We start from the raw sequence: 144,179 nt of genomic DNA on the forward strand, positions 1-144,179 counted from the left end.
CCTTCCAGACTTCTGAAGATGCCTGCACTGTCTGGCAGACACACCTGGGCAGACAGATTGGAGCCAAACCCAGGGAAAAGGGAGGAACTGACCATAACCAATTTAGGGTTAGACAAAGGGGTTGCCCCCCACACCCAGATTGGCACTGGGTTATAAAAGTTGCACCCTCAAATCCTCTTATAAGAACACTTCTGGACCTGAGGAGACTCTGAAGAAAGGCTGCCTTGCTGTCTGAAGCCTGAAGGAAGACTGGACCTACTTCCTTTGACCCCAGGACCTAGAAGTGACTCCAAGGGTCAGTTGGCTGACCTCGTTTAAGCTACAGGGACACAACAAGCTTCTAGAGGCATTTACCTGTAACTGCCAAGATGCTCATTACCAATAGGACCTACCCAAACCCAGTTGCCGGCCTCTGTTTGAGTGAGTGAGTCCTAACCCCCAGAGGTGCTCCCCAGGTCCTGGACCCTTAACTGGTGTTAGAGCGTACTTCTTCAAACACAAAATTGCAAGAACTGGACCCCAGGTTCTGGGCTTCTCACTTTGAACACAAACTTTCCGGTGTCTTTGCCAATATGAGGAGGACTTTATTGAGGCCAAAATGTGACCTGCATGTGACTGCCGACACAAGCTTCCTGGACACAGACTCCAGACTTCACTGCCCAGAGCTCTTTACATCAACAACAATTGCCCCGTGTTTCTCACTAATGCGAAGTTCCGATCATCGAACAGCTCTTTGCGCAAACAACAATTGTACCACCAACGAGAGGTTCTGAGCAAGCCTGGGGGTGAGACACAGTAAAAAAGAAATAATTCCCCTTTCGCCATGGGAGATAACTCCCATAGCAAGGAGGCATTATCTTTTTATTTTCAAAAACAAAACTACAATTTAAGATATTCTTAACCATGGTGCAGACTACTTTGTCTCCATCGTTGTTGGACCCTTCTGACAACCCGACAGGGTAAGGGCAGTCAGAGAATTGGCTATATGTCCATTCACCCCATAAGGATGAGTGGATATATATGGCCATTTCTTTTACTGTCCATCACAGTCAGGCAAAACCTTGGGGTGAGAGAGAGTAAAAAACAAATAAATCCCCCCTCACCATGGGCGATAACTCCCATGGCAAGGGGCATTAACTTTCTATTTTTAAAAACAAAACTCCATTTCAAGATTTTCATTTTGAAAATAAAAAAGCGTTTGGTGCAATGCTCCGTCATGTTGATGGAGCACACAGCAAACTGTTAAATACAGGGCCTTTCCAGACAGTGCTTTACAAATGATCACCAGTTTGGCCATTATTTATAAATCTGGCAGCCAGGACCTTCACCAGGGCTCCGTGGCCCTGGCGGAACAACAGCCCGACCACCAAGAATTAAATCAGGCCCCACATTATAAAGTAAACTTTTCACCGGGACAAACCTGGTGCCTGTGACTAACCTGTGCTCCATCACGTCTACCTAAACTTTTGACGCAGTCCAGTGACCCACATAACCACGATTGGCGCTTTGAGGAGCGATTTCAACTGAAAATGTTTAAAATTCATATCTCCGGTTCTACTTATTGGATTTTTGTTGTCTCTGTGTCACTTTATTTATTAAAATGTTCTCTATTTTTTTTTTAACTGTTTTGGATTCTTCTGTGCTGTGTTGTCACTTTATTACTGTTTGAGTAATACATTAATACGTTACAGGTTGCCTCTAAATTGAGCCTCACTGCTCTTGTGCCAAGCTACCAGAGGGTTAAGCACAGGTTTATTTGAGGACTTTTGTGATTTACCATGACAAGGATTGTATTTATTACATGAGTGGAGCACACAACGCTCTCAACTAATAACACAATTTTTACAATTTGCAATAGAAATTTGTGTGGAGTCAGGTTTGAGCCATCAAGTTTCAATCCATGTATAGCACAATGAGTCATGAACTGGCATTACTGAGTTGCATGCAAACTGCAAGAAACATATTGTGCTTTTCTCAATTATTCATTATTCAAAGGTTGCTGAAAACGGCTCCTTTGGGTGGTGATAAAGAGATAACTAAAAACAACCCCAACCACTGCATTTGTTCAGCCTCCACACAATCCTGACGTATTTCTCCAGGAAAAGTGCTCTTAATATGTAATGCTTATCAGTTTGGATGAGATGTGACTCCTACACCTTGTAACCGCCTTGCACTTTAAGACCCCCATCTATCTGGCCCGTAAACTAGAATTTTCTGGGGGTGGCCACCCGTATTGAAGTGCAAGCTTACTGCTCCAGAAACCACAGCTTTTCCACAAACAGAGATCGAGTGATAGAGATTTGGAACTCTCTTCCACTGGATGTTTATTAAATCCCATCCACCGCTTCTTTCAAAAAGGAAGTGAAGAAAATCTTAATGATCAAGTTCTTGCCCTAAAGGCCTTGGCTCTGCTGCTTCATTACTGCCCTCTGTTCTGTTGCTCTGACTATTGATTACATGGTTGTACACCTGGGAATAACAGTGTTAGCAGGCCATTGCACATATCTGTATTGTATATATTAATTGCTCTTCCCCCATTACTGGATCCGTCCGATCTCAATTGTTAAGCGATCTGAATCGCGCTGGGGTCATGCTCATTGCACTTATTTGCAACAAATGTTCTTCTTTGACCACTATTGTTTGCTACCTACTTTAATTGTGAAGCGCTCTGATACCCGCCTGGGTCATGTTCGTGCTATACAAAACTTTATAAATAAAATAAATAAATGTCTTATGTAACATTTTCTAAATATATTGACTCACACTTGTATTATTTATTGCTACAGCATCATATTTGTGTGTTGTAAAGTCCTCTGACACCCTACATTGGGATGAGAAGCACTATAAAAGAAAGTAAATAAAGAATAGTAAAATTAATAAATGCTATGTAAATGGTTTATAGTGTAAAAGGCATACAGACAGAAACATCTGACTTCCGTACAGTGCATGAATATGCCCCAGAAACACGAATTATTAAAGTGAAAAACCTGTCGCTAAATCATAGTTTGTCTTTTAAGCACTGGTGGAGTGACAACAAGCTGAGTGTCTTTGTTTTCCTCCATGACATTGGGACCAAGGTGTTATGCTCCAGCTAGCTCCCAGCCTGGGAGAACAAAAGGAGTGCTGATGGCCCTTCAAGTGAGGCTCACTTCAGTGTGAAAAGAAACCTTCTCCAGGCATTGCAGGTTAACTGCTCTGGCCGGGATTCTTCTCCTGTTTAGACACAGCTCTTTGGCCCTCGCAAAGACTATCCGACATTAACCACTTTGTAGTGCGCTGTGGATGACAAATTGGACCCTGTTATCTTTACTCGCTTTTCTCAAGCTTTGAAAAAGTCACGAGGTGACGAAACACGTGTTAGCTGAGCTTCTGCTGAAGATACAAGTTTACTAACCATATGTAATAACGACATGTATTTGTGAACCACATTCTTATATATGTTTCAAAATAAATAAAAAACTTTGCTTGTTGTGAAGTCTGTGTTGTTTGGACATTACATTTTCTATTTCAATACTACGGAGAGTGATTTGGTCTTATGTATGACTTATGTTTCGCACACTGATTTTCTGTCAGTGTGTTTCTGCACCTTTGGTAGTAGGGTGCTCCAACAAATATAGCACCTCCAATATACTTGACTCTTCTCCCAACCGCTAATTTTTCCCACAAATTACTTTGTTGTTTCCAAACGAGGTGCGATAATTGTTACCACTACTCCTGATCGTTGAATTGTGAGCAAGCTCATCATGTAGGACTTTGGCTAAGATACAAAAAGGGGATGAGAAGGACATGATGCAGCATTAACTAGAAGTGGAGAGTGATTTGGTAATTGAAATCAAGGCTAGATAAGATGTGGGAATATTTCTGCAAGCATACCAAGATTGTCTGCCCTAATCATAGAGATACATTGTTTAATACTATAAAAATTTGTGTAACGCATAGAGTACTCCTGAAAAACAACCTACCATAGACCTGAGCAGATAACAAAAATGCCCATGCTGCTGTGAGGAAGATGCATATATCCTGCATATGGCATGGCTGTATGCACCACTGTTGGAATATTGGAGAGAGGTGTTTAGTTGCATATCAATAATAAGTGGCAAGTCTGCTGGTGGCATTATTTAGCTATGTTAACATGGTCCGTGACTGGCTACCCTCCCCTCCCAGCTTCCCACACCACACCTTGAAGGATTGACATAGGCAAGTTGTCTTTGGAAGGCGGGGGGTCAGGGACCCCCCGGCCGTATTTATTATACAAAACAATAAAGGATGAATATCAACATTACATCAATATGTTAAGAAACGCAAAATTCATAACATTAGATCCACAGTATTGAAGACAAATATCAAAGGCTAACCTTAACAAAAGTCTAATACAGCGTGTTTCCTATCCGAATCTAACATCCTGCCTGAATTTTGCATTCTAACATTTCTGGCCCGACGGCAAGGTCGCTAACCGGTGTCAAGTCCTATTAGCCACGCCCTTACCTACAGGTGCGCATGCGCGATAGGGGACCGCCTACCCCGTTGGCATCGTGAACTCCATTTAACCAACAAGGAGGGCCCTTACACTCTGCGTCATTTGCTGACGTCATGATGTATGTGCGGGGTGGCTACCAGCCTAAGGAAAGCGTGACTCCCTCCCCCGCATCTTTAGCAGCTAGCGGATATTCCTGCCCCTGAAGTTCTAGGAGGGACCAGTGGCCCCTACCCCTGGGCCGCCCCCTCCGTGGATGGTGACACCCCCCTAGGACCTTAAATTGCTGCTCACCGATCATGACCTTACCGCCACAGGCCAGCATTGTTTCACGACGATCTGGCCCCCCCACAACTCCCGCCTGAAGGTCATCCCTGCCTCACAAAGCCCTTCAACCAAGCTAGGATATTATCACACCATATTGTATTCCCTGCCTCAGTCAAATGGACCCAATCCTGTAAGTACAATTCATCCCCCCAAATAGTCCCATGTGGGATGGTCTGTAAGTGCGTGGTTCGGAAAAGTTTTTCTAACTTGGTATTGATCCTCTTTACCGAGTGATTAAATGCCCTGACGGAATCACCCTCACGCCACTGCAGCCGCGGAATCAGCTGGGACCAGACTACAGTGCAGTCAGGGCACACCCTCCTTACCCAACCCGCTGCTGAGATGATCTCTTCCAGGAGGACCCTCCTACCCAGTCTAGCAAGGTCATTCCCCCCCAGATGAAGAATCACCACCGCCGGTGGTGCTGCATGTTGGGCGACCAACTCTGCAAAGAATCCCCGAAACTGACTGAGGCAGAGACCCCCCCTCCCAAAGAAGGAGATGGACAAGCCTTTGTGCTCTAGCTCCCTTCTACCCTTGCCTGTAAAAAAGACATGTTTAGCACGATTAACATATGAATGACCAACAATTCAAACTCTGCCTGACCGCGTCCTGTGTTCCTGACTGTTCACGCCACGATGACTCGCCGATGAATCTTGATGATGACCCGAAACAAGTTCTCCGCCTGCGTCACAGAGCGAAGAAACTGCAAAAACCAGAAAAAACAACCCAATGTCAGCAAAACTCTAGGTACTTTACAACATGTGTACCCGCACATACCGTTTGTAGCAATTGGAATTGGGTGACCATCTCCCAATTCTTTTAACACTGTTCACATGCAGACCCCCTTGTGATTGCCTCAGTGGCTGCGCCTATCCTAAAGGAGTGTGTGCCAAATTCCTTCGGGTCAAGGCCCACCCTGGTAATAGTCAACTCCATGACTCTTCTGACTGGTATTTGGTTAAAGGGGTGCCGTCAGCGTGTAATAAGAGCGACCCACCCAACAATCCACCTCGCTGCCTGATGAAAGTCTCCACATGGTGTACCGGGCAGCAAGGATTAGCCCTCGCCCTGTGCAGTACCACAGTCTCCCCCCGCGCCTCCTGATCAGTTTTTGAGGTGAACAACCTTTACAACGCAACTATTACAACGCACTACACTTACAACAAAATTTTTACAACGCAACATCCACTACAACGCATTCCATTACATCGCATGACACTACAACGCATGTTTAAAAACTACCTTTACAACGCATTCCATTACATCGCATACTACCTTTACAACGCATACCATTACAACGCAATCCAACACTTACCCTACTGTTGCACCCCCTGGAGTTAGAATAGTAATTTTTACCCCTATACTATCCAATACTTACCTTAAATGCAATTTAATATTATGCGTTGTAATGGTATGCGTTGTAAAGGTAGTATGCGATGTAATGGAATGCGTTGTAAAGGTAGTTTTTAAAAATGCGTTGTAGTGTCATGCTATGTAATGGAATGCGTTGTAGTGGATGTTGCGTTGTAAAAAATGCGTTGTAAGTGCATGCGTTGTAAAAGTGTGCGTTGTAACGACATACATCCGTTTTTGATCTCAAAATTGTCACCCACAATGTGTCTTCCTGTATTGTTGTGTTCAGGAATTGGATACCCCCCTGCCTATCTGCCTTGGAGGCTGCAACCAAATCGCTCAGTCTCAAAGCTCCATAAAAGGCTAATCTGAAAGCTGCTTTAAACAATTGCATCTCCCAGTCTGAACTACAGACGTCATGCAATGCAGGCAATAATGCCGTCAGCCTCCCCAAGCCTATTGGTTTCCTAGTGTCAGCCGTGCTGCCCTGCAAGCGGCGCCAACCCCTCAAACCCTTCCGCACCACAAAGCTGTTAGTGGGGTCTTTTACTCCCTTTGCCTGTGCGTAGAAGGAGACAGCTGCCCTATGCCTGTTAGCTGTTGCCACTGAGCGACCCTCCTGATGCAATTTACCCAGATAATCTGTAAAACTATTCTCTAGAGCCCATTTGGATTCCCAGTCTCGCCCCAAGAAAGTGCAATATGAACCGAATGCCCCTTCATATGTTGTCCTTGTCTTGGGGGCTAGGCTAGCAGCCACGAGGTCCTGTAATTTGGGGCACCAATCTGCCAGAGTGCTGACGGGAAGTGTGTCGGTGTAGGCTCTGCTGATGGAAGATGTTCCCTGAATACCTACATTTTTTGGCGAGAGAGTGCATCATCTGCATTATTAAGGACACCTTGTACATGTTTTGCCCTAAATATAACATTCAATTTCAAGCATCTCAACACAATCTCCTTCAAGAGGCGGAGTATGAACCTACAGCGTGCCGCTTGCTGATTGATACACTCCACCACCGTCATGTTGTCTGACCAGAATATCACTGATTTGTTACGCAGATGTTCTGGCCAGACCATTAGTGCAACCCATATGGGGAACAGCTCCAGAAAGCCAATGTTGGTTGTCAACTCACTGTACACCCATTCGTCCGGCCACCTGTGGGTGACCCACTTGTTTCCAAGGATGGCACCAAACCCAACACTCCCAGCAGCGTCAGTCCATAAACCTAACTCTGCTGAGGTAGTGGGGGGGCCGGACCACACAACTCTGCCATTGAAGCCCTCCAGGAATGCCATCCATATCTGCATGTCCTGGCGTACCTCAAGCGACAGTCTAGTGCGGTGATGTTTTTCTCGCAGACCTTTCACAGCCTGCGCAATTGAGCGAGAAAAGGGGCGAGCCATTGGTATCACCCTCAACGCGAAATTCAACTGGCCCACTGTTTCCTGGAGCTGTTGTAAAGAGACCTTCTCTTTGGCCAGTCACGCGCCCCGAGCGTGGGGCACACGAGGTATGCGGGGAGCGAGCCAGGAGCAAGAGGGCGCCCAGCTCGCTCCCCGGGTCTCTTAAGGTGCTGTGCCACCAGGGGGTTGCCGCCACAGCCGGCCCGCCCCCTGGCCGACCCGCCCCCTGCCCCGGAAGCTGTACAGCTGCTTCCGGGTCACGGGGGAGGCATCAGCCTATCGGTGGTGGGGGCGCACCGCGCGCGTCATAGACCCGCGACGCACCCCCACCACCGAGAGGCCGGGGGAGGGGGGAGCGCTGCACCGCCATTTGGGCCGGAGGGCCGAGCGGCCCCCTCTTTACATTTAACTCCTAACTACGATAGAAGATTTATTGCCAAGGCCTTGTCGCTCTTCAAGTGCACAGTTGCTATGTGTTGGGGTAGAATGTGGTCTCTTATGAACAATGACTAGTTCAAAGACATGGTTTTCTGCAATGAAGAATCAGAAATATACACAACTCTACAACTTGTCGAGACCCAAAGATATTTGGGACCTTTTTAGATTGTTTATGTTGCAGAAGGAGGGCATACGTGCCGAGTTTATAGTGCCTAATAACCCTACATTAAAGAGGTCTACAACCTCACACAGACTCTGTGAGGTCACAATGACATTTCTGGGACTCTGGGAATAGGCACCCAGGAACTAGTGCAAGCTATATTGAATTTTTAGTTTTCCTTTCAAAGCCTCCTACAGTGTGGACACTGAAGATTACAATACCCTGGAATGTTCCTAGCCCTTGTGAGATTATGAAAAGCTTTCAATCCGGGGTTGAAAATAAATAGACTATCCTGGAGCTGGCTGCTCATAAAACTCTACATACTTGTTATTGGAAATTGTGTTTTGGGATTCAGGGGGAGTGAACACCCTTCTGAAGCAATAACCACAATCCCTGTCAGGGGGAATCACAAAACTCACTAAATTAATCTGTGCTTAACCCTCTGGCAGCTTGGCACAAAAAGCAGTTAGGCTTAATTTAGAGGTAATGTGTAAAGTATTTATGCAGCACACAAACTGAAGTAAAGAGCAAACACAGCAGAAAAAAAAATCCCAGAAAGGGGCCTGGGCGCACACTGCCTCACATCCCAGCACAGTTCGCCCCTTTGCATCGTCGTAAATGCAGTACAAAATTAGTGCTTAATTGAAATTTAGCTGTAGTTTGTCACCAAAGTTGGTGCAGACATTGCTGTATATTTCTAGATACACGTTTCCGGGTTCAGCCCTTCTTCAGTAGAGAGCAACAGAAAAATCATCTGGGGTTGTTGGAAATGCTGCCAAATTCCTCTCAGGTCACAGTACCATTCACAGGCACACAGGTGCATCTCCAAGGCTCGTCAGCTTGCTAGCTCAAGGTAGCCTTTTGAACAGAAAGTGGGCTGGGTGCACACTGCTTCACATCCCAGCACAGTTCGCCCCTTTGCATCCTGGTAAATGCAGTACAAAATTAAGGCTTACTTGAAATTTAGCTGTCGTTTTTCACCAAAGTTGGTGCAGACATTACTTTATAACTCTAGACACGAGTTTCTGGGTTCAGCCCTTCTTCAGTAGAGAGCCGCAGTAGTAGAAAGCAAAAGAAAAGTCATCTGGGGTTGCTGGAAATGCTGCAAATTCTTCTCAGGTCACAGTACAACTCATAGTCACACAGGTGCATCTCCAAAGCTTGTCAGCTTGCTAGCTCAAGGGAGCATTTGAACAAAAAGGGGGTTGGGAGCACACTGCCTTACATCCAAGCATAGTTCAACCCTTTGCATCCTGGTAAATGCAGTATAAAATTAATCCCAAACCAATCTGAAAAACAGAGAATATGTTAATAAATAATTGGAGACCAAAAACAATAAAAATCCAATCAGTAGAATCTGAAATATGCAATTTCACAGATTTAGGTAAGTATAGAACCTAAAATCACAAAGCTCCCCTCGTGGTCATCTGGACGTGCTAGATCAGGGGAAAAGTCAGAAGGTCAGGCGGACATTGATGGAGAGTGGCCCAGATACAGGGACCAGGTTAGTAATGCTAAAAGAGTTACCCTCTCAAAGTCCGGCCAGAAGAGTGCAGTTCTCGGTGGAGGAGGCCGTGTGGACCGAGGAGAGCGCTGCTGATGGTCGTCGCTGTAGGGCAAAGAACCTGTCTGGTGTTGCTGACTGTCGTTGTTGGAGCTTCGTGCTGACGGTCACTGCTGGCTGTCGTCACTGTAGCGCAAAGTGCAGATTTTGAGTTGCCCTCATCTTTAAAATAAAACACCTTAGCGCCTCTCCATCGGAGAGTTGTAACCCACACCAAGTGCTATTGGTCATGGTGTGAGGAAGGAACCCAAGAATGCCACCTTCGGGTGGGTGAGGGTTCTTGTCCTAGAAAAAGCTTTCTTTCACATTCAGCGACACTCCTCTATCTCTCTGAAAAGGCATACTTTTTGCGATTAATATTGATAGAGAGCATTACGTAGCTAGTCGGGTTGTGAACTCCCACTAGACAACCCCTAGTGTTTTAATATATTTGTAAGCCTACTGGAGCAGGCATTATGCTGCTGAACGGAGGACGGATTGGATTGAATCCCTCAAGATTTAGTGAAAGTGTGGTGTTGAGCTTTATTTGAAGCCATTGGTGGAGAATTTAAAGTCCACAGGAAGGGAGTTCCAAGATTTAGCAGCAAGATGAGTGAAACAGCTGTCAGAGCAGCTGTGATGAATGTGAGGGAAAGTCAGCAGATAAAGAGATGTGGAATAATAGGAAGGACCCTCATTGTGAAGTGCTTTATAGACAAGACGCAGAGATTTGAAAGTATTATGTATGGCAACAGCTTACCAGTGCAAGCTTTTAAAGTAGGAATACAAGGCGCAAGATGGGCACTGAGAATGGAAAGTGCTGTGGGATTTTGGCCAGTTTGAATATGTCGAATGAAATGCATTTTGATAAGAGCAAAACAAGTTGAAGGTACTATCTGAGTAGCAAAGGGCAACTTATGGTCGAACACAAACCCAAGAATTTTAACCAGAGTTACTGGGGGGGGGGGGGGGGGGGAGGGTCGGTGTCCCTAGTTAACAGATCAACAGGTAGATTACTAGCTTTTTTGCTGTTCATTTTGAGGAACTTAATAGTCATTGACTATGCTACTGCTGGCATGCAGAAATTAAAAGCACCTTGCATAGCAGAGGAAGTAGCTGAAACATTCAGGATAATCTGTATATGATCCGCATACGAATTGATATTGAAGACACAGGACTGGAATAGTGATGCAAGGGGATAAACAACTTTATGATTTTTGGGATTTATCCTCACAAGCTGTGAACTTTGTTTTTATAGATACGTGGGAATACATAAGTATGCACACACACACACACACACACACACACACACACACACACACACACCCACACACCCACACACTCACGTGTGTGTGCGTATTTACATCCAAGTGAACCCACAATTACTCTGGGATTATCCTCAGCATAAATGACGGATCAGGTTTTGTAGCCCCAGCATATGTAAAATGGGCAAAAGGTACCTTTATCAAGTTGTCAGCAGGACATTCCATGTGAGTAAGGGTTAAAACATAAAACAGTGAAAGAACAGCAGTGGTGAGAGTGCAGGCAATGACTTTTCCAGCAATGCCCACCAAGTGATAGCAAAAATAAGGAACTATTTCGCCACACTCCTTTGATGTACGTTTCACCTGTTTATTAATTCATCAAAAATGACACACATTTTGATCTATGAATTCTTCCCATCTTTGATCTTCTGTAAGGGCTCTAGCTGTGGGTTTGGGACTCAGAGCTGAAGGGTGAATGGCGAAGAGCCTATAGTCTGCCTATAGACTCACAGTTCCAAAACGCCGGCATCCACAGATGTGCCGAGCAGGGTGTTCCCAGCTTCTACACACCCAAGCAGAGGCAGATCTAAAAGAAAAACCAAAGACTCATCAGAGGAGGGGGATATGAAAAGGAAATTGTGGTTTGGGGCAGAGAGGGACACAAACAGGTCAAGATAAATATCAAGGAAAATGAAATGCAAACAGAAACACTGACTACTCAGGCACAAGATGCAGACAGACATGATCCACATATTGGAAAGAGACCCAGACTCCAAGGTTTGGTCATAGACGATGAGGGACAGACTCCCTGTGACAGAGCTAGGAGTCAGATCCTCCAAATGAAACCCATAAGAAGTCAAGAACAGTGATGCTCAGCAAACGAGATATAGAGTAAGGCTAAGAGACTCCTTGTGACCAAGAAATGGTGTGAGACAGACTGATATGGGATAAGCGTTATGCTCAGTGATACTGGTATGAGAAAAGAGTCAAAGACTCCCATCGACCAAAACATGGAATACAAGACATACACTCAGCAAAAGGGTCCAGGACAATGACCAAAGAATACCTGTGACTCACATATACGCTGGGAATCATCCCACACTTTGGGGGATCTACCCGAAGAACAGCATGGAGAACCAAAGAATGAAGAGATCAGATGCATGTTGCATTCATTGGCCCCAGGTTCTGCCCAAGTTAGGGAAGATCCCTTTCATTTACCCAGTGACTGCAAACCTGCTTTCCCTGGAGCATGCAACACAATGAGTACGTAAACACTAATCCACTAACTTCAAGTGTTCTGGTTCTAAATCGAATTAAACATAACATCTAACCCAGAAACAGATCAACTTAACAACATTCGCTCCACTGAAAAACAAAAGGTAAGATACAATGCAACTGGTGCAAAGTATTCTCAGATGTGTAATTGGGAATACTGATTTCTGTCTACCCCATAAAATGTAGGGCGCATCCGATGAGTACAGGCATGGCAATGTCAGCGGGTGCAGGTGTTTCGAAATGTGCAGCCTCAGTATGGGCAAATGATGAAGAGGGCTGTTCTACCAGCATCTTCTCGTTCTCCCATTGCAGCATGGTGGTGCGAAAACTAATCTACAGGGTTGACCATTCCTGGACAGTACTCTGACCTGACGTTTCTGTAACGTTTCTGCATTCCGTCCATCAATTGCGTGTCTTTTGGTTTCTGTAACAGCAGTACCCATGTTTCATTTTGGGACAGAACGTGAGGACCTGACTTTTGAAGCAGGAATTGTGGTCTGTAGTTATTTGCAACAACTGTACTGTGCTGTAAGTGAACAACTCTGTTCAAGCCAATGCGAATGTTTAGGTCTGTGTGATAAATATGTTTTTTTGTATAGTCACCGAAGTTGGGTTTCCAGCGAAGTTTGAAATCTCTTTTTTTTTTTAAACCTTTATTTATAAAATGTTGTAATAGAAGGGAGAAAGGTGGAAATAAAAGAGGATAGTGGAGGTTCCAGGTTGGTCGCCGTGCCAGGGGAAGAAGGGGAAGGACAATGAACAAGACAAAACCATCACATTTGCAGTCAAAACAACATACAGTACAGCACAGCACTATTACAGTAAGGACCATCAAGCAGGTAGGTCTTTGGCACACAGAATCGTATGAGAGGAAACACATCATAGGAGTTCGTTCTCCTCCCCTGCGGATCTGCTATCTTATAACGACAGACCACCCAATCGGCTTGTAGACTGTTTGGCATGATGGTGGATGGATTCACCCCTGCTCAGTCCATCTTGAAAGGCAGCCAAGTGCATTCAAATTCATACATTCTGTCCATGTCTATTGCGGTCAAGCGTTCCATGGGACATATGGGCCACACCTTGGAACACCATAGGTTTTTACCTTCAATTTGTGCCATTTGCGCAGTCTTAACTTTCTAACATATGTTCATCTACCATGTGTAAAAGCATTAGAAGAGAAACAATATTTACAATATTGAAAATATTTAAAATACTGAAAGTATTAACCATGTATTTATGAACACATTACAAAATGGCCGATGTTTCTCCATTGCTTGGTGCTACGCTTTCACTATTTGTCCACTTTTTGTGTTAATGGCGAGGTCACGTTGTACGTGATACATTTGTATATATGTTTAGAGCAAAACACATTGAATTCACCCGTGAGCAGGGCGTGTTGACGCCGAAACGCGTTGGGTTTATCTCGGCTTGGCGCCATGAAAATAAAAAGGATTCCCAAGCACTTTTGAGTTCGTTACATTTTTGGCGGAAAGAGCGTGCGAGTGCATCCGTAAACGTGGTGATTTGGAATATATATATATATATATACACTGGAAGTCTGAGCGATGTCTCACCGAGACGAATAAGCGGAAGGTCCTGGAGAGTTGGAGGACGCTTGAGGTACCGAAGCCGATATTTCTCGAGGTGAGCAGCTCGGGAAGTTAAAGCTATAATTATTGCGGGTAGGAGGGATTTGTGAAATATGTTGACTGCACTGAACAGAAAGAGACGTTCGTGAGTTCAGTCAGCAACGCAGATGTGTGCAACGCCATGCTATCAACAGCAGATGCGCTGAAGGACCGAGAAGCGGCAGCAGACGCCCTATTTTCTAATATTGTAGAAGTCATGACATCATACAATGTTGAAACCCCAACTATTAACAATGATGCTAAAACTTTATTAAAATAACTAGAGAAGCTCCATCGAACAGAAATCTTTACGAAGTACAAAGAGGTCGGGAGAGTTCCACGGGGCCTAAGGGTGATGATTGCCCCTTCTTTTGAAAATCCAAATCCGATGATGTTGAAGGAGTGGGCTACTAACAACTTAGATGCATCGATGAATATGGTGTCAATATTAATTAAATACGCTGAAATTGATCGAGTGGGAATTCTCAAAGGAATCGAAGATGTAAATACGTTGTTGGAAAAAAATGAACACAAAGAACAAATCAAAAAAGGAAGGGAAGAAATTACAGCAAAACTAAAAAAGCACGAGGAAACCATAAACGAGAGAAAGATATATAAATTCGCACGAGATAAACGAGACTACGAGACTGGGCGTGTCTTTTCTTTCTCTAGAAAATTTGACAATATCAAACGCCGAGCGCTGATTAATGAAGGCAATACAAATAATGCAATTGCTTCGGGCGCACAAGCGAGTGGGAATATTTCCTCAGTAGAAACCAGCAGCGTTGACAGTAGTAACTTTGATTCTGATGAGGGGGCAGGACAAAATGTACCCGAGTACCGAACAATCTTGCACCAGGAGAGGAGCTTTCTTTTTTAGTGGAGGACCGCCGGCGAACTCTCAGACCGCGCAATCAAGTGCTGAAACCAGGTCTAGAAGGAACCATCGGAGAAAACAGAGGCGGAAAATCAAACTTCAGAGGCAGAGGCAGGAAGAACTTCAACAGAAACAAGTAAACCACGTACCAAACGATATAGGTGACAACACAGTGATTAATTTGTCGGACATCACATTATCAATGGCAGAAAAACAATTGTTGGCTTTAGGTTTGTCATAGTGCCCTATGAGTTGTTTCAAATATACTCAAACAAGAGTAGATGTTTTTAAGTTCATTCGTAAACTGAAACTTAGAAAGCATTTTCAACTCAAAAAAGCGGTAAATAAGGCATCACAAAGTAGAGATACACATAGATTATGTTCCAATCTCCAAGCGGCAGATGTTGGCATTCTAGAAGCAGCACAAGATTTGGCAGATCGCAATGACACACAGGGAAATTCAACACAAGTAAAACTCTTGGAAGCTGGCATAGTCTGTAATGCATCAATTACCAGCCCATTCAGACCTCCATCGTCCTTTATACCATTGATGCCAAGGGATGCAATCGATGTATTCAGTGACTGCATGATAGAGGATCTCAAGAAATTAAATCGGGAGGTTATGCAACAAAATAGACAACGAAAACATTCTGAAATCCAATATACTAAACTCATTCAGAAATTACAACAACACACAGAAGTCATCATAAATAAAGCTGATAAAGGTGGGAACATTGTTTTGTGGCCGAGAGTTATGTATTTGGAAGAAGCTGAATTGCATCTCAACGATATTAACTGTTATCGAAAAGCCAGTTTCCAAGATTTAAGACTCAATAAGGAATATGTCTTTAGTGAATTGGCACGATGGAAACGTGTGGGTCTTTTATCCAAGAATGAGTAGAGCTTTCTAAAAACTGAACATCCCATGACTCGCTTCTTATATTTTTTACCGAAAATTCATAAAAATGTGGTACCAGTCCCAGGTAGGCCGATTATTTTGGCTCAGAAAAGTTTGTTGAAGGCCATGTCGAAGTATGCTGACCATTTCTTGCATGAATTTGTTGAAAATTTGTCATCATTTATCAGGGACACTGGACACTTTTTATGTAAATTAAAAACAGTTACATGGGATGAAGATTGTTTACTAATCGTGATGGATATTAGTTCATTGTACACCAGTATCCACCATAGAGATGGAATCAATGCAATACGTTACTATTTGGATAAAAGAAGTATACACATGTATGAACATAATAAGATGTTAGTGGAAATGATAGAGATCTGTCTAACTCGTAATTACTTCTTATTCAACAAAGAAATATTTCAACAGTTGCGTGGAGTGGCTATGGGAGCATGCTTCTCCCCTAGCTACGCGTGTTTACACGTGGGCTGGTGGGAGGAGCATGTACTAAGGGCCACCCACAAAAATATTTTTGATCAGCATGTTCTTCACTGGTGGAGATTCATAGATTACGTTTGTTTAATTTGGAAAGGTTCTCTAGAAACAGCAGAAAAATTTGTAAAACAACTTAATGAAAATACACTACATTTGAAATTCACATCAGATATTAGTAAAGAAAAAGTGCAATTTTTGGATGTGGAAATCTATACAAGAGAAAACAAAATGCATACCAGATTACACAGAAAGTCAACAGCTGGGAATTCCATACTTCATGCTGGTAGTGCACATCCTAAGCACCTTATACGAAGTATTCCTATGGGGAATTTTTAAGAATTAAACGCATCTGTAGCCATGATGATGATCTAGAAGATTGCCAGACAGAAGCCTTTAAGAGATTTTTAAACAGAGGATACAAAGCTATAGAGTTGACCAAAGCACTAGATAAAGTAAATAGAACTAATGATATTGGTTACTCTCCTAGAACCTCTGAGATTCCAACAACACTTGTGCAAATTGAGGGTGACGATGATACGACCACTATTGAGCCAATTGACAATATAAGACTGATAACTAATTTCGGTAGACAAGAGAGAAAGGTTCGCAAGATCTTATACAAAAATTGGCCAATTGTACGGTCAGACATTACAATGTCATGGATCTTGCCAGAACTTCCGAATCTTACTTTTAGAAGAGCGCCCTCAATGATGGATGCACTTGTAAAAACACAGTCCTGAGGTTATAACCCCCATACCTGGCTATCAGCAAGATCTGGATTTTTTAAGTGTAGTTCATGCCGTGCATGCAAATTTGGAAAAAATACTTCAGAATATATCACAGCTTTTAGTTCAGAACCCGTTAAAATACAAGGACACTATACCTGCAGAACAGATAATGCTATATATGTTTTAGAATGTACTTGCCATTTATTATATGTAGGAAGTACAAAATTGCAGGTTTTTAACCGGATATTGCAACATCTTAGAGCGGTGGTCAATTCTGATCCCAACTATCCAGTAGCCAGGCATCTGAAACTTGTTCACAATAACGACTTGAATGATCTGAGGTATTTTGTTATCAGTTCAGTGCCCAAAAATTTCAGAGGGGGCAACAGAGAAAAAAGACTAAGACAAATAGAATCTGAATTTACTATGCTACTCGATTCAAAAATGCCAAATGGGCTTAACAACAGTGAAGATTTGCACAATTTATTATAGGTTTAAAGGATGATAATAACTATTTACATTGATCTCAATTTGGCTTCCTAAATGGGTTTTTATTTGTCTTCTATGGCCGGTTGTTTAATCTGGTTTTATCTGGATTTTAACTGGTTGTTGTGGAGGATATTGCCGATTTTAGCTTTGAGATTTTATCCTTATCAAATATTTGTATTGGCAATGTAATAATTTTTAAAAGATCAATAGCTGCTATATTTATTCTGTATGTTGATATTTATATTCTTTATAGAAAAATTGATTACTTTTTTCGGTAATGTTCTCATTTTACTTAATTTTATCTGGTTTTTAGATTTTATCGAGTTTTATGAGAATTTTTGTCGGCTAATTTTTATCTATATTCTAGGTTAACATCAGACAAAATTAGATATGTAACTTAATAATTATGCTGCTATAGATATTAGATAGGGGTTACCTTACCTTATATGAAATGTATTATTTCTCTTCTTCCATTAGATACATCTAATTACAAAGTCTTGAAAATGGAACGTGATGCTATGTGATTGCCAAGCAAACTAAAAGACTCGAAACAAGGAAAGAATTTGAGGGGCATCTATATATTTGCTGCTATATATAATTTATTATGTTGTGTGTGAATATTTATTTTTTGCACTTTGCTTGTATTTTTTGCACATAATGATGTATTTATTAACCCGTAAAAAATATTTAGAGTACCAATATTAAGATAATATAGAGGCCAAACATTGACATTTGCAGTATTATTTTTTACGAATGGGAGATTCTAGTCATTAGAGACTATATTAGAACACTATGTTGTATATTAAGTAATTTCTCATAAGATTAATCGGTAAACATGAGCTGATTATTCTTTGAACGGTGAAATGACAAGGAGCACTATGCTATTAGTTTCTTTTCTACATATTGGAGTAAGAAAAGTTTGTATCAAATCTATGTGTCATTCGCTTCATTATGTTACATTGGAATCGGTGGCCCTTTAATTAGATTTGCACTGTGTCTTTAAAACCAATCGGATCATAAGTAATATGTGATTATGTGCTATTGTGACTTTCACTATATATTTGCACTGATAGGTCCAGCGCGTCATGTGATCAAGACTGCCGTTGGGCAGTCGAAACGCGTCAGGCTGGGCACTTGCTTGTAAAGATTTTTTGCACAGGCACCTTTGTAATCTGCAAAAATAAAAAGAAGAAACCTTTTATTCACTTGGTGGTCCGTACCTGTTTTTTGCGACCGTGATTGGGATCGTCTCAGGATTGTGGCTTTTATATATATATATATATATATATATATATATATATATATATATATATATATATATATATATATATATATATATATATATATATATATATTATCTACTGGTAGATAGTTACAACCTAGTTTCCATAGGAAATCTCAAAATTCTATTTTGAATAACTTTGGCGCCGGTTGACGAATCCTCGCGAAATTTTCAAAACTAATGGGGCGCTCCGTTCAGCTCCTACCCTGAAAGTCTCGGGGTGATTCGTCAAGTGGGGGCCGAGAAAAAAGGGGGGTCCCAAAACGCGTTTTCCCCATGCATTTTTCCATAGGACCTTTAGACGCAGCTACAGCCCGAACGGCTGAACAGAATTACTTGAAATTTGGCAGAGAGGTAGCCATAAGGTCAAGGAAGTGCCTTTTGCAGGTCTGGTGTAAATCTGTTCAGTATTTCCTGAGAAAATAGCATTTAAAAGCATATCAATACCTATACGCGCGCACCGTGCGCGCACAGTGCGCGCACCCTGCCGTGCGCGAGCGCAATTCTGAATGGTTGTTAGATGTCGGTAAACATTCGAATCGGTGGAAACCAGGAAGTGTCGGCCGCCATTTTGTCTCTCGCAGTCTGAGGGGGTGAAAAACAAAGGTGGAGAACGTGAAAAGGGGGCAGAGTGGACAGTTCCTGACCCCCTAGCCTTGGTCAGGGGGTCACACAAGGACCCCCAAGGGAGAAAAAAACAAATTTTGTTTTTTGTAAAAATCGCGAGGTGCGCGCACCCTGCGCGCACTGTGAACCGTGGGTGCTCGGTGCGCGAAGCGCACCGCGCGCGCAGGGTGCGCGCACCTCGCAATTTTAAAAAAAAATAAAAATTGCACGGTGCGCGCACGGTGAAAAACCTGAAAAAAACCTAAATTAATAAATACATAAATTAGCATTTAAAAAACCTTACAAATTCACTTAAAAAACCATAGGTTTCACACACGTTATAGTTAGGAATTAGCATTTAAAAAACCTTGCAAATTCACTTAAAAAACCATAGGTTTCACACATGTTATAGTTAGCTGGACATTTCACTCGTAAAAAACCAATGAAATTCCCCCGTTATAGTTACTGCAGGCAACTATAACTCACGCGACCGCAATCCTCTGCTGATGACGTCAGATATTACATCACTGATGACATATGTGTCTTTCTGAAAAATAAATATTTGTAATATATGTATAGCTAAAGATTAATGGAAGAAGACATGGGTAAATAAGTGTCTAAATACAGTGATGTAATATCTGACGTCATCAGCAGAGGATTGCGGTCGCGTGAGTTATAGTTGCCTGCAGTAACTATAACGGGGGAATTTCATTGGTTTTTTACGAGTGAAATGTCCAGCTAACTATAACATGTGTGAAACCTATGGTTTTTTAAGTGAATATATATATATATATATATACTGAAAAAAACGTAGGTTTCAGGAACGTTATAGTTAGTTGGACATTTCACTCGTACAAAACCATAGAAATTCCAGTGTTTTAGTTAGTTCAGCTAACTATATCTCGCCCCCCCACAATGCACTGCTGATGACGTCACATATTACATCATTCATGACATGGTCAGTGACATCACTGATGACATCACTGATGACATCTCAAATGACATCACTGATGACATCACTTGACCCCCTCTCCTCCTCCTCTTGGGTCTCCTCACTAGCCTTGCCCCATGCTTTAGCTCTTCTCCCACCCTGGAAGGGGTGGTCCCCAGGTGCCTTCTTCCTTCTCAAGAGGATGCTGCCAGGGATGAAGGGAGCCAGCTGCCCTGGTGCTGATGCTGCGTACTCTCAGAGATAGAGAGGGAGAGAGAGAGAGAGAGAGAGAGAGAGGGCGAAAGCAGGAGGGAGCTCTCCCCACAGTCTGCTCCTTCCTCTCCTCCCTCTCTACTGAGAGGCGTACAGCGATGGATGGGGAGGAAAAACAGCGCTCCACTTTAAACTAGCCTGCGCTCACTTACAGCCGAAGTAACGTCAGTCTGCTACCGGTCAGGAGCAGGCACTAGCTTAGGGGCACTGGTCCCTCCAGGGAGGCGTGCTCTCGGGGTCAGCGGAGGAGCCCCCTCCTTCAGGCGGGGGTGTTCAGCCGAAATAATTCCCCTTGATGCAGCTGGTGCGCTCCGGCTTTCGAGTTTCAGAGGGCTTCCCTTTCACGCCATTCATGTGTGATATGACTAGAGCGCCCGTCATGGAAAACTGATATGTTCCATTCGCGCTTCAGGCGAAAACTAGGGGCTGGGTGAGAAGCTACACATTTTTATACCTTACAAATTCGGGTGCAGATTCAGTATATATATATCTGTGTCCAACAATGCCCTCAAGCTTTCCAGGACGCACCTAGTGTTAAGCCAGCCATCCGGCTTTCAGGGATATCACTCTCCATCAAAACCCAGGTGAATTATAGTGCCTCACGCGTTTCAGGGCTTGCCGCCCCTTAATCATAGACTGCTCAGTGTGCGGCATTGAAAGGCTCTTTTATTTTAAATTACTGCATTGGTTCCCTGCCCTTAGTAGACTGCACTTCATTTGTGTCCTTTTTCATTGCATGCTGAAAGCCGGTTGGCTGGCTTAACACTGAGTGCGTCCTGGAAAGCTTGAGGGCATTGTTGGACACATTTTGCAACGCGGCTTCCTCGCCGCGTCAGGACTGCACCATCTTCTTTCACCATCTCCGTGAGAAATGGACAGAAGAGGCTGCGGATTGAAACTAGTTCAATCTGCTCAGCGTGGTGAGCCCGTTGAAAATAACTCCCCACAATTCCCGGGATCCTACTGTAGGATTGTACAAATTCTGTAATTAAGTATGTGACATTGCACCTCCTGAAGGAAATATTTGTGGCTCATTTGTGAATAATACAACTCCCAGCATGCAATGAAAAAGGACACGAATGAAGTGCAGCCCACTAAGGGCAGGGAACCAATAAGAAGCGTGCAGTAATTTAAAATAAAAGAGCCATTCAATGCCGCACACTGAGCAGTCTATGATTAAGGGGAGGCAAGCCCTGAAATGTGTCAGGCACTATAATTCACCTGGGTTTTGATGGAGAGTGATATTCCTGAAAGCCGGATGGCTGGCTTAACACTGAGTGCGTCCTGGAAAGCTTGAGGGCATTGTTGGACATATATCTATATATATATATTCACTGAAAAAACCATAGGTTTCAGGGGCGTTATAGATAGTTGGACATTTCACTTGTACAAAACCATAGAAATTCCCCCGTTATAGTTAGTTCAGCTAACTATAACTCGCGCGCCCACAATGCACTGCTGATGACGTCACATATTACATCACTCATGACATTATAATTGCTAATTTCCAATTATAACGTGCCTGAAACCTGTTTTTTTCAGTGAATATATATATATATATATATATATATATATATATATATAATATTTTTTTATATAGTATGTATACATGTGAAAATGTCTCGGTCTGCCTGTTTGCCTCGGTGGCACAGAAAAAATGAGTGGAACTGAGGTCAGCACGCCAACGAGGTCCTCTTATAGCTCCGATGACGTCATACGGTGACATGAGCAGAGCCGTGCTATTATGACGTCCTCGTCGACGTGGGAGAGCTAGGGAAGAATTTCCGTGGAATGCTGGTGCAGGGGATATTCACCGAAGTGTTCAGGCTAGTCCTTTGGGAGCAACTGTTTATGTTGCCACTCCAGAAACCGAAACCAGTGATCCGAGGGCAGAGGCCCTGCAGATGGCACATAAGGTGGGGTGCCCAGTCGTGTGCACCACAACCCACAAAAAATGTAACAAGGGCACTGAATAACACAGGATCTTCTCTTTGTATCTGGCAGGAACAACACAGTTAAAACGCCCTAGTACCAAAATGTAGAATTAGTGCTACAGCGGTCTTCAAGATGACCTGCGATGCCGCTTCTGGCTCCCGTACCCTGGAGGCGGCACATGGGTCACTCGGTACGGTCATACTGCAGTGGGACGCACACTCGTTGACCTCTCATGGCACTGCTCCACACTTCAGGGAGGACGCTTTCCATTAGCTATGTTTTCTGATGACGTGTCGCGCCGGCCCCGTCCAACAACAGAACTCCTTTAGATCCAAACAGACTCTTCCACTTTCTCACCGGAAGTGAAACCAGGCCACGCGGACACTTTCACAAAACAACAGCTGGGAATGCACTTTTCGGTAAAAAAACCACATTCCTTCCTCCTAATTAATCAAATAAACGTCTCACTGAAGAACAGGGACCAGCTTCGATCGGTAAACAGCCTTTACAACTACTTTTTTACTTTGCAATACCATTACAACGCATGCATTACCACGCATGCGTTGTACATCGCGAAGTCATTACTACAGATTTTTTTAGAACGCATGGTCATTTACCGCATGCCTTTACCACAAATTTTGTTGTAAAGGTATGTATGGTAAATGAGCATGCGATCCACGTTGTTGTAAGGAAACAGAGGCTGTTCTGTTTCCTCACAACGGCGTGCACCGCCCCTCAGAGACGACGTGAAGCAGGAACCACGAGGAGAGAGAATTCACAAGGAGTGAGAGGTAAGGGGGATTAGGCATGGGGTGTTTTTTCTTCTAGGGTTTAGGGTAGTGCAGAAGTGTTTGGGTAGTGTAGGGGGTCATGCTGGGGGTAGTGTTTTAGGGTTTAGGGTAGTGCAGTGGTGTTTGGGTAGTGTAGGGAGTCGTGCTGGGGTACTGTTTTAGGGTTTAGGGTAGTGCAGTAGTGTAGGGGGTCATGCTGGTGGTAGTGTTTTAGAGTTTAGGGTAGTGCAGTGGTGTTTGTGTAGTGTAGGGGGTCGTGCTGGGGGTAGTGTTTTATGGTTTAGGGTAGTGCAGTGGTGTTTGGGTAGTGTAGGGGTCGTGCTGGGGGTAGACTTAAGGTTTAGGTAGTGCAGTGGTGTTTGGGTAGTGTAGGGAGTCGTGCTGGGGGTAGTGTTTTAAGGTTTAGGGTAGTGCAGTGGTGTTTGTGTAGTGTAGGGGGTTGTGCTGGGGGTAGTGTTTTAGGGGTTATGGTAGTGCAGTGGTGTTTGGGTAGTGTAGGGGGCAGTGCTCGGGTAGTGTTTTAGGGTTTAGGGTAGTGCAGTGGTGTTTGTGTCGTGTAGGGGGTAGTGCTGGGGTAGTGTTTTAGGGTTTAGGGTAGTGCAGTGGTGTTTGGGTAGTGTAGAGAGTCGTGCTGGGGTAGTGTTTTAGGGTTTAGGGTAGTGCAGTGGTGTTTGTGTAGTGTAGGGGGTTGTGCTGGGGGTAGTGTTTTAGGGTTTAAGGCAGTGCAGTGGCGTTTGTCTAGTGAATGGGGTCCTGCTGGGGGTAGTGTTTTAGGGTTTAGGGTAGTGCAGTGGTGTTTGTGTAGTGTAGGGGTCGTGCTGGTGGTAGTGTTTTAGGGTTCATGGTAGTGCAGTTATGTTTGGGTAGTGTAGGGTGTCGTGCTGGGGGTAGTGTTTTAGGGTTTAGGGTAGTGCAATGGTGTTTGGGTAGTGGAGGGGGTAGTGTTTTAGGGTTTAGGGTAGTGCGCCCAACCAGCCACAATAGCCGGGGACAATGGGGATCCTAACTCTTTTGAACGCTCCGCCAATTGAATAATTTGGCTCAAGGGCCCTACCACGTCCAAGACCTATCAATTCCTTTCTTGGGCTTCCTCATATACTTCAAGAAAAAGGTAAATAGTTTCTCATCAATTTCAGGCGTGTGTGCCACCTTCCCCTTCAGTGAGGGCCTTGGGCATTCTCCCCTCATCCTATTCCTGACCTCCCTTTCAAGAGGTTGATGGATTTTACCCACCACATACTTTGGTGTCAGGGGTCCACTCCGCCGACCTAGGATGGTAAATTTGGGTAGGCTCGAACATGTCTGAGTGGACCCTGTCCCCAACCCGGGACTGAGAGGAGTGGAACTCTGGATGCCAGGGACGCCCGAGTCCTTATCCTCATCAGAGGAGAAATCGTCCTCCGATACACCCTCTCCCTCTAAGGGAAACCCGCCGTCGGGGTCTACAATAGTGGTGACAGCGTCGCAGTTTTCTCCGGACTTCTCCTCCTACCGGCAGGGTGCATGTTTTAGTGTTCGCGTATTCTTGAGGAAGGTCTCCGTAAGTTTATCAAATCCTTCCAAGTGCCCCGCGTTATGCTTAACGGCCCTTTTATTCCCCATCTGGGAGCTACTGGGACCCGCCACCACCAGATCTGGGTCACTGAACACCCCAGGGATGCTTTTCGCCAGCTTATCAACCTGATCCCAATAGCCAGAGGGAGGGCTTGGTCCACTGCTGGAGGGAGAAGTTGGGGGGCCATTCCTCCTCCGCTTCCTGGTAGGAGGAGTAAAAATGGTCTTCTGCAGAAGACATGATAGCTGAGGGTGTGAGCACGGAACAAATGCCCTTAAAATCTTTACGGCAGCCCCCTCGCCGGTGCTCCAACAGCTGGGCTTTCCCCGAAGCTGTTATAAGATTAGACTGAGGTGCAATACCAATTACCACCACCAGATGGCGCTGGTCACTAACGTGGCCGTGTGGGGAAATCACCGCATACATAGCGGTGTCAAAATTAGGCGAGGGTTGGTCGGGAATCAAGCGGACACTAAAGGAGAGACCAGATTCCCTAACGCGCGTAAAGACCAGCGGGAGCGCTCGACAGAGCTGCCTCGCTCGGACCAGACACGCCTGACAGGATCTCACCGTGCGCAGAGCGCACAGCGGGAGAAACTGCGAGGGGGAGAACGCTCTCGGGCAAGAGCGCTGCTGCGCAGGGAATATGAAACAATACTAAGGCAATAATGCTAATAACGTGCACAAGAAACCGCTATACAAACAGTAACAACGTCAGATTAAGCCAAGAATGTAAGGAATGCACTTAACTGACGAGCAGTGAAGAAAGAGGAAGCGGAAGGGACGTCACGATATTATATACGATGGACTGTGATATGATTGGACTATAGTTGCCTTGAAGACTACCCCCTAATGGTTCATGGGTTGTGTAGTCTTTTGTTTAATGATTGTTGTGTTACGTTTTCTTTGAACTGCTATGCAAATAAAGTGAGGAAAGATATGCATAATCCTCGCCTCCGTCCTGCCATAGAATTCATTAAACTTTATTCAATCTGATTTAGAAACATAGATCATAAAAGTGTACATAAAATCAGTAAATCCCCTTTCCTAATACAATACAGTGAGAATTAATTAAAACCAGTAGGTAACAAGCATTTACAATGCAACGGTCTCGGCATTGTTAAAGTTAGAGCTATTGGCATTGCTCATGACATTATTTTTGTTTATGTTTTTGTTTTTAAAACATTTAAAGAAACAGCATTGTTACTCACATAGAGCATCCCACACACAAATAGAGCCACCCACAGAGCCACCTACACACACACGCACCAAATCTTGCCTGTTTCTCACTCATTATACATCATGTTCTCGTTTAGCCCACTCACATGTTTAAGTCCACTTTCTGTTGTTGCCGCCACCATTGTGCTCATACCTGTAAATTGGTTCTTCTCTGTGTAATACAAGGTAGCTGCCCTCCTTCTCTCCTCTGTTAACGTTCACTTTGTTTCTTCAGATCCTATCTCTCTCTCCCCTCTCTCTCTCTCTCTCTCTCTCTCTCTCTCTCTCTCTCTCCCCTCTCTCTCTCTCTCTGTTCTTCTTTCTCTTACCCTCTTTCTCTCTCCAGCTTGTTCTTTTTCTCTCTTACTCTCTCCGATATATAATTGCTAGCACTTTATTGTTTTACATATATTCAATCGCAGAGAAAAGAATGGTGTAAAACATCAGAGAATAATTACATAAATAACTGAAAAACAGAACTCTTCTCTAAGGATGAATCACAAACGCTGTTTATGTGGAATGAATCAAGGCCTTCCTTGTATGCTATAAAACAAATAATTTCTACAGTGGCGGCGCTACATAAAACAGAACCAAACACTTCTATTAAACAAACACAATGGGGGGGGGCAGCATTAATAAGTTTGAAAACCACTGCTGTAGAGCCATGTGTAATTCTGTGTTTGAACTGTCCAGTGATGCTCATAATACACGTTTTTCAATTCATGCACAGTGGAGCCAGCGCTTCTGGACATCCTGTAATGCCCTAATGACCTTTGACACTATATACAAGTAGCGCCCAAGTGGTTAAAATTGGTTACGAATAGAGCACAGCTTCAGATATGAAGGTTCAGCCATGGAGATCACAACCCCCTCTTTGGGCTCATGGGAGCTAGCGCTGCAATGAGGGTCTTCAGTGCGCTTCGAGGCGTTACCGGCTGGCACGTGCTGTTTCTCTTGGGTGTATGTTGGTGAGTAGTTCGGTTTCTTTACGTGTGATCCAGGGTCACGTTTGGTGGTGTTTGGGTCCGTACTCTGAGTTTACCTGGCACTGCTTGTCGTGTCGTGTGTTGATTGGTGATTTGGCACTCTTGGGTATTTACCTGCCAGTGTGTGTACTTGTGGTAGCTGCGCGGATGTCTGATGGTGTCTGGGCCTGTGCTCCGTGTTTACCTGGCAGTGCTCGTGTTTGTTCAGCGTGTTTGGTGTGTGTTTTGGGACTGCACAGTGTGTTTACCACTGCGATCTGCCCTCGTGTTTACTTGGGGAGGCCACGGGGTATCGTTTTCAGATAGTGCCCGCTGGTGAGTGTAAACACGGCTTGGAAGAGGGTGGGAGGGCTGAGACCTGGGTGGAGCGGGCCACGGGGTATCGTGTTCTGATAGTGCCCACTGGTGTGTGTAAACAGGGCCTGGGAGATGGTGAGATGGGCTGGGCAGGATCACGGAGTATCGTGTCCTGATAGTGCCCGCTGGTGTGTGTGTACACAAGACCCGGAGGAGAGTGAAAGTGAGACGGACTAGGGCCTGACTGGGGAGGGTTACGGAGTATCGTGTCCTGATAGTGCCCGCTGGTGAGTGTAAACACGGCCTAGGAGAGGGTGAGACGTGCTGGTACATCGCTAAGCCGGTCTGATTCAGTAACCGGTTTAGGCTCTTATTCGGTGCCATATGGCGGTTGTCGAGGGTTTATGGGCTCAGGCGCCACTGCCTCCTGTGTGCCCTGGCATCGCACGCATTATCCCGGAGACCCGGCCGCCGGCGCCGCTGCGGGCAGGGAGTGTTTATAGGCACGTAGGCACTTCAGCAGCGCCTAGACGCGAGCAGTCATCCTGTTGATTGAAGGGAAAGCAATAAAGAAGAAACCCAACCACCTTCCGTGTACACTTATGGACTACGGTACAGATTCGAATGCTGTGCTGGAACAAACTTACCATTACAAGACGCACATCCTTCAAAATTCCAGGGAGGAGGTGTGTACGACGATATCTAGCGCCGAGGTCGGACACAGGAGCACCGAGGGAGCCGAGAGCAGGGGGAGAGGACGAGCACCAGCCGGGCCGTGTGGACGGGATGACGCCATGAACACCACCGCCTTTCTCCGAGGTCAAGCAGAAATGCCTCGGAGAAAATCAGCGGCATTTTCGGATTCGGGGGCGTGTTTTTCTTTCTCTCCTCTTGCCGTTGGCTGGAATGTTTACATTCCAGAGGAGAGAAAGAAAGTTAAAAACACGCCCCCGAATCCGAAAAAGATGGGGCTTGTTTGGAGAGACAATGCTCTTCTCCAATGGCTGACCAGTATTTCAGAGGCCAGCCAATGGAGAAGAGGTAAAAAAAAGGGGCGGGCTAAAGCCCCACTCCTAACATTAAATCTCGGAGCGAGACTGCGCAAGCGCAGCCTTCGAGCCGAGACCTAACAACGGCTGTTACAAAGCCCAGTTCAGAGCAACTTCAGGTTAACAGAATCGTAAAGTTCAATGTTTCGCAAGATCAATCTCATGTACTTTGTGCAAAATACGCAATAAGGGGTCCAGGTAAGATGTAACGCTCCAATACCTGACCAGTCTGCACTATATAAAACTGCAGAAAAACTAAAAATAAAAAGTGTTTTGCACACTTCTGTCATTGGGCTATATGTGGGCTACATCTGGGTGATATTTATGCTACATTTGGGCTCTTTTTTCTCTGGTGGCCATCTAGGCTCCGCCCAGATATTGAAACTTTTTCTTTTTCTAATTTCTCATGAACTACTGAAAGGATTTACACCATTTAACAAAAAGGGATCTTTCTGAACCAAGGGCTACCTTTTCGACGCCAAAGTTATTGGGAAAAGAATGTTACGATTTTAGTGCAAACAAGTAACAGATTCGAAAAACGTAAATACCCCAGAAAAGTAATTGAAAAAAGCTTACAAAGAGTATTAAACCAACAACGAGGGGACATACTCAATAAGACAACAAAATCAAAAATCGATGAATCTGACAAACCATCAACAATAAGACTGATAACATTCAGCACAGAAAATAAGAGTTTGATCAAGATCATCAAAAAACATTGGGGGATTTTACAATTGGATCCGACACTAACAAAAATCATTGGTGATCATCCCAATGTGACGTATCGCAGGGCAAAAAACATTGGAGATAAAATCATACACAGCCATTTCCAAGCAGCACCAATAACAAAATGACTACAAAGAGAAGGCTTCTGGCCATGCAAACAAAGCAAGGCGTGCAGAATTGCAACACATAAGCGAGAAATCGACATCAAAAAGGGCACCAAATGGAAAATCAAGCAACATCTTACCTGCAAAAGCAATTATGTAATTTACAAGGTTGAGTGCCCGTGCAAGTTGCGCTACATTGGAAGCACAATCTTCGAAGCAAAAAAGAGAATTCTTGAACATATCTGAGCTATTCAACACAAGGATCGCTCGAATGCCATATCAAAGCATATGGAAAAACAACATGACAGTAAGTGGGAATGCTTGAAATACTGGGCCATTGACCAAATCCCACAATCGGAAAGGGGTGGTAATCACGAAAAGATCTTGCAACAAAAAGAATCAATAGTGGCGTTTAGAACTTTAGAACCCAGGTCTCAACCAGGATGAAGAACTTTATGTACACCTCTAAAACCATCCAAAAAAAAGCAATGAAAGATGAAAAGAAATATTAGAAATCAACAACAAAAATAACTCACTAGAGAGTTGGAAAAGAAAGGAAAAAAGTAAAAAAGAAAAAAGAAATGAAGAAATTGAAGAACAGTTTGAGCAAATGAATATGAAAAACAAATCATTACCAGTAATGTATTAACTTTGCCCAAAACAACGAGAACTGCTCACCAGAGAGCGAAAATCAAATGGAGGCACAAAAACAGACACAAAGCATAATTAATAAAGAGCAATTGTTTTTACAAATCACGCAGAGAACTGAGCACATTTAAATCACTTAAAAAACTGCATTGCGCATGTTTTTTATAGATGTTAACTACACTAACCACAATGCACTAGAAAATAACAGGAAGTAACTGTGTGCAGATAGAAATAAAGACGTCTCTTTTCTGTGACACATTATCCCGTGAACAAGGTCCAAGTTACTGTACCAAAACGCGTTGGGCATGGCAAACATAATAATAAAACCGCCCTGATTCCTGTAAACGAGTGAGTGCGTTCTTATTTTTGCTACTAGGCAAAATTTGGCTTAATTTATACCAGCGTGGCTCTGCCGGAAAGAAACGCACAGCCCCCATCGAAGAAGCGCCAGCATCAAGTGGGCTACATTGTGGCAACACACATTATATATATATATTTGGGACCCCCGTTTTTTGTCGGCCCCGCTTGACTAATCACCGTGAAACTTTCAGGATAGGAGCAGACCGGAGCTGGCCAAAAGTTTGGAAACTTTCGCGAAGATTCGGCAACCGGCGCCAGACTTATTGGGAATAGAATGTTGCGGATTTCGAAAATAGGTCCTATCTATACCTACCTACTGGCGACCGCCAGTAGGTAATATATATATATATATATATATTCACTGAAAAAACCATAGGTTTCACACATGTTATAGTTAGCTGGACATTTTACTGATAAAAAACCAATGAAATTCCCCCGTTATAGTTACTGTAGGCAACTATAACTCACGCGACCGTAATCCTCTGCTGATGCTAATACTGTATTTAGACACTTATTTGCCCATATCTTCTTCCATTAAATTTTAGCTATACATATATTACAAATATTTTTTTTTCATAAAGACACATATGTCATCAGCAGAGGATTACGGTCGCGTGAGTTATAGTTGCCTACAGTAACTATAACGGGGGAATTTCATTGGTTTTTTATCAGTAAAATGTCCAGCTAACTATAACATGTGTGAAACCTATGGTTTTTTCAGTGAATTAGCAAGGTTTTTTAAATGCTATTTCCTAACTATAACGTGTGTGAAACCTATGGTTTTTTCAGTGAATTTGTACGGTTTTTTAAATGCTAAGTTACTTTACGCCATTTGTGGCGTGCGCGCCCACTTAACGCAGTTCGTTCCGTGCACGGTTTTTATCAACTTTAATAAGCCCTGTACATTTGGTGGCCTTCGGCCACCAAAAGCACAGGGGGTGAGGTCAATGTGGATAGTGTTTTTTTTATTTCGATTTTATAATTTCATGTTGCCAAAATTACGTTTTTTTTCTCTATTAATAAGCCCTGCACATTTGGTGGCCTGCGGCCACCAAAAGCACAGGGGGTGGGGTAAATGTGGATAGTGTTTTTTTTATTTTTATTTTTTTACCGTAAGCGTACGGTAAGCTTACGGTAAGCGTACGGTAAGCGTACCCCGCGAAATTGCCGAAAAAAAATAAAACCGTTTTTGCTCTTGGGGGATGTTTGGGGACTCCCTCAACATGACTATGTGGGAGGGAGTTGTCAAAACAGCCCCGTAACATGTTTTTGGCCATCATGTTTGATAAACAACACTCAGTGCGAGAGACAAAATGGCGGACGCCGCTTCCTGGTTTCGGCCGATTCGAATGTTTACTAAGATCTAAGAGCCAATCAGAATCGCGCTCGCGCACGCCACCGTAAGCTTACGGTAAGCGTACGGTAAGCGTACGGTAAGCGTACCGTAAGCGGGCTCAGATATATATATTGATTTAAAGGCTATTTTCTCAGAATCTACTGAACAGATTTACACCAAACCTACAAAAGGCACTTCCTTGACCTAGGGACTACCTCTCTGCCAAATTTCTAGTAATTCTGTTCAGCCGTTCGGGCTGTAGCTCGTTCTAAAGGTCCTATGGAAAAATGCATGGGAAAAACGCGTTTTGGGACCCCCCTTTTATCTCAGCCCCCGCTTGACGAATCCCCCAGAGACTTTCAGGGTAGGAGCGGAGCGTAGCGCCCCACCTATTTTGAGAAATTCGCGAGGATTCGTCGACCGGCGCCAAAGTTATTCAAAATAGAATGTTGAGGTTTTCCTATGGAAACGTGGTCCTAACTATAACTACCTACTGGCGACCGCCAGTAGGTAATATATATATATATATATATATATATATATACACATACATACACACACACACCTTTTATAGTTGTAAATGTAAAAACATAACCCAAACAAAATATAATGTAAAACATATTTTTCATAATAGTGTTACATTAGGTACATTACAGCCGTCATGCATGCTCCCATAGGGAAATGGGAGGTGTGGTTCATCCCTGCACCCCTTAGCAGGTACCTCAAATACTAGCTTTAGGGGCATTTTAGGGGAGTAGCAAGTAGGGCCAATGAGTCCCTTACCTGGGGTGACGACACCCTCAATTATGCCACTCTATTGTGGGAGGGGATATAGACCTAGCCCTGATTGGAGGGGTCTTCCCATTTTCAAGATGGCGGGGACTGAAAGATGTGGTTCAACTCACCTTCTGTTCTCCTAAGGTTTCCTGGCCGGTTTTCAAGTCCAAAGTGGGGTGCAAACAAGGGGTTGCCATATGCTGCTAGTAGCAGAGGCTGGGGGGGTTGCATTACAAATGTGGCAGGCCTTTGAAGCTTCCCCTTTGAGCACTGGCCTATCCTGGAGGAGGAGTGTGACATCTCTGCTCAGGATGTGAATTGTTTCTGATGCCAGAGAGCAGAGACGCTGTGGTAAACAAAAATCTTCTTTACCGGACTGAATTTCATACGGGATCTTGAAATAAAATAAAATAGCTCAGAATAACAAGAGGCAGAATCCGTGGTATAAGAGTTTCTAAATGGGCTTTATTCCATCAAAATGGCCGACTCGAGTCACGGCCTTCAGGTTCCGTCACCACGAGGGTTCAGGAAGTGAAGTACAATACTTTATTGACAGACATGTATTTTTATAATAAGTACATTACAATGAAACGAATGTAGAAGGCGTAACATTTGATAAGAAAAGTGACAAAACAGGTACGTAATCGAAACTAGGCGTAATAAGGAATAAAAGAAACATGATTGGTTAGGATTATCAGACATAGGTGGATCTATAAGATAATACTTGGCATAGATGCGCGCGCAGCAGCATGACGTGTGATTGACGTGCAACTAGGGGGTGAAGGGGACTTGACATTTAGCTCTACATGTGGAGACGAGAAGTCTGGGGGGTCAAGTCAACCTAATCCCAAATCATATCTAACATCCTATGTTTAAAGAACTATGTTATCCACAAGGAAGGACTCTCGGACAGAATCTAGTCTATACTGACTGTGTGCGTGCACAAACGCCTAAGTGTCTATATGAGATGCGAGGGGCAGAAAACTTTCCATGGCAGCAGGGCTATGAATCACTTGCAGGAGGACGGAAAGGCTGAGTCCTTTGCTTGTGAGCTAAAGGAAATGTTTACCTAAATCACTAGACAGGAATGCATCGGCTGAAGAGCAAAATAGATAATTCGAAGGTGAAATACAGCTTCTTGGCAGGCAGGCGAAAACTGGCCGAGGCAGGCACCGTTAGCTGCACAGGGAGTAGGACAAAGTTCATGGATACAGATGCGAGCTCAAGCTGAAGCTGTCAAAAGACAGAGAGCAGGGAAAGGCTTTGAGGACAGAATCGGGCCTACTTGCCTGGACTGTAAAAATGGAGTAACTTAGCCATATAAAGTCGGTGGCCTTTCATGCTTAGGAATCGAATATCCAGCCCATTGATGGCGGATCTGACAGAGAACATGTCGACGGTAGACACACATATGTTTGCGTCTTAAAAACTGGAACTGGAGGGAACATACATGTACTTGTAACATGCATATAGAACCGTTGGGGTCCAAGATAGGGGACATAACTGATCAGGAAAATCCACATTTCCACATTCCCTCCTTGTCCCCTACTTGCCCTTCAAGAGATATCAATCTTCATCATTCCATCGATTTGCTCATGGAGCATCATTTCTTCTTCCTTCTTCTTCCGGTATTTTGAACGAGAACTGTGATATGGAATGCATGATGTGGCACACAGACCACAAATCGCTGGTCCACATTGCAGGCATAAACAACAACTGAAGAGCATAAGAAGGCCAATACCTAGGAAGGATAGAACTCTCCATCCCCAGGCTGATATCACACTCCAAAACCACCCGGACCACGTCCAAGTGCCTGGATTCTCGTGTATCTGGCTCACAATCTTATGAAGGCGTGTTATAGCTTTATATACAGATGGCGAATTTTCTGGTATAAATATGCAGCAGCTGGATCCGATGACCCTGCAAGCTCCGCCCCTATCGGCCAGGATGACGTCAAGGACAAGACGATTCTGGAGAACAACAATTCTCATCACTGATTGTTCTTCTGTCAGATTGCCTAGGGCGGCTATAGTCTCGTTTACTACAGCTTCAAGAGTCTTGGTTAGTCTGCGTATCAGCTTACTATTTGATATTGTACCTATATAGGGAAAGATACCTTTATTGAAATCTACATACTTGTCCCATGCCGTCTCAATATAATCGACAACTGGGAGATCTCTTCGCTCTCTATTGTGTACTAAATGAACATTTCGATAATAGTCAGGGGGGGCTAGGAAAACAGGTGGCAGAAGGAATGCTATGTAACAGGTACCATCCCAATCTAGAGGCAGACGCATATATGCCGTCTGACCACATATAAAGTAAGAATGGCGAGAAGCTCTAAATGAAGATTTACCTTGATCACGATATTCTACTGTAGTAACGCATTGGCTATGGCCCATATGTATGGAACCAACTTTTCTCACACATAATTCACCCTTAACTGGAAATACAGACATAGTGGGCAGAATTAGTTCAACTTCGGTTTTGACATTCAAAATCATAAGATTAGGTGTAAAATTACCTAATTTATACACTTCATTTTCTAAATCAGTTCCTGTTCTACTGGGGTGACCCTCCTTATTAGGGTGACAGACTTTGAATAAAACTAGATTCAGATTTCCCCATATCCAATGTTGTTGATAAACTGCTGTGTCTGGGTCTATGGAATTTAATAAACTAAACCATGCTCCACAGGAGCCATTGTGTGTGAACGGATGTGGAAAGAAAGGCAGAACTCCTTTGTTATTCTGATAGGGAGGGAGTCGGCCACACACCCAACAATTGGTGGTATTACTAGTCTGATGGGAATGATGTAACATACTAATGAATGTGTTATTGCGCAGCGCAAGTCTATAAGATAATTCATGTGGCGGTAGGTCACTAAAAGAATGTTCAGCAGTAATATTATAAACATGTCTAGAAATAGGATGATATATGTGCAAAATCACACTCGTAATGATTATTAAAATACTCAATAAAAACAGAATTAATAATGTCCTCACACAGTAGCTACGCAGTGATTTACAATACGCCTGTCGTTTCAACATTTCTCTGGTATTTTCTCTACTCAGGTCCAAGGGATACATGTCAGAGACAATTCAACCGCTTCACCTTGGAGAGGACTTAAACAATCAAATTGCTCGACTGTTTGGGCCTAAGTTTTAATTTATAGTTCTGAGAGTCATTCCTTTCAACAAAGGGAAGTTTTGAATCAGTCTGTGAGGGAGTGCAGGGCACAGTGTCTATATCCGAGGATAGTCCATGAAATTTCTTGACGTGACTGGAATGTATCCATCCTTTGCGGCCCTCCACTTTCACGGCTGTTCTTGTGGTCAGCAGGACTAGCTTCGGTGTTTTCCACCTGGGCTCCAATTGGGTTTTCCGATCGAAATTCCTCACAAACACCAGATCCCCCGGAGCAACGTCATGGGGTTTCACCTCAGTGTTGTCAGGAAAAGCTGCAGCTACCTGTGAACGACAAGATTGTAGTGCAGACATCAAGGAAGCCAGGTAATCTGTCAGCATATTACAATTAACATCAGTTATTTTACGTGGTACAGGCGTCCCCCACATATTTGGTGGTCTTCCGAAGATCACCTCATACGGGGATAGCCCTGTTCGAGAGTGTGCTACCATTCTTATGTAAAATAGTGCAACTGGTAAGGCTACTATCCAATCAACACCTTTCTCCTTACATATTTTAGACAATCTGATTTTCAAAATTTGATTATGTCGTTCCACGAGACCTGCTGCCTCGGGGTGTCGGACACAGTGGAACTTCCACTGATATCCCAACAAAAGTGAGACATGTTTCATTAATTCGGATGAGAAAGGCTGGCCGTTATCTGAATATACAACACGTGGTAAACCGTACCGTGGGAAGAATTCTCGAACTAGCTGCTTGGCAGTAGTCGGGGCAGTGTAATCTGATACGGGATACGCCTCTGTCCAACGGGAGAGAGCGCAGACAACTACAAGAACATATTTGAATCCTCGACATCGTTCCATCTGGATATAATCCATTTGGAGCACTTCAAAAGGATGATCAGGGGTCTGGAATCCACCCTGTTCTACGGGAACACTTTTTCCCGGGTTGAACTGACAACATATCATACAGGTACGAACTTTTTGTTTAGCTGCTGCTCGTAGATGTTTATTGAACCAAATGTGTTGAATGCTGTCTAGCATAGCTTTCTCTCCTAAATGTGCTGGACTGTGAACTGTAGCTATAATGGCTTGAACCATGGAATCAGGGAGAAACCATACAGATTTCTCCTTCGTCATCCATCCTTGATCTGTCTGGAGCCCTCCTAGTTCAGTCCATTTCTTTATTTCTTCTGCTGTGGCATGTGTCTGTATGTCAATTACGTCAAGTGCGGGATCCTTAATTGTCATACACTGTGTTGGTGTCTGAACTATTGGCTTTGTCATGTCTAATGTGCGATTCTGAGCAGTCTGTTTAGCTGTTCTGTCAGCTAAATCATTGCCTTGAGAAATGGTATCAGTAACCTTCGTGTGTGCTTTACATTTCATAATCGATATAGCAGTGGGTAAATGTATTGCGTCTAACAAAGCATGAATGAGGGGTCCGTGCTGAATGTGGGCACCATGGGAGGTTAAATAACCTCTCTCTCGCCACAGCACGCCGAAGTCGTGTACAACTCCGAATGCATAACGTGAGTCAGTGTATACATTAACTTTCTTATTTGTGGCTTGAATACAGGCTTGGGTTAGAGCAATAAGTTCTGCTGCTTGGGCTGACAAAGTATCTATACAATTTGTCTCAATAACTTCAGTGTCTGTTGTGACTGCATACGCGGCCACTAAATCTCCTGTACTTGTTCTCATGCACGATCCGTCTACATACAACGTCAGGTCTGGATCTAACAATGGAACGTCTGTCAAGTCTTGTCTAGGTTTCGTCTTTATTTCAATGATTTCAACACAATCATGAGCTAGGGGGTCTGTTCCAATTACAGGTAATAGTGTAGCAGGATTCAATGTATTACACCGTCGGATCTCTATGTGTGGTTGAAACAATGTCAGTTCATAACCGGTAAGTCTTGCTATGGTCAAGTGTTGTGTTTGTGTTCGGTTCACAAGAACCTCTACTGCATGTGGTACTTGTACTGTCAATGGATGTCCTAACACTATGGCATCGCTTTGTCTGATTGCTAAAGCTGTCGCTGCCACTGATTTCAGGCATGCAGGCAAAGCCTGAGCTACGGGATCTAATGTACTGGAAAAATAAGCACATGGCTTGCGTGATCCTGCTTGATCCTGAGTGAGTACTGACAAGGCAGTACCTTCGCGTTCTGTAACAAAAAGTGTAAAATGTTTGCTATAACATGGTGTTGCTAAAACAGGTGCTTGACATAAAGCTTCCTTTAGGCTTTCAAAAGCTTGTGTATGTTCCTGAGTCCAAGGGAGAACAGTCGATGTGGCTGCCTCCTGTGTGGTTAACTGAATGAGTGGTTTTGCTAGAAATGCGTACTGAGGGATCCACTGCCTACAATATGAAGTGAGGCCTATGAAAGCTCGCACCTCCTTTTGTGTCTGGGGTATTGACATGTTAGCAATTAACTGGATGCGATCTGGTGTAAGCTGCCTTCCCTCCTTGGACAGCGAGTGACCAAGATAAATAACTCGCTGGACACAGAATTGCAGCTTAGAAGGAGACACCTTGTGCCCCTTGTCGGCTAGGAAATGTAAAACTGTCAGAGAAGCTTTTTCACATTCTGGCTCGCTTCTCGCTGTGATCAGCAGATCATCGACATATTGAAGCAGTGCAGTATTGACCGGCATGTGGATACTGTCAAGTTCTCTCTTCAGTGCTTGGCTGTAGATGCTGGGGCTTTCTGTGAATCCTTGGGGAGCGCGTGAGAATTTAAAACTGCGCCCATTTAAACTGAATCCGAACAAATATTGGCTTTCCGGATCTATTGGGACGCTGAAAAAGGCATTCTTGAGATCGATTACAGTAAAGAATGTTGCTTCGGAATCAATTGCTGTCAACAATGATGATATATCAGGGACCACAGGGAATTGTGGTACAATACACTTGTTTAGTTCACGCAAATCAATAACCAATCGGTACACTGGTGGGGCAGTAGGATCAGTTCGTTTAAGAATCGGAATTATCGGTGAATTACATACATTGGAGTCTGTTTCTACAACTACTCCCTGGACAATCAGCTCATCAATGATTTTCAGCAAAGCCACTACAGCATCATGCGGTAACTTGTATTGTCGCATTCGTGGTAGTACCACTCCTGCTTTCAGGGTGACTCGATAGGGTGTAATGTTCATGCAGCCAACATCCGTAGGGCCTTGTGCCCATAGATGTACTGGTAAAGTCTGTAGTCGGGGATCCATGTCTCTAGACACATAGTGACCTTTAAAATCACGTAAAAACAACCTTACTCCTTCCGGAGAACAACACATTATGGCTCCTAGTGCTTTCAGAGTTTTAATTCCTAACAAATTTTCTGGGCATGATTTAGTAAGCAATAAATCTGTAGTTCGTGTCAAAGGTCCTATTGTAAGTGGTAGAGGCTGTGATACTTCATTAACAATAGGTTTTCCTGAAAAACCAAGGGAAACATTTTGAGAGCCTGAGAGGGGTGCCCCTGGAACTTCACTACGTTTTATGGTCGTTCGACTTGCCCCTGTATCGAGTAAGAATTTTCTATCTTGACCTAATAATTCACTATGTACATAAGGTCCTTCTTGATCTACAGGAATCTCGATAAGCGGTAAGTCAACTTCCCTCTCTAGGCTGGTTCATGCGTAACGCTGATACTCAGGGTATTCATACTGTGCAGTCTGATACATTTGTCGTGTTGTGGTTTGTGTGGCAGTAGCAGGCAACGGTGGTGCAGCTGGCACAAACTGTATGGGTTGCTGTGAGGCTGGCATGGACTGTTGTTGAACTGGTATGGACTGTCCATGCTGCATAGCTCCTTGTTCATTCTGATCTTGTCTAACTAATCGTGGTCTCTCCTTTGCAATACCTGTAGCTATATTACGTTTCAGGACTGGACAATCGTGTACATAATGGCCCAGTTGTTTACAGTAATTGCAGGTTCCCTTTACAGGAACTGCAGAATCACCAGAATGTGTCACACCCTTTTTGTGACCATCTGCTGGTACTGTCTGAGAAACTAGCATTTTCATTTTTGTATCCTTCATGCGTCTATGCTCGTGTTCTTGTTCATCCCTAATTCTATTGTGATGATACTGTAACATTTGTAGCATTTGCGACGGAGTGTTACTTTGCCAGGTACTCTCGAATTTCAATATTCTATTCTTTACTGGAGGCAATGCATTTTCCACTAATTTTGTCACAAATAAATGTGGATATGAGTCACTACTTGCTTTTATACCACTATTTATACCAAAACATTTTTCAAATCGAGCATAATAATCGCTTGTGTCTTCATCTTGCTTTTGTTTGCAGGCTGTGATTGCACCCCAATCTTCCTTTTTTGTAGTTAATAAACGTGGCAGTACCTGTACTAGTAAACCTGGTAACAGTTTAACTTTATCCCCGAGCCCTGAACCTGCAGTTCGGCCCCTTTCTTCCTCTGCTAATGCTGTCCAGTCTATCTTTTGGTCACCCACTTCCCACTCTTTTTCTTTCAGTTTTTCATAAATGCCAGCAGGCAAAAGCACCTTTAATATCGTCATAATATCAGGAAAGGTGTACTCTCCCATCAGTAACATGTCTTTAATTTCTCGGTGGAAACCCGCTGGGTCTTTGTCATGACTAGGTACTACTTTCTTCATTTCCAATAATTCCATTTTTGATATGGGTGTGTAAACAAATACACGGTGAAACTCATTGTCTTCGCCTTTTATTGGGTGCACTTCTCGTAGGGGATTTTGTCTATCCATATAGTACGGCGCTCTTTCTCTGCGGGGCAGCGAGAGAGAATCCGGACTTACAAAAAGGACATACTGCTTACGTGACACTAATATCTCTTTAATTAGCTTATTACTAGAACCTCTCCATCTGTTCGTGAGTAGTTCCGTTAATATATCAGGTAAAGGACCAGGGTCAGCATGTTGGCTCTTATATAATATGAGGAGTTGCTGAATCATATAGATTCCAGCTAAACGTTGTTCATCTGTACTGAGATTAAAAAACGTGTGTGCTACGGTCTCATCACCGTATTTTTCAGGACTGTCAATCCAGTGAACGGCTGATCTGGCTAATTCTTGCTCATCCATGGAATCGAGGAGGTGGTAACCCCTTCGTTCTCGTAGTATTTTATCTGCGGCTTGAAACGAATGTTCAGGAGACTTCAGATTTATTATAGGCGTCGGATACGTTCTGCTATTATTTGGGCATACAGAGTGTATGGGATCAGAAAAACATCTAGCATTTTCACAGGATCTTCCTCTGCCTACATAGGCTATGGTCTCTGACTGTCTTGCGGAATTCCCTGATTCGGACACTTCATCTTGCTCAAACTCGTCTGTTCCCAATCTTTCTTCATGAATACGCTCTATTTCCTTACGGATTTTTCGGCACATGGCTATTATACAATTTTGTTTATCGTGTCTCCCTTCTGATATATTCTGACTCCATCTTGTAAGAATAAGCATTGCATTCGGGTCTACCCCGGGCGGTCTTGATTTCTGATCACACAGTTTATGAGGAAACGTAACAGTTCCCCCTGTATTTCTACTTTCTGGAATTCCATAGCTCTGTTAATACATCCTGGATCTCGTCCTGTTTGAACAAAATGATATATGTTATCTAGATGCGTAATCATTCCTGGTAACCTTGCTAAATACTCTGCGGCTCGCCTGATACGTAATGATGCCAGGACCATTTCGTCCTCTTTACCAACCACCGGGTCATATCTACAATTTACAAGGAGTTCCTTAAGCGTACGTTCACTTACGAATTTAGGTGTACGTGAATGCGCTGACTCTTGAAAAACAAGTTTATTTATTCTGGGTGGTGTAAAGGTAATGCTAGCACCTCCCGTGGCCCCATCTGGGGCGTCGGGTGTGAATGGATTCGTTGAACGTGACACAGCAACTATGGGTGTCGATACCCCTGTAGGATCGACTGCGGAGACAGATGCGGAAACAGATGTGCTTGCCGAAGCTTGTGTCGGGACTTGCTGTTGCACGGGGACAGATACCTGATCCTGACGTTGAACCCCTACACCAGACGGTCTATGTGGTGCGGCGTTAGCATACTCGGGAGCTGCGTCGTCTAGATATGAGGAAAGAAAAACATCTTCTGCGGTTCTGGGATGCCCTTTTGGATGTACCTTAATTGGAAATAATGGGGGTGGCAAGTCTTTTGGCATCTCTGGAGCAGCCTTAGGTAGTCCTTCGGCTAGAAGGGGATACATACCATTCATAAGAGCATTTCTTTGTCTATTTACTTGTTCTGATTTCACTCGGATACCTTCCTCAATTAATAGATTTTCTTGAACTTTATTTGAACTTTCTTTACTCCTCTCTTCTTGTCTACGTGCTTTTTCTGTTCGTCTATGAGATTCTTTACGCCATAACTCAACAGCGTCTTTCTGTGACTGTCTGACCTTTCTTTTCCATAACTCTTCCTCCACTTTCATGATGCACTCTGCATCCCAGGTTCCCGCTACGGGCCACCTTTGACTTTCCGGCAATCCCTTGGTATAATCTACCCATAGATCAAGAAACAATATGGCATCTAAGCCATGTTTATGGTACATAAAATGCCCTGGAGTGTCCCTAGGAGGAATAGGAACTGCTTCTTCAAGCACCCCTTTTCTGGTAGTAATCTGTCTTAACTTCGAGAAGAGCGGCATATTGACAACTGATCTGATACTTACTCTTGAACTTACTTAATACGAAAAAACACAATAATGAACAGTGAACAATGAACACTCATTCATACCACAATATTTGAACACTTTAAACATTAAACATTAAACATTTTAACAACGACCGACAATGATGACAGTCTGCCTAACTAATCACCACGCTGAATTCTTGACAATAACTGCATACTTCGGAATACTTGATATACTGCTAAACAGTACATATACACTGCTAAACAGTGCAGACCGGATTTGTGTACCCAAATCCGTCTTGACCGGCACAACCTATGTGCGCGTCAACACGCCTCCCCGGCGATGGTACTCACCGAGTAGCTCCTTGAAACGGAAGGCCTCAGAGAATGGACAGGACTCGATGACTGCGGACAGCGGACCCTCTGGACATCGGGATTTCGAGAAACCTGGTGGGCCTCTGTATACCTCGGATCTTGCTCTCTCAGCTAGGCTCTGGTCGGGATACTTCGCACTTCTCACCGCCTCGTCTGGGTTGATCGCAGCCTCAGTCGCCCCCGCTTGACCGGAGGGAGCTTACAGGAAATCCTGCTGGTACGCGTTTATGGTCCGTCCAGCTGTGGCAGGAGACCGGGCCTGCAACGCACCGCCGGCGCGTGAGATGAGAAAGTGTCCCTATTCGGGCGCCATTATGTGGTAAACAAAAATCTTCTTTACCGGACTGAATTTCATACGGGATCTTGAAATAAAATAAAATAGCTCAGAATAACAAGAGGCAGAATCCGTGGTATAAGAGTTTCTAAATGGGCTTTATTCCATCAAAATGGCCGACTCGAGTCACGGCCTTCAGGTTCCGTCACCACGAGGGTTCAGGAAGTGAAGTACAATACTTTATTGACAGACATGTATTTTTATAATAAGTACATTACAATGAAACGAATGTAGAAGGCGTAACATTTGATAAGAAAAGTGACAAAACAGGTACGTAATCGAAACTAGGCGTAATAAGGAATAAAAGAAACATGATTGGTTAGGATTATCAGACATAGGTGGATCTATAAGATAATACTTGGCATAGATGCGCGCGCAGCAGCATGACGTGTGATTGACGTGCAACTAGGGGGTGAAGGGGACTTGACATTTAGCTCTACATGTGGAGACGAGAAGTCTGGGGGGTCAAGTCAACCTAATCCCAAATCATATCTAACATCCTATGTTTAAAGAACTATGTTATCCACAAGGAAGGACTCTCGGACAGAATCTAGTCTATACTGACTGTGTGCGTGCACAAACGCCTAAGTGTCTATATGAGATGCGAGGGGCAGAAAACTTTCCATGGCAGCAGGGCTATGAATCACTTGCAGGAGGACGGAAAGGCTGAGTCCTTTGCTTGTGAGCTAAAGGAAATGTTTACCTAAATCACTAGACAGGAATGCATCGGCTGAAGAGCAAAATAGATAATTCGAAGGTGAAATACAGCTTCTTGGCAGGCAGGCGAAAACTGGCCGAGGCAGGCACCGTTAGCTGCACAGGGAGTAGGACAAAGTTCATGGATACAGATGCGAGCTCAAGCTGAAGCTGTCAAAAGACAGAGAGCAGGGAAAGGCTTTGAGGACAGAATCGGGCCTACTTGCCTGGACTGTAAAAATGGAGTAACTTAGCCATATAAAGTCGGTGGCCTTTCATGCTTAGGAATCGAATATCCAGCCCATTGATGGCGGATCTGACAGAGAACATGTCGACGGTAGACACACATATGTTTGCGTCTTAAAAACTGGAACTGGAGGGAACATACATGTACTTGTAACATGCATATAGAACCGTTGGGGTCCAAGATAGGGGACATAACTGATCAGGAAAATCCACATTTCCACAACGCTCTACCCAGGGGACCAGAAATATGTGTGTGTGGCAGGCTGCTCAAATCCAGTTAGGGGCCACCCCAGGGTTGGTAGGTTTTCAGGGGGCACCTCTAAGGTGTCCTCTGGCTACATGGTGTAATATATCTCACACTGAGATCGGTGTGGATTTATTACAAGTAGTTGTTTTCAAGTCCAAAGTGGGGTGCAAACAAGGGGTTGCCATATGCTGCTAGTAGCAGAGGCTGGGGGGGTTGCATTACAAATGTGGCAGGCCTTTGAAGCTTCCCCTTTGAGCACTGGCCTATCCTGGAGGAGGAGTGTGACATCTCTGCTCAGGATGTGAATTGTTTCTGATGCCAGAGAGCAGAGACGCTCTACCCAGGGGACCAGAAATATGTGTGTGTGGCAGGCTGCTCAAATCCAGTTAGGGGCCACCCCAGGGTTGGTAGGTTTTCAGGGGGCACCTTTAAGGTGTCCTCTGGCTACATGGTGTAATATATCTCACACTGAGATCGGTGTGGATTTATTACAAGTAGTTGTTTGGTACCAAACACTCCTGGTTTCAGTGAAACCATCATGGTGTTGTGGAACTCGAGTTGTCAAGTTTCCAGCCGATGTCCTCTTTATGGGGTCCCTGGCACTTACAATATTTAAGCAGATATGCCCTCACCTGCGGTATAGTGTACCCTGCCTTAGAGCTGTAAGGCCTGCTAGAGGGGTGAATTACCTATACCTACATGCAGTGCTGGCTGGCATGGCACCCAGACAAGGTGCCGTGTTGTCTTTGTCGTTTTTTCACCTCACATGGGCATGCCAGCTGCAAGGGCCGTGGCATAGTTCTAGTGAGGGGAGCCCAGGGGACCCTCTTCAGCTCCCAGGCCCTAGGTACCGAGGGTACCATTTACTAGGAACTAACAGGGGGGAAGTAGTACCAATTGTGGATAGGTTTTAGGGAAGCGGCACTGGCACAGGGGACCTGGTTCGCAGGGACCCTGTGCACTACAATCGAAGCCACATCAAAACCAGGCAAAAAGTGAGGGCTAACCATGTCAAAAGAGGCACTTTCTCAAAGCCACCAAATAGTAGTGTGCGGAAAAGGTTCAAGTATTCCTGGACATTTAGATTCAATTTCAAGTCTGAAATTGTGGTTAGTAAACTATATCAACGGTCAACATTTCTATAAATCTATATACCTAATACCTTTTCACAATTCATATTTCTGAAAACCACTGTAGTTCGATTTTTGTGTCAGTTTTAGTGTACATCTGCTTAGCGATTTTTGCTACAGCAGAGAGCAAACATCTTTCTGACATCCAACGCTATACAGTTTTAGCACTATTCGACCAATCAGAGTGAAAGTTTGAAGGGTGAAACTTAGGAGGATGGGCTAAGTTGCTGTTGAATTTCTTGAACATTTGTGAAACAGGGCCAAGGTTGCTGGTAATCAACAAATGTCAAGCCTTGAATGCAGCGGCGGTCTGTGCATGTAAGTGCAGTGGGGTGGGGGGTGGGGGGGGGGGGGAGGTGATGAGGGTAGTCGACAGACGGAATAGGGAAAATTAAATATATAAATAATTCCCATTCTATCGTTTATCGACATCCCCCCACCCACCGTGCTTACCTGCACGGATCTATGCTGCTTGAATGCAAATGTCGAAGGTCCATTCCCGGCAGAGTGTGTAGCCAGGGACGCATGGTCTTGCCAAAGGGTAGACCATGCACCAGTATCCTGAGGGTCATGGCCAGCAACCATGTCAAGCAGGCTCAGAGGAAAGTGGTTTGAGCTTAAGGCAGTCAAAAGACAGTGGAGACAGGGGTGTCACTGGAATGTCAATGGTGATGTGAATTTAATAGAACAAAAGGAGTAGTTTCTTTTCTGTAACTCCAGTTCTGTAGTAGGGGTATCTCTGTTATAGTCATAATCTAGTGAATAGTCCCGCCCATGTGCGTGGACCCCGGAGCAATAAAAAATAATCTCTAAAAGGTGACAAATCATGCAGACCTGCATACACCTTTAAGGGAGAATTTAATTTAAAGACAGATAATGCAGCCTATACCCACAGGCTACACTGTCCAGTACTTCAACTAGAATTCCACCAACATCCACAAACAGCACTGCCTGTCTAGTTTTTCTCCCCATAGGAAAAAACCCTGCCTCTACCAACAAAAGCCTCTGGAATGATAGAGAGGAAGGAGTGGACAGACAAGCCCCATAGGCTGCCATTATGTGGCTTAAAACAGGATACTGTGCCTTTAAGAAAACTTTCCCGGTTTCCAGAACTTTCCCCAGTATCCCAGAATGCCCAGCAGGTCCCATTTACTTTCAGTTCTTTTTGAAGGCGTAGCACGCCAGACCTGTAGCATTCTACATATGAATAAGTATCTCTCCACCGGGGAGGAGGGCGGGCGCTTACGACTATAACAGAGATACCCCTACTACAGAACTGGAGTTACAGAAAAGAAACTACTCCTTCTGTAGTAGGGGATCTCTGTGTATAGTCATAATCTAGTGAATAGAATGGCAAGCCCATCCCCACACAACAAAAGCGGTGGAGAACACACAAGACACTACCACTACTGTGCGAACAAATTTCGCAGCGAAGCCTGCCTAACCTGAGCATCTGCCCTGGCATCCGTGTCCAGACAGTAATGCGCAGCAAAGGTATGGACCGACTTCCAAGTTGCCGCCTTGCAGATTTCCGCAATCGGAACATTACGCAGCAAAGCCGTCGTGGCAGCTTTGCCCCTGGTGGAATGAGCCTTAGGTTTACCCCCTAAGGTCTTATTAGCCTTTTGATAACACAATTGTATGCAGGACACAATCCACCGAGAAATGGACTGCTTAGAGGTCGAAAGACCAGTCCTGACTGAGCCATAATTAACAAACAATTGGTCAGACCTAGGAATATCCTTGGTCTTATCCAGATAAAATTTCAACACCCTCCGAACATCCAGGGAATAGAGAGACCTTTCCGCTGGCGAAGAGGGATTCTGAAAGAACGTAGGTAAAGTTATGGTCTGGTTGACATGAAAATCAGAGATAACCTTAGGAAGAAATTTAGGGTGAGTACGCATCACAACCTTAGCAGCATGAAATACAGTATAAGGTTCTTGACAACATAATGCCTGAAGTTCACTCACCCTGCGGGCCGATGTAATGGCCACTAGGAACGCCGCCTTCCAGGATAGGTGCTGCAATGAAGCCTTGTGAATGGGTTCAAAAGGCTCCTTCATCAGTCTGGACTGCACCACATTCAGGTCCCAGGAAGGCGAGGGAAGTCTGACGGGAGGAAACACTTTCTTCAAGCCTTCCAAAAAATCCTTGACCACAGGGATCTGAAAGAAGGAAGTCTGTGAAGGGCATTTCCGGTCAGCAGTCAAAGCAGCCAGATGAACCTTAATGGAATGGAAATTAAGGCCAGACTGCGCCAGATGTAAAAGGTATGGAAGGATGACATCTTCCTTACATGTTGTCGGATCAAAGTTCTTGGACTTACACCAGATACAGAACCTCTTCCACTTGTAAGCATAGGATGTCCTAGTGGAAGGTCGCTTAGACTCCTTCAGAATGTCAATACAATCGTCTGGTAGATTCAGATGGCCATATTGCACTATTTAAGGAGCCATGCCGCCAAACTCAAAGACGAGAGGTTGGGGTGCACCATCCGCCCCCCGAACTTCGTGAGAAGGTCCGGCCTGCACGGCAACCGCATGTGAGGAAGGAGAGACCGGTGAAAAAGGTCCATGAACCACCACTGCCTGGGCCACTCCGGGGCGATCAGGATCATCCGCGCCCTGGACTGGGACAGCTTGATGAGCACCGCCGGAATCAGGGGAATGGGTGGAAAAGCGTACAGAAAGCTGTTCGACCAATCGATCCATAGCGCATTCCCCAGCGTCCCCCGCTGGTAGTACCTGGATGCGAAGTCTCGGCATTTGCTGTTTTCGGCGGTGGCGAACAGATCTACGTCTGGAGTCCCCCACCTTGCGAAGACTTCTCCTAGTACTTCGTCGTTTATGACCCATTCGTGGTTTTCCTGAATCAGCCTGCTCAAGGCGTCCGCCTGAGCATTCTGCACCCCTGGCAGATGCGTGGCCGTAATCGTCAGTCCTCGGGCCAGCAGCCAGCGCCAGATCGCCTGCGCCTTCTGCGACAGAGTGCGCGATCTCGACCCCCCTGCTTGTTGAGGTAATACATCGTGGTTGTATTTTCCGTCTGTATCAGCAGCGAGGTGGTCTGGAAGGACGGAAGGAAGGCCTTCAGTGCCAGGAAGACAGATCTGAGTTCCAGGAAACTGATGTGGTACGTCGATTCCAAAGGAGACCACTTTCCTTGAATCTGCAAGTCCCCGGAATGCGCTCCCCAGCCCTGGAGAGAAGCATCCGTCACTACACTCGTCGTGGGAATGTCCTTGTGGAAGGGAACCCCCTTGAGGAGGTTTTCCGCCGAACACCACCACTTCAGAGACTGAAGAGCATGCAGCGACAGTCGTATCCTGTCGTCCCAAGAGCCTGTCCTCTGATCCCACTGATCCTCCAAGCACTCCTGCAGTGGTCTCATGTGAAGCCGTGCGTGAGGAAGATACAGGAGGCCATCGATCCCAGTAGAGAAGACACCTTCCTCACTGTCGTCGATGGAGCAGTCCTGAGGTCCTGAGACTTCCGAAGGAGTGATAACCGTCTCTCCTCCGAAGGAGACACGCTTGCTGACCGCGTATCGATGGAGGCCCCCAGGTACTGTATGCACTGGACCGGAGTCGTGACCGATTTGGACATGTTGACGTGTAACCCCAGCTTGTGTAAGAGAGCGCACGTCCATCGGAAGTGATCTTGTGCTTCCGAGAAGGATGAAGCCTTGATCAGCCAATCGGCCAGATACGGGTAGACAAACACCTTGTTCTTCCGCAGGTGTGCCGCCACCACCGCCATGCACTTCGAGAAGGTCCTGGGAGCAGACTTTAGCCCGAATGGCAGTACTGTGTATTGATAGTGATTGGCGCCGACTTGGAATCGCAGGAACTTGCTGTGCTTCCTTGCTATGGGCACATGGAAGTACACATCCTGTAGATCTATGGCACAGAGCCAGTCTCCCCGTTGCAGCTGAGGGTAAATCTGGTGCAACGATAGCATGCAAAACTTCTCTCTGCGAATCCATTTGTTTGCCTGTCGCAAATCCAGAATGGGCCTGAACTCGTTCTTGTCCTTCTTGCGAACGAGGAAGAACCGAGAGTACAGACCTCTTCCCCTTTGAGACAGAGGTACTTCTTCTACCGCCTTTTTTCTCAACAAGATGTCTGCCTCCGCCTGGAGCTCTCTCAGCTGGAATCGAGAGCTGACCGGCGGAATCGCTGGAGGCGGGCTGATAAACCAAAGACTGTATCCATTGCAAACAATATTCAGCACCCACTTGTCCTGAGTAATTTTTCTCCACTCTGCCGGAAAAAATTGAATGCTTCCCCCCACTGGAGTGGGTAACGGTTGAGGGGGAAGTAGCCGCTCAGGGCCGAGACCCAGCCGGGCCCTTGGTAGTGGTAGTAGCCTACTGGCCTCCTCTACCCCTCTGGCGCTTCTGGAAGGGCTTGCGGAACTGCTGCTGTTGTTGCTGCTGCTGCTGTCCCGAACCCTGCCCACGCCCTCTGCCAGAAGACCCGAACCGCCTCTGGAACGGGCGCTTCTTCTTCTCGGCCTTCTCCAACCCAACGGCCGTCAGGGTTTCCGCCTCCGCCTTCATGCGGGCCATCTCATCGTCCGCATGTTTCCCGAACAGGGTTTCCCCCGAGAAGGGCAGGTTGGCCACTCTTTGCTGCGCCTCTGGCTTGAGGGACGTCAGGCGCAGCCACGAATGCCGCCTCTGGTGGACGCCATGACAGTAGGCGTGGGCGGCCAGCAACGATACATCCGCCGCTGCGCCGATCACCTGATTAGAAACCAGTATGCCTTCGCTCACTGTCTCCAAGAAGTCCTCCTTCTTGTCCCGGGGCAGCAGGTCTGCATACTGCTGCAGGGACGCCCACAGGGCCCGGTCGTAACGGCCCAACAAAGCCCCTGCACTCGCCGCCTTCATGGTGGTGGCGGCGGTCCCACACACCTTCCTGCCCGCAGAGTCCAGCCAGCGGCTTTCCTTGTCAGGCGGGACCGTCGACGAAGGGGGGGGTCGCATGTTGTTTCCTCGCCGCCGTCACGATGACCGAATCCGGCTTCGGGTCCACTCTCAAAAAGGTAGGGTCCGACTCCGGGGCCCTATACTTTTTCATGAGCCTGGAGGGGGCGGCCTTCGTCATCGCGGGAGTGAGGAACAGCTCCAACGCGGGTTCCACCAGTCCTGGTACAAGAGGCAGTAGAGGGCGAGACAGATGTTTCTTATGAAGTGTCTCGAATATCACGGACGTCGTGAGTGTTGGAACCGTCACCGTGATACCCAACTTTGCTGCCCCTCTCAACAGCACCTCTTGGAAAGAGACCAAATCGTCCACCGGAGACACCCTAGTCCCCGGTGAGTCCGACAGCGTCGGGGAAAAGTCTCTGGTCGAGGAGCGCGTGTGCGACCTGGACCTGTGCCTCCTACGGCGTTGTCCTGAGTCCGACGATGACCGTCCACGGCTCCGTGACCTTCTCCTCCTGTGAGAGCGGGAGCGCGACCTCTTCGGCTTCGGCCTGTCCGCCGGTCTAGCCGGTCCCGGCGACCGCGGGCGTCGTGGCTTCGGGGTCCCCTGCGGCGGAGTCGGGTACCTCAGAAGGGAAACCGACCGCGGGGGAACCAGCGGCGGTCCCACTGGAGTGCGTGGCAGCGACCGAGGTGGGGGCGGCGGAGGCAGTGTCCGCGGCTGTGGAGGCGGTGGTGGCGGTGGTGGAGGCGGCGTTGGTGGTGGTGGTGGAGGAGGAGTCGGAGGAGGTGGTGACGGAGGCATCCGAGGAGGCGTATACACCACAGAGTACACCGATTCCGGTGACTCTCTCTTCCTCGACGTCGACCTTCTCCTCGACGTCGATCTTCTCCTCGACGGCGACCTTCGCCTCGACGCCGACCTTCGCCTCGACGGCGACCTCCGCCTCGATGGTGGCCTCCGCCTCGACGGCGACCTCCGCCTCGAAGGCGACCTTCGCCTCGAAGGCGACCTGTGCCTCGACGGCGACCTGTGCCTCGACGGCGATCTCCTCGACCTCGAGCGTCTCGACGTCGATCTCCTCTTCGGCGGCGACGTCGACCGTCTCCTCTTCATCGACGGCGAACGGCGATCTCCCCTCGACGGCGAGCGCCGACGCCGGGTCCGATCTCGACGCCGACTGCTGGACGGCGCCGAAGACTGCGTCGTCGCCGACGATGCCGATGTAGTCAACGGCGGCCTATTCAGGTCCCTCGACGTCGATCGTCGACGCCGCTTCTCCCCAGAGCCCTGGGGAGACGGCGAACAGACGGTGGTCATCCTCCTCGCCGTCGCCGTCGACGCCCTCGACGGGGAGTGGGAGCGCTTACTGGTCTTCCTGCCCCTGGGGAGCCCCCCAGAGGCCTCAATATGGGCCAAATCAGCCCCTCCAGACCCACCTGGTGCCTTCAGTCTTCTCTCCTCCAGAACTTGAAGCCTGATTTTCATTCTGTCCCTCAGGGTTCTGGCTGAGAACGAGTGGCAGATGGTACAGTCTTCAGGCACGTGGGACTGGGGAAGGCAACCTATACACACCTCGTGTGGATCAGTTTTAGCCTTCTTTCTACCACATTCCGGGCACTTGTCGAACAAGCCAGGCATGTTGACAGTACCAGCTACTAAGCACTTGAAAAAGTGACAAAATCTAAAAAAAAACCTTGAAAAGGGGAGAGCTCAATGCTCCAGGGTCCTGCTAGCAGGAGCCGGAAAAAAGAACTGAAAGTAAATGGGACCTGCTGGGCATTCTGGGATACTGGGGAAAGTTCTGGAAACATGTAAAGTTTTCTTAAAGGCACAGTATCCTGTTTTAAGCCACATAATGGCAGCCTATGGGGCTTGTCTGTCCACTCCTTCCTCTCTATCATTCCAGAGGCTTTTGTTGGTAGAGGCAGGGTTTTTTCCTATGGGGAGAAAAACTAGACAGGCAGTGCTGTTTGTGGATGTTGGTGGAATTCTAGTTGAAGTACTGGACAGTGTAGCCTGTGGGTATAGGCTGCATTATCTGTCTTTAAATTAAATTCTCTCTTAAAGGTGTATGCAGGTCTGCATGATTTGTCACCTTTTAGAGATTATTTTTTATTGCTCCGGGGTCCACGCACATGGGCGGGACTATTCACTAGATTATGACTATACACAGAGATCCCCTACTACAGAAGGGAGGTTCCATGGAGGGAAATGTGCCTTCTCTTGTGACCCGATAACAAACCTCACACTATCCCTAAGGAACAATTATTTTTGCTGGGCTTAAACCTCTTTATTACAGCTTCCACTGAGTTGGACATTTACTCACCTTTGACAGATAAATTATATTATTACAATTTAATAGTATACAAGGGAAGATAAACAGCACTAGTATGCTCACAAAGTAGCAGTGGTTTAAGACAGTTTTAAGCTTACACAGAAAATAGGTCATAAGTAGTTAGCCTTGCATGGAAGGGCAGTAGCAATACAACACAACATAGAATGATAAATCAAATGGTCCGAAAGATTCTAAAAAGGAAGGCAACGCCAGCAATTAAAACATTTCAGTCATCAATCAATCAATCAATCAAGAAATTTATATAGCACCCGGAGGGTCTCAAGGCGCTTAGGGGGTCTGCTACTGCTCGAGCAACCAGGTCTTGAGTTGCTTCCTGAAGGAGAGGTGGTCTTGGGTCTGGCGGAGGTGGATGGGGAGGGAGTTCCATGTCTTGGCTGCCAGGTAGGAGAAGGATCTTCCTCCCATGGTGGTTCTTCGGATGCGTGGAACGGCGGCGAGGGCGTGGCTGGTCGATCGAAGCTGGCGGGTGGGAGTGTAGAAGGTCAGGCGGTTGTTGAGGTACCTGGGGCCCAGGTCGTGGAGAGCCTTGTGTGCGTGGGTGAGGAGTCGGAACGTGATTCTCTTGTTGACGGGGAGCCAGTGCAGGTCTCTCAGGTGTCCGGAGATGTGGCTGAGACGGGGGATGGCCAGGATGAGTCGTGCAGAGGCGTTCTGGATGCGTTGGAGTCTCTTCTGTAGTTTGGCTGTGGTTCCGGTGTAGAGGGTGTTTCCGTAGTCCAGTCGGCTGGTGACGAGTGCCTTGATGACCGTCTTCCTGGTCATGAAGACTGATATTATCTGGATGCCCCCATCTCTGAAGCCATCAGCTTAGGTGAACAGGGATTTGGAGGCAATTCTGGGTGGTCCTAAGTTATGTTCAGTGACTTGTAGTTCCTTGAAAATGTGTGTGTTTTGTGTAATCAACAGAGTCAAAACCCAATGAAACTGGGGAAGCAGACACTTTCCGGTAAAATACCTTATAGCCCCTTCATCAGGACGGACACATCTAAGAGTATAAAATAAGCAAAGGGACATAGATGGGAATTACTAAAATATGCGATATTACAAATTATGCTGCAGAGAAGCCATTAAAACAAATTATTCACCTAGTTACATAATCAACTTTCAAGACCGCGCCTACATTACAAGGTTGCACCAAGACAGAAATTCAAACATCCAGCCACATGTCGCTTTGATAATTATCCACTTTGAATCTCCAATCCTTTAATTGCAAGGTCACTGAACTACTATAAAATGGTGCTTCTTTGCCAGGCTATTCTGTCACATTATATGAAAACTCCAGTTTCTTCACTTCTGCCAAGCTCTTAAAACCTGTCTTTTCGAAGCCTTTCCTGTAGTTAAAGTTGAAGGACAATGCACTGTTTACGGTCCAGTCTCAGCTCCTTGCGCGAGGTGCTATATGGCCGAGGTGCCATACACCCACTTCCAGTATCATCAAAATCATAAAATATCAAAGATGGTACAAAGGACTAGGGAAGGATGGGAAAAGGACAACAAGACCAATCTGGGCTTCAAGTTAGAACCCGAGTGAGTAAACTTATACCACGGTACATCTAGGTGGTGGTGAAGATACTGCTAAAGGTCAGAATGGGGGCAGGCTGGGTTGCATACAGGTGATTCTGTGAATCTCCACACGGACTGCGATAAAGGGTTTCTGGGTACAGTGTCTCCAGAACTAAGGATTTACTATAGCTCATACAAGCATGAGAATGTGAAAGATGCAGATGAAGGGATTTTGTAAGAGATCGGGAGAGACAAAGATCATCAGATGAGGTTGTGGAAAGTGGCGTATGTAACTGGAGATTAAAAAAAGAGATAAGCGAGTGAGAAATGGGCAGAAGACGTGGATCTACAGATGGGATAAAAGTAAGAGAGAGTTACAGAGGTTATGATATGATATGGGACAGAGACAGAGAACTACAGATAAAGGAAAGAGGGAGACAGAGCCACATATGGACAGGGGATAAAGATGCATATATAATTTACAAATACCAAGAATATGGGAAAGATAGACAGATAAAGAGAGAGAGAACGAGTACAAGCAGATGTCATGTTATCATTGGCCCTTGATTAAGCACTGAGAGATGCTGAATGCAGGGTATAGGACAGGGCAAGAGAGAAGGTTAAGATAAACCCTTTCTTGCTTGCAGGTGCTCAGGAGTCTCCTTCCTGGCTCAGTTCTATACTCTGTCTGGGGTCTCACCTTGTATGGTTCGTAGCCAACAGAATGCAGTTGCCTTTAGTATCTCCCAGTCATCGTAGCAATCCTGGCTGGTGGCATGTAGCCAGATCAGGGCAAGGATTGTGGCCCACACTGTTGAGTCAGTGTCCTGAGAGAGAGAGAGTAAGCGAAGAGTCATTAAAGAGAGAAAGAGCTAGAAAAACTGAGTATCAAAATACACAGACATCTTGGGAAGACGAACATCATATAAAATGATTTAAGGAGTTGGAGACAGAGGAGGGAAGAGTTGGAGACACAAATTTGGAGAACTTGAGGTAAAGCGTGGAAGTGCTGGATAGGATGGCATGAGACAATAGGTGGGAGAGCTAAAAATTAAATATGGGAATGGTACAGTTAGGGCTGGAGAAAAAGGGTACAAGTTATAGATACAGAGGGTGGTAGAGAAAGGGCTGTAAAGTTGGAGACTCAGAAATGGTAAATCATAGACACAGGAAGGGTAGCTGAAGACAGAGGCTGTGGCATACCGGTAAATATGCATCGGGATGACTACCCTAAACATGGCAGAATTCCCGATGCGTGAAAACTAGCCTCCCTCTGGAAGACTGGTTGTGGCCTTTGATTGACTTCCTGATAGCACTAAATCCACTCAAAATCAATCTTTGTTTCCATCCCAAAATCAGCAGCTCACTTGTATAACCAAACTGGCAGTCTCACAACCTGCCAACCTCTAAATGACTCCCAAAGTGGTATTGTCTCAGGCGCCACCCACACAATTTCACCCTTTTCATCACAATCTAAAGCTTAAATCTCACACAAAAACTTTAGAGCTTCCATGCCCAGGACTCTGCAATCGTTTGCTTGGTGCAGAGGGTGATCATTGGATTGATATGTGTAGGATCATCTGTGGTGCTCTTGGATAGATTGGAGACCAATTGGGCGCCTACTGAATGGACAACTGAATCACTGTGATTTCTATGAGCCATGGTTGGTTCCATCACCCAACTTCCTTCATTAGTTCTTTGGTACCATCCACTTCACACCTCACCCTTTGAGTGGTTGTGTGATATTGGTGTCTGTGCAAATGTCACTCAAAGTAGGCTTTATAGGTGGTGTCAGGAATATACCAGTTACCTGGCGGTTAGAGACAACAGGCCTCGTTTTCCGAAATAGTGCAATCAGCACTTAACGGTTTACTGGCTTGCATGGGTGCAGATTTACAAGTATTTGGCAATCGCAAACCTCATCCAGTAATGTCTGGAAACCTGTATCTTTTGCCGGTTTCCAGGCACAAGCTTAAAAAAATTGCACATTCTTTTTTCTCAGGTGTATTTATTCATGCGTTTGAGGATAATCACAAATTCTGAAATCATTTCTGCCTTGTACAGTCCACTCCCCAATGATACGAGTAGATTTAATCACAGGGAGACCTATGAGTGAGTAAATACAATTCTAGGTATGAAACCAACGTTTTAAAATTACAAACGTACTGTTTTTTTATTTAAACGTGAACGACAAACTTACACGCTGAAATAAGGTGTGAATTAGGCCCAGTGTGCGTCCGACAAGGTCTTCCACAGGACATACCAGAACTGTTATTCATTTTAGCCATGTATCTGCACATCTAAACTGTGTTTGATGTACAGTACGTGAGCTGTTCTGTCTAATGTGTTGTGTTGGACATTCATACATGGCATCTTGCAGGCAAATACTATTGAAAAAGATGTGGTAGCTAGCCGTAAGGTTAGCTGTGTGTGAACTGTTTTGACTTCAGGGTTCTGGTCTTTTGGTAACAATGCAAACTTTACTTAGGTCAATTATTGTGTTCTAGTTCAGAGAGGACCTGGCCTTGCTGTTCAAGCTGGACTTTTTCCATTATCGCAGGGTCAGGACTGGTTGCATATGGTTGAGACAAAACTGAAGTGGCATGGTGTGCAAAATAATGGACTGAGATGCATTGCCAGTGGCTGAGATTAATTCAAGGATTACATCCTTTACGTTTTTGCATACTTCAGTGTGATGCTCTACGTGGGGTGGGTATGCCCAGACGTGGGCCCCGTACACACTCTGACACTGGACTAAAACTATACCAGATTGTTAAACTCCAATAAGAACACTACAGGTCTTAGGTTGCTTGCGTTCTGGTGGAGGGAAGATTTGGCCTAGCAGTTCTGGCTTGACTGTTCCCACTGGAGTTGGATTAAGACAGATTAGAATATGGCTGGGTCCAAAATGAGGAGGCATTGTCTGCAAACAACCATGGACTGGGAAGCGGCCTCGAGAAAACTAAAAGTGGCTGAGATTAATACACATCACTTTTTTATATACTTCGATGCGATGCCCTAGGTGGGGTGGGCATGCCCAGATGGGGTTCCTATTCACACTGTGCCACTGGCACCAAACTATTCTCGAATGTTGAGCTCTAATAAGGGCAAAGCTGGTCGTGGGTTGCTTCTGTTGCAGAGGAAGGAAGACCTGGCCAAGCAGCTTGGACTGGACTGTTTTTTTCCCACTGAAAAAGAGTCAAGACTGATTTGCGTATGGCTGGGCCCGTACTGAGGAGGCATGGTCTGTCACATAGTCACATTTGTTAAAAACATTTTTTTTAAAATGTGGTCTTCTTTCATGAAGGATCATTTTCCAATCTTCACAAGATATTTTCTTTACCAAATCCTATGTGGCATATGTGTTTTCCATTAATCATATACAATTCTGTTTAGTATGTAGAAAGTCTGTGTGTTTTTTTCTTTTTACATTATTAGGGTTGGAATTTTCCTGGTGCAGTATTGCTATTTTGCTATATACGGAAGAACAGATTTTGTTATCTTCAGAATCTCTGTTCAGCTTCTCACACATCACACTAGCCTTACTCTTCTCATGCGGTCTTCTTGCTGGCCCATAGCCATGCTCAGTCTAGGAGTCGGTCATGGTTGGTGGGTTAGGGGGTCCATTGCTCAAGTTTATTATGATGGGAAATCTCTTATAAGAAAATAATGATGTTCTTCTCACTCGTTCTCTGGCTTTTAACCATCATGAAATATCATGTTTTCTAGCAGAATACTTGCATTTAAGACTTGGGCCTTGCTGTTTTTCACAAATCATTTGCACTTCAACCCACAGCCCTTTGAATTTTCACCAAGCACTTATTCTTCTGAACAGAGCACTTGTACACTAGTATGCATTACTCCACACACTTCCCAGCTGTGTGGACAAAAATGTAGGGACCTTTTATATTCAGGTCCCGCATTTTGGAACAGCCCCACTTCTGAAACTTCGCAAGGAGTTGTCTCATTCATCCTCAAGGAAAAAATAAATACTTATGTGTTCCCAAGATACGACTAGGTCACTAATATTTCCAGTCTTTGGCTAGGTCTATGGAGGTGCCCTGAGAAACCCAATGTTGGTTTTGCTCGAAACAAAACCTATTTATAAAAGGGAACAGAATCCAATAGGGTGGCAGAGGTGGAAAGACGGTACCAGACACCAATAAAACACTGAGACAAATCTCGAGATATAGGGTGGGAGAGCTGAGAAAAAAAGTTGGAAAGCTGAGGTAAGAGGGTGTAAGAGTTGGAGCAAGAGGATGGGAGATAAGGAGCAGATGCCTAAATAGATAACTTTACCTGGCCTGGGATGTTTGCCTTCAGCTCCTCCTCAGTGGTCTCAAGGGCAGAAGCCAAAGAAGCATTCAGTGTCCAAGAGCCATCGTCATTCTGTGCCGCCTTGAGTTTTGGGACAGGATCTTCCTGAGCTTTCTTTACTGAAACCAGAAAACAAATGGAATGTTAAGGGGAACCGGAAATGATTGGGGCCCCCTGCAAAATATAGCAAGACGCCCCTGAGATTCTGGCATTCTACAACTATACAAAAGTCATAGGCTAAATGAGTACTCCTGAATGGTTTGTAGTTAATGTTGGTTTCAGGGACCTGTGTTGCGCCGGTAGGACTACAGAGGGTAACAAAAAGTAGCAGTCAAAGGTAGCTATCATTTTCTAAACTGTATCTACCTATGGTATCTCTAACTGGGCCCACCTGCTCCTACATTTCAGTATTGCGTGCTTGTATTCTGCACACAGTTTCCCAGACTGACCATTGCCGAACAGCAGCCAGACCATGCAGGTTCTCTAGGTGTAGAGGCACCAGTGCAGAGTAACTCCTAGGGAATCACTCATGTGGGTGGCTGGAGCATCCCCATCTTATGGATTCCTCTCTAAGCACGACAAGGGTGTACAATCCTCAAACAGACCATGGGATAGAACTGTCCTTTCTTATAACTTCTTTTCTCCAATGAGCTTTGTCTGCAGCTACCGCCACTTGCACTACCAAAACCTTAGACTGTGCAGTTCACAAAAAATAGTTGCTCTGAAGCCTGCCATGCTTGGACTCTTAACAGAACTTGACTGAGCCTATGGTACACACCAGTCCTCACCCTAGATGCTAGAGCCAAGCATGCAAAGTATTCCATGCACCTCCTTAACGTTGGCTGACCACAGACACAAGGAATGAACTGTCTCCTTCGTCCACTTTAGGGAACAGAAGGGCTGCAGGTGACTAACGTTGAATGTCAGAACTGGACCACGTAACTTATTCAGATGGGATGGAATCATCTGCAAAGTGCAGGTTGCTCGCTGGCTTCTGGTAGACTAATGTGGTGCAAGATTCCATAGCCACTAGGGAAGTTTAAGAGGGAGACATTAATTTATTGAAAAAGCAATAGCATTTCTACAAGCAGCCCAATACAAAGTATGTCAACAGTAAATAAAGCCATTATCTGTTCGACGTGTAAAACTGTGAAGATGACCTTAGGAGAGATGATGATTTAGAACAAAGACAAAACATTACTCACTTTTCTAGGGGAGTGATGTCAGGTGAAATTGATGAAGACCGAAAGCAACCATTATCCATTATATCTTTTAATTGACAATCCTTCAGCACCGTTAAAGAATTACTTTAGTACAACAATATAACAATGCAAAACTGGAACTTTAACAAACCATAAATAGTCGCCAAGTAGAATGTTTCTCCTCTTTTAGATATCAGGTCAAATAGATGTTTGAGAGAAAGTAATGAAACTCTTGCTAGTTCTCCCTCACTTATACATGTTAAACACAAGTTAATACTGCATATTTAAATTGTGGTAGTAACAACATATGTGGTACAACCACAGATTTAGCACCAAACCCTACATGAGAGCCAGAATCCATAACAGAGCCACTCATGAGCACACACAAACATTCAGACGATTTCCGGGGGAAAAAAATATATATGACAACTGAGAGGATGAGTGAGGGAAATACAAAATGCATTCTCTTCTTACATGCTCAGCACTAAATCCCACCTTGACACAGATCCGTCAATATCTGTCCCATGGCCATTATTTGGAAAGAATTGAAGATGCCTCTCCTCAAGGAACACCACGTAATTACATCTATTGCACCCTGCTCTGTGACGTCCTAGACGTGAAACATTGTTTACATCGCGGTGTTTACACCGCAATACCTTTACAACGCGGGTATTACAACGCAAGTTATTACAATGACTTGCGCTGGAAGGCGCTCTAACCTAAGGAATAATATGATTTACTGTTCCAAAACCTTCCCTACTGTACGTAGACTGGAGTTGGAATAGTAATTCATACTATACCTAAATCCAGTGCCCTCCAGCGCAAGTCGTTGTAACGACTTGCGTTGTAATGCCTGCGTTGTAGAGGCATCGCGGTGTAAACACCGCGATGTAAAGTCATATATTCTTCCTAGACCAAACCCCTTATTCAGTCACCTTCCTCTTGTACGGTGCTCTAGTGCTTTACAGGTTGGTCCGCATTTTACATCTATGCACATGCACGCACTCACACAGCTCTCTAGTATGAATACAGGCAGGAAAGATTTCAGAAAGGAGGATGCAAATACAAACGCAAAAATCTACAGGAGAAGCACACGTATGCAAAGCATAAACATAGATTACAAACGCATGTACAATTGACCAACCCCCAGGCCTGGCTATGAATCTGTCTGCATTATGGGAGGTACACATCAAATATTATCTTTTTTAATGAAATGTTTATATGTGAACGAGCAAAATTACATGTTGCTAATTGTTTTTTTTGCTTTTGTGTGGAAATACCCAGTCCATCTGCAAGCACCAATAAAACACAAACCTGAACTGAATGATCACCCTGCCAACAAAATTACAGCTGTCTTCAAAACGCAACATCAAAATTTGTCTTACTTTTCACTTAATTTAGAGGCATTAAAAATAATGCATAAAGTGGCAATAGAGCACACCTACTGCGGACATCTGAAGGTCAGTGGTTGTAATCCAAGCAGCAGAGTTACTGAATGACTGCAGTAAAGGTAAAAACAACTCCTACAATATAACGAATATAGTAAATAGATAATCTGTTTTGAATCCATGTGTGAGATAAAGAACTGGATAAGATAAAGAGTGTGATGATTGCACCAGTCAACGTATACTCCCTCCTACATTGCAATAGGAGCACTTCCTAGAGTGTATTATGAATATTTATAGAAGAGTTGTATGGTACTAAAATATTGAGTCTTGCAAATGTCCAGTATTTGTAAAGCGTGAACAATTACCCGAGGGTGTCAAGGCGCTGGGGGCCGTTGGGAAGATTAAGCGAGCTATTGCTCAGAGTCACATGGTGCTGGGTGATCTTCCACTGGCACCGGGGATCGAACCGCGAGCCCCAGAGTTAGTTGCCCTGGCCGCTGCGCCACACCTCTTCCCGTCTTGAGTATCATCTGACAAAAACATTGTGTCTTAAATATCATTTACAAAAACAACACAACGAAAGCAAATAATAAAAAATCTATGCCCAATGGAACAGTATTTTTGTAAACAATATATAGGACACAATATTTATGTCAGACAATATTCTGACATATAACCTAGAAGAGCAGGGACAAGAGCTCTGAAAAACAGCTATGCTTTCAGGACAAATTTTATTTTAAAAAAGGGTACTACAATGAGATGTACAAAAAAACATACAGAAGAAGTATTAAGGACAGACACACATTCATCGATATATACACTAAAATGCACACATCTGCAGACCTCTGGGAGATGCACGCAAAATAAACACTGAGAAATGTAATGGCGATCCACATATACTATAACAATAACTGAAGGAGACTCGCTTGTTCTCAAATAAAGAGAGTAGATTTCAGTGAGATGCAGCCAACAACTAGCAGCTCGCCAAATTCCTGGAACAAAACCACCTACTGTATGCCTCACAATCAGGATTCCTTGAAAACCACAGCACTGAGACCACACAGATGACATCAGAACACTCCTTGACCGTGGAGAAACTGTGGCGCTGATCCTCCTCGACTTCTGTGCGGCATTTGACGCAGTCTCCCACAACACCCTCATCAACAGACTCTACAACCAAGCATACAGCAAGACGCCCTCAAGTGGATCACCTCCTTCCTTACAAGACACACAGAGAGCATACCACTGCCTCACTTCACCGCCACATCCAAAGACTTCATATGCAGAGTACCACAAGGATCATCCCTCAGCCCACCCAGTTCAACATCTACATGACCCCCTCGCAGATGTCATCAGATCCCACAGACTCAATATAATCTCCTAAGCAGACGCTCACCGAGGGCCCCTTCAATGCCTAAACTAACTTGTGCGCAGCCATGACCAACTTAGCCAAATGAATGGGAGACAACTGCCTCCAACTCAACTCTGATAAAACTGAAGTATTGATCTTCAGGAAGAACACCTCCGCCTGCAGAATTCAGACCCACACTGCCCAACCGTCGGCATTATCCTCGACAGCAAACTGACCATAAAAGGTCAAGTCAACAAAGTCATCTCCTCATGCTTCCACACACTTCGCATGCTCCACAGAATCTTCAGATGGATCCCAACCAACACCAGAAAGACAGTCACTAATGCCCTTGTGACCAGCCACCTCAACTATGCCAACACCCTCTAAGCCAGCATCTCCACCCAGCTCCTCAGAGGACTCCAGTCCATATAAAACATGTCAGCCAGACTCATCCTGGACATTTCCATACGAACCCACATTGCCCCCCACCTGAGAGACCTCCACTTGTTCCCCTTTCAGAAGAGATACCAGTTCAAGATCCTCATGCATGCCAACAAAGCCCTCGACGACCTAGGACCAGCCTACCTCAACCATTGACTGAACTTCCACCGACCCTCCAGACACCTGCACTCCTCTTTACTCGCGCACACACCCCCCCCCCCATCCGTTGCAGCCACAGTGATGGCCGCTACTTCTCCTGCATTGCTGCCAAAACCTGGAATGGCCTTCCCTCTCAGCTCCATACAGCCCACTCGCTGGCAGACTTCAGAAAGAGACTCAAGACCTGGCTCTTCAACGAAGACACAGCACCCAGATACCCCTTTGGGTGACAGTGTTGCGCTTTACAAATGCAGTTTGATTTGATTTCTGAGATTTTAGTGAAACACCAGAGCTTCTACCCATTTATCTCACACCACAATTATGGTCTCACCATACCACAGATTCTGGTTTATTACCTGGTATAAGAATGCCAGGGGGGGCCATTGGAACGGGGTTGCGCTTTGTAAAATGGCATACTGCTATCTCCGGCTTGGGCATATTCACTGCAAAACAAAAATGAAGGAAGTTACATAAGGAATTCAGAAGTGCAAATGGCAGGGCGAATGCTGCACACTGCTGGACATACCAAATTAGACAACAAGTAGTGATCAAGGTACTCCTGATAGGTGTACAGTAAACCATGAAGTCAGTGCCTAATGAAGACCATGGCTTGAAAAATCATCTATTGGCCACTAGACCTACACATCAAGTAAGGTATAGAAGTACTAATGCCACAAATGTCCACTTAACCCGGTTTCCTTAACATACAAGTACAACACATTTTAGACACAGCTTTTTAAAATTTTGTTTACCACACTTATGGCACTAAGCAGAGGCTGACGGCTCACTGGACTAATGCATCTAGTGCAGAGACCTTTTTTTGACCCCATGACCACAAGTTCATACCCCTGTGGTTCCGCTTAGTCTTTCAGCCACAAAGGATACTTAATTTTCCCCATATGAAACTATCAGATGTACGTGGGTGCTTGGTAAGTGACAGACTCTGCCCCAATTCCAGTGCACTTTCACATACAATACAGGCATGAAACGTTTAAGATGTGATCGAAACATGTGACAAACTGGTAATTGAGTAATGGGCCTGTCACAAAATGTGAGCAAACCCTTCAAGAGGTTCAAATGCAAATCTGTCATGTGACGGATAATTTTAAGTCCTACTTTTAAAGGTGATCTTGGCATGTGAGTGAAAGTGGTAAAGATGACAGGTGACTGACTCTGCCTTCAAGTCTATCTGTCTTTTAAGATGATCCCAAGAGTGGGCTGCTGATCTGCCTTGCTGCCCCTGTCATGCTTGACATAATCAGCCTTCTGGCTTTTAGCCAGCAGCACTCTGCCTTCAGTGGCTTGCACATTTGCATTTTCCCGTTAGTGTGCACTCAAGTTTCTATCTGTAAAGGCCAGTAGAGTCTCTATGGAGATAGGTGACTGACTTCTCCCCCAGGCCTACATACCCCGTGGGGGTCTCCAGAGGTGATTTTTAGGAGGGACACACACTGGGCAACAAATAAAAAAACTGGTGGGGCCTACTGGAAAGGGCAATTGTAAAGACTGTGTGCATGCATGTGTGCGTTATACATAATAGACAGGGCCCGATTCTAAGTGTGAATGTTTCTGAATCTGATTAATCGAGGTAGGGCGGCTTTCAGACCCACTGCAACCTATTGGGTACGGTGGAACTCGCGGGGCAAATTCCCAGCTTTGCTGGATACGTAGATTCTGGCCATGCAAAGGAGACAAAGAAGAACGGTCAACAAGAAGCTGATAGTTATGAGGAGGATAACCAACTAACCATGCTTAAACTAGTGCAGCTGTTAAGAACTCAATACGTTGGGACCTTGGATACCAGGATATCTCCTGCAGTGCTCTTCTTGCTGTTCCATGTATGTTTCTGCTTCCTACCTCTTCTAGGGAGTTCTCTGTAAGAGTGACCAGGAACTGTAGCTGTGCAGTCGACCCCTGCCTCCCTAAAGTGAGCGGCTGGAAGGAGACTATGGGGCAGATGGGTGAAAGTTTAGAGCTAAGATCATGCAAGAATGTTGAGGTTTCTAATAGCGCAGGAGAAGAGATGGGTAAGCACAATAACAGAAGATGCCATAGTGAAATGAGACACATTTACAGGAACTGAGGGCAAGACAGAAGCGCTTGCTGGGTGAACTGAACATTTTAGAAAATTTGATGATGAGTTACCTGCCATGGAGGAAACTGCACTTCTACTAAAGATGTGTGACACACTTGGATAACTGACACATAAAAGCCAACTTGGCATGGCTGATTAAGGAAAACTGAAAAAGCTTTGTTGTTGGTTTTGGTGCATACAGAAGCAGAGTACAAATCAAAATGTGTTAAGAAACTTGCATGGAGGTCATGTGGGATCTCTGGTGCTTCTGGAGATGCAGGAAGACAATGGTAGAAGGATGCAATGGATAATGATGGTTCCTTTTGGGATCTTGCCACAGTCCCAGTTATAGTAAAATAATTGTGGTGTATTAAAGCAAGTGGCTGAAGTAAGGCTTACTGGAGTGTCAGATACAGGACAGTCTGCACAGCTCATGAAGGGTATATTTACATGGTCTCAGCCTAAACTTAAATTGTGGAAAATAATGTGGTATAGGAAGAGTAGAGTAATGAAGAAGAGACGCTTCATGGTTTATCATAAAGAAACAATGGCCATGTGGAATAAACAAATAAAGAGTAAAAAGAACGTACCTTTGCCTTCAGGGTATGCCGTCTGTAATAATGTGCGATCATATTACAACACTACATTCATCAAGGACAGTAACCTATTTGTGTTACTAAACTGTAACTGATCTACTCTGGTATTGTGTGAAGGTGAACATTATTGTGTGAGGAAGTGGTTGAGGCAGAGAATGAGATCTAATGTAGGAAGGGCCTGAGTTACAGGATAGGAACAATGGAAAATATGACAATATGTTCTACGTGAAAGAGTGTGAGGAAAACAGGAACAGGTCACAAAGATACAGGTTTATCTAAGCTTATAACAATGAACAATAAAAGAAGTTGAGTTGTAATGAAGAATAGGAGATGGGGGATTTGGCGAGGTACAGTATGACAACAGATGAGGAGACTATTATGTCGCACTTTTACAAACAGTCTAGGAAACAAATGTCACTGTGATGTGAGCTGCATGTCCCCTGGACAGTATGTTATTGTTCGACAGAACAGAGGCATGTCATCATTGTGGAAAGACGAGAAAGGAAGAACAAGACGGAGAAGAAGAAGTGTTTCCATGGAAGTTTCATGATGGCATACCATATCAAGCTTATATTATGTGTCATTAATGTTATGCCTATATGTAAAGCATCTTATCAACAGAGGAGGGGAGGGTATCCGGTCAGTGGGCAGGTGTGAGTCTAGCCTCATCTAGGGTGGGTAGAGGGCCATTCGATGAGCCGGGTCTTTTGTTTCCTGTGGAACTCAAGAACTGAGAGGGAGGTTTACATGTGGCACAGCTGCACGTTTCAGGAGCGATGTAGGCGAAAACTTGAGCACCGGATCTGGTTTTCCGTATACATAGGATGTGTGCCAGTAGGAGTACAGGGGAGGGCATATGTTTAAAGGGTTTGTGAAAGCAGATGCACTTGTTGAGGTATTGAGGGCCCAAGTTGTGGAGAACCTTGAAGGTGTGGGTCAGGAGTTTGAAGTGTGCTTGTTTGTGTATGAGAAGCCACTAAAGCATGGTGTAGGAGGTTGATAGTGATGAAGGCAGTCGAGTTCGCAATGGTCTGTAGCGTCCTGATGAGGGTGATCATGTAGTCCAGATTGCTAGTGTCAAAGGTGGGGTGATATTCTTTTGGGTGTTATTAGCAAGCCACTTGAATATCTTCATCAGTATCAGGGTATGAAAGCATGAGGCAGTGATGAGGTCATGCCGAGTTTGTAGTTGATGACTATCCCTAGGTTCTTGGCATAGAAGGTGGGGGTGGGTGTAAGGACTAGCTCTATTAGCCATCAGGTTGAGTCCCACTGAGAGAAGCATTTCCTGAAGATCTTCGGTCTTGTTGGCGTTCAGCTTCAGGCAGTTGGACTTTATTCAGTCAGCAATTTCGGTCTTGTATGCTATGAGCTTGTCCCTTGATCCGTGATGGTGGGGGTAAGTTGCATGTCATTGGCGTAGGAGAGGATGTGGATGTTGTGGGAGTGGATGATGAGGACCAAGGGAATCATGTTAGCTTTGAAGAGGGTTAGAAAGGATCCTTGTGTGACTTTGCAGATGCAATCACAGGCTTCTGTGTTGAAGGGTGTCAGGCTGACTGGGTCCTGTCAATTAGGAAGGAGCAAATCCAGAGGAGCGTAGGCCATTGGATTCTAGTGGGAGACCACCTCAAACACTGTAGAGAGGTCCAGAAGAATACAGGCTGTCGTTTCTCCTTTGTCAAGGATTATGCGCATGTCATCTGTGGGGTGAGGAGGGCAGATTTCGTGCTGTGGTGGTGCCTGAATCTGGACTGAGAGGTGTTGAGGAGTTGGTGGTCACTGAGGTAGTCGGTGAGCCATTTACTGAGGATTTTCTCTAACTTGGCCGGGTACTGCAGCAGGGAGATTGTTCTGTAATTAGCAAGCATAGAGAGGTCCATAAAGGATTTCGTCTGCAAAGGAAGGACGGTGGTATGTTACCAAGTGTCTAAGAAAATTGTTGAAGAGATGTAGGTATTCAGGATGGGTGTGAACATCATAGGCAGAAGAGTTCTGGGGCAGGTGTGGTGGGCCCAAGGGTCTGATCAGGCCCCAGAGTGGATGATCTTCACGGTGGAGGCTGTTTTGTCAGGGGCGATGTCGGGCCAATAGGTAAGTGCTGTGTCTTTGGATGAGATTAGGAGTTGATTGGCGAGGTCTGTCAAATCCGGTTGTGAGGTGAGATTGCTGTAAATGGTGGTGATTTTGTTGATGAAGTATAAGGAAAGATTGTTGCAGAGATCTTAGGAGGGGTGACAGAGTTTGAGGAGGCTGCTGCGAGGTGAAATGTTTTACGATGGCATAGTTTTCTTTGCTTCTGTTGGTTCAGGCGTTGATGCACTCCACCAAGGAGGTTAATTTGGTGGTTTGTATCTATTGGTATTAGTTTCACAGAGCAGACTTGAATGTGCTTATTTAATAGTGGTAATGTATTTTATTATACTAGTGGGAGAAAAAGTGCTGCAACCTATTAAGGACTTAGAGATGCTATCTGCAACATTGAGTAATGAAGGTTTACAAAGCCAGAGCGTTAGAAGTGGTCGTTCTTGAGGGGGCGTGGCTTGCGCCCGTAGAAGATGGCGGACTTTCCTTAGCTCTCCCTGGTTGCGGGGGAGAACGACGGACCTGGCGCGGCGTTGACCGCCTACACGGACCTACGGATACGCGTCTCGTCTGGCGGAAAAGGAGCTGCACTCAATGAGGTGCTTATAGACAGCAGAACCATCACGTAAGAGCCGCTTTCCTTACTCGTTTGTCGGAGCGGTTCCGTCACAGAAACGGCCGCCATTTCAAGCTGCGCGCTGTGAGGAATTTTGCCGCGCATTGCACTCACGAAGCTTTCCACATATCGCAGGCATCCTTCTTAGCTGACTGGAACATCCGCTTGCTGCCACAATGAAATGCTTCATCTCTTGTCTGTCCGGCTTCTTTTCAGAGGTGTACGTTTTGCACATAATAAAGGCATTGATTTCCCCGTGAAGCTGTTTTGTTTGAACAAGCCTTCAGGAACATAATTTTTGAACGTTTTTTCTCTGCTCAATAAGTCTATGCTGCCATCTAGTGTCCAACTGCCTCAAACATATAAAGGACAATAATTTAGTAACAAGGAATGTCATGGTTTCTGTGGATTGTTTCACTTTGTTCCTTTTGTGGGGAAGGTGCGTTTTATTGCCGATGTGAGGATACCACAACAGAATGTTTTACCTCATATATTGTACCTATATAATAAGGAGTACATTAAAAGAGCATATTATTTTGGCGCGCTATCTACTTAATTAATCTCTATTTAGCATACCGCTCCTCATTTTTTGTAGAGCGTCTTTTATATCCAACTGCATCTACTCCTTGAATAAGTACAAGTATTCTGATGTAATCAACCTCACAGACTTTCTGCAAGCTTCAGTCTGCCTCCCAATCTTAAATGATTTGCAGTTTATTCAGTGGAATATCGCAGAAGGGGAGAAGAAGTAACAACAAAATTTCAGATAACTTCAACAGAAGGTGTGAGTAGACTGAAGGAATTTTTTCTCGATGTAAGGTGCGCACTTCTTGTCTTTCAACGATACCTTAAGGAATGTTACTGTGAATGTAGTTGGAACCTGCAGAAGATGACATATGTACCTGTTACCTGTGTTGCTACATTATTCCGATGTTGAGGGGACGTGGTCAGTACCCGATGAGTGGTTGCGTCAGAGTAAGCTCCCGGAAACGGCACGACAACATGCGTTCATAGGCTTCTTGATTTGTGACTGACTACAGGATTGTTCCGCGGACGTATCGTGCATCTTCAGAAACTTTGTTTGCCGCTCCCCGGGACAGTAATCGTCGATTTCTGCACGAATCTTCATGGGGAAACTCCGGAATTTAAAGCTGGCTACTCCTTCTCAATTACCTGTGGACTCGGATTCAGATTCTCCTCCTCGAGACATGGTGGACGCCACAACACCAAAAACAGATCCAATACGGGGAGCCATTCCAAAAGCGCGCAACAAAGAAAAGCTGTCATCCTCTCTAGCTTCCTCTAAGCGCTTGAAGAAGGACCCACCATCCCCAGGGAGTAACTCCTCATCCGCTTCCATGGATCTGATTTTGGAAGAGCTTCGTGCGTTCAAACCCTTTATGGAGGCTACCACAAAGAACATGCAGGCCATGCAGGAAAAATGGTCATCTTTGGAGTCGCGTGTTCAGACCTTAGAATCCTACACAGACTCTTTGCAATCCTCTTGTTCCCACATTCCGTCAATGGAGAAGGAGATACTTCTACTTAAACGCCAGACGCAGGATTTGGAAAACAGGAATCGTGGGAATAATCTACGCCTCTATGGTCTTCCAGAACTTAAAGAAGGGTCAAACCCCACCGTCTTCTTCCAATCCTTTCTGCCCAAGATCTTAGATGCTCCGACTTTAACCTCCGTTAATATTCAAAGAGCTCATCGCCTCGGCCCGAAGATCGCTAGTAAACCCAGAGGTGTCATCATGTTATTCCTACAATTCACTGACCTCTTACAGGTCCTCTCAGCCGCCAAGCTCAAGAAGCAAATTATGTGGGAAGGACATCGCCTCTATCTATCACAAGATGTCTCCAAGGCTACTGCAGATCGTAGGAAGAAATTTTTGGACATGCGGCCTCAATTACCGGCCCTAAATGCCAGATATGGACTACTACATCCTTGTCTCTTCAAGGTCACCTATAAGGACAGAACAACTACGTATGAAGATCCTGCGGCCTTACAGGCGTTTCTCCAACGACATGGCCCAGATGTTATGGATGTTTCCAGACCTGGTTGACAAGTCCTGCTTCTCCTTATTGGAACTCGTTGTGTTATGATTCTGTTGTCTCTCCACTAGCGTTCATGTTGTAAAGCCCTGACTGTCTCTTCTTCCGACAGCCGTTTTACTCTCATGTGTCCCCTCTGTGGTATTGTGTAGTGTACTATAGTTCAATTGTAGTTTGTGTTTTCTTATTTCCCTGTGGCACGTCTTTCCCTTTAATTGCATATCTCTTTTGTCTCTACAGACATTTCCTTCCTCCTACCTGATGTGCCATGTTATTTTTTATACAGTGCGTTTTTGGAGCCATGGTATTTGAGGTCTGTTTGTCTGCTCTGGATGTTGTCGTCGCTGTCTCCCGGCGCCATCGCCCCATCTTCGTTCTTGAGTTTTTCGTTCCGTAAGTATGTTTTTCAGTCGTTCATTTCGAACGTGTACTGTCTTTTTGTTGGTTTTTGTCTCTGTCCTTCTTTCTACAACTGATCTCTTACCTTTTCCTCTCCTTTTTCGCTCTCCCTCTCCTCTCTCTCTTCCCCTCCATGTTCCTTCCTTTCCTTGAACTCAGTATCATTCTCATAATGGTTCTTTCTTTTCTTTCCTTTCCCTTTTTTCCTTTTCGCTTTTTCTCCTTCTGTCCTCTCCCCTTCATCACTTCGTTTAAATTTTCTCAGTTTTTTCAAGTTATTTTCTCTGCAATAACAAGCATGTTGCTGTTAGCTGTCTCTCTTTGCTGTTCCATTCCGTGTTAAATCATGGAACGTTAAGGGTTTAAACAATCCCATTAAAAGGCAAAGGGTTTTATCACATTTAGCAAGACTTAAATCTGATGTTGCCCTCCTTCAGGAGTCACATCTCTCTGAAACGGAGGCTTTGAAACTCAAGCGTTGTTGGGTGGGTCATGCTTTTTGCTCCCCCACAGTTTCCAAGAAAAATGGTGTTGTGATTTTATCACATAAAAAGTTAAATGTTTCTTCAATCTCTCATGAATGCGATGTTGATGGCCGGTGGGTTATTGTTACACTGCTTATAGATAATATTCCTATCACTCTTTTTAATGTGTATGCCCCAACTGGAATTGATAAATCATTTTGGCCCTCTATCTCAACTAAGCTGTCCTCCCTCTCTGGAGATTATATACTTCTTGGGGGAGATTGTAATCAAGTTGTTGATCCCTTCCTTGACCGACACTCCAATGTTAAATTTGTCCCCTCTAGGATGCACTCTCAATTTGTTAACACTTTTCAAAATAATGCCTTGGTGGATATCTGGAGACTGTGTAATCCTGATCTTCGAGAATATAGTTTTTACTCCCCTCCACATCAATCGCAGTCCTGCATTGACCATATTTTCCTTAGTAAATCCTTATCCCAACACGCTATACGCTCTGATATCGGTTCTATCCTAATCTCGGACCATGCCCCAATTCATGTGGACCTTGACCTACTTCCTTTTTCCCCTCACTCTGGCAGATGGCGTTTCAACAATGCTTTGCTTTTGGAACCTACTTTTTGTTCTGAATTCACTGCCTTTGCCACTGAATTTTTCCTTCTCAATCATACCCCTGATTCCTCTTTTGATACTGTTTGGGATTCTTTTAAAGCAGCCTCTAGGGGTTTTATTATTAATTTTGTAGCCCGACGAAAGAAACTTCGAGAAACCAAGTCCGAGCACATTTTAGCCAATATTAAGATTTTGGAGCTTGACTATCATGCTTCTAAATCTGAGACCTCTCTTAAAAAACGTATTGGTGCGAAAATCTCCTTCAATAGGTTTACAACTGATGCTGCCTCTAACCTTTTGTTAAAATGTAATTCCAGATATTATGGAGGTAAAAACAAAATGGGGAAACTTTTGGCCAATTACTTAAAGATAAGGAAGGAGCGTTCAAAGATTGAGTCCATTAAGACTTCCACTGGCAACTCTTGCTTTAAGGATAAAGACATTCTTTCTGAGTTTGTTAAATTCTATGACAATCTTTACACCCCCGAATGCATCCCGGAAACTACGGATCTTCTTTCATATTTTCATTCACTTCCCTCCCCCTCGGCCTCTCATGTTGATTTCACTGCCCTAGAACGGGACATTACGCTTTCTGAAATCTCTCATGCCGTTTCTAAATTACGACACGGTAAATCTCCAGGTCCTGATGGGTTCCCTATTGAATTTTACAGCCACTTCGCCTCTCTACTTCTCCCTAAACTATTACTCTTATTCCAATCCTTCCTTGCAACGGGTTCTTCCAGCGGTACCTTCCAACAGGTTTTAATCCGTCTAATTCCCAAGGAAGATAAGGACCACTCGCTATGCAAAAATTACAGACCAATTTCCCTGGTCAATACAGATTACAAAATTCTGGCAAAACTTTTGGCACTACGCATGGATCCCCTTTTACCCGATCTCATTGGTCCTGAAAAATCAGGTTTTGTCAAAGGCCGCCTCTCGTCTGACAACTCCCGTGTTTTTCTTAATATTCTTAGCAAGGCTTCCTCTTTGTCACTTCCCTTCGCGGCTATTTCTTTAGACGCGGAGAACGCCTTTGACAGGATTGGATGGGACTTTATGTTTCAGGCCTTGCGCTGGATCGGCTTTTCTTCCAAATTCATCTCTATAATTTCTTTACTCTATTCTAATCCCCATGCTTCCATTTTTGTTAACGGAATGACCTCGGATTACTTCTCATTACACAGGGGAGTACGGCAAGGCTGTCCTCTATCCCCCCTACTTTTTGTTCTAGCCCTGGAACCCTTTCTTACCAAAATTCGTCTGGACAACAGTATTTCTGGTTTTAAATTCGGTTCACGTCAGGTTAAACTGTCGATCTACGCTGACGATATTCTTTTCTACTGCTCTGATCCTATTTCCTCTATTCCCTCCTTTCTCCAGCAGGTGTCTTCCTTCTCCGCGGTCTCTGGCTATCGCCTCAATGCTGATAAATGCGAGATTCTACCTCTAAATCCTATTTGTCAAAAGCATCTTTTTTCCCAAACGGGTTTCTCATGGCAGCCATCTAAGATCAAATACCTGGGTGTTTGGTTCGCCCCTCTCTTGTCTGATACACTCAAATTTAACTTTGATTATATCTTCAAGAAACTGGACACGGCTATCCAATGTTGGAACCCGCTCTTTCTGTCCTGGTGGGGTCGGCTCAATTCTATAAAAATGATGTTATCACCTCTTCTTCTATATACCACTTCCATGCTTCCAGTACATATTCCAGTTTCCTTCTTTAGACGGATTGATTCCTTGTTGCTGAAATTCTTATGGAATGGTAAACGCTCTCGGATAGCTTTGGCTTTATTGCGCAAGGATAAGGCCCAGTCTGGTGTGCGTTTTCCAGATTTCAGAGAGTATCATCGAGTTTTTTCATTGAAACAATCGATCCGTTGGTTCTCTTCTGACCTTCTGCACTATCCGCCCGTCTGGTTAAGTATGGAATCTTCCTTTCTTTCCCCTTTTACCTTTCGCGAGTTCTTATCCTTCACGTCTCCCTTGGTTCGCTTTCGTTCACCTGTTATGTCTCATTCCCGCACTCTCCTTCTCCCTTATATATCATCATCTTATCCGTCCCTCCTTTCCCTTCACGAACAACCGATATGGCACAACTCTCTCTTCAAAATACGCAATCGCACTATTTTTTGGAAGACATGGTACTCTAAAGGATTGTGTTGGATCTCTCAACTAATTTCCCAAGACACTCCTCTCTCATTTCAAGAACTTAAATCCTCTTTTTCATTGCCCTCCTCTGCTCGATCACAATACAATGCCCTTCTCCCAGTCCTGATCTTATATCTCCGCTCCTTGGCTCCATCTAACGCTATTCCTTTGGATCGCAAAGCTACCTCTTCATTATTGGAAACATCTCCCTCAGCCTCTGCCATTTATAATTCTTTTCGATACTCCATTAACAGACTAAAATCGAAAATTGAGATTGCATGGGAATTGGATCTTTCTCAGGATTGGCCATTACCTTTTTGGGACAAAATATGGGCTAAGCTTCATAAAACCTCTAGAGCTGCTAATACCACCCAAACCTTATATTTTATTTATACCAGAACTTTATGTACTTCACATACTTTGTCCCGTTTTTCACCTGACACTTCCTCTAGTTGTTGGTCCTGTCCCTGTCCCGATGCAGATCTCAAACACATGTTGTTTGAGTGCCCTTCCATCTCCACGTTTTGGCGCCTAGTCTGGACGCAAATACAAAAGATATTCCAACTTCAGATTCCCTTCTCCCCTTTGCAAGTTTTTCTAGGTTCCCTATCACCAAGACTTCCACAATCGCCTCCCCATTATCTATTACTTGACCTTTTAATTACTGTGGCTTTTCATACCATTACTTCTAATTGGAAGCAGGCTGCAAATGTCTCCTACCACTCTTGGTGGAATGCAGTTTGCTTCCATCATCGCCTAGATACTAATTACGTATCTCCCGTTTCCCTAGCAGTTAAACGCGACTTGATTTGGCTCCCTTTGGTATCCTATCTCTCCTCCTCTGCTCCAGTACACTCTTCTCCAAACCCTGACACAGTTGAGGTGCGTAAGCCACCATGATTTTCTTGCTTCATTATTGCCTTTTGCTATGATATTACGTTCTACTGTATTATATGGTATTTTTTCATTCTTATACATAGGTTTTGTTCTTGTATTCTTCATGCTTGTCATATTTGCTTTTATTGAGAGCTTCTATTGTATTGCTTATTCTATGTATTGTTTACCATGATGATTATATCCCCTTCCCTCCCCCCCTTTTCTTTTTTCCTTCAATAAACTCAAACTTAAAAAAAAGAAGTGGTCGTTCTTTGAAAGATTCCCTTTGGCATTCTAAAGGAATATACCATAAACCCTTCAGTAGGAATGGTTGTCGTGGGTAGGATCCCAAACAAATAACACTGACATTTTACTAGCATAGCACAAATGCTCTGCATATGACTTCACACCTGAAATGACAGCCGATATGACAAATGACCTCATGTCATGCATGACATTGCAAATGATCTCAGTGGAGTCACTGGTGTCAAATTTCACATCAGTTTAGTGACAATGGATCATAGCCTTGTTTCTATAGTATTCTTTGTGAGGACTTGTAAATCTCTGCAGTAGTACTGTGGCTACACGAGTAAATGTAATGGTTGTGATTACTACAGTGGCATTTTTCTCAACAATCTATATGAGGACAGCTCGGCCGTATTATAGAATGGGCACACTGTCCATTGCTGAGCCGGTGTCTAACCCCGACTCTCCCAGTGCTTACATATTATACTCAACTTCACTCTCTATCAAACATTGCTAACCATACACCTACGCTCTAAATTTCTCTTTTTAAACATTGTGCAGTATTTCCAAATAAATCTAACATTTCTGAATGCAAGATGGTGGAAAACATTTACTGAAATTGCTCATCAGCCAAGCGCAGGTTTCTGATCCAGGGTCCACAAATTCAACCGTCAAGATACTTACAATTTCAGCTCTAAGAAGTCTGACTGACACCAAATTTTAACACATATCCCCGAAACTACTGAGAAGATTTACATCAAAGGACAAAAAGGATTTATTCTGTGGAATGTTCTACATTCATGCCAAGTGGGTAAAATCCTGTGCACCATTTGTAGCAATGACTGAGGATTTAGATGGGGAATTAAAATGGATACATTTATTGTTTTGATCCCACATCTTCCATTTCACTTCCCCTTAAATGGATCTACAAAGAAAAACGTAAACTGCTGTAACTTAACTTTATACACTAATTTGATTCCAAATTCCTGCAGCCCCACCAAAAGGGGGCATTAACCATAGCCAAAGTTACTATTGCCTATTCCATAATATGCATAAATATATAATTTCATCTACATAGATATGCTGAGCGGGAGTGGGTCGCATGGAAGTTTGGGCACAGGGCCTGTTTGCAGGTCAAGACCTATAGGCAACACCAATTGCACACTACGAAAGTCTGCACAGAGAAAATTGCTGCATGGCGTTTGGGCATAGTCAAATATACAAATATCGGAGTTTAATGTAGTATATCATAAAAACTCTAATATCTCACTAAATACTTGGCTGATAAACTAAGCTATGGTTAACATAGTTCATAAATATAATAAATTATTCCAGGGAAAATACAGTTCTAGTGAAAAGTAATGTGGGTTGAACAAATAGACTGCACAATGCAGAACTCACCTAAAGTATTATAATATTCACAGTGATATATTGTTAAAAAGGTTTTTATACATACTGCTAAAAATAAATAAAATGCATTGCTGCAGGGCCATGTGTCGTGTGAAGTACTTTATTGGACAAAAATAAGCTGGTGGTCTGATTTCATCTGGAGACTTTACAAACAGCCCCTAGAACAGACTATGGATTGGAAGATTTTACTATGCCTGGAGTCGATGTGTGTTACAAATATATTTGAAGTTATTCTGATTTAGGATAGCATCTGTAAAATATTAATTGGAGTGTGGAGGCAAATATTGTAATAGCTATTCTATTGACAATTGTGTATTTAACTCTTTCATTTGTTGTAAACATTGCACAAGAAATATAATTGGAGTTTTGCCGTCATTAATCTATAAAAATTACTAGTCCTGAAGAAGGCAGTGTATATAGAACACCAGTGAAACGCTGAGTTGATGAATTTTCTTTATATCACTGTTAACACAATGCAAAGTTCCAACTGGATGAATATGATGTTAAATGTTATACACTAATATATTTGTAACGTTACCTGTATTTCAGAATTTATAAGAATATATGACATTTTAGTCTTACAGGGGGGACAATTTGGGGATATTATTGTATTTTTGGTATTATATATAAAAAAAAATTACTGTGATTATTTTATATTAAGTTTGGTGATTTGTATACTGTGCAGAGCATATGTTCTGAATCCGCACCACTTTTCAGAAGTTTCTGGTTTGGGAACCTTAGGAGGTTCCCGGTCTTCACATAGAGCAAATCTACAATAATAGTGACATTTTTAATCTAACCGCCTACGATGTTTTTAGCAGAATTCTTTAGCCCATCAAATATCGTATGTTTTTCTGGCAGCAAGTTGAAATTTCTAGTTGAAAATGTCTCTATGATTCTTTCTCCTGAGCACAGACTTTTCTCCTTTTCTACACCAAAAACTCATTTCCACCAATTCACAATGCCAATGTGGGGAAGTTCAATTAGTCATCAGCTGGAAAGGTAAGCCACACTGTACTCAATTGTTAAAATCTATTGAAAATCTATTTCGAGTCATTAATGAAAACACTTTTATGTTACGAAATCTGTGGCTCCTGCAAATGTTCCCAAAATTGTCCTTACTTATATGAAAATACATGCAGTAGTTATGAAGACACAAATAATTTACTTCCTCCCAATACATGCCCTAAAAACTCAATACAGAGATTGAAACAGTTCTGTCAGTACTATTCTTGCTGTTTATACAGAGATTAAATAGTGGTGATCTTTCACAGCATGGTAAACACACATTGGGGCCGATTCCGATGTCGGACGGACCGGAGTCTGTTAGACATCCGTTGGGAACTGGAACCGAATGACCTCCTGTCATTGGTTAAAGCCCAGGAATTAAGATGCGACCAAACCCTATACAGTCGCAATCCTATACTTTACAATGAGAGCATGCATTCCAAACAGAATGCATGCTATCGTTGCAAAGAGCAGATGTGCAGTTCATCCCTGCACCCGTGGCACCCGTGGCAGGCACCTCAAGGTGCCTGCCACCGGGTGCAGGGATCAACAGGGGGGCACCTTAGGTGCCCCCAAGCTGCCATTCGGCGGCATTGCACCCATGGGGGTCCTGTTGGGGGCACCCAAAGACAGATTCCCAATGCCTTTCTGTGCCGGAAAAGCCGAGGTTTTACTGCAGGCTTTCCGAATGGAGGGCAGACCCGTTGGAAGCCATTCAGAAAACCGATTCAGATTCTATTCTGACCGACCCCATTGAAATGGTTCGGCTGAAAAGGAATTTGATTAGCCTATTACAATGCGGGCTGGAGGGCTCCGACCGATGGTCGGAGCCGTTACAGCCCACATCATAATCGGGCCCATTGTCTGTAAGCCATATATATTACATCAGTAATATTTTTGCTTTCGAAATTAACTGTATCCAAATATTTGCAGCTATAAAATGACAAAGGAGGCACGCTGTTTTGCATAGCTTTTTAAATGCCATATCTCTAAGGCATCAACCAGTTAAATGTGTGTTTGATGCATGCCAATACCTGAAAGATCCAATGCTGGAGATTAAGTGTCAAATCATGAACAACAAGCAGAATATTTTGATTCCGACAAGACTTTACAGAATTAATGCAAGTGTAAAGTGTGCCTGATTAGGTAAAGCTACAACTCTTAGTAAATGCTGACAATTTCAATTTTAAAAACAGTGGAAATCCGGAACAGTGACAGTAAAGGCTTTTTCAAGATAGTAAAATGTAGTGAAGTGAAAAAGGCCAGTCTATATACAAGGCCTGCTTTAGAGCGGTGCAACTGGTGCGGCCTCTGGGCACTGACCTGGGGGGGGGTGGATACAGTGAGCACTGTGCTAAGCAATAACTTATGATTTAAAAACACCTGCAGCAGAGTTCCTCATAGGTCCAGCTTTCAAGCAGCAATAAAAATGTCAAGATAACTCTTGTGGTTAATATTCCTGCTAGAGAGAGGAATGGGAGTTTTGTCTAGTGGCAGTTTTGACTCGTCATACAGTAGTGCAGAGGGTTAATATGCCAGTAAGTAGAACAGTAACTCTTAAGTACTGTCATCAAAGAGCTGCATTCAAACTGCATAAAATATGTTAGGACATTATGTTTTTTTTCCCTGTCCTTTATTATCTATGCATGTATTGCTAAAAAGGATTTGTTTTGGTAGATTTTACACTTTCTTATTAGTAAATACAGCCTTTGCCAGTGCTTTAAAACAAATGAAATGTATGTGAGGGAGGGACTAGAGAGAGATGAGGGGCAATTTTGCTTGTTAGTAGTGATGGAATCTGAGCTGGGTGGTCATGGGTGGGGGGCACTAAAAAATGTTGTCGCACCCGGTGCCACAAGTGCTAAAGAGCCATTTGCCTACATATATATATAACCTGCCACATCACAGGGCCTTACATGCGATGAAAAACGCATGGGGCCTCTAAAAAAGGTGTGACCTATATAATTTGGGGGTGGTGACTTAAACATGTAAACAGAATTTAGGAGATTCCAATAGTGTGCACCCGCAATCGGTATTTGGTGCCTCTTTGAGCTTTCTGTTCTTGCATCCAGATATATAACACAACAACTCACATAGACCTAAAACCAGTTACGACTACTAGCTTAGACATATATTCCCAGTGGTGTAACAAAACTTGAGGGGACCCCCTGCAAGGTACATGGACTCCGCTCTCAATTAGGAGCTCTCAGGCCAGGGTACACTGCTGAGGGGGCCCCCTGGAGCTCGGGGGCACACAGCACCGAGTGGGCCTATGTTACGCCACTGTTTACGCCCTTTCTCTCCACATCTATTCCATTTCCATATCCTGCACCTTCTTTCCTCAGCAGTACTTTCTTTTCACTTTTCTCCTGAATGTATTTCCTTCCATCTCCTTCACTTCACCACCCTCAATGAGACATACACCCACTCACCTGTAAGCACTGCATTTTCTTTTGCCTTGTCAATGTTTAGAGAACTGTGCTCCTCCTTCGCACACATTTGCACAGAATCATAACTGCATCTGGAATACATGACAATTGCTCTGTGCACTCTCCGGGAAGGCCAAGGATTGGATGACCAGCTATCTTGAACACCTTTTTGACTCACTGGCAGGCACCGTGAGAAAGTTGCACTGCCATCATTAATCATGGCCAGTTTCCCCCCCCCCCCTCGTAATCCTACCCGATAGGCAAGCGGACGCAATTCAGACAGCAACGCGGGCTGCGACGGCGCTCCCCATAATGCCTCTGGGCCACAAATTCGAAAGAGCGGGCCTCTACAGGACAACGACCCCCGGTGCCGGTGGCGGCGGGGAGGGGAGGGAAAACCGGAAGGCCGAGCGCTGACCATACCGGCGCAGTCTGGCAACGGCGAATACCGACCTTCCTTACGCTTGTCCACTGCGCCGCAAGACGGGATACGCACCATGGGGGGGGGAAAGGCCAACGTGGGACACAGGCAGGAAAACTAGACAAATATGCCTACCGCGGAGAGAGATCGGGGACCCCGGAGACTCCCAAGAAGGGAGAGGACGGAGCACAAGCCGGCCCGCCTGGAGAGATTACCCTGCATGATGTAATGCGCACACTGACGCAAATGCAAACAGCGATCGGCACGATCTCCACAGATATTAGTCTGCTGCGGGCGGACGTCTCCAAGATGAATGACAGGCTGAAAGAGGTGGAAGTCACGACGGCGACCCTGTCCACGGAGACGACGCAGCTGCAAAACAAAGTGAGATCCTTGGAACAAGTGCAGAAACAACTGGAGGCGAAACCGGACGACCAAGAAGGGCGCTCCCGTCGAAATAATATCCGCTTAGTGGGAGTGCCGGAGACCGTACGCGGTCCGGCACTAGACTTGTTTGTTGAAGAGCTGGTTAAGACTAAACTCCAACCTAGAGGATTGTCGGGGTTTTTCTCGGTGGAACGGGCGCACAGGGTGCCGGGAGGATCGCCCAGGCCAGGGACCCCACCACGGCCTATATTGGCAAGAATCTTTAACTTCCGCGACCGGGACGCCATTTTACAGACTGCGCGAGTCGCTCCCCCGCTCCAAGTAGAAAATAGCAAAGTAGAAATATACCCGGACTACACCGCGCTGGTGACAAAGCAACGGAGTGATTTGCTGGAGGTAAAGAAAGAACTCTGGAGGAGAGAATTGAAATATGCGATGCTCTTCCCCGCAAAGCTCAGGGTGGAGGCGGAGGGCAAGACTTGGTTCTTCATGTCACCGAAGGAGGCCACAGAATGGCTAGAGGGTTGGCGGAAAACCACGGGACGTCCTGGTGCAGGGCAGCGACCGGGACACTCCACGGATGGAGCGGAGGAATCGGACTTAGCATGACAGGGGACGACCGGAGGAATCACTCTATGCCGGACACGCCGCAGGGACCAGAAGACCAGCGGCATTGGCACGACGACCGGTGCAGCCCCAGAGGGGTGGCCATGGGGGTCGGACTTGGACCACCGCGCCGGGGACTCTCCCTGGCACTGTGCAAGGGACTTTCGAGGGCTGCGGATGGTGCCATTTTGATGAAGGCTGTAACCAGGGGCTCGCATCGACGGAGAGATCTTCACAGCCGTGGACATGTCAGAACTTCTGAGGGGGAGAATGGGACTGGGGGCAACTGGCGTGTCCCCCCTGGCACGCAAGTACAAAGTTAGGGGTGTAAAGCACTCTGCTCAGTTGGGGTGGTGGGTAGTTTGGAATCCGCCGGGCAGGGACGCAGGGAGGGGGGTGGGGGGGATGGGTTGTTTTCAGGGGGTTTTTGTTTCACAAAGTTCATCTGCATACCAAGAGCATAGTACACATCAATGCAGACACTACTCACTACGTTCATTGCACAGCGCGCACACACGAAACTATAGCCTATGGGACCAGACAGGAAACAGTCCTTAGGGAAGGCCGACACCCTGCACGTCACTACCCACAATAGTCATGGCAAACGCCTCGCGGTCCTGTCGTGGAATGTCAACGGGTTGGGGGACAAGATAAAGCGGGGGCTGGTACTCCAGTACATTAAACGGAAAGGGCCGGCGGTGGCTCTATTACAAGAATCGCACTTGGTAGGTTCCACGTGTAAAGCCCTAGACAGATGGGGATATAACATGGGAGTCCATTCGGAGTTCACCTCCGGATCCAGGGGTGTGGGAATACTGATTAACAAGCGATGTCCACTGGTAGTACAACAGACATGGACCGACACGCAGGGCAGATTCACGGCACTGGCGGGCCAGTGGGAAGGGAGACGATACAATTTTGTCTCGGTGTATATCCCGCCGGCTTTGCATAATTTAGCGCTCCCAGACCTCGGGGCATTCCTGCTTTCGCTTCCGCAAGGCGCGACGATTATAGGTGGGGATTTTAACGCTGTAATTGACGCGACCATGGATAGGCGTCCCCCGAGAGGACCCAGCAGCTCCAGTTCCAAACTTAGAGATTTCATAGATACGATAGGCCTTACGGATGCCTGGAGGGCGCAATTCCCACATGATAGGCAGTACACCTTCCACTCAGGAGTGCATAATAGCGAGTCACGGATAGACCACATTTTTACCCAGATGCTGGGGCTGGACCAGCTAGCTGAGGTGGCGCACTTGCCTAGGGGAATATCAGACCACTCCCCGATACTGTTCACCTGCTCATCAGGCATCCCCGACAGGTGTAGGCTCTTCCCGATTTACCCATATTATTTAACAGTCAAAGAGATCAAGAAAACATTGGTCACCACCACAAAGCGTTATTTCAATGAGAATGAACGCACGGTGGAGTCACCAACGGTGCTCTGGGAAGCCTATAAAGCGGTCCTGGGGGGCCAGGCCATATCATCCGTGGCACACCACAAGCAGCGCCAACGCCAACAACTCCATCTGTTAGAAGAGAATCTGCAAAGGGCGGAGACGGAACATGCCGCTGGCGTGACGGTTGCCACCACGCATGGCCTGCAGCTGGCGCAACAAGAGTATAGGACATTCGTATGGGAGGAGGCAAAATCTAGACTTCAGAGTACAAAGCACACAGTGTACGAGCAAGGGGACAAGGCAGGCAAATTGCTGGCCTGGTTAGACAAAAAAGACAAAGCTAATAGGTGGATAGCAGAGCTGGCCACGACAAATGGTGCGGCAATCACAGACCCCCCAGGCCATAGTGGAGGAACTGGCGGCACATTATGAACGTATCTATACGCCGACAGCCACGGCCACAATAGACGATAACAGAGCCTTCCTCCGCGACATCCAAATGCCAACGCTGGCTCCAACGGCAGTGCACGATGCTTGAGGCCGATATTACGCAGGCAGAAACGACCCTGGCGATACTCGCGCTCCACACAGGTAAAGCCTTGGGGCCTAATGGTATCCCGGTGGAACTCTTCAGACACTTGGCTACGGTCCTCACGCCCCACTTATTGAACATGTATAACGATAGCTTAAAGAAGGGGGAGCTTCCCGGGGACCAGCGCCTGGCTACGATAGTAGCAATACACAAACCGGGTAAACCAAAAAACAGTTGCATGTCCTACAGGCCCATATCCCTCATCAACGCAGAAGCAAAGATCCTAGCCAAGGTGCTGGCAATGCGGCTTCAGCCTTATTTGGGAGCGTTGGTTCACCCGGATCAGGCAGGGTTCATGCCGCACCGGAATACGGCGCTAAACCTGCGGCGAGTGCATAGTGTCATGGCACGCAAATCACTAATTCAAGAAGATACTATAATCCTGTCCTTGGACGCACAAATGGCGTTCGATATGGTGGAATGGCCATTTTTATTCGCGGTACTTCACCATTTGGGGTTTGGGCCAAACTTCATAAAATGGGTGGAGCTACTATATACGAAACCTATGGCACAAGTGGTGGCCAATGGGAGAATCTCAGGCACCTTTCCCCTGGCCAAGGGGACGCGGCAGGGATGTCCGTTGTCGCCGCTTCTCTTCGCACTTGTGCTGGAACCCTTGGCGGCGTGGATACGCCAAGATCAAGTGATCCGTGGGCTCAAGTGGGCGCCGGGATGGGAGGACAGAGTATCGCTCTACGCAGACGACATGCTCCTCTATCTGGCCTCGCCGACCCGTTCGCTCAATTGCCTCATGGATATCTGCGCGGCGTTCGGCCGGGTTTCAGGATACACAATAAACTGGACGAAATCGCATATTTACATACTCTCAGGAGACCAGCCTCGACTCCCGCGAAACTGTGCGGCCAAGATAGTATCGGATGGGTTTAAATATTTGGGCATCTATGTCACGGCGCATGATTCCCACTTCATAGCTGAAAATCTTAAGAAACCTCTGGAGCGGTTCCGCAGAGATGTGCAGGGCTGGCGTGCACTGCTGCTTACCCTCTTGGGCAGGGCGGCCCTCTTTAAAATGATGGCACTCCCGAGGTTCCTGTACGCCCTGCAAAACACACCATTTCCGATACTCCCCTCATACTTCAGAGAGATAAATAATGAGCTCAACAAGCTGCTTTGGGATGGCAAGGCGACGCGTATCGCGATGCACAAATTAGTGAAGGGTTGGTATGACGGAGGAATAGCGCTCCCCAACATTAGGGTCTATTACTGGGCCGCACACCTGTCAGTAATTAACCAATGGCTTCACGCGGACCAGGCAGACCCGGCCTATCGCATGGATAGACATTTGCTGGGGGCGGACAATCTTATGGGGATACTGTACAACACCAATCAACACAAACATCTCATAGGACCAACAGCCCATACAATCAGGATCTGGCATGAAGTCCAGAGGGCTTTGGGGTGGGAAGGAGTCATCACGCAGGCGACACCGCTCTGGGATACCAACAAACTAGGGAGGCTCAAGAACACGAAGGGTTTCCGACAATGGGACCTGATCGGTATTTCGAGGGTGGGGGACCTGTGGAAAAAGGGGGAGACCATTACATTCACGCAGCTGCAGGAGAGCTATGGATTGGCTGACTCGGAGAAGTTCAGATACTTACAGATAAGGCATGCATTAACAGCACTCATACCCCACGGCACAAAATTGCCGGAATCCTCACCCCTCGAGGACAGGCTCCTTACTGATCATATGACGAAGAAAGCAATATCACTCACATACAAAAAAATCGTAAATAACCAGCCAGACCCTACGCAAACTCTAAAAGCTAGATGGGAGACTGACGTGGGGGAGCTGGATGAGGCGGATTGGCAGAAAGCGTTAGCGTCCCCCAGGGAGGTGGCGATTTCGGCCCGATTTAAACTGATACAACTGAAGATACTGCATCGCACCTACTACACAAGGACGCTACTGCACAAATTACACAGAGCCGATACGCCGCTTTGCGTTAGACAGTGCGGGGAACAGGGCACGTTCTGGCACATACTATGGGAATGTGTCGCCATTCAGAACTATTGGAAAGCAATAGTGCGCACAATGGCGCAGGTGACAGGTGTAACCCTGGTTCCTGAACCGCGGGGCAGCATCCTGAATGTCTGGGAGGCAGCTGACATTACTCAGACAGTACAAACATGGGTAGCACTAGGGATGGCCTTAGCAAAAAGGGATATTGCGCAGCAGTGGGGAGCCAGGCAAGCCCCGACACCCCAAAAATGGTGCAGTGGTATGGATGAACTCATGGTAACCGAAAAAGCAGTATACGTACACAGAGGCTGCCCCAAAAAATGGAATAAGATATGGGGGAAGTGGAATCTATATCGGGGCAACATCTGCGATCCTCCGCAGGACGACTCTCAATCCGACAATTCCGACTAGTAGCGGCGCGTAAAGAGAGCTCTGGGGAGGGATGTGGGGGTGTGGTAAAAGAGACGGGTGTCAATGTAATGAAGAACCCAAAAGGGGTCCTTAATGTAGAATACAGGTATAATCGAAAAAGATGTAATGTACGTTGTGAAGAACGATATGGTAATGCAGTAACGGTTGGAAGTAAAAATGTTAATAAAAAGATTTTTAAAAAAATCATGGCCAGTTTTAAACACTTGGAGGCTACACCGCTAAATGTATGCACTAGGCAAGAGTAATATGCTACAATAAAAAAATACAAGCACACATTATCCTGGAAAAACTAAACACTCTCAGGGAATGCAAGACGAAATAAAACATGCAGAATAGAAATTGCAACTAAATTGCTGACATATATCATTTTAGTATTTTTTTTAATTCATTGTTCTGAATTTGATCAATGTTTTTAACAGTGGAGTCAATGAAATTAATATAGGGCCCAATAGGGACCAGTTTTAATGTCCGTTTCTAATGACTACCAGGTTGGGAACCGGAGCGGCCCGGCCCGGCCCGCCTGAAGCCCTACTCCTAATGGGAAACATATTTTGGGGTTATTTATAGAAATACATTGAAAAGTCAACTGATATGTTGGAGTAAATGTGCTTCCTCTACCACTGATAGTCACAAGACCCTTCCTGAGAAACTAAGGCAAGAAAGAGAACTATTCAGAATCCAGGCATAGCTGCAACTGTTATAAGCAACCTCTTGCATGAGGTTGCTGCCATAGTCTGATGTCCCCCAGGATCAAAGCTCTCTCCTACACAGAGTACCCCTGCATAAACAGAACCATTTCAAAGACTGAGGATCAGCAGAATCCTTTCAGAAGGAGGCTGGTTTAGAATTAGCGACATCATCATTGACTCTTGCTACAATCTAGACTCTGGGATGGTAGGAGTGCTGGCACACTCAAAGCCAAATAATCAGATGTATGGTGCAATGAGAACATTGTCATAATGTTAGCTTAATGCATGACACCAAATGGAACAAGTGGATTTGTTTACAGAAAAGGTAGATTTCTGTAGCAGCACTTTCCACACTTTTGCCTTAAGATCGAACAAAGCTCATCTATTAGCAGTCCCAGAGACAAACAAAACTAGCATTGGCAAAGCCAAACGGCCAGGCATTGGCTACCAGCCGCTTTGCTATTTTTAGTTTTATTGTCATGATTTTGTAAAAGGTTATTGTGAGAGCTGTCTGGCCATCACAAATATAATAAAAAACACAAATGCTAACAGCAAAATTAAAATTTTGGTCTCAAAAAGCACACATTGTCGTAGTAATTCTGGTACCGAAGGGAACTACTATGTCTGCGGATGTGCTCCTTGAGAAACAGCAGAATGCCTTCCCTCTCAGTGACGTTAGCCGAAGGCTGGAGTGGACTGGCCCACTGCCTCATGCTGTAAGCTGTAGTGGGTGGAAGAACAAAAGTGAACGGCACAAAAACAGACAAATCAATGCAATTAGTAAGAATTGTGTCACCATGCAGTGCTGGCTTCACAAAATGGTTGTGACAATTAGTCATGACAATCGCTTTCCTATGCTGCAATGGGAAATTGGTTTCTCAAAGTTAGAGGTGGATGAGCCAGAAAATTAACAGGGAGAGCTGAGCCAGGGTCTGCCTTGGATCTTAGAGCTCATGCACGAGCCGGATGACTGTATGAAGAGGGCTATCTATCTATCTATCTATCTATCTATCTAGCTAGATAGCTAGCTATCTAATCTATATATCTACAAACCCACACACACACCCTCATACATATACATATAATTTTAGTAACATTATGAGGTCTTAGCTAACACTAGCCCTAAAGAACTGGGGATTGCCTAATCAGACATATCAGTCCTAGCTACATAGTTGTAAATTGGCCTTTCATTCCAGTGAGTGAGAGGAAAGAAACAGCTTCTACCCCTTTGAAAGCGACTGAACCTTAACATTCACTTAAATGACTAACGAGTTGGTTATGGTAGTGGACTCCGTCCATCATTTCCTTTGGTTTTTGCTTTGTTCGCCATAAGTTGGCAGGGTATGCTCAGACGTGAGTCCCTTGCTCACTTTGCCACTGGATTCAAGCAAGCCTGGCTGAAGACGGCTGAAATGCCAGAAACCGGTCCTAGGAAGCTTGTTTCCGGTCCAGGGAAGACATGGCTTGGCAGTTCGGGCTGGACTGTTCCCATGAGGCACAGGGTCAGACTGATTTGCATATGGCCATGTCTGAACTGGGGTGGCAGAGTGGGCTAAAGAACGGTGATGGATTAAACCCAGGTCAGTTGACTGGGGGTGAGTGCTTGCAATGTTCAACACTCCGTCCATCATTTCCTTCGGTTTTTGCTTTGTTCGCCATAAGTTGGCAGGGTATGCTCAGACGTGAGTCCCTTGCTCACTTTGCCACTGGATTCAAGCAAGCCTGGCTGAAGACGGCTGAAATGCCAGAAACCGGTCCTAGCAAGCTTGCTTCCGGTCCAGGGAAGACATGGCTTGGCAGTTCGGGCTGGACTGTTCCCATGAGGCACAGGGTCAGACTGATTTGCATATGGCCATGTCTGAACTGGGGTGGCAGAGTGGGCTAAAGAACGGTGATGGATTAAACCCAGATCAGTTGACTGGGGGTGAGTGCTTGCAATGTTCAACACTCCGTCCATCATTTCCTTTGGTTTTTGCTATGGTAGTGGATAGCCAGACTTTATGGTCAGGTGTTGAGACATTGAGATATTAAGACATAATAGAAATGAATCAGGACTACAAGTCTGCACATTAATGGTACTTCATCGGTGTCCTACCTGGGCACTCGCCGGCATCTGAATTCATGGCAGCCAGAGTTCTGTGATAAAAGACAGAAATGTTAGTTTTATGTAGACAGTTTAAGGCCTTCATAGATCAGTCTTGGCCCAAAACTAAAGCGGAGTTCTGCAGTGAAAGAAAGCTCATTTGGCATACCCAGGGAGTAGGGGACATATTACCAGAGGTGTATAAAGGAAGATTGAATTCTGTTTCTGCAGCTAATATTTTGAAAGTTTACATTTCTTGCTGTGCTGATTCAGGAAAGAATTATGTATTATACAAACACCCTTTTCTGTAACTTCACTACAACTTCACTGATGGGCTATGATAGGGAATTGCTGAAGATTTATAGTTCATAATCCTCTCTAAACATCTCAGTCCATGCTGACCTCTCACCACCAACTAACCCATAAAATCGCAATTCCTCCTCTGTCTCCCATCCCCATATCCTCCTCCAGCTCAAAAAAAACTTATTTCCCCAAATCTCATCCAGCTCATTCACAAATGATCTATCTCCTTACCTTCAACACTCACATCCCAGGTTCCTCACACCAGTCTCACTCTTCATCCATCCAACTCCTTCCTAAAGCACTTTACTCCTGAGCGTTATTCTCTGATAGGTCATCACCCATGTCCACATTACAAGAGCTGTAGTCTTGATTGGATTCCATTACACCAGCTGGACTAATGCACCAGAGAACAAGGATATATATCTGTAAAGGCCTAGGAAATGAAGCCTGGTGTTGTTCTGACGTTGAGAGAGGTAAGGCACTCTAACTTTCCCTCCTTGTGTTAATGTCTCATTTCCTCCCAGCTTGCATTTCCTCCCAGCAGCACTCCTTTCTCCACACAACACTCCAGTTCTTCCCTTTCTACACTTCTCACTTTACTCTCATCGCTTCCAGGTTCCACTAGCATGCTCAGATCCTCCTCCATCAATTTCCGTACTTTATTCGAGCTTACCAGCTGCTTTCATTTACCCCACACCGATTTGTATAAATGTATGTCCAGGCAGTGATTATAAATGTGAACCAACAAAACGTTATTTAGAGGAACTGTACTAAAATGAACATTGACGCTTATTACTGACTCACAAATCTAATGTATTAATTAAGTCATCATCAATCAGTTTATTTTGGAAATAGAAACCCATGAAACTACAATAAACATCATACATGTGCCATAAGGCTAAAACAGCATACAAGATTAAAAGTACAGTACATAGAGGATAGGTACACTTAAGTGCCATCAAGCACAGTGCAAGTGCAGTTATCATGCACATAAGCGATCCGCATAAACAGTGGCGTAAGGCATTGCGGAGCAGTAAAGAAGCATTAGGCACGCTGGAAATGTAGACGCTACCATGTTTCAATTAAAGATCAACATTAAATGGCAACAATCTGATGAGTGGAATAAAGTAAAGTGCAGGTGCTCATTTGAACGGGAAACATTTATCAGTATGCCAGCAGGTGACAGTTCCAAGGCTGAAGAATGGATCAAAACAGAATCCCAGCCTTAGAGGACTTCTTAGTGGTGACTACATAAGCCCACTGAGAGAACCATGTCGCATGTTCAACACACAATGTGAATACGAATAAGCCAGGCTGCAAGCAAATATTTTGCCATCGCAACAACAATCAGCTGTCTAGGGTCACCGAGTAAAACTCTTAGAGCAGTTGCATTATGACTAAAACCTAGAAGCTTACATACAGGCTTTTTTTTTAAAGTCTTTATTTTCATTTTACAAACAATAGTAAGACATTCAGCTCTCTGGTCAATCAAGGTTATACAGTAGGAATTTTGGCTCAATGGGTACAGACTAATTGGGACCTGATGAGCAAGTCCTCCCCCTGTTCTAACACGGTCAATGGGTTTAGACAATACAATAAACCATTGTAACCCCCAACAAGAAACTACCCACCCTCCATCCCCAGAGCTTCTGTGATAGCTAACCTGTAGGAAGTTTTTGTGTCAACTTTTTTCCATCCCAGCGACCCTGTTGTCATCCTCACATTCCTAGGACGTGTTACCCACCCCTCCCATGAAACTTCCCCCCAGGTGACCCTGTCCCTATGTGTTCGACCCCGATCTCTCAGGTGAGGTTGCCCTCTGGGAAATTGTATTCGTGTGTAGGCACCGAGTCAACTCCCCCCAGGCCATCAGAGCCTCTTGCGACTTTGGGTCCCGTCTCGTCCGTCTCATGTGTATTTCCTCTGCTTCTGCACACTCTATGAGATCCCTCGCTCATGCATCCTTAGTCGGCACATGGGGACTTATGCAGTGGATTGTGATTTTCTTTTTTGCAATGAGGAGACCTAAAACCGTGTAGCGCCTACTTTGCTTTCTCTTAGGATTCTCGGGAAGGAGGTCCAACACACAAACCCTCACTGTCTGCGGGATCTGTGGTTATTTGCAGCTGGTACAGAATTTCGGCCCAAAAAACGATGCACTACGGGTCAGTACCAGGCCATGCACAAGAAATCTGCCGGTGCTAAATGAAACCTAGGGCAGTATGGATCTCTGGCGGGCTATATATCATGTAGACGTTTCGGGGAGTGATACGTCATGTGGATGTAGTAAAATTGAACCAATTTAAAGCGGGTGCTCACCGACACTTTGACCTCCTAGTGTATTTTTAGCCAGTCCCGTTGAGTAATTGGGTCAGCAACATGGCATTGCCAGGCCTCCCCTATTGGGAGTGGGTGCTGCTGTCTATCTGCCCGCAATGCTCGATAAAGATGTGTTATTAATTTACGACCTCCTGCCATTTCCAGCAGGGTAACCAGTGTGTGTGCTCTCTGGTGCCTCTGGGAGGGTTGGCCGGATTTGTCTTGCCGTTGCAGCAGTCTTTGCATATATAAGGAATTAGCCAGTACCCAAGTTGAAAGATTCCATGGCGTCCTGCGTGGAGATAAATATCTCCTCAGGATACAGGTCAAGTAATGTCAAGCTTACATACAGGCTTGAGTCATTTTTCATGAATACGAGCATAGGCAGGAAACAAAAGGCAAAATTGATGGAAGGTTTCACCTAATGAAATGCACGAGGGGCACTTGCTGGTGCTCCAATATTTCTGCACCCTGTTAACACAGACACTATTCACAGGTAGAACCCAGTACCTCCATTTTAATTAGAGTTGCACAGGGAGGCACCCGGGACTGTCAGGGTTCCAGCGTAGCGGCGCCTACGCAACTCGGAACCACAATTCCCAGAAGCCCGAAGGCGCGGGCAGTACTTTAGACGCCGACGCGAGGACATCGGCGTGTGTAATTCAGTTTCCCGTTTGTGTTTGCTCTTGCTCGGCTGAGCGGAGAGAGTTTCCCGAGGTGTTCCAGGAAGCAGTTGCTTCAGCCGTGTTTGACTCCGAGCTGCGGGGAGAACGGACCTCCATTCCCGAGGCGTACCTGGAGCCGTTGCTTCACCCGTGTTTGCCTTCGAGCTGCAGTGAGATCAGACCTCCACGCTGGACTACGCTGCCTGGAGGTAGGGAAGCGGGCGTGGGGAGTGAGGAAGGGCCTTACTCTTTGAGCGGAAGGCAGCGGCGTATTTGTGGGAGCTGCATCTTACCGTTTCCGGGGTATAAGGCTTCTCACACACCCAAACCTTGTATTAGCCTGAAGCTATGTGGTGATTTGAACCACGTTCTCGTACATTGGGGATTAACCGCTACTCAGGGAACTAAACTATCGTCAGTGCTCTAGACTTCATTACATGCAGGGGGTGTGCCTTGAACATCCTACTACACTAACACTGGTTGGGAACAGTGCCTTTACTTTTTATGATTTGAACAGGTCTTTATTCTTTGCACAAGGGATTGAGAACAAGAAATGTAGGAAGAGCTCTGAGGACCAGTTGTTCTTGGCGACTAGCCTGAAGACTGGAAGGCTGTGGCCATTGTGAGTATGTATGTTGCGGAGAGGGGAGAAGTGCCTCTTGCTCGTGTGATACAAGTAGTTACGGGTGTTGTGTTTTCTAGGTGACGACCTGGAAGAGTAAAGGTCGTGTATTGCTGGAGAAGGTCCCAGTCCTCTTTACAGGTATTCACCACCCCTAGCGAGAGTTTATGAGAGTAGTTCATTTATTGCTGTGTGTTGTTCATGCTGTGTTCTTTATTTTTACAGATCCTTACAAATCCCTTGCTGTTCCTTCCCATTTCCCTTCCCTCACCTGATCCCTCGAACACCCCGTGCCTGCCGGTACCTTCGGGGTGTTGGTGTTATCAGGAGGTGGACCATTGCTCATCACATGCGGACCCTGCGAGGCAATACCCTGACAGGGACAACATCAAGGAACAACTCATAGGCAGGAGCAATCCTAAGGTCTAAGAATGAGTCTGTCAGACTCGCTGCCTTAACATCCTTCAGTTCTCGCAACCACAGATAATCTCTTTAACCAGAGCATAAGAAACTGACTTAGCTGCGTCCAGAGTGTCCCACAAGGAGGGTAAACCTATCTCATATAACATAAATTTGATGTACGTGAACCAAGGAATCATCTCACTGCCAGCAGATCTTAAGAGTGTCTTTATGGTTAGTTTATATGATTCCAACTCATCAGGGGACTATAGCCTGTACCAATACAAGATATTCATTATTTTACAAAGGATCACAACTTTCCTAATTTTATGCTTGATTAAATATATTTTGTTAAAACAAGTACACATTGCATACCACTGCAAAAACAGGGTGCAGATGTACAGATAATATGCTATTTCTTACTATTGGCAAAGGGGGGCATCATGACTCACTCAAGCCTCCGCCGATTGTGAATCAAGTTTCCTCCCCACACTCAGCAATGGTAATCACAGCACATTAATCTTTGCACATATCTGCAGAATAATATATATATATATATATATATATTTATTTACACAGAATCCAAATTGCGGTGTACTGGTGTGCTGCCAGATCGCTGGTGGTGCTTGAAAGGTGGGGATACCGCTAGCGCTTAGAAATGTACAACATAATTCCCAACCGCATCTGATTGAGAAGCCAGCACTCGTCATCGTGCATTTACCCAATCGCTGCGGAGTGTAGTGCATCTTCAATTTTAATGGTGTATGCTTTAAATAGAAGCACCAATATGGCGCATTCCAGGATGAGAAAAAGGCAGCATGACTGCCGAAAAGCGTCCCTGTTATGTCCATGTGTCTGCTGTAACCTATGCGATAAACGAGAGAACACCCACGATGACGAGTGCTGGCTTCTCAATCAGATACAGTTGGGAATTGTGATATATATATATATATATATATATGTTTATTATTACTCATACTTCTGTTTAGCAGTAATGTGTATAGGCCACTTTGAGTAGAGTTGGGCGAGCCACTGAAAGCCCGAGTCAGGCTCGAGTCTCAAGCCTTGCTCTGGCTCAGCTTGAGGTCCTGTTAAAACCTCAAGCCCATAATGATCCAAGCTTTTATGTGGCTTCTGCCTGCCACCCTCCCTCTGCCCAGCGTGTGGTGTTATGGTCTAAGCTGCCAACTGTGGAACCAGGTTTGAGACTCTGCATTGGCTTTGAATCGTTGCGTACTTCGATTTCTCTGAATTAAGTGTTTTTCCCAACTAAAAACATACCCTGCTTGGTGTTGCACCCTCCCCAGCCTGGGTACTCTTAAATTAATACTCCACACGCAGAGCTTTGTATTACATGTCTTTATTGCTCTGCGTGTAACTGCTAGCCTTGCATTCTAAACTTGAACTCTATTCACCACACCTGAGCATTTAAATCACAGTTCTATGGAGTCCACCAAGAACCAAAAGGGTCGTGTCATCGCTAACTCACAAAACACTACATCTTGCCCCATGTTAAATAAAAAATAAAAATGCTCACAGAGATATATATATATTACAACGCCTCCATAATCCAGCGTGGAGCTCAGACCAAACGTGCAGATTGTGTCCTCTGAGGCTGTGAAGAGAGAAGAGAAGCATCTATGACTAGCACTGGTGATGTAGGGACAGATGCAGTCATGGGGGTCTCTCCAGTCTCAATCGCACCAGTCTCATCTCTGACATCAGAAACTGGCAAATGATGAGGCATATACCTGAAGTGCGAAGAATCTTGCATTATGGACTTTCCAGGAGGGTGAGCAGTCACAATGTGTCCTTTACTGGTCACAACTTTGAAGGGTTCAGCATTCAAGGAGACATCAGATTTCCATTTTCTCTGTTGTCGCGCCATTACTCAATCTCCTTCATTGAAAGTAGTGTTCTTGGCTCATCAACGCTTGTCGGCATATGGATTCATATTTTGCTTACGGCACAAGTCTGACGAAGTTCACCATCTATTGTAGATCTTCTGTTGGTTCATTGTGGTGACTTGGTCATCATGGCTCTCCTGAACATCAGGGTGGAGAGACTTTCACCTGTCGTTGAATGAGGAGTCAACCAGTAAGCTCGAAGAGCAGCATGGAGAGCGGACTTCAGATCAAGCTTCTCCAATGTAGCACTCTGGACGGTCTTTTCATGTGTGCTCATTAATTGTTCAACAACGCCATTCATTTGCGGCCAAAGAGATGTGCTTTTCTGATGATTCACATTGATATGATTAAGAAAGGGATGTATGACGTTACAACGCATACATTTACATCGCGGTACATTACATTGCGGTTTTTACAACGCAAGTCGTTACATCGACTTGCGTTGGAGGGCGCTGGACTTAGGAGTAGTATAATTTACTATTCCAACTCCAGTCTACGTACAGTAGGGAAGGTGTTGGATAGTAAATTATACTATTCCTTGTCCTAGAGCGCCATCCAGCGCAAGTCGTTGTAACGACTTGCATTGTAAAAACCGCGATGTAATGGCATCGCGATGTAATCCCCGCGTTGTAAACGATGTTTCCCTTAAGAAAGTCTCTGAATTCTCGACTGTTGCAAGGTGGGCCATTGTCAGACTTTAGAATTGAAGGAACACCCCATGTTGCAAAATGCCATCTAGCTTCTCTATGAGCTCTTTGAGTAATCAATTAGAGTTTTTCTACTAATGGAAAACAGGAGTACTTCTCGATATCCACCATTAGGTGATGTCCATTGTCAAGAGCACCAAAGAAATCAACAGCGATTCTCTCCCATACATGTTTTGGCAAATCAGACATGTTCAAGGTATGTTGAGTGGTTTCGGGAGATATGCAATTACACAAATGACAGGGCTTTAACTCTCTTTCAACTCTCTAGTCAGGATGAGGAAACCAAACTCAGTCTCGGAGAGCTCGTTTAGTGGCAACAATTCCAAGATGCCTTGGATCACTTCAATTAATTATTGCAGTAATGATTTGTTCCAATGAAATAGCGGCAGGTGTACTGGACTTTATGATGAAATTAATGTCGGCTTCCACCGCTTTGGAAGGGGTACCATGACACTGTTCTGGCACTCATGAAAAGCAGGGTATTGATCTTTCCCTGGTCACTGCACGATAGTGCAGTCATATTCCTGCATTAGTAAACCCCAACGTTGAATTCCAGGAGGCATCTTTGCTTTTGGATTGCCAAATATAGTAAGCAACATTTGATGATTTTTCACAAGAATGAAAGGTTTTCCAAATAAGAATACATGGAAATGTTCACAAGCCCACACCACTGCTAAATTTTCTTTTCAGGTTGTGAATAGGCATGTTCAGTTTGTGACAAACTGCTGCTTGCATATGCCCCAATATACCTTCGAGCATTTGGGTGTCCACTGTGTTGGGCAAGGATCGCATCCAACCTGACCAGGCTTGAGTCAACAACAACCTCTGTATGGAGCTTTGGGTCAAACTAGGCCATTTCAGTGACGTTCTAAATTGTATGCTTGATGTTCTTAAAACTTTGTCCCATTCGTGTGACCAGCAAAATTAAGCATTTCTTTTTTTTTAAGTCTCTTAGGGGAGCACTTATGTAGCAAAATCACATACTTATCTGGAACAGTAACTGGCAATGTCAAGGAATTAACATAACATGGTAACATCTTGTAGCGGATTGATGGTTGACAAAGCTTGTACTTTAGCTGGATCCAGCGTCATACCCCCATCAGAAAAGACACAGCCAAAGAATTTGAGATTTGTTTTGTGAAACCCACGTTTCTCAACATTCAAACTTGAACCTGCATCAGCAAGTCAACGGCAGACTTGTGTAAGAGCTTTACCACGTTTCTTTTGTGTAGCTCCGTGACAGGTTGTATGATACAGCGAATGACATCTTGTAAACATTCTGCAGCTGATGACACACCGATACCTAACTGTTTATATGTGAATAAACCAATTATGGGTAGAAAAGTTGGTAATGTACCTGCAATTTTCTTCAAGTCCAATTGATGATATCCTTTGTTCAGATCAAAGGGAGAGAAGACTTTGGCACCATTTAGCTGTGTGATCATGTCTGGAATGTGCGTACCGGGATGTCTTTCTCTTTTAATTGCCATGTTAGCTTAGCGCATATCAACACAGATGCGTTCAGCTCCTTCACTGTCCTTTTTCGGCACTACCACTTTGGATGAAAACAACGGAGTTGGACAAGTACCTCGCTCAATGACATCATGCTTTTGTAATGCCTAAACCTCTTTCTCAGCAGCTTCTTTTAAATGAAATGCAATTAATCTATGTCTTTGAGCACCAGGACGACCGTCCTCATTGATGTGCAGTTTTACTTCCATGGTATTAAGTTTTCACAGGAATTGACTATTTGTGACTTTGTGATGAGCATTCATGTTGTAGTTCACAGATATCAGTCCCATATCAGCAGCAATTATTGAAAATGAGTTAACAGGCACTTGACGCAGTACTTAGAAGTACACAAATGGAGCTTGTACTTTTGCCTTTTTGTGTTTCATGGTTGCTACACATGACCTTCACTCTTAAATGGCGTTGATGCAGCTCATGTATACACTTTAGTCTTTGACGGTGTGAGACAGGGCAATGGAGACAGTTCATTGTATGTCTCCTCGGGAATAATTATCGATGCACCAGTGTCGATAAAAGGTAGGAACAGCTGTTTACTTTTAAAGTAATTTTCGGACAAGTTTTGAATGACTTTTGTGATTTTACTTTTCTTTGACTCATATTCTTCTTTGCATGCCACCAGTCCGACATGCACATGTTTTTCTGAGGTAAACATCGACATCGCACATCCATCTTCCTCACTGTCACTTGTTAAAATTAAGAACTCTTGGACGAAGATTTAGACAACGATTGACTTCCTTTAGAGCTGATTTGCCTCAGCTGATGTTGCCGCATATGGAAGTGCGTAGAATGCCGCTTCTGGAACGTTCGGGTGTCCATTTCGTTTCTCGTCGTGATGCACTTCGGTTTTTCCTACGCCTTGCTAACCATTACAATATGGTTCTCCTTCCCACAGCCTTTGCATACATGTCCAATGGTGGGACATTTACCTTTCTGGGGAAATGAAAATCCACATTAAAAGCACAGTTTCTTTTTTTTTTAGACACTTCACTTTGTGTCCTTCAGCATTGTGTTTCTGCTTACTTTTCATGTTTATGACTGGCTCATTCTCGGCACCTCCATGTCAGCAGCTTGTCGAGCAGCACCTTCCTCAGCCCTGGCAGTCATCAGAACTTGCTCCAGACAAAGGGTTTCTGTCAGCATTTGTTGTCTGAATTAATGTGACAGACATCCCTTGATAACTCGGAGACGTATAACTTCTTCATCATTGAATTCATTCAACTTACAGTGTTTGATGAGCGTATCAAGTCTCTCGACAAATTTGTTGATTGTTTCACCAGCTTTCAGTCATTCCTGACAGAAAATATATCTTTCCTAATCGATATTGGATTGAACTTGAGATTTAACGCTTCTTTGATTTGACGGTATGTGACTTCGTCACTTTGGTAATTACCTCTTTTACTCCTTCACCAGCAAGATTTTTGAGGTATTTGACAATCTTTTTGCTATGTGCTTCTTCCAGTGTATCAATGAAATCATTGGTGGTTTCGATCCAGGCTGTCCATCTAATGCCAATATTTTGTTTCTTGGCGGGATCGAAGGGAAACGGTGGTTTCAAGAAGACGGTGCGGACATGTTTCACGCGTTTTCAGCACCCATTGAAAAGGTTCATTATTCCGAATGCCACTAAGGGCCTTTCAGTCGGTCCGACATTATTCACCAGCCTCGTAAGCACAACCCCTGTGCTTCTGCTTGGGTTGCGGCATCTGGTGCTGAGGTGAGATGGCTCTCTTTACTCCGGTTCTGGTAAGGGTAATTGTATTCTCTATATCTCTGATTATCACCGCCTCTAATGTTCCTCTGCATTTATCTGCTTCTACTCACAGTACCTGGTTGTTACTACCTTTTAGCGTTTCGTTGTGTCCGAAATATTTCCTCTTTTAGCGCTTCTTTGCACTCAAGTATCACTGTCTTTAGAGCTTCTCTCTACCTGGTTGTCACAGCCTTTAGCGTTGTCATACTGTATGATTTATAGCTCAGTGTTGCGATGAGAGAACTTACGCACAGACATGAGTTTCTGCTTACTGTCGCACGGCCGGCTATCAAGATAATCTTGGCGATTTGTTTGCTTTTTTCGCATGGGCACCTAAATACACTGGATGCTAAGTGTATGTTTATTCATCACTAGAACTTTTTGGAACTGCTAAGTGATCAACACGACTCTGCTTCAGTGTGGTGTGGTGACCACCCATATATCGGGAGCTGTGTACTGATCTGGTCTATATGTATGTTATGGGCTACCCATTTATCGGGAGCAGTGGACTGACCCAGTCTGCCTCTTTTGGCGCCTACCACATTTGTCTGTTTAATTTCCATTGTCCTGATGAAGGCCCGCACTCGTAGGTCTGAATTTACCCTCAACGCTTAAGTTGGGTCGAAACGTCAACACCCCTCAGTCTATGACCTGGATTACACCAGATTGGTCCTCCCCAAAATTGGATGACGCATTCTAAAAATAGTACCATCATTCCTCCCCAGCCTGAGTACTCGTAAATGAATACGCCACACACGGAGCTTGATATTACACAACATAATTTCTTTGCGTGTAACTGCTAACCCAACATTCTACACATAAACTCTATGCACCACACACGAACAATTCCGTCACTGTTCATCAGAGTCCATCAGGTACCAAAAGAGTCCCATCATTGCTAACTCACAAGACACTATGCTAGCGTCTCTGGCAGGTTTGAGGAGTCTCCATATTCAGCCGTCCTAGCAAAATAATCTAATGGTGGGCAGAGGAGATCTCCTACTATTTTCTACTCTCTTCAATCCCACAGGCTATCTCTGTAGGGCTAGAGGCCAAGAAAAATCTACCAGGAGAGCCAAATATCTTTCATCATCAGGAAAATATTGGTTCAGTTGTGAGATTTTTTTCCCACCAGTCTCTGACCTTGGAATCCTTTAAGGAACTGGGCTCCGGGGGTAAATCTCTTGCTCCTCTTTGGACTCCTGTACACCAAATGTCCACTAATTAACATTCAATTAATCCTCCATTGCCTCTTTAAACACCTCAATGACAAACTCAGTTCTTTCATCAACTGTAAAACATTCAGCTTTTTCTCAGCTGATTAAAACACATAATTTGGACCCATAGATTCTGTGACATTTTCAGCTTATCTCAAAAATGTCAACTGCTTGATTCATTGAAAGCTTACAATCCCCAGAAAGAGAACTTAGTCAGTGTTACTGACAGTGGTTGAAATGAAGTAGAGTCACTTACCAGCTATATCTTTATAAGTCAGTGTGCACAGTTTTGAAGATTTACAAGTCCAAAAGGGCCTTTATGCCCTTGCAGTGTACAAACTACACTCTCAATCTCTTCCTGTAGAGACAAGAGAAGCATCTATCCACACCTACAAAAACTCACTCCTTTTGTGTGTGTTTATACCCCATAAAGATCAAAGTAAGAAAACCAGGGAGAAAAGCAGCTCTGATGCTTCTAATTACAAGCTTCATGTCTAAGCTTTGTTGGGTTCTGTATCTTTTCGGGGTGAGAATTTGCAAGGAGTGCCTTTTTTCATCTGATCACATTGTGTTTCTTGATCTTTCTTCCAATACACTTTTCTTTTTGAAACTGCAAATTTCACCCTCATTTCTTTTTTTATTCCCACCACCTGGGTAAGGGAAAAAGTATTCCTTAAATCTTTGTTTCTGCTTGGTTGGCATGATGAGTCATTCAAGGACATCGCATAGGAAGACGCTTGAGAGGTCTGATCACCTGTTTTGGTTGTTTATTTAGGGGTGGTACAGGAATGTGGGTCTTGTTCCAGATCATAGTCCACCTCGGAAGGCCTGTGTGTCTATGGGCTCTAGAAACAGGGCCAGACAGGGAACAGCTACAAGCCCTAGCAAGAAGCACTGCTCCCGCTTTTGTTACAGGGGGCAGATATTGCAGTACTGCTGCAAAACCGGCCCTCAGTGACAAAACCGGCCCCCACGGCCACAAAAACAGCTTCACCCCTGTGGCCCACTGGGGAAACGCCTGGTGCCTGCTATGGCCAGTCCGGCCCTGTCTAGAAACTAGTAGATCTGGAGGGGATAAGGAGAGCCGGTAGGCCCACAAGAGAAAAGGAGGTACACCAAACCCAGGATAGGGATGGAGGAACTCTTGGGTCCTGGAGAGGTAAACTCAGGGCCGGTGGAAGAGTGCTCCACCCTTTGAGTGAAAGAGGACCCTGTGTCCCTTACCCACTGATGTGATACTTCAAAAGTTGAACGAAGAAAGTGCTTGTATTACCTGCAGAGAGTCTGAAGCCTGTCACTCCATCTAAAGGGAGGATTGCATTTAATGTATGCTTTGACCATCAGCGCAAGAGGGTGCACCCTGCATGCATTTAACGTTTTATTTATCCAGTTTTTAATGTCTTTCTGGGTGATGGGTATGTTTTTGTTAATTTAGACTTCTGGCAGATGTTGTGCATAATGATGGAGAGCACTAGTTACCACACTTTAGGTCAACAGAAAGTCAGAGAACAGATACTTCCAATGTTAGACTGTGAACCATTAGCACTACAATGTAATAATATATCATAGGCATAACTAAATTAACACGTATTGCCAAAGTGTGATTTTACAGAGTGCTATGCTTCAATCTGAAATAAAACTATTCCCACATGTTCTTAATTTTCCCCATTTTTCATGCTTCCCACCTTTAACTGTCTCCGAAGAAACAGAATAACTAAGACAATTAGATAGATAGAGAAATAATGCTTTCATTTTAGATATTTACAAAGCCTTCTAGTCCATTACAACCATTATGAGCCACTGCTTGACACAAAGACCCTTTCCACGTTTTGTCCATAGGTTCTCGGTAGCCCCATGTCACCTGTAAAACTTTCAGCCAGTCCTGGCTTTTCACCAGCAACACTTAGCATTTTAGGATTTGTACATCCACTCACATATAAAAGGGAAAATAATTAAAAATCCCAGAAAGCAATGTGAAGTCATCTAAAGAGCCTGCAATACCTAAGGACTGTGGCCACTTACATATATTTCTTACAAGCGCACACTTCTATCCATGTCACCTATAAAGCAAGCTCCATGTCCGTAATACCATCTGTGTGTTTGAGTGTGTAATTTAAATATCTATAGCAGCCCTCCAGTGCCGTCACCAGAGGGAGTGAAGCACCCACCCATAGTGGGGTCTGCGCCGTGAGTCGCAGTTTTCATCCCATCTTTGCCAATATCCCTTCCCAGCTCTGCAATACCACCTGCGTTGCCGGGGGAATGGAGACCTTTCTTGTACCCCATACAGTAGGTGTTAAATTGGGGTGCCTTGGAGTGCCCACTTTTCGGACGCAAAAGCTGGATCCCCTTGGGTGTCATACCACAATTCACGGACACTTATTAGGTGGGATACCCAATCATAGGACTCAGTGTCGGCCGTAGCAATCTACCTGTTGTAAGTGGATTTGAAATATTCATCTAGGGCTATGCGAGGGGTACCAGAGTTCCATAGAAAACTTCGAAACACGGACTGAAACATCCGGAAACAGAAGCGTGGCATGGGGAACAGGTAGTTTTGGAGATGGTAAAGGAACCAGGGAGGGAAACCATCTTAAATATCGCTGAGCGGCCCATAAGGTACAAAAGGAAGGGCCGACCAAGTCTTAACACTGGTCGCCAGAGCATCAAGAAGCGTCCGGATATTCATCTTCCAGGAGTGATGTGGACTCCTAGATATTTTAAAGTATGCGTGGCTAAATGAAAGCCGGAGGCCGATCCTAAGTCCCGAACATGCAGAGGATTTGGAGAATGCAGGGGCAACAGGCCTCAGGCTGAGTGAAGAAGATTAGTGATTGTCAGTGTAGAGCGTGATCCTATCCAGCAGACTCCCTTCCCACTCAAACTCAGAGAAAAGATTTTTCCACTCTCTGCAGTAGTTTGTTTTTGTGGTAGCTGTGAAGATATTTTGTAACCATAAAGGCCTTACACAGTTCTGAATAAGATGAATTTAAAAATACAATGGCAGCACCTTATGTGTGCCTCCTGAAATCTGAATGAAAGCATTGTTTACAATTTAGAGTAACAAAACAAAAGTTGAGCTTGAGCAGACCCATCCTCGCTTGACAGATTTCCATGTAAGGAATAAGTATAATAGATACTAGAAAATTTGGTGGGACAAGGGGATAGACTGGGTTGGAGGGATGCTGAGATGTATAGCTCCGCCTTTCGGTCTCACAGCATCAAATTATGCAGGGCTTTACCTAAATCAGCATAGATATTCTAAAAACTATTTTGCAAATCAGCTTGTTATAATCTAGGTAAGGATTAGACTACCTGATTAGGGATGTGTGATGAATATGACAGGGGGTATTCACTCTTTTATTCATTTTGTTAGCTCTTAATAGTATTAGTTTGTTGGAAAATATCTTTACTTTGTGGGTACTGAGTTTGGGTTTCAGGGCAGTTCTCATTTTTACCTGCAGCTATGAGATTCTCTGACAGCTTTGTCTTCCTAACAGTTTTCCCCCACTCGACCATAACTCAGTGGGTGAGGTTTGAGACACCTGCCAGTTTTCAATTTCTGCAAATCGATCAGCATCCTTTGGGGATAAGGGCAGCTTAAGAGTGTGACCCCCCAATTGTTTCAGGGAACACAAGACTGTCTTCCTGTACGAAAACAGCTGCACATGTGCATAAACTGGTTTTCGCCATAGGAGAAGCCCCGAACCTGCTCTGAATGCCATCTGAGTTGAACTGAAGACCACCTTGGACAGGAATGCAGTCACTGCATTTCTACTACTGAAGTGTCCATTCAACACTGTCTACCACCAAACCCTTCTAGTGAGACTAAAAGATCTTGGCATCAATTGAAGTCTGTTTCGCTGATATCTTTCTGCCTCTCTGATCCAGCACCATCTTGCTACCCTAACTTACATCACCACCTTTCAACTTCACCGTAGTGTAACTCAAGCCTTGATCATCCTGCTTCCATGTCTACCTAAGCCACTACCAGATCTCAAGCCCTTCAGCCCAACAATGCTACAACTACACAAATACTCAGAACATCCTAAAGTTGGACAATGAGAGGGACACAGGCATCCTGAGGCTTCACCACTGCCTCTTGGCAATGGATGCTGAGAAATCAACTTAAACATAACGCACCTAAAACAAATTTCCTATTATGTAGAGACCGGAGTTCCTACCAGCCTCTGATCAACTGGCTCAAAGAACTGTGTCAACAACAACAACATCAATAGATGTAAGAAACCTGGGAGAAATCTTGGACTTTACCTACTCAATGTGTCACAGGACACACATTATATGCAAACTTTATTGCAACTCTTTACATAGAAGCTCCAGGCTACCACCACCTCTGTCTTCACTCCTCTTGGCTATGCAAATTTTCTCTGCTTCTGCTTTGAAATCTTCATAGATTCAGAATGTAGGAACTAGACCACGTCTACATGTCCATCTATGTTGCCACATCTCATCTACCTCTAAAGTGCTCCACATTTACAGATGCTCAGCATTCAATGCTCCTTAGTTTTAGAGCCATCTAAGGCACGGACCCATCTTTTATCCAAGTAAAGCTGCATAGATATTAACAGAAAATAGCCCTCTGCTCTAAAATGACACCATAGCTGACCGGCACTCCACACAAGTAGAAACAGTTGTTGAAACCTCTGACTCTTGTACAAGCATTAAACCCTGGAATTCTGTTCAAGGAAATACAAGAAACATTCAATGCTACCTGCAATTCGGTAAAGCTAGGAAGATATTCCCAAAATAATCCCACAACGAGCAAACTGTACTATTTACCATTACCCAAGATATTGGGATAAATCAGAACTCTGGCACTCACTCATTCCAAACTGGAACAAATCACCCTAATAGTTATTGTTCACTCTGCTCTGCTACATGCATAGGTGCAGCCACATGTCCACAGCAACATCATATGGGCAGCCTCTATCATACATATGTAACACCAAAATACTTCCGACATAGGCCACACTACTTTCACTTACTTTCTCTCCATCCATACACTAGTATTGTACACCTTAGTGTTCTATCCCTCACTCCTTTTCACTTCACCACATACTAAGGTGCAGCAACAGAATATGATAACAGCACAATTCTAGCCCTCATGCACCACATCAAATCACTACCCACAGAGACCACATGACAGACAAACAGCTGTGCATCAAAGCACTCTCAAGGAGTAGCATGTTACCAATCTTCAAATGCAGTTCATGCTTCATCAGCGGTATACAGAGTTACATGAATGCAACTATAATACAATTGAATGTGCACCAACAATTAAATTATAGTTGATGGTTTAACTTTCACACCCAATAAATAACATACCCCAGATTTTGTGATACAAAAAAAGCACCTGGATTCCAATAAAAACAACTGGATTCCAACAAACTCTGAATCAGAATCTTATTATTTAACCCCTTCGACGCTTATGACGGAACGGTTCCGTCATGCACGTCGGTTGGGCTGTGCTTATGACGGAACCGTTCCGTCATGGCCCCGCCCGCGCTCAGAACCTTCAGCACTGCGCGGAAATCCGCGCAGCGCTGAAGGGGTTAAGATAGTTCTACCAATATGCAACCAGGCTTTACCTAGTGCAAACCTTTTTTTAGTATACATTTCCAATAGAAGGAAACACTTTAGCACTCAGTCGTCTTACACTCACTTTCAAAAAGAATACATCTTTGTCACCATGAAGCCCAAAATGACTTGCACAAGCTGAGCTTTGAAAGTATTTGGCATGCAAATCAAGAGACAGATCTCATGTACTTCTTTCACAAGCTGAGGCATTTCACCTTAGTACATCAGACTATAACCCTGCATTAAGAAGTATTTATTAAAAGTGATAGTTTTGAAAAATGTTTTTGGGAAACATGTATGCCCTACACACCCCCACTATGACAACAATGACTCTAGTCAACTAAGAGGCATGTCAGATGCCATATGTATCCCACATATGGCCTAGACTCTTTCACAGATCAACATTATAGACAATTAAATCAAACACAAGAGGGTTTTGTACAGCGTATACCCTAAACTCAGATATTTGAAGGTATTTTCATATGTGATAATGAAGCAAAAGGAGGGTCGGTGAAATAAACTATTTGCCTAGCATCACACACTTTGGTCAAGTGGGGAAGCCAGAACTGAGTCTTGGTTTTCTGATTTCACACTGTGCAATTTAACCACTAGATGGGTACCTCTTTTTTTACATCAAAGGTCAGCATGGGTGGCAGGCTGAAGCCACATGAAAGCACAGCTTCAGCTTGCTTTGGACTTGAGGGTCCAAGATGACCTAAACTGAGGGAGAGACAGGATCTGGCTGAAGACTGGCTTGAGCTGGCCGTAGCTTGCCAACCTCTAAAAACAGAAGACCCGCTGTAGGTCAGCGTTATCCTTTCTGGAATCGCCATTTTTAAGAAAAAGTATAGAAACTGTTATTGTATAATGAAAAAAGATTGAGATCAATTCCAATAAATCCCTACCACTTCAACCACTTAGGTCATCCAAAAGACATTTACAGGTACAGGTCACTTTGTTTGGATTTTCATTCCTTCTTGTGCCTCATGGTGTTGTGATCTCTCTGCGTAATGAGCCGACATGCAAAGCGAGCATAAAAGGCATGGGCCTAGACTGGGAACTGTGCAGAGACGAATTCCTGAGTGGAATTCTATACAAATGTAAAAGGTCCTGTGTTCCCACACTATGTGAGAATAACGATCCCGATTTACATAAAAATACAGCAGGTAAAATCACTGAGGACAAACGCTGCATTGTTGCCCGGGCCACTTCCATAAACCCTGCCCGAACCTCAGACCAGGCATGGGGGGAGCATTGCATGCTGCCCGCTGCCAGCCAACATTCTCCACTTCTTCCTTCACCTTCCTAAACCCTCTTCTCACCCTTTCCCTACAACAGCCCCTTGCACACTTTTACCACAGCCCCTTGCACACTTTTACCACAGCCCCCTGCACACTTTTACCACAGCCCCCTTACCACAGCCCCCTGCACACTTTTACCACAGCCCCCTGCACACTTTTACCACAGCCCACTGCACACTTTTACCACAGCCCACTGCACACTTTTACCACAGCCCACTGCACACTTTTACCACCTATTCATAGCAGGTGGTAACTGTGTGTTAACCTCTAGGGAAAAGGGAATACTATGCAGAATCCTGCCTGGTAAAATCCAGGGCCACAAGTATTTCCCGATTCCAATGGGTCTAAATCACAATTGCACAGCACTCGCGGGTTGTTACCACGTAGTGCCATGTAACTGCTGGTGTGGAATTTGCCTCCCTCAAGTACTGTTCAATGTATAATATGGCCATAGTCAGCTACTTGAAGTGCCGGGAAATAGATCAACGGGGACGAAAGGACCATTATCAAATACCATTATACCTACAAATACCCAGCAGGGGTACTTCGTTACACTTTAACATCAACAAAAGGAGAGAGATAATGCAAGAATCTATCAGATGTAATAGAAAGAGGCAGTAATATTGTATTGCATTGTCATTTGTATGACACTTTCCTAACCATTGAGACCTAAAGTGCAGATTTGGCAGAACCATTACTTTGTTTTATTTTCTAAGTGCTTTGAACCCATTCAAAACATTAGGCACTATTTAAACAGACACTGAACAAAAAAAACATATTCTGTCATCAGGTTCTATCACGGATTCTTATTATTGCCCCAGCCGTCCATAGCCTATCCACTTTCCTGGTGACAGGTGTTGCCTTAAGCAAACTGTAGTGCGAGTGCTGTAGGCATAATTGATCTGTGTAGATTATATGTATTTTTCCTTCCACAGAGGCTATTTTGGGTTTTATTTGATGCTTCATATGTTATGTTGTTTTAACTCTATATATACAGACCACTATATATATGACAAGTATTGGCTTGCACAGCCACTTCAATACTCATACTTCTCTCCTACATCCATGAGTAAGCCCAGCTACATGCTTCTTTATGCCACAGTTTCAGTAGTTTCAGCAATATGCACACACCAAAACACATTTCTGTCCTTCAAATAGAATATAATACTTAGCCTATTTCTCAGTCATTTTCACTTCGAATTCATGCGGAAACATAGCAATGAAACATAACTTTGGCCCCGACGCATGACACCAAAAAACTCTCCTTATAGGTCTCATGTCAAACACGTAGTTTTTATCTACAGCACTCTATGGAATATTGTGCTACTACTCCGCAAATGCACTTTGGTGCATCATTAGGAGAAGAAAGCACTGTATAAATACAACAAGACAACTATGATACAAATCAACATACTTGAACCCTACAGCACAGTGAGGCCATAATAATGTCAATACACAGCTAGGCAAATTTATTTTGACATAACCTATCCCTGCTCTCTATAGGCTTACAGACTCAGACCTAAATTCAAAGTTGTCTTTTTACATTCTGTTCCATGTGCAAACGGATGCTTGCACACAGATTTGAATTGTGAGTTATGCACCAATTACCACATATTTTACATTTCTCCAGTTAGATTTCACCAGAGAAAACATGTGGAAATCTATCAGGATAAACTGCTAAGACCTAAATGTAAAATAAGCAGATGGCTTAGGGCATTCACTGCTTAGCATATCTTGACTGTATGTGTTTTTGATATATTTAGTGGGTGCCTTAAGGCACTAAATGCATGGCAGGCAGCAATTTTAGAAGAAATTGAGAATAAATAATGAGTAGTGGCTCTTGTCCTTTGGCTTTGGTAATGGAGCATTGTCACATGAGGACAGCTCAGGTGCCTTGCACCTGTCCTGTGGCTATGGTGAGAGATAGCTCAGCTATGTAAAGCCGGAAGAAAAGATTTATGTCTAACCAGGGGCAAACCTCTGCCACTGTAAGATAGATGTAGAATATGCTTTTATGTATTAATTGCATGTTTTTTTCTCTGGGATGTTGTCTTTGCAGAGGAAATACAAATAGCAGCGCCTTAGAATATGCATTGTATCGCTGTATGCTGCCATATCAAACTAGTGTAGTTTGGTAGCTAAATCATTTTGAAACCTTAATCTACTTTCAAACTAAACCTACCAAAAGCAGCATAATTCTGACCTTGTGTATAGCAGGTAATCAATGCAAAAGCACTGTTGGACTTGGCCCTTTCTTTAGGGTATCCCCAAACATGTTGCCTTCACCCTCTAGTTTTCTGATTCCGCTTTTGTTGATTTTTAGCTCTCCGCGCACTTTACCACTGCTAACCAGTGCTAAAGTGCTTGTGCTCTAGCCTCTAAAACGTGGCAAAAATTGACTCACACCGTATTGGCACATTTAATTTACTCTAAAGTCCCCTGTAAATTGGTATTACATGTAACCAGGGCCTGTAAATTAAATGCTACTCTTGGCAGCACATATTGTGCCACCCACTTAGGTAGCACTTTAAACATGCCTCAGGCCTGCCACTGCAGCTTGTGTGTACTGTTTTAAACTGCCATTTCGACCTGACAAAACAAACCTTTTGCCAGGCCCAGAGTTTCCTTTTTAATACATATAAGTCATGCCTAGGTTAGGCTCTGAACCACAAAGAGTGAAGGGTTCAGTGTATTTAAAATGTTGGCTCCTAGATTTGTTTTTTACAACAGTAAGGCCTACCTCTCCAATAGGATAACATTGGGTTATCTTATTACATTTAAGTGATAACTTTCAATTGGGGGGCAGGTAGATAGGTCGAGTTTGGTGCCTGAAGAATTCTAATTAAAAGTGCTCTTTACTGATACCGTTGGATTTCTAGTCACAATTCAGAAAATGCCACTTTTAGAAAATTTGCATTTTCTTGTCCTAACCATTTGGTGCCTGCAGCCTGTTACTGTGTCACATGACTAGGTGTAGCTGGAAGTTGGTCTTTGTGTATTGCTCCAAGCCAGTGATACAAAGGGAGGCTCAGTATTGACTTAAGGAGGGGGAGGAACTGTCACCTACCATACTTGCACCACACAAAGGCTCTGCCTGAGCACTCTTACAAAGGGTTTGTAACTAGTCTTTTGTGTCCCCAGATAGGCTGTGGCAAGGGCAGGGAGGAAGGAGATGCCTGACACCTCTTGGGGAGGAAGCCTCTAGAAACTTCCACTTCAAAGTGAGCACCAGGTATAAATATTGGACCTCATACCCCAACTCTTCATTACACATCTGGACCTGTGGGGAAACTCAGACGAAGGACTGCTGTGCTGCTCTGCAAGATGACGACACTCTCCGGCCTGGCATGCTGCCTTGCTGCCCGGGTGAAGCACTTGACCTGCCTCTCGAACCAAGGACCACCAGAGAGACTCCAAGCAATAGTAATTGCAGGAGAGGGCTGGCCCTACCAGCTAAAGGGACCAGGGCGCTACTGAACAGTAAAGGTAAAAGGTGTCCCTTGGAGAAGAAGACTCAAAACACATATAACCAAAATTCACTCAAATCAAAGGCCCCACAGAGCAGGGATGCACATACACCGGACCTGTACCTTCAAACCAAAGTACCACCAAATTCGAGCAATAGCATCAAGATTTTTATTCATATAAAAAAACACGTAGTTAAAACAATCAAGATTCACGTTAAAAAACATTGATTATTTTGGAATTCATAATAGTACAATACATACAATATAGGTTTAATGTGAATCTTGATTATTTTTAATATGTGTTTTTTTTATATGAATAAAAATCTCGATGCTATTTCTCGAATTTGGTGGTACTTTGGTTTGAGGGTACGGCCCGGTGTATGTGCTCCCCTGCTCTGTGGGGTCTTTGGTTTGAGTGAATTTTGGTTATATGTGTGTTGAGTCTTCTTCTCCAAGGGATACATTTCACCTTTACTCTTGTCCAGAGAGTCAGGGACAGAAGACTCCAACCACCCAGACTCTGTCTGCTCTGAGTCCTACCCTCCCACGTGGTGGCATCCCAGTCCTGGAAGTGGGCCTGAAGGTGCTCTGCCAGCCCAACTGTGGTTCCAGCATAATCGATGCATCATCTACCTGACACTCTGCATTGGAGCCATTATGCGATACATCGCCTCCAACAAAAACCTAATTTGAACCTCAGTGCGACACAACCCAAACTCAGGACTTTGCATCACAACCCACAGATTCTTGGTACCAGTCATTGCGCGATGCAAACTCGATGCCTGCCCTCGCATCCCAAGCCCCTCAACACCGTCCTCAACAACGATGCAGGACTCCGCATCAGAAGCTCTGCTCAAAACCAGTTGGTGCATGACATATTTTCAACACAGGGCTTTGCTGCGTAAGCCCCCTCATCGAAGGCCTCCTCTACGACAATGCAGGACCTTGCATCACAGCCTCGCAGCTCCTCAGAACCAATGCAGCTCAATGTATCTCCGAATAGGACCTCGCATCGCCTGCTCAGTGCAGCCTCCACGCATGGCCTTGCAATGCACAGCAACCAGGATTTAAGGTACTTTTGTTCAGCAAGCCTAACACTTCACAGTCAGCCCGAACTTCTTCGCAGTCAGCCTAAAATTGTGACATTGTCCCAGTCCACCCCGACCAGATAGCCCCTGTTGGCGTTTTGTGCTTTTTGATGCTATATTCACTTAAATCTTTAAAACTGCAAATTTCCGATTCTACTGATTGTATTTTTGTCATTTAGGTATTTAATTATTTATTGAATTTGACTATATATTTCTATTATTTCTATTCTGGTGTGGCATCTTTCTTGTGTTGTGTCTCACTTTATTACTGTTTGAGGTGCTGCATAAATTCTTTGCACATTGCCTCTAAGTTAAGGCGGACTGCTTTTGATCCACGCTACCAGAGGATTAAGCACATCTTAATGTGTGGCTTGATTGTGACTTTACCCTAACAGAGAATTGTGTTCGCTGCTTGAGTAGAGTTTCAACCCTCCCAACCAGCAACCCCATTTCTTACAATTGCACAATAAAAATATTTCTTTGGGCACCGCTAGTTCCAATGTTACAATAAGAAACTGGTAATCATGTAGTCTACCTGATGTCTCTCTTGTGCTCCATTCAGTGATGTCCCTTTCTTTACCCAGACCAGGCAAAGTGTTATAATTAGTATACATATTTAGGAACACGCAATAAAGAAAATATGGGCATTCTTTTCATAGGAACTTTGCAGAAATTCATAACAAATGCTGCATGTTATGCTGCACGTGGCCTCTGTAGGATTTAAAAACAACCTTTGTATTTTAGTGGGATTGATACTTTATGTGCTGGGGGCTTCCGAACACCCAGAATTAAGCTTGTGGCTGTAGTTATCATAACATCTGCTACTAAGAGCCTCAATTTCTGTTTCTGCTGCAACTACCTCTTTGCAGGACATTGTCAATCAGTCACGCATTTTATGTGTTCTGGAGCTTGAGGAAATACTTTTACTCTTTGCATGCTTGAAAACCATATGTTTCTAAGTTATTTCAAGACAACTACCTCTTGGCTACGACTGGTAGGTGTAGCAGTGTGCGACCAATCTGGTTTAACTTTATATTCAGGCTCCCTTGAGCCGGTGGAGTCGACGGACTCATGGTTACGCACCTGCGCGCTACGAGAGGTACTAGACCTGATAACGATTTTAGCAGCTTACACAGCAACCCCACACATTTTCCTACTCCCTGCTGACGAGAGGCAACTACCTCGAAACACGTGTCCAGGGATGGCACATGCCACGCATACTTGCATTCACACTCGAGCATAGGTGTATCCGCCGACGCTGACCTTCAGGGACCATTTTCATTGGGGGAACACGACTGGTAGGTGTAGCAGTGTGCGACCAATCTGGTTTAACTTTATATTCAGGCTCCCTTGAGCCGGTGGAGTCGACGGACTCATGGTTACGCACCTGCGCGCTACGAGAGGTACTAGACCTGATAACGATTTTAGCAGCTTACACAGCAACCCCACACATTTTCCTACTCCCTGCTGACGAGAGGCAACTACCTCGAAACACGTGTCCAGGGATGGCACATGCCACGCATACTTGCATTCACACTCGAGCATAGGTGTATCCGCCGACGCTGACCTTCAGGGACCATTTTCATTGGGGGAACACGACTGGTAGGTGTAGCAGTGTGCGACCAATCTGGTTTAACTTTATATTCAGGCTCCCTTGAGCCGGTGGAGTCGACGGACTCATGGTTACGCACCTGCGCGCTACGAGAGGTACTAGACCTGATAACGATTTTAGCAGCTTACACAGCAACCCCACACATTTTCCTACTCCCTGCTGACGAGAGGCAACTACCTCGAAACACGTGTCCAGGGATGGCACATGCCACGCATACTTGCATTCACACTCGAGCATAGGTGTATCCGCCGACGCTGACCTTCAGGGACCATTTTCATTGGGGGAACACGACTGGTAGGTGTAGCAGTGTGCGACCAATCTGGTTTAACTTTATATTCAGGCTCCCTTGAGCCGGTGGAGTCGACGGACTCATGGTTACGCACCTGCGCGCTACGAGAGGTACTAGACCTGATAACGATTTTAGCAGCTTACACAGCAACCCCACACATTTTCCTACTCCCTGCTGACGAGAGGCAACTACCTCGAAACACGTGTCCAGGGATGGCACATGCCACGCATACTTGCATTCACACTCGAGCATAGGTGTATCCGCCGACGCTGACCTTCAGGGACCATTTTCATTGGGGGAACACGACTGGTAGGTGTAGCAGTGTGCGACCAATCTGGTTTAACTTTATATTCAGGCTCCCTTGAGCCGGTGGAGTCGACGGACTCATGGTTACGCACCTGCGCGCTACGAGAGGTACTAGACCTGATAACGATTTTAGCAGCTTACACAGCAACCCCACACATTTTCCTACTCCCTGCTGACGAGAGGCAACTACCTCGAAACACGTGTCCAGGGATGGCACATGCCACGCATACTTGCATTCACACTCGAGCATAGGTGTATCCGCCGACGCTGACCTTCAGGGACCATTTTCATTGGGGGAACACGACTGGTAGGTGTAGCAGTGTGCGACCAATCTGGTTTAACTTTATATTCAGGCTCCCTTGAGCCGGTGGAGTCGACGGACTCATGGTTACGCACCTGCGCGCTACGAGAGGTACTAGACCTGATAACGATTTTAGCAGCTTACACAGCAACCCCACACATTTTCCTACTCCCTGCTGACGAGAGGCAACTACCTCGAAACACGTGTCCAGGGATGGCACATGCCACGCATACTTGCATTCACACTCGAGCATAGGTGTATCCGCCGACGCTGACCTTCAGGGACCATTTTCATTGGGGGAACACGACTGGTAGGTGTAGCAGTGTGCGACCAATCTGGTTTAACTTTATATTCAGGCTCCCTTGAGCCGGTGGAGTCGACGGACTCATGGTTACGCACCTGCGCGCTACGAGAGGTACTAGACCTGATAACGATTTTAGCAGCTTACACAGCAACCCCACACATTTTCCTACTCCCTGCTGACGAGAGGCAACTACCTCGAAACACGTGTCCAGGGATGGCACATGCCACGCATACTTGCATTCACACTCGAGCATAGGTGTATCCGCCGACGCTGACCTTCAGGGACCATTTTCATTGGGGGAACACGACTGGTAGGTGTAGCAGTGTGCGACCAATCTGGTTTAACTTTATATTCAGGCTCCCTTGAGCCGGTGGAGTCGACGGACTCATGGTTACGCACCTGCGCGCTACGAGAGGTACTAGACCTGATAACGATTTTAGCAGCTTACACAGCAACCCCACACATTTTCCTACTCCCTGCTGACGAGAGGCAACTACCTCGAAACACGTGTCCAGGGATGGCACATGCCACGCATACTTGCATTCACACTCGAGCATAGGTGTATCCGCCGACGCTGACCTTCAGGGACCATTTTCATTGGGGGAACACGACTGGTAGGTGTAGCAGTGTGCGACCAATCTGGTTTAACTTTATATTCAGGCTCCCTTGAGCCGGTGGAGTCGACGGACTCATGGTTACGCACCTGCGCGCTACGAGAGGTACTAGACCTGATAACGATTTTAGCAGCTTACACAGCAACCCCACACATTTTCCTACTCCCTGCTGACGAGAGGCAACTACCTCGAAACACGTGTCCAGGGATGGCACATGCCACGCATACTTGCATTCACACTCGAGCATAGGTGTATCCGCCGACGCTGACCTTCAGGGACCATTTTCATTGGGGGAACACGACTGGTAGGTGTAGCAGTGTGCGACCAATCTGGTTTAACTTTATATTCAGGCTCCCTTGAGCCGGTGGAGTCGACGGACTCATGGTTACGCACCTGCGCGCTACGAGAGGTACTAGACCTGATAACGATTTTAGCAGCTTACACAGCAACCCCACACATTTTCCTACTCCCTGCTGACGAGAGGCAACTACCTCGAAACACGTGTCCAGGGATGGCACATGCCACGCATACTTGCATTCACACTCGAGCATAGGTGTATCCGCCGACGCTGACCTTCAGGGACCATTTTCATTGGGGGAACACGACTGGTAGGTGTAGCAGTGTGCGACCAATCTGGTTTAACTTTATATTCAGGCTCCCTTGAGCCGGTGGAGTCGACGGACTCATGGTTACGCACCTGCGCGCTACGAGAGGTACTAGACCTGATAACGATTTTAGCAGCTTACACAGCAACCCCACACATTTTCCTACTCCCTGCTGACGAGAGGCAACTACCTCGAAACACGTGTCCAGGGATGGCACATGCCACGCATACTTGCATTCACACTCGAGCATAGGTGTATCCGCCGACGCTGACCTTCAGGGACCATTTTCATTGGGGGAACACGACTGGTAGGTGTAGCAGTGTGCGACCAATCTGGTTTAATCTCATATAAGAACTGTTCAATGTGGTGATGCCAACAACAACGATTTTATTTTGGTTTAGGATAGCACAGATTCCTGGCAGCTAATTCAAACTTCTCACTCACACATAGAAAGCCCTACTCAACACAGGAACAGAATACCTGAACAGTAACATACACTTTCACCAACCCACCAGACACCTACGCTTGCCTAACTCGCAACCATCCCACCCACCCACCCCCGCAAACCGCAAAAGCAAAACTGGAGGTTGCTTATTCTCCTACATCGCACCCAAGACATGGAATGACCTACTTTAATACTTCAGACCCTCCTCCTCACTTTTTGAATTCTGCAAGAAGCTGAAGACTTGGCTCTTTGTATGAACACCTTTGGGTGTGCACAACTGCCCAAGAGCCTGGATAGGCTCTCAGGAGATTAGTGTACTATACAAATCAAAAAACATATCAGAAATTAACAGACGGTAATATTGTCAACTGATTGACACTCACTTATTCAACCTCAGATGGAAAGAAAGATGCAGCAAGAATCAAACATGTAACTTGCCCGTCACACATTCTAAAATCAGGTGTGTTAACCCACTATCCTCAATATTCTGAAGTCTGTACGTGTGTGCGAACACAAAAAAGCATATTTTGCAAGATCCGATAAGCAGACTGAAATTGTACCTTGGGTGAACAGTCAAACTGTAGCTTCTCTCTAAAGATGGAATTAAAAATATTTTGTGAGCTCACTGTCGTTTCACAGAAGGAATTGGAAAATGGGTTGTTGTCTTGTAATTGCTTTGCACAAAACTGGTTCTAAAGTACTTTATATTAAAGCCTTTAGAAGATGCCTTTTAGTTTTCGAATCACTGATTCCCATTTTAACAGTGCTCGGTCAGTAGCCTATATACATTATTAAAGGTATTTGTTGCATTTATACCAGGTTTGATCAGTATGTTTTAAAATGCACAATTTATCACTCTAGTTTCTTGCATTGGCTCTAAGGATAGCACCGCCCCATTAGTTAAGTGTTAGCACCAACTCTATTTGTTGGCATGTTAGCCTCCCTCAAAGTTCGGGTCTAGTTGCGCTCACGTAGGATTTGATTTTGCTTGAAGCACTTGTCTCGCTTTTCCAAAGCCAAATGAATAAAAGTGCCGAAGAGACCAGGATGACAGTTGGCTGGGATTTTAAATGGCATATTAACTTCATTTGTCCCATGGCAGGTGTGAGTAGTTAATCCAGTCCTTTCTTTCCCTGTTGCATTTTGATACATCTAGTTATTATATTTTGAAGGTAGACACAATTCAATAAGCCCCTGAAGGCTAAGGAAAAAACAGGACTGGAGATCTCAGCACTTCATTACTTTCTGCTTTGTGGAACTGCGGAAAAGCCTTACTTGGAGCGTAACACATGAGGCATTCAAAACTCACACATGAGCACATTGCAAACATAGAAATATCGCACATATCCACATTATTGTCAACAGTGAACGCTTATAGCTTTTTAAGAGTGTGTATATTCTTGAAAAGTGGGAGACGCCCACCAAGTCAGGGTGAGTTGAGCAAAATATAAGGTATGCAAGTGACTGCCCATACTTGCCCTGCATAGTTCAAGACTCTACTCATGCTGCGGCATAATATTAAATATAAGAAGAAGGGATAGATGGAATGCGTGAATAAATCTCAACCACTGGTAATTACTCAGGATTTATCCCAGACCATTGTTATTTTGCACACAATGCCACCTCAGTTTGGACCCAGCTTTTTGCAAATCAGTATTAACCCTGCTCCAATGAGAACAGTCTAGCCCTAACAGCCTGGTCCTGTCCTCCCTCAACCAGAAAAGATGCAATCCCAAACTGGTTTTGCGTATAAAGGTGTCATTAGCTGGGTAAATCTTGGTTGCAGAGGCACTGTACGCACAGGACCCACGTCTGGGTATACCTGTCCCACTTAGGGTGTCAGAGTGAAAGTATACTAAGAAGTGATATTTGGAATGCTAGAATAGATCTCAGCCACTGGTAATTATTCGGGCCGCATCCCAGTCCATTGTTAATTAGCACACCAGGCCACCTCAGTTTGGACACAGCCATATGCAAACCAGTCTTGACCCTGCTCCAAACAGTCCAGCCCAAGCTACCAGGCCAAGGCCTCCCTGAACGGTAATGCATGCAACCCAGAACTGATTTCACCCTTATTATGACTTATCGACTTGGTATAGTTTGGTCCGGATTTAAATCTGCCTTACTGACTACATACATTTTACTGTTGCTGATGTAAGATATAAACAGAAAATGGTGAATGTTTTCGACAGATGGTTGTGCCACTGAAAGATTGAGCCAGATACCTGGCTCTGGTTCAGCGACAAGATTCTCTTGGCGCATCAAGCCCAAAACGAGCCGAGTTTTCACATAAGCTGAAGTGACCCAGTGTCTACAGCTGCCGACCAATCAACATGGTGAACCAGGTTCAAGCTGAGGCCTCTGCTCTATGAACCCTGACAAATCTCCGTGTGTTCGGAAAAAAATCTTAGTCTACTTCTGTTGTGAAACAGTCTTATGTACTAGGTAGGGAAGGTGCGCTGTTGTGTAAAACTGCAAAATAGAATGTGAGTTCTGCTTAATACCTATGCTCTGACCTCATACACCAAAAATCAATGAAACAGCATTAACTTTAGATGTGGGAAAGAGATGCTCATCTAGTGGCTGATTTGCACAGTGTGTCACTTGAAAATCTGGGATATATTCTGGCTTTCCTGCTTGACCAAATTGTGTAATCCCAAGCGAATAATTTCTTTCACCGAAGCCTCCCTTTTCTTCATTATCACATCTGAGAGCACTGACAAATATGTACGTTAAGGGTGTAAACTGCCCAAAAATCCTTTTTAATGTTTTATTGAATTGCACACAATGCTGCGCCACCTTCAATAGGATCCTGGGTTACATTTAGGGTATACATGACAACTGACTTGCCTCTTGGTTAACTAAAGGCATTGTACTCGATTCAGTACTAGTGAAGACATTTTCAAAATTCATGTTTAAAAACTATCACTTTCAATAACTACTACTCAATGCGCATTTATAATCTGATGAAAAAAGGTGTTAAATACATTTTTTAATGTTGAAGAGGCTTTAGCATTTTTTAGATGATGTTTTTTGCAAGATGTTCATGCCAAATATGTTCACGGGCTCCGCTCTTGCACAGGCTCTAGGAGCCAAAGCAGATCCTAGGCTCGGCTCTGAATCGGGTCTCCCTGTTAATTTCCTGTCTCGTCCACATCTAGTTTTAGCCTTATTCCAAATAGTTACCGAGGCTCCTATCACGAACTGAGTGCAACAAAACTATAAATAAATAAAAAAAAAATCAAGAAAGCCACCGCCTCGCACCTTACCGGACACTTCACTGAAGAAAGATTGGCACCGTGGTGAAACGTGTACCCACGGCCACTTTGCAACGTTTGGCTGCTTTGTAAAATTTCGTGTCCGTGTCCGTGTGCCTGTCTGAATGTCTTTTATAGGTTTTCAGCGGTAGAGAAAGACGTCTAGGGCTGGATTCCTGTTGATTGGTGGCGGTATTGACCCAGCCCCAAAGCACCCTGGGATGGTGTAGGGTTTCAAGGAATGAATTGTTCCCTTTACTGCTGCGCTGAGAAAGGCGTGGGGAGGGGCGGTGCGGTACCTGAGGCAGATTCTTAGATCTTAATCAGACAAGCCTAGAGCACGCACACCCAGACAGACATAGATAGAGTGACACAGACATGCCGATGCACGGTCAGACAAATACACAAACCTGCACACTCAGCTAAAAGTGAATTAACACACAAAGGGGGCCAAAAAGATCACCTATTATTACGCACTTGGGCCACTTAGAGGTCCTGGCAATGGTAAATCGATCGAAAATTATGTTTCCACTAGATGTAAATGCAGGTATGTAGCTTCAGATGGGTTGTATGGGGCGGGACAGCCCTTTATAACTTCTCAGTCCAGTCGTGTTGCAGCATACATGCCAACATTTTGGAAGACGAAAGTGGAAGATTTTTTAAAAACAATCGGGACAAGGTATTTCTCCCATTGACTTTTATAGCAGGATGCGTCTGGTTTATTGCCTTCAGGGGAGCAACTAGAGCCAAATGCTTCCAGGAAACCGTCACCGGGGGAGTTGGAGAGCAGGGGTAGCTAAAACCAGGGCTTTAAGTGGGATGAAAAAATTGGGGGGTCTCTCAAAGGGGCGTGGCCAATGTAATTAAGGGCGTGATTTAAAAACATGTAAGCCAAAACAGCAAAATACAAGTCGGGCGGCACACTAAGCTAACATAGTGTGCAGCCGGACTTGTATTTTGCTGTTTCTGTCATTGCATCCAGATATATGATATAACAAATAGCATCATACAAGGGGCGTAATACAGGCCCCCGCATCCCCCGCGGTGTGGGGGGGGCGAGCTGCAGGGGGGCCCTTTTGGCCTTGTCAATGGTTGTTAGTGGCATAAGATAAATAAACAACAACTATGATTTGTATATAATATTGAAAAAGCTTCCACTTAAAGCGCTGGTGACACCACAATATTGCTGCTCCTGAGTTCAAAAAGAGAAGGGAAATGACTCTCTTTGAAGAATTTCCCTTCCCATATAAAGCTCACCTGGCATGATGTCATGCGTAACTTCTCCACTAGTGAGAAGTGAGCAGTGTGAGCGTGTGCACATAGATGTGCCTGCTGTCACTGCAGTCCAGGAAAAAATGGACCGCCTGTGCTAGGGACACAAAACAGAGCCCGATAGAGACCCGTTTCCAGGCCACCTTTAAACAAGCATTGGCATAGCCAATAGGTCTCGCATGGCTAAATACTTATAAGGTCCCAAAGGCAACAGTTGATGTTGTTGCACCATGGATATTGTGCTGCATAACTAAATACTTATAAGGTCCCAAAAGCGAGACCTAAGAGTGGTGTCTCTTTCCAACACCTCTGCCCCCAAACGCATCCCCCCCTACCATTTAAGGAGAGAAGGAAGGAGAGAAAAAAAGCTGAAACTGAAATGAGGCCGGATTTTTAATAATAACTAAACTTCTATCAGAATAATAATAATTTCATTTCAATTTCAAACTGACTTATCACCTTTGCTAAAACGTGCTTAATATGCCGAAAATTATCAATGCTTGAAGGAGCCCAAATCGGTGAGGCTAATTGTAAACAGCAAATCGGAGGTGCTTGTCGGCGGCTCTGCCTTGGCAGAGAGGCAGCTCAGAAATAAAACTCATTTACCGCTCTCCCCTGGGAAATCCGCAGAGCAGGTTATCATGCCAAAATACAGTAATGATATAATTTTAGGTATCTTGAGACCATAGTACACTGGCAAAAACATAGTAATGCACCCCCTGTCAAATGCTAACAGCGTGTGAGTGTAGGCAGCGATGCCCTGCTCTTATCTCGGTCTTAGCCCCATTTTTCAAAGATCAGGACACATGCGCTGCGAAACTGGAGGGGGGATCTGGGGGGGGGGGGTGCTGAACCAAGGAGAGGCTCCAGAGGGGCTATGGGGAGTCTGCAAACAACAACAAACAAGCGCAAAAATTATCAATGCTTGAAGGAGCCCAAATCGGTGAGGCTAATTGTAATCAGCAAATCGGAGGTGCTTGTCGCCGGCTCTGCCTTGGCAGAGAGGCAGCTCGGAAATAGAACTCTCCCACGGGAAATCCGCAGAGCAGGTTAACATTTTCAAAATACAGTAATGATATAATTTGACCAGACCAGTAAATCCATCGGAGCCAGAAAATCCCTCGAAGCCGCCATGATATAGGATCAGGTTAAAGACCCAGTAACATCACAGCAAAATGGCGATGTTGCAGATAGACAAAAATCAGATCGGAAAAGTCACAAAGTAAAATCGACCCCATGGAGCCACAAGAACAGGTGGGGGAAAGGCTGGCGAAAGCCGATCTATCTCAGTTCGTTACGGGCGAACAATCGGGGCAACATGGGCAGCATTATTATTGTTAAATATGCTATGTTGGTAGGAGAAGTCTGCTCGGGTGCCCAGGTGGCAGCCCAGGAAGAGGGAGGTGGCTGAGGGGTCAAGAGGACGCACTCACAAAGAGAAACGCAAAGGAAGACAAGCAGGAAGTGGCAGTGGCGTCACTAGGGTTGGTGTCACCCAGTGCGGGTAACTCATGGTGTCACCCCCTCACGACTTACCGCATGGACCTCCTCTGCTCTGAGTCCGGCTTCCCCCTCATTTCAGGGCGTGCCTGGTGGTTTAACCAGATTTAACAGGTGGATGCGTTTCTGCCAGGCAGCTCTCCACCATGGTGGAGTCGTGTGACAATGACACCGTAGTTGAGCCTCCCACCCAGGCATGGACATCGGGGGGAGGTGCTCCTACAAGCTATTCCAAATAAAGGTCTCAGATCAATAGCACATAAATGCCCAATAAAGGGCAGCCAAATATAGCCCCCGCCCCCCTTCCTGTACTCTTATGGGAGTGACAGAAGTAAATGGTCAGTCTGAAAAATGATAGCGCCACAGATTCACCCCTTGTGTCGTCTTCACATTTCAAATTGCAGATGGCTGCCAGGACACCAGGTCACATGATAGTGAATTTTACAGCACATTTTTCATTACATATTCAAATTGTATCAACTTTCAAAGCAAAGTAAATAGTAGATGATGACCTTAAAGAACATCCGGTTACCCACCCAGTCATATGTACCCATAGACATTCTTTCAGAGAGCACCAAAAATAGACACAAGTAGTGAATCAGAGGGAACAAAGTAAAAGTGAGACCAGCCCCCACATGGTGTGTAGCGAGCAAGCGCAGTGAGCAACCACTACTAGGGGGAGTTTGGGGGGTTGAACTTCTCCATCCCAAGAAAATTTGGGAGACAGAAAGGGCAAAACAAAGCATTTTTCAACACATTGATCATTACATATTAGATTGTATTAACTTCTAAAGCATAGTAAATGATAACCTTATAGAGCACCAGGATATCCAGTCATAATTCACAGACATTCCTACAGAGAACACTAAAAAATGAAATGTCGAGCATGAAACATGAATTTAAATATAACCAATTTATTCTTCTACCACCCAAATCTGTGTAGACAGTGAGCGCCCAGCCGTGCCTCAGCAGACAGAGACCCCTATGCCTGTTAACAACAGTGTGATAATGACTCATTAATCAGGTTGTACAGTGGGCTACCTGCTAGTCAACAGTTTATTGGAATTTATAATATCATAGGTTTGGTACTTTATACTGGTGTGGTGTTCCCACTATCCGGCAACATGATATATCAGTGGTCGAAGTGGGGGGAAAAAAGTAGGGGAACTGTGGGTGGAGAATCAGAGGGCGGGAATAACCCAAGGATTGGATCAGTGGGCGGAGCCAGAGGTGTGGCCAGAATGCGCAAACATCCCTATTTTTTGTATTTGGTTTGACTGCCCAGTTTAATCAACCAATGGATACACATGATTATTTAAGGTTATAATGAGTTATTGACAGTAAAATGTATTCACAAAGTGGGATATACTTCTAATCACAGAATGTCCCCAAATACGATAAAAAGCACAAGCCATTTGTCTCCGAGCCATGGAGTTTCTGTCATCAGCACTTCTCCCTTTTCCACAACAGCAGTTCAAACATGAATGGCTAAAAATCCTAGCTTGCAAATGTTTTCTAAATAATAATGGCTCTGCCATATTTGCCTCATAATGCAAGATCTGCAGCATGATCTGAACATTTAAACGAATAAAATGTTTGTAGCTCAAACGTATCAAAAGTTAATAAAAAATGTGACTTGTGTTGCTGCGGAGTAGATGACAGTTAATAGCTCACTGTTCTATGTTAGGATTTTAACTTATAAACTGCAAGTAACAAAAGGATCTCTCTGACAAAAGCAGTAGCCCACTGGCCTATTTACATTATGTGCACCTTGTGATCTGCATGGTACATGTTCTTTGCAGCAGATACATTAACCCTCTGAGCTACCTTTCCATGAGTCAAATTTTCCATTAGACAAAATTCCGATCTCTCTCTACGTAGAACATTAATCACCAGAGTCATCATGCCATTTTTATTGTTACCGAAAATTACTGGAGGCCAGGAAGGAGGCAGCAAGCACTTTTAAAACCATAATATACTTGCAAAAATGATGCCTCCACCTAAAGTCAGCACCTGCTGTGGTCACAGTGGTTGCGCCACCCTAGAGCTGGCCCTTATCAAGGGTCCTGTGATCTCAGTGACAGGGTCACTGTTGTTCTAGGGTGTGCTGCTTCATAGGCCTGCCCTCAAGACTGGAGGTGAACTTCAGTATGAACAGTGGTGGACAAGCCTTGAAAGTTAACCTACACTTGTCATGCTACGGTCTCCCTGCTGGTGCTACGACACCGGGGCTTCTAATAAAAGGTCTAGCATGAGATAGTGCTCTCTCAGTAGAGTGGTCTGATGGACTGGTCATGAAGGCTGAACCTGGTTCCCCAGTTCCAAATTCAGCAGCTCTGGCCATAGTGCCACATCCTCTCCCCCACACTGAACACCATTCTGCCCCACTGAGAAAAACTCACACTGCCTTCAACTACAACCCAATTGTTGCCAGCTATAAACACCTGGATGCGGCTCAATTGAAATTACACACTGGGCAAGAGCAATATGTGGCCTACATTTACAACAAAAAAAAGTGACAGCATCCTGGAAAAAGCAAACAATCATAGGGGATGCAAAATTTCACAAACCATGTGAAATGTAAGCAGGAACAACATGGTTACCTTAACGCTTTTACACTCACTGTTCAGAAATCAGTGAGTGCTTTTGTCTGAAAAGTTAAGGACTTGACTACAGGGCCCTGAATGGACCTATTTCAATGGCCATTGCTTATATCCTTACAAAACCGTAAGCAGTATGGTAAAAAAAGACAACATCCCTAGATGCAGAGCAGCAGTACAAATTTTGTTTTTCAATCCTCACATTGCAGTACCTCCAGGATTGGTGCACTAGTCCCAAGCCCAGGGAAAACAAAGCCAAGACAACAAAAATAGCGCTTCACTGGCAAACTCTGTAAAACTGGCGCTAATGTGTTTGGGTGTGAATACAATAAATCTGGCCAGTTTGCTACCACTCTGTCTTACATTATTTAGTTATTAATTTTTCATATTTTTAAACTTTTAATCACGATGCTGCCCTTTGGAATTAAATGTCAGAAAAATACGACATTGATTTCCAGCAAAAGTGATTTTCTTTTTTGGATCCATTTCACAGGGGTGCAAATAAAAGAAAGGAGAGGAAAGAGAGAGAGTGAGAACCCCGTCTTGCAGGCAGCCACTGTTTTCAGTAAGAGTCAGACTAGAGAAGAACTGCCGCGCTAGCAGGCGAGACTGAGGCCTGAAGTTATTTACAAGAAGAGATACACACAATAATAACACCCTTCGAGGTACAGACACGAGCGGAGATCCGCATAACCGCGGCTTGACCACCACCCACCGCCACCTGACCCACATGGCTTAATCAATTGGTGCCGCCCGATCTGCAGTGCCGGAGAAACACACTCACCTGCTGAGTTGGCAATGGTGGCAGACAGGGGGGGGGGGGGACTACGTCGGTCGGTCGGTGGCTAGCCTTAAGCCTGGCTCCTTAGAATAAAATTAAATTATGGCGGGTGGTCAAACCTGCTGAGACCTCCTCCTCGACCCTCCTGATGCCGACTAGTCACGCGCACTTAGTGCCCAATGCGCATGCGGGATTCCCGGCCCGGGCCGGATTCAAAATTACGATCACTGTGACTGCACCCCTCTAGTGACGATGCCGAGGCGCGCAGACGCGGTGGAGGAGGAGACAGTGCGCACTGTGACTGTGCACAGGCACCTCCTCCTCCTGAAAGCAGGTTAGGTTGCGTTGCGCCGCGGTTGCGTTGCTCTGCACAGCCACTGCCACACACACCGGCCCTTTGGTGTCACCCCATGTGAGGGTGTCACCCGGTGCGGTCCGCACCCTCCGCACCCCCCTAGTGACGCCACTGGGAAGTGGGATAAGGGAGGGGGGTAGGCGGAGAAAGGCATGCAGGCTGACAAATGGTGTGCACTTTCGTGGCTGCTTTGATGTTCTCAGTGGCCGCGCGGCTCACTGAGAACATCAAAGCGGCCGCAAAAGTGATCACGCAGGCGGACAAATGGTGCGCGTGCCCGGCGCACATGCACTGTAGTTGGAGGCCTGAAAAGCCACTAGTCTGCACTTCCAAATCCCGCTTACTAAAACTCTCGCCAGAGCAGCGCTAAAGCACTGGCTCAGGCGAGACCTAAAAATTACTGGTGAGACCCGGCCCACTTAAAGCCCTGGCTAAAGCCCGTTGAGCCATATGGGTGTTGCACGCCTGATTGCCATGTATGGGACTTGAAAGTGTCCTGCAGCAGGAGCTGATATCAGAAATTCAAATGTAAATTGTATTCAGAGCTTTAAGTGGGCTGGGTCTCACCGGTGCTGTGCACCTGCAGTTTTTTTAAGGGAGCCTCGAAACAAGCAGATGTTTTTATCTCCACTCATGCAATCACTCATGCAATCAGTGTCTAAGTGATTGCATGAGTGCAAGGGTAGTGCCTGGGTGATTTGAGGAGTGCAAGGCTAGTGACTGGATGATTTTGTAAGTGCATGGGTTATGCCTGGGTGATTGCATGAGTGCAGAGGTAATGTGTGGGTGATTGGAGGCTTATATGAATATGAATATGAATAATGCCTGAGTGATTGCATGAGTGCAAGGGTAGTGCCTGGGTGATTGCATGAGTGCAGTACTCTTGTCTGGGTGATTGCAGGTGTGCATGGCTAGTGCCTGAGTGATTGCATGAGGGGAGAGGTAATGTGTGGGTGATTGGAGGAGTGTATGAGTAATGTCTCAGTGATTGCATGAGTGCAAGGTAGTGCCGGGGTGATTAGAGGAGTGCAAGGGTAGTGCGTGGTAGTTTTGTAAATGCATGGGTTATGCCTGGGTGATTGCATGACTGCAGACGTAATGTATGGGTGATTGGAGGACTACATGAGTAATGCCGGAGTGATTACATGAGTGCAACAGTAGTGCCTGGGTGATTGGAGTAGTGCAAGGGTAGTGCATGGTGATTTTGTAAGTGCATTGGTTACGCCTGGGTGATTGCCTGAGTGCAGAGGTAATGTGTGGGTGATTGGAGAAGTGCAAGGGTAATGCCTGAGTGATTGCATGAGTACAAGGGTAGTGCCTGGGTGATTGGAGTAGTGTGTGGTGATTTGGTAAGTGCATAGGTAACCCCAGGGTGACTATATGAGTGCCGAGGTAATGTGTGGGTGATTGGTGGAGTGTATGGGTAATGCATGAGGGATTGCATTAGTGTATGAGTAATGCCTATGTGATTGCATGAATGCATGGGTAGTGCCTGGGTGATTGAAAGAATGCATGGGTACTGCTTGAGTGATTGAAGAAACACATGGGTTATGCCTGAGTGAATGCATGAGTGCATGGGTAGTGCCTGGGTGATTGGAGAACTGTATGGGTAATACTTGGGTGATTCCATAAGTGTAGGATTAATATCTGGATGATTAAAGGAGTGCATGGGTAATACCTGGGTGATTGCATGAGTGCATGAGTAGTGCCTGGGTGATTGGAGAAGTGCATAGCTAATGCCTGGGTGATTCCATAAGTGTAGGAGTAATGTCTGGGTGATTGCAGGAGTGCATGGGTACTACCTGAGTGATTAAAGGTGTGGATTGGTAATACCTGGGCGATTTTGTGAGTGCATGGTTAATGCTTGAGTGATTGAAGGAGTGCATGGGCAATGCCTGGGTAATTGGAGCAGTGCATGGGTAGTGCCTGAATGATTGGAGGAGTGCATGGGTACTGCCTGAGGGATTGAAGTAGTGCATGCCTAATGCCTGGGTGATTCCATAAGTGTAGGAGTAATATCTGGATGATTGAAGGACTGCAAGGGTAGAGCCTGGGTTATTGCATGAGTGTATGGGTAGTGCCTGGGTGATTGGAGGAGTGTATGGGTACTGCCCGAGTGATTGAAGAAACGTATGGGTAATGCTTGAGTGATTGCATGGGTGCATGGGTAGTACCTGGGTGACTGGAGAAGTGCATTACTAATACCTGGGTGATCCCATATGTGTAGGAGGAATGTCTGTATGATTAAAGGAGTGCATGGGTAATACCTGGGAGATTGCAAGAGTGCAGGACTAATGTCTGGGTGATTGCAGGAGTGCATGGCTAGTGCCTGAGTGATTGCATGAGTGGAGAGGTAATGTGTGGGTGATTGGAGGAGAGCATGGATAATGTCTGAGTGATTGCATGAATGCAAGGGTAGTTCCTGGGTGATCCAAGGAGTGCAAGGCTAGTGCCTGGATGATTTTGTAAGTGTGTGGGTTATGCCTGGGTGATTGCATGAGTGCAGAGATAATGTGTGGGTGATTGGAGGAGTGCATGTGTAATGCCTGAGTGATTGCATGAGTGCAAGGGTAGTGCTTGGGTGATTGCAAGAGTGCAGGACTAATGTCTGGGTGATTACAGGTGTGCATGGCTAGTGCCTGAGTGATTGCATGAGTGGAGACGTAATGTGTGGGTGATTGTAGGAGTGCATGAGTAATGTCTCAGTGATTGCATGAGTGCAAGGGTAGTGCCTGGGTGATTGGAGCAGTGCATGGGTAGTGCCTGGATGATTGGAGGAGTGCATGGCTAATGCCTGGGTGATTCCATAAGTGTAAGAGTGATATCCAGATGATTGAAGGACTGCAGGGGTAGAGCCTGGGTTATTGCATGAGTGTATGGGTAGTGCCTGGGTGATTGGAGGAGTGTTTGGGTACTGCCTGAGTGATTGAAGAAACACATAGGTAATGCTTGAGTGATTGCATGGGTAGTGCCTGGGTGATCCCTTAAGTGTAGGAGTAATGTCTGGATGATTAAATCAGTGCATGGGTAATGCCTGGGTGATTGCAAGTGTGTAGGAGTAATGTCTGGGTGTTTGCTGGAATGCACGGGTACTGCCTGACTGATTAAAGGTGTGCATTGGTAATGCCAGGGTGAATTTGTAAGTGCATGGGTAATGCCTGGGTGATTGCATGAGTGCAGAGGTAATGTCTGGGTGATTGGAGGAGTGTATGAGTAATCCCTGGGTTATTGCATGAGTGCAGGAGTAATGTCTGGGTGATTGGAGGGGTGCATGGGTGCTGTCTAAGTGATTGGAGGAGTGCATGAGAAGTGGCTGGGTTAATGCATGAGTGCATGAGTATTGCCTGGGTGATTGGAGGAGTGCATTGGTAAAGCCTGGGTGATTGAATGAGTGCAGAGGTAATGTCTGGGTGAATGGAGGAGTGAAGGGCTAATGTTTGGTTAATTGGACGAGTGCATGGGTACTGCCTGAGTGATTGAAGGAGTGCATGGGTAATGCTTGAGTGATTGCATGAGGGCAGAGGTAATGTTTAGGTGACTGGAAGAGTGTATGGGTACTGCTTGGGTGCATGGAACACTGCATGGGTAGTGCCTGGGTGCATAGAGGAGTGCATGGGTAGTTTCTGGGTGATTGGAGAAGTGCATAAGAAGTTCCTCCATGATTGCATGAGTGTACGGGTAGTGTCTGGAAGATTGGAAGACTGTGTGGGTAGTGCTTCAGTGATTGCATAAGTGCAGCAGAAGTGTGCGAGTGCATGCATGAGTGCATGGCTAGTGCCCGAGTGATTGCATGAGTGCATGGGTAGTGCCTGTGTGATTGGAGGAGTGCATGGGTAGCGCTTGAAAAAATGAATGACTGTAAACATTACTTCATATTATTATGCTTATTATATTATTTAATCTTACTTTCTTTATTGAAGTAGATACCAAACTCAGTGAAACTATTTTACAGTAGTTTTATTGTAAACTGAATTTAAAATCTTTCAAGCTTTAGTATTACTTTCTGTAAAAAAAGAAGAAAAAGTATTATTGAAGATGATATGTTTTAATAACACAACATAATTTTAGAATAACATAACATATTCAGTTTCCCTTTTTTGCTGTTCTCAGATTCTACTGAATTTCACCATTCACAGTGATTTCAATGTAGATCATCATATAACAGCGGGGAAAATTAATACAATCAATGAGATTGTAAAAAAAACAAATCTGCGTTGAAAATATTTACAACAAGTTCAACTATCTGTTTACCTATCTACAGGTCCTAAATTATATTTTTCCACTACAATAAATCATTTATTTCTCTGAAGTACATTTCTGAAATACACATTCTCATTTACATCGCATATAATATAAAGATCAAATATATAAACTATTTCTTGCAAACACAATTTTGCAAATGCAATAACACTTAGCTCAAACAATAATCCAAACAGTAATTTTTCACATCTTCCCAGTAGGCTGAATAATGTTTCCAAATCAATTTCCATTGAAAATATCCAAAAGGAACACATCCATTTGTGTTTACATCTTCCCAATAGGCTGAATGATGTTTTCAAAACTTTGGCATCGAAAATATCAGATATGAATTTGGTAATTTGAAAGGCAACCTACCTTTAAAATGCAAATCGGCATCATTGCAAAGTGTCCATCCTTTATTGCACCTTAAATACACAGTATAGTGTCTAGATGTTGTAGTAGATCCACCATGGAAAATAATAGCCACAGCCTTAAAAGTTCTTCCTGAAATTAATAGTTGACTTGCCACAAAATTTGTAATTTTTGTTTCCAATTTTCTCACACTTGCTCTACAACATTGTAGCATTAAAATGACATATTTTCCAAATCTTTCTATAAATAACGTAATAACGTAGACATCTTTTCGGATTTACAATGACAGCATTTCATATTTTGATTAGCTGTTTTTACTAATTTGTTAAAAGATACTGATTTGCAATCTGGTATCGTCAAGTATATGAATCATTCACTGTCTATTCCAGTGGTGGAAGAAAATGAACACTCTTCACATTTATGATCCCATCAGAAACTTAGTCCAAATACATTTTCAAATTCTATTCCTTCATCTTCCAATACACCAAGCATAAGCATAAGAAATTCTTGTGCATCTTGTTGAATATTGAGTGTAAATTGTGAAGAACTAGTACATATGCCCAAAAGATGCTGAATGCCAGAAGCAGTATGGATTTTACTTCTATCAGTTACCAACTTTTGAAAAACAATATATAGTAAAGAACAGAATCTTTTTTCTCGATTTTCCATAATTTCAAGATGAATATCTTCCAGGTAAAACACAACATTCAGAATTACATTAGCATAGCAGTTGATACCAGAAATGTTTTCTAACTGCTATCCTACAATATCATCAAAAGTGTCCATTTTCATTTTCTTTGTAGCTTCATCATTCTCTTGAATTGTTTCCTTTTTTTGAACCTCACTAGAATGTTTGTCATATTTTTGATTTGGACACAATACACGCTTTTCATATACAGGATATTCACCTAAGTTAGGAGCATAAAGTCTTCTTAACCGATTATACTCTCTTACACAATTGCATCAGCACTAACCTTTCCTCATCAAAATCAATCAAATACAAACCAGATAATGTTCTTACTCGAGACAATGCAACGTATGCCATGCCTTCTTTAAACACTGTATTTCCAATATTTACCAAAGCACTGTCTACACTTAAACCTTGAGATTTATGAATGGTTACTGCATATGCTAAAGAAAGAGGAAACTGTTTTCTACGAACATACAAGTCTTCTACAAGCAAAAAACGAACAACACAACATCCAATCTGTTTTACCTCTTCAATCTGATCAAATTTAATCTTCAAAAATTCAATTCCATCTCTGTTCTGATGATTAACAAAATCAACAACTTTTCCCATTGCTCCATTTACTAAACCTCTTTCTACATCCAAATTACATCGTAAAATTACCCGACAGTTTTAACATACATATAAAGTATTTTCTAAACCAGCAGCTTAGACACTGACTATTCCAAAGAATCCAATTTTGTCTGTAATTTCTCTGAGAGAAGAATAGTAACTCCTTTGTGTTGCATTTTATCAATGGCTTCCATTTTCCCTATTGGTTGTTTTTCAAGTTTAAAAAATTCATGATTGAATGTAGAACACTCTTGCAGTGTTGGCATTAGGTAAATTATAGAGTTTTTTCTCCAATATTTTTTGTATATTATTTCAGGTGTGATGTTTTCATTTGGAAACAAATTCGTTAGTAGCCGACTTTGTAAAACTTCTTTTCCATGTTGTGTCAAAACTCCAATTCATATATATTTAAAAATGTTTCCATAGTGTTTATCACTTGCTTGTCGCATATTCCGAATAAGTTCTTCTTAGTATCTTCGGGGACAAGAGTTTTAAAAACAGGTTGTCCTTTCACAGGAGTCAGTTGTTGTAGATCGCCAAATACAATTACAATTACATGTATTCCTCCATATAAAACATCATAATCTGTTTTTAAAATCTGTTGCATTCTTAAATGTACAAAGGCAAGCATTACGTTTGAGACCATGCTCACCTCATCAATGATTAGAAGTTTCATTTTCTTTAGTACTCTTAAGACTTCATAACAAGCTTCTCCATATAGTTTATGATATTCCAACTTATTTTCATGTTCTACTGGTAGCATGCGCAAACAATGTAATGTAATGTAATCCCTTTAATGTTGTGTGCCGCTAACCTAGTTGGAGCTGTTACAACACAAGATAAATGTGATTCAGTGGTTTTCTGTTGATAACTGGTCAAAACATTAATTAAGAAACCTTTCCCTGTTCCAGCTTGACCACTGATAAACATTTGAATAGGTTTAAATGATGTGCCGTTGCACTTTTTTTTCCATGAAGTAAACCATGCTGTATCTTTTGTGTCATTTGCTGATATATTTCTTTTTGTTCAAAATTTAGTTGGTCTTCCAAGTTTCCCAACTCAATTATATCCTGTTGTGCTTGTTGAATTGCCGTTTCTACTTCATTCATGACTATTGCTGCTTCATTTTCAAGAATTGGTTGTCCTAATGGATCTTGACTTAGAGGAGCCGAACTTTGACTGTCTTGGGAACTGTCTCTAGCTATTTCAGCTGCAATAGTAAGTTTCTTGTTCAATCTCTTCATTTAACATTTGTAGATAATTTAGAAAAATTGTGCATTGAATACTATCTTTACATGCATAAAAAGAATCTTCATAGCAGTCAATAACTCCAAGTAATTCAATTTCAGTACGCCAAAGCTTGAAGAGTTGCAGAAGTGCTAAATAGAAAAATTCTGTTTTATCTGGAGTTTCGCAAATAAGTTTTCTGTGATTAATAAGATTTACTTTGGCATGTTTTACCAAACATCCATCATATCCAATTGCTGCATATTTCTCTTCATTTATATTTTCTGTAACATTTCTCCTAAAACTAATGATGTAGTAGTACTTCATTGAGACATATGTTTTCCAGATGTGGACTTCTTCTGGGATAGTATGTATCCTACATATTTGTTTTAACAATATCTGTACTTTCTGGTTCATTCAATGCTAAGTATTCAATTTCTCGTACAGATTTCAAAACTCGATTTCGTGTTGCAGCACAACCTAAACTTACCCAAATGATTCCTCTTGACTTTGAATATAAGCTTACAGAGGTCAACTGATCCGAACAATCGTAGGATCCAATCTCTTGATGGGAAAGCATCTTCAAACTAAAGCTGTACAATTTGTTACTAACAGTCTTCTCTTGTGAAATTTCTTCCCACATTTCTTTCAACTTCGTCTTTTCAGATTTGGTAATATATGATGTAACATAACGAGCAACAGCAATCGAATTATCTGCGACATATTGGATATCTATGTTTGCATTCCACATTGACAAAATCACTGGATTGTAGTCATTATTATACTTTGAATCTTCACTTCTTTTCATGTTGTAAGGGTTCAGTGACTAAATATCGAGGGACATAATATAGAATGCCCAAAATTTGGACTCCAAAATATAGAAGTACAGAATATAGATTCCCTATCTACAAACAGGTAAGTACTAAAATATCGATTCTAAAATATAGAATGTTAAAATATAGTTAGCTAAAATATCAAAATTTTTAAATGTATTAAAAATAATATAAAAGTAATTAAATATTAAAAACACTTAAATAAAACATACTTAAAATAATATAAAAATGCTTAAAATGTAAAAATAATAAATGTAATGTAAAAAAAGTAGAGATTTTGTTGGATAGTGAGAACGTAAAAATTACTATTCCCACTCCAGTGAGTGCAACAGTAGGGAAAACGTTGGATAGCGTAGGGGTAAAAATTACTATTCCCACTCCAAAGAGTGCAACAGTAGGGAAAGCGTTGGATAGTGGGAGGGTAAAAATTACTATTCCCACTCCAGTGAGTGCAATAGTAGGGAAAGCGTTGGATAGCGGGAAGGTAAAAATTACTATTCCCACTCCAGTGAGTGCAACAGTAGGGAAAGCGTTGAATAGCGGGAAGGTAAAAATGACTATTCCCACTCCAGTGAGTGCAACAGTAGGGAAAACGTTGGATGGCGTAGGGGTAAAAATTACTATTCCCACTCCAGTGAGTGCAACAGTAGGGAAAGCGTTGGATAGCGGAAGGGTAAAAATTACTATTCCCACTCCAAAGAGTGCAACAGTAGAGAAAGCGTTGGATAGCGGGAGGGTAAAAATTACTATTCCCACACCAGAGAGTGCAACAGTAGGGAAAGCGTTGGATAGGGGGAAGGTAAAAATTACTATTCCCACCCCAGTGAGTGCAACAGTAGGGAAAGCGTTGGATAGCGTAGGGGTAAAAATTATTTTTCCCACTCCAATGAGTGCAACAGTAGGGAAAACGTTGAATAGTGTAGGGGTGAAAATTACTATTCCCACTCCAAAGAGTGCAACAGTAGGGAAAGCGTTGGATAGCTGGAGGGTAAAAATTACTATTCCCACTCCTGAGAGTGCAACAGTAGGGAAAGTAATGATTTAATATTAAAATAAGATTACATTAATTATCAATACCAATAAAAAATTAATTAAAAATAATTACCAGTTAATAAAATTAATTACCATTGAAAAAAATTAATTACCTATTAATGAAAATTAAATACCAATGAACAATTAATTATCAATTAATTATCAATACATACAAATATAAATTAATACTTACTTTATTACAATTAATGTATTTCCCACCCAATTCCCCTATAAACACACAACCCACTCCCAATAATAAAAAATAAAATTAACATTATCAATTAATCAATTAATAACAATGAATTACCAAGTAATAAAAATTAATTACCAATTAATAAAAATTAATTACCAATTAATAAATAATTATCAATCAATTAATTATCAATACATATAAATAAAAATCAATATTTAATTTACTATAATTAAATTATTTCCCACCCTATTCCCCTATAAGCCCACAACCCGTTACGGAATTAAATTAAGCAAAAATTAAATTACATAACATTCATTACTTTAAAAAAATTAAACATACATCACAAAAATAATACACAATTTTAACACATATACTACCATACATAACACTAAAAAAAAAACGATATTATGGAAATCTATATTTTTAAATTCGATATTATGGAAATCGATATTTCATACCCCAATTTCGATATTCTGTCCTATCTATATTTTGGTAATTCGATATTCTGTGCTATCTATATTTTTGAGTCGATATTCTGTCCTGTCTATATTTTGGATTCTATATTTTGGTCGTTTACCGTTGTAAGCATTCTTTGGAGATGTTCGCGTTATAGTATGTCTTACTGCTGAGATGAAACTGTTGACACCCTTGGCATGCGAACGCCTTGCGGATTGTATTTATCTATGTTGGGGTCTAGGTAAGTGTTCAGACCCCCCCCCACATTACGGTCACCTCCGGCCAGTCTCTCAACACACTATAGAGTTGCTGAAATACCTCAATGTCGTCTACTATAGGTCCGTATATATTTATGATAGTGATCAGTGAATTGCCAAGTTTACCATGGACCATGGCACATCGTCCCCCGTCATCCGTATATGTTTTGATTGGCATAAATGGGATACCCCTCTTAATCAGAATAAAAATACCTCTGGCGTAGGAGGAATAAGAGGAGGCCAAATTAAACCCAGCTCATCTGACTGCAATTCTGGTTTTGGACATCTTAGTTACGCTCCCTGATTCAATACCTCTGTTCCTGCAATAAAGTGGTAGTGAACATGTCACATTACAACAGTTTATGTAAGAACACTTGCATCGTCATTAATATTACTGACTGGAAAAAGGATATTGAGATAGCAGCACTGTCAGGTCAATGCTTAGACCCGGCGATGAGAATGGAGGCCCCAACACCGCAGCAGGGTTGAGCTGCATCATGTAGTGAGTCAGTACTGCCAGATCCCCCAGCAATGTCTATAATGTGAGACAGTCAATGCACGAGAGCCTATGAGCGTCATTCCTCGGTGTCCGATGCGAAAGGAGATGTTTTCTTTTTACAGTGGAGAGACTTGGCAAAGTCCAGAGCTTGCTTGGGGTTAGCAAAAATCTTGGCCTGGTCATCGGTGCCTATTTTCAATCGGGCCGGATAAAGCATAGCATATTGAATATTTTCGACAATTAGAATCTTCTTTGCTGGTTGAAATTCCTTCCTAGCTGCCTGCACCACCGCCGTGAAGTCAGGGTAAAAAGACAGGGTGTTGCCCTGGTGAGTTACGTTGCCCTTTTGTCTGGAAATGCAGAGCACCACGTCTCTATCCCTATAATTGCGAAATCGGGCGATGATTGGTTGGGGTGCGGCGCCCGGTGGCGGCCACACCGCCAGAGATCGGTAGGCACACTCCACGATGAACATATCAGAATGGTGGTCAGCGCCACACATGTCTCGAAGCAGGTTTTCAACGTACGTTTCCAGGCGCCCTACATTGGTGGATTCTGGCAGACCAAGGATACGCATGTTATTACGCCGTGATCGCGCCCCAAGGTCTTCATTCTTGGCTTGAATGATTGCTAAGAGTTTCTCCATGTCAGACGTTTTCGCATCTACCCGCTGCAGACCATCCTCTGCGTTCGAGATATGCTGTTCCGCCTCGCCAATTCTCACACCCTCTTGATCCAATTTGGCCGAGATGTGATCCATGCGCCCATTGAGGGCCTCCATGTTGTCATTTATCAATTGTAAGCTGGTCTGGATAGCTGCTAAAGTTTTCTCCAGAGCAGTTGGGGCCGCAGTGGCGGTATCCAGCTCTGAGTCAGAGGCAGGCGTTTGTTGAGATTTGCCAGATTTGCGCAGTTCAAAATTAAGGTATAGTTGATTCCTGTCAGGCTTGCCCATGTTTGCTGGTGTATGTAGATCCTGGTTTGTACGTTCCTGGACAGCGAAGCCAGGCCATCGATCAGCCCCCCGTTGCGGGAGATTCTCAGCACCTTTTAGTCTGCCAGAGATCAGGAAGGGTCGGTGCACACAAGCGGCCCCGCCGCGTCCGCACACACTGCTCAGCAGGGTGTTACTCTCACAACGGCGAACAATGTTGTAGGGATCTGCGGGGAGAAGCCGTCCGCCCAGCACCTAAGGTAGCCAGGCAGCGCTGTGAGAATGTTTGGAGTCACATAGGGCCAGCCCCGCCACACAGCATCGCTAAGCACCACCGGGTCTACCCACGTGGTTACAGGTTCAACACTAGATGCCTGGTCTTTTGTGAGGCGTTCAGAGGGCCCACCGGGCAGGGAATCCAGGATCTGGCAGGGGCACAATGCCCGCACTTAATAGAAGTCCTAAGAGGCCGATATGCACATGGGCCTCAAGTAAGGCAGCCAGAATAAACGCAGGTCACCGTGCTACAGCAGACCGACTACTCTGGCTACCCTCGCACCACGGCGTGTGTATCTCACCAAGTGGAGACTAATTCAACAATGCGCCCCAGAGATGCACCACAGAGCAATGTACCAATCATCTCGGGCAGGTACCGCAATCCCTACGCTCGGCAATATCGATGTTTCCTCTCTTCTAGCAGCAGGAAGGCCGCACCATACATCCGCCTCGGCGCCGGGCCCCAGAGTAAGGCGTGTGGCAGTCCCACAGCCCGCACTCAGCACAGCCGGGCCGCGCCGCAACACCAGGCCCCAACCAGCAGCGTTCCACAGTCTCTCAAGGTCTCTCACCGACAGTTCACAACGCCGCAGCTTCACAGGGCCGTCGCAGCTCAGGTGGCCGCGATGCAGGATATAGGGCGGTAGCAAGGCCCTCACTCACCCCCACAGGATACTTCACCACTCGAGGCCTCAACCAGGTACGGCTCCGTGGCTTACAGTGCCCCGCCGAGCCGCACACCTGGGATCACCCTGGGGACAGGATCAGGTGTGCGTGTGATTGCGGCAAGCCCGCTCTCCAATCGGCACCGGCTGGTTGGTCCAGGATCCGGCCCAGCAGCATACGATGCTCAGCACACAACTCCCCGCGGCCCTGGGTCCCTCTGTCAGCGGTCTCGGTCAGGGAGCCATTCCGGGTCCGCAGGTGCAGCAGAGCGGTCGCCAGCCCCGTCAGTGCCAACAATGGTCATCAGGGTCCGCAGTGGAGTGAAGGTAGGGCAGGTCAGCCGTGCACAGAACTCTGGCCGTCAGCAGTTTGCTCGGCAGCTCACCAGGCCGCCATGTTGTCTCGGGTGCGGTGTAAGTACCTCCACCTGCTTCGGCCGTTCTGGCCCACCAGCTGCCACCAAACTCTGCAATTATAACATGCTGCGTGTGGGGATGCGTCATCGCCGTTGGGGCATCGCGGATGGCTGGTAATGAGCAGGATTAATTAAGGATATTGTTGGTGGTCGGCAGAGCTGCTCTACAGTGCGGCCATATTGCCGTGCGCCAAGTCACACCCCCCACCGTCCACAATGTTAAAAGGCCAGGATGCGCCCGCCATATTGGCGGGCTCATCCTAATTGGGCTGGTGGGAACGCTGCATGTCTGGCGGGCGGTCCCAGCATCGCTATGATGGCGGGCGGACTGATGTCCACCTGCCATCATAATGAGCCCCAAAGATCTCCAGCTGTCTTCAATTCAATGTTTTTTACTTTTGAATTTGCTTCTTGTAGAAATTTAAGTAAATCGTCCCTTGCGTATTCAGTACAGCTAAGCGTAACAAACCATGTAGGGGTTCCTAAGCTCCTTAACATACATTTAAGTTCTCCGTGACGACGATCCCAATACTCATTAGTACCATGTTGACACGTCATCAAATTAATTAACTGAGATTCTAAATGATCATCTCTTTGTTGAACTTTATCCATAAATTCCTTTGCAGAAAAGTGTGTAAGATGAACTCCTGTTTTTAATATGTGGTTCACTGCATATGAAAGTCCAGACAAGTCACTTTCAAACAGAAGATGAAATAAATATGGAATACACTGTCAAAATCTTGGATCTTCTGAGTACAATCTTGATATTCTGAAGCTGGACTCTGTACTGGTCGTTCATCATATCGTCCACCTTTTCCAGTGTGGAAGAGCCCGGGAAAACAACGAGCTTCTAAACTTTTTTCTCATACACATGGGAGTTCTCTTCGCTTTCTTCATTTGGAATAATTCAATAGTGTTTCCTATCACTTCTTTTGAACGTGGAGGATGTATACTATAATGTTCATACATTTTTTTTGGCCAGTTCAAATTTCTCTTTCATCTTCTATAGATAATTCTTGTTCTTCCACATATACATTTTTAAAATAAATATTATTTTGTACAAGATATAAAGTAGCCTTTTAAAGTTTGGTGACATCTACTAACTCTTGCCATATTTTCCGACTCTTTGTTGGTACACCATTAACTAGAATAACTACAGGTTCAGTTTCCTCTCACTATACCAACAGTTTCAATATTTTTCTTAAAATCTAAAGGTACACAACTCTCCCTTTTTAACCTCTTTGTAAATCTGTTGGAGGCAACTTACCTGTTGTAGGCTCCATACAAACTATAGCCTGAGACGGATGCAAAGATTGGACAAGAATGGACTCATAAGTAGTTAAATCTACCAGTTCTGGGGGAATAGCTACCAACTCTAGGTTGTTATGTACAGCTCTAGCTGGCATTTTATTCTCATCTAAATTCCTGTAACAATATTTACAAATACGTTGATCACTACCCAACTCAAAACGACCTTGCACCAACAAATAAGCACCAAATTGCTCCCACTATCATTGTTTTCCTTTTCACTTTTTAAAAACACATCAACATTCCTAGATTGACTTTATAGTGAGTATGACGACAACAAATAAAAACATAGGGGTCCATTAGGATGGCGGCACCCTAGTGGTACTGGCCGCCAGTGGTGGGGCGGTCCCGCACCACCAATTAGCATGCCCCTGCCATCGTGGCAGTCGCATCCCACATATACAACATTGTGGCGGGCGGTGCTGTGACCAGCACCCGCCACAATGTTGTGAATGCATGTTGTGCATTGGCATGCACAACGTGACAGGCACCGCGTGGTGCCTGCCACCTTGTGTATGCCAATGTAGGGGGGTGTACCCCCCAAGTGCATCCCCTCACCCCCGGGGGCCCGCAATGGGCCCCCAAAGTTAACACCACATGCCTTTCCATGGCGGAGTCTCCACCATGGAAAGGCATTTAACCGCCAACATCATAATATGGATGGCACCATATTGCAGGCCTTTTCCGCCCGGTAGGCAATCGTGACGATAGGCCTTTCCGTCCACCGCAGTACCCCCCGCCATGCTAATGTGGCGGGGGGTAAAAGGCCATCCGGCGGTGTGTTTTGACGGGTGGATCACCACTCTACTTTTATACATTCTCTTCCTAATGTCTTTGTATTCTTTCATCCTTCTTTCACTATAGATTGTTTTCCCATAACCTGATTTTGCTTTAATTTGTCCTTTTTTCATTTCCTTCTGATTGGTTGTACAACTTTTCTTTCTCATTTCCCCATATTGAAAATTCATTACATTCTTAAAAACTCTTTTAACCAATTCTTTAGTTCTCTTACCAGATGTTTTTTTCTTCAATGTCACATGTACTTCATCTAATTTCTGCTTTTCTCTCTCCTTTAACCCCTTCCCCGCTCATGACGGAACCGCTCCGTCATGAGCCACGGTTGCCGTGTGATCATGACGGAACGGTTCCGTCATGCCACGCCCGTTGGCGGCCGCTCCGCCCACGCAGCGCTCTTTCCCCGCCTGTGCGGGGGGACAACGCAACTGGGCGGAGTCATGACGGAACCGTTCCGTCATGAGCACAGCTCAACCGTGGCTCATGACGGAGCGGCTCCGTCATGAGCACAGTGCCACCGCGCTGCCCCCCCGCACCCCCCAGGGGTGCGAAGGGGTTAAATAGTACTGTTTGTTTGTTGTCTTTTCTATTGCACTTTTCTTGTCATACTTAATTTTTCTTAATAATTATGGATAATATCTGGAAAAAAAAGAAAAGTTTAAATAGTTTTGTTAAATAATTTACTATTATTAAAATAATTATATACAATTATTCTTATGTATAAATAAAGAAATATTTTTAATTGCACTCCAAACCTATATCAGGCACTGCATAATTCCTACAATTAGAAGAAATCACAAGCTATACAACAGAATTACAGAGCACAACAAAGGATTTCTCTACTTCTACCCAAATCAAATCTAAAGTGCAGCCTGTCATCTTTTAAGGCCTGCATAATGTTGTGATTGGGGTATGTCTCTACTTGCACATGTATTTTTATATATGTTATACATTTGAATATGCTTTACATATAAAACAGAAGTATACATATATGTGTATGCTTTTTAGGTCGAGCCTAGGGCAGTGCGCATGCGTCAGGTCTGATCAGATTTTCCATGGGTCCTTGCAAAAGTGTCCAGAACGCAAGTTTGGGCGGTTAATTAGGCAAGTTCCTTCACCCTTTAAATGGAGCTATTTGGTAGCAAGTCGCAATGAGAGGCAGGAACACCCAACATGGAGGACAGGCTCTCCGAGTTGAGTTAGCGCTCTAGTGTTTCTTCCTTTTTCAGCCCGCCAGCAGCTCTGTACTTACTCGCGCGCACTGGGAGCTCTGTGCACTTCAACTGTCGTTTTTTCATGAAGTGGCAGCTCCTGTTTAGCGCGCCTCTGAGACTGGGTATTTCTCTTCATGAAGTGTCAACTTTCGGAGTCCAGAATTATTCTGAGTGAGTTCGAGGTATTTTGGAGTACAGCAGACGTATTTTCAGCTGGTGAGACAAATTATTTACAGAAGTTCGTTTTGAGGCTGCAATTGATATTAGCGCTGACATACTCATTTCAAAGCGAGTCAGTTAAAAGAAGGATTAACCGGCAATTAGTATTTTCAGCGCACTGCAGAGTAAGCGGAGACTTCCTTCTAGTTTATTCCAGTGGTTTAATCGCCTGTAGAACTGTAACGCTGGTGATTTTTTAGAGGAACCTTTTCAAGGGACTAATTCTCTGAGACCAAGTAAAGTATCAAGTTAAAGTTTGTGGCCAGCTAGTCAACAAAGTTCGTTTTCTTCAGTGAAGTTATTTCCTCAGCATCTACCCATAAAATATCAATCAGAGCTAATCAGAATAGATTACAAACTTGTGACATTCAGCAAGCAGAACCTATTCACAGCCATCTTAACTTAAAAGTATGTAGCAATATATATATTCACTGAAAAAACCATAGGTTTCACACATGTTATAGTTAGCTGGACATTTCACTCGTTCAAAACCATTGAAATTTCCCCGTTATAGTTAGTTCAGCTAACTATAACTCGTGCGACCGCAATCCACTGCTGATGACGTCACATATTACATCACTCATGACATGGTCAGTGACATCACTCATGACATCACTCATGACATCTCAAATGACGTCACTGATGACATCATCCAGTGAATATGTGTCTTTCTGAAAAATACATATTTTTTATATATGTATATCTAAAGGTTAATGGAAGAATAAATGGGTAAATAAGTGTCTAAATGGATGTTTTTTTGTGTAAAATTAATTGTATAACTGACTTATTAACAGTATCTTAGTGAATACAGTGATGTAATATGTGACGTCATCAGCAGTGGATTGCGGTCGCGCGAGTTATAGTTAGCTGAACTAACTATAACGGGGGAATTTCAATGGTTTTGTACGAGTGAAATGTCCAGCTAACTATAACATGTGTGAAACCTATGGTTTTTTCAGTGAATTTCTAAGGTTTTTTAAATGCTAATTCCTAACTATAACGTGTGTGAAACCTATGGTTTTTTCAGTGAATTTGCAAGGTTTTTTAAATGCTAATTCCTAACTATAACGTGTGTGAAACCTATGGTTTTTTAAGTGAATTTGCAAGGTTTTTTAAATGCTAATTTCTAACTATAACGTGTGTGAAACCTATGGTTTTTTTAGTGAATTTGTAAGGTTTTTTAAATGCTAATTTATGTATGTATTATTATATTTTTTATATATTTATTTTACAATAAACTACCTATGTATATAGTTATAGATTGACTGTATCCTGTAATATGGAATGGCTCAGCTCTTTTTTTTTGAATTTGGATAAAGTTGAACAGCATAGTTAATATCTACTATAAACTTATATACAGTTTTTTTTTGTTTTTTTTAAGGGTTTTTCACGGTGCGCGCACCCTGCGATTTTTTGAAAAAAAAGAAAATGTTTTTTTCACCCTTCGGGGTTCTTCAGGGACCCCCTGACAGAGGCTAGGGGGTCAGGAACTCTCTACCCTGCCCCCTTTTCACGTTCTCCACCTTTCTTTTTCACTGTCACACACAAAATGGCATCCGACACTTCCTGATTTCGACCGATTGGAATGTTGACTGACATCTAACCACCAATCAGAATTACGCTCGCGGACATTTGGTGCGCGCACCGTGTGCGCGTGGTGCGCGCACGGTGCGCGCATATAGATATTTATGTACTTTTAACTGCAATTTTCTCAGGAACTACTGAACAGATTGACACCATATATGCAAAAGGCACATGCCTGACCTGAGGACTACCTCTTTGCCAAATTTCAAGTAATTCTGTTCAGCTGTTCGGGCTGTACCTTCGACTAAAGGTCCTATGGGAAAATGCATGGGGAAAATGCGTTTTGGGACCCCCCTTTTTTCTCAGCCCCCGCTTGACGAATCACCCCGAGACTTTCAGGGTAGGAGCTGAGCGGAGCGCCCCATTAGTTTTGATAATTTCGCGAGGATTCGTCAACCGGCGCCAAAGTTATTCAAAATAGAATTTTCAGATTTCCTATGGGAACTCGGTCCTAACTAGAACTATCTACTGGCGACCGCCAGTAGATAATATATATTATACTTACCAACCTTTCTGGCAACATCCTCCTCAGTAAGAATACCTAATAATAATAAGAAAGACAGTTAATTCTTTTGTGTTTAAATCTACTGGACAATTTAAACATTTGCTGACTGAATTCCAGAAAGAAAGTTTACATATGTATTCCTACAAGACATAGAGAGAGGCTAACTCCACTATCTGAAAGGTAATGAGATGTTAAATGTGATGTCTGTTAATTGGGATCTCTGAGGTGTTCAGGACGTAGTAATTCTGTGCTTGTTGTTACAGGTGCAGGTTCTCCTGAGAGATAGCAGAGAAGGCACCAGAGTGGCAGTCTCTCTTGTTTATTTCGCATTCCCCTTTCCCCCTATTTCTGAGTTCAGAGTGAGTTCTGGTTCAGAGGT

General features: G+C 44.4%; 1 protein-coding gene across 2 annotated transcripts; it reads right to left on the minus strand.

Annotated features, from left to right (window-relative positions):
• Positions 1–11,320: 11,320 nt before the first annotated feature.
• Positions 11,321–119,196, minus strand: LOC146866733 (von Willebrand factor A domain-containing protein 5A-like). Of its 2 annotated transcripts, none has more exons than XM_085600942.1 (6): positions 118,981–119,196; positions 88,375–88,415; positions 63,080–63,166; positions 58,165–58,301; positions 54,566–54,692; positions 11,321–11,553 (listed from the first exon to the last, which is right to left on the minus strand). In XM_085600942.1, exons 2-6 carry the CDS (start codon positions 88,400–88,402, stop codon positions 11,474–11,476), a joined length of 459 nt encoding a protein of 152 aa, XP_085457068.1. In that variant the 5' UTR covers positions 88,403–88,415; positions 118,981–119,196; the 3' UTR covers positions 11,321–11,473. The 2 variants fall into 2 exon arrangements, with proteins under 2 accessions (XP_085457068.1, XP_085457079.1); XM_085600953.1 differs by having other exon boundaries at positions 118,976–119,093.
• Positions 119,197–144,179: the final 24,983 nt, after the last annotated feature.

Source organism: Triturus cristatus, chromosome 1_2 (genome assembly GCF_964204655.1).
Source record: "Triturus cristatus chromosome 1_2, aTriCri1.1, whole genome shotgun sequence".
Lineage (NCBI taxonomy): Eukaryota > Metazoa > Chordata > Amphibia > Caudata > Salamandridae > Triturus > Triturus cristatus.

Coding starts and splice junctions, on each gene's coding strand:
- LOC146866733 (XM_085600942.1), bottom strand. CDS start 88,402: ATGAATTCAGATGCCGGCGAGTGCCCAG. Junction 63,167..88,374: donor AGATGCCGGCGAGTGCCCAG/GTAGGACACCGA, acceptor TTTGTTTTGCAG/TGAATATGCCCAAGCCGGAG. Junction 58,302..63,079: donor CCCTGGCATTCTTATACCAG/GTAATAAACCAG, acceptor TTCTGGTTTCAG/TAAAGAAAGCTCAGGAAGAT.